The sequence below is a fragment of the Garra rufa genome, chromosome 23, assembly GCF_049309525.1.
Source record: "Garra rufa chromosome 23, GarRuf1.0, whole genome shotgun sequence".
Classification (NCBI taxonomy): Eukaryota; Metazoa; Chordata; class Actinopteri; order Cypriniformes; family Cyprinidae; genus Garra; species Garra rufa.
The window spans coordinates 34,871,505-34,991,848 of record NC_133383.1 but is presented as its reverse complement, the minus strand read 5'-3'; the positions used below and the strand labels follow the sequence as shown (position 1 = coordinate 34,991,848).

At 38.7% G+C, this 120,344-nt stretch overlaps 1 protein-coding gene across 2 annotated transcripts; it reads right to left on the bottom strand.

Annotated features, from left to right (window-relative positions):
* Window positions 1-22,933: 22,933 nt before the first annotated feature.
* gnaz (guanine nucleotide binding protein (G protein), alpha z polypeptide) lies at window positions 22,934-95,439 on the bottom strand. 2 transcript variants are annotated; one of them, XM_073829047.1, is made up of 4 exons: window positions 94,900-95,439; window positions 66,556-66,614; window positions 47,486-48,770; window positions 22,934-27,550 (listed from the first exon to the last, which is right to left on the bottom strand). In XM_073829047.1, exons 3-4 carry the CDS (start codon window positions 48,206-48,208, stop codon window positions 27,206-27,208), a joined length of 1,068 nt encoding a protein of 355 aa, XP_073685148.1. In that variant the 5' UTR covers window positions 48,209-48,770; window positions 66,556-66,614; window positions 94,900-95,439; the 3' UTR covers window positions 22,934-27,205. The 2 variants fall into 2 exon arrangements, with proteins under 2 accessions (XP_073685148.1, XP_073685149.1); XM_073829048.1 differs by lacking the exon at window positions 66,556-66,614.
* Window positions 95,440-120,344: the final 24,905 nt, after the last annotated feature.

The window sequence follows — 120,344 nt, the reverse complement described above, 5'->3', positions numbered from 1 at the left end:
AAATCATTTAAACTTTGTGTGAGCACGTCATAAATAGAGCGCGGCAGCAGATTACTGTCGGGGATTTGCCGTGTCGCGCCGTGCCGCCCTGCGCCGCATCCAGTGTAGACAGCATAATAGGTTCTAATGTCATTTGTCGCGTCGCGCCTCGCAGCTCACATCCGGTGTAGACACGGTGTAATGGTTTTAAGCATAAAAGAAAAATCGCAAATTTTGACCCATACAATGTATTTTTGGTTCCCTTACAGGTCACTTACGCTGCGTCGAAACGCTTTGGGAACGCCTCCAGCGTGAGCACGCTCTGAATCATGTGCAATCAGTCCAATGGAATCGCAGGACGTCACCGACGTGATGATGTCACCGACCAGGAAGCTTAAAAGCACGTGTGGAGAGAACAGCGTCAGCTTTCTGTCTTCAGCAAGCGCTCTGTGTGCATGTCACTCTCCCTTTTTTGTGCCAGTTTGCACAACTTTCTTTTAGAGAGTGATTGTTTGTCAGTATGTCTAAGAAGGGTGAACATAAGCAGCAACATTACAAGCGGTGTGTGCCTCCTTGCTCTTGTTTCATCACAAGTGAGGACACACACAGCTTGTGTGTTGTCTGCATGGGAGCGGAGCATGCGGCATCAGCCCTCGAGGGGGCTGGTTGCCCGCATTGCGAGTGCATGCCTTTGCGTTTGCTCCACTCCCGGAAGGCCCTCTTCAAGGAGGGAGCCTTCACCAGCGTTCCTCGCGGGTCTGGTTACACTTCCGTCGAGGCGGAGCGGCAATTGCGCTCGTGGGGATCGCAATTGGATCTGGCTGAGGGTATGGAGACGGGCGAGTCCCTATCTTCTGCCTCACCAGCCAGATCCGCTGCCCGCTCTCTGGGATCGGAAGCCCGCTCTGCGGTTTCTTCCCCCCGGGGAGAGGGCGCGGCGCTCCTTCTATCCTCCTCCGAGGAGGTGGATGTGGAGGGCGTCGATGAGGATTCACCCCCTCATTCTCCCCAGTATGAGGAGCTGCTGGAGGTGGTCACTCATGCCGTTGCTACTTTAAATCTGGAGTGGCCGGCCGAGAGTCAGGCTGAACCGCAGAGAAGCAAATTGAATGAACGCTTTCTGTGGTCTCGGCCACCACCTCCACGCCGGAGTCTTCCGTTTTTCCCTGACCTCCACACCGAGGTGTCAAGGTCATGGGGAAAACCATACTCTGCGCGCCTCTACAGCCCGTCCGCCGCTCATTACACCAACGTGGCGGGGCTGTCAGAGCACGCATATAAGGCGATGCCCCGAGTGGAACAGACACTTGCGAGCTATCTGTCCCCTGAGGTGGCATCGTCTTTGAAGACTCCGACCTTGCCCTCCAGACCGCTTAAGACCACGTCAGCTCTGTTGGGCAAGGGGTATGCGGCAGCAGGTCAGGCTGGTGCGTGCCTCCACACTATGGGTGTGTTGCAGGCTTACCAGGCTGACCTGCTCAAAGAGCTGGATGAAGGCGAGGGGGCTCGGCCTGATGACATTGCCGAGCTCCGTAGAACCACTGATCTGTCTCTCCGCGCCACCAAGGAGACCGCCCGCGCCATCGGCAGGTCTATGGCAGCTATGGTGGCTGTGGAGAGGCACCTGTGGTTGACCCTGTCCAGCATTAAAGAGAAGGACAGGGTCTTCCTCATGGACGCCCCGCTCGTGCCTTTGGGTCTGTTCACCGACGCTATTGATACAGTCGTCGACAGACAGACAGACACCAGGAGGCGCGACGTCAAGCGGCGGCGTTTCAGCGGTTCCTCCCTTGCCGTACTCCAGCTCAGCAGCCCAGCAGCCCTCACCGCATACTAGCTCCTCACACAGGGAGGCTCAGAAGCAGAGCGTGGCCTCGCGTGCTCCCCCCAGTGGTAGGGACCGCGGGCCACGCCAACTCTCTAGGCCGGGCTTTTCTAAGCCCAAGACTGACCTGAGGGTGGTCTTGCAGGCTAAGAAGAGTTCGGCCAAAAGGCCCTGACCAGTATGGAGGGCCGATGGGGACAGTCCCCTCTGGGGAAGAGCAGTTAACACCTCATCATACGGTGCCCGTCTCTCCTCAGTGTCCCCCAGGGGATCGCTTTGCCAACCCTGCCACCCCTGGTGTCCCCAGCAAGCATATCTCTCGGTTACCGCCTGACATCGTAGCGGTACCGAGAGGCTCGCGACCTTCACGAAGGTCCCTCGAGCAGCTAATTGGGGGTTTTCCTGCCGGTTCGCCGCTTCAGGACCCCGAGTTAGCTGTTCCTCTAACACCAGAGGTCAGCCTCGAGAGGCTGATTCCCTTAGTAGACTTTCTGGCAGCGTGGAAACTTCTGCTGAATGTCTCTCATTTGGTCCTGCAGACTGTTGAAAAGGGGTACTCTATTCAGTTCGGTGCTCCTCCTCTTCGCTTCAGCTGAGTTTTTCCCACACTCGTGGGTCACGAGCAGGCTCTGGTTATGGAACAAGAAGTAAACACTCTCCTGAGGAAGGGGGCCATCGAGGTGGTCCCTCTTCACGAGCGAGAGACCGGTTTCTACAGCCGGTACTTCATTGTTCCCAAGAAGGATGGGGGCCTGAGGCCCATTTTAGATCTACGCTTCCTGAACCGTACAGTCATGCGCCTCAAATTTCGTATGCTTACGGTCAGGCAGGTTGTGTCACAAATCAGGTCCGAGGACTGGTTTGTGACGATAGATCTGAAGGACGCCTATTTTCATGTCTCCATCCTTCCCCAACACATGAAGTTACTGAGGTTTGCTTTCAGGGGCGAAGCATACCAATATCGGGTTCTTCCTTTCGGCCTCGCACTCTCACCTCGCACTTTCACGAAGTGTGTAGATGCAGCGCTGGCTCCTTTGAGAGTCCAGGGCATCTGCATCCTCAACTATATCGACGACTGGCTGATTTTGGCCCAGTCCAATCAGATGGCGGTTCAACATCGAGATGTTGTTCTGTCACACATGAAAGTGCTGGGGTTAAGACTAAACACCAAGAAAAGTGTGCTTTCTCCATTACAGAGAACCACTTATCTCGGTGTGGTGTGGGATTCCTCCACGATGCGGGCACACTTGTCTCCTGCTCATGTAGAGTCAATACTCACAGAGGTCGTGAGAGTAAGGGAAGGCCGGTCACTCACTGTAAAACGGTTTCCCCGAGGGGAAACCCGCTTCGCTTCGCATGATCAAGGTCACACGGCGATGCCTTCGTGCCTTAGACATGTGGAGGAAACCTTGGTTTCTGAATCAGGGCCCGGTGTTGGGAGCTCCTTGTCGCCGCGTTACGCTTGCGACGGATGCCTCCCTCACTGGCTGGGGAGCGGTCATGAGTGGCCGCTCGGCCCGTGGTCTGTGGAGGGGCCTTCATCTCACCTGGCACATCAATTGCCTGGAGATGTTGGCCGTGTTTCAGGCTCTGAAACACTTTCTTCCAGACCTAAGAGATCGCCATGTGTTGGTGTGCACCGACAACACAGCGGTGGTCTCTTACATCAACCACCAAGGAGGTCTGCATTCGCGCCCCTTGTACAAGCGGGCGCACCAGATACTTGTGTGGTCCCAGGGGAACTCCTCTCGCTGAGAGCAGTTCACATCCCTGGGCATCTAAATTTGGGAGCAGACATCCTGTCGAGGCAGCAGCCGAGGCCCGGGGAATGGATGCTTCACCCTACGGTGGTGAAGCAGATTTGGAGAATCTTTGGCCAGGCTCAGGTGGACCTCTTCGCAACTCACAAGAATGCGCAATGTCCCCTCTGGTTCTCTCTGAGTCATCCAGCTCCCCTGGCCGAGGCTATGTCTGTACGCTTTTCACCCGATCGCTCTGCTCCCGGGAGTTCTGGCGAGAGTGCGCCGGGACGGGGTCCGACTTGTTTTAGTCGCCCCGTACTGGCCGGGTCGAGTTTGGTTCTCAGACCTGATTTCCCTCCTAGACGGCTCCCCCTGGGAGATTCCTGTCAGGATGGATCTCCTCTCACAGACAGGAGGCGACATCGTTCACCCCCGCCCGGAGCTTTGGAATCTATGGGTGTGGCCCCTGAGGGGGCACAACTCGTAGCTTCCGGTCTCTCAACTGAGGTTGGTGAGACCATCCTCCAGTCCAGAGCTCCCTCCACGAGGAAACTGTACGCCCTGAAGTGGAGACTCTTCACTTCATGGTGCAGAGACCGCCAGTTTGACCCAGTTAACTGCCCAGTTGGTACAGTACTGGAGTTCTTACAGGCCCGCCTCTCTGCTGGGTTGGCCCACTCCACCTTGAAGGTTTACGTGGCGGCTATTTCTGCTTACCACGACCCTCTTGGTGGCTTCTCAGTGGGCAGGAACCCTCTCGTTACACGTTTCCTCCACGGTGCGCTGAGGTTGGGGCCTCCGGTACGCTCCCGCATCCCCACGTGGGACTTGGCTGTGGTGCTAGAGGCTTTGTGTAAGCCTCCCTTTGAACCCTTAGAAGAGATCTCTGATCGCCTTCTCACTATTAAGACTGCCTTTCTCTTGGCCATCACGTCTCTTAAGAGGGTTGGGGACCTTCAGGCCCTCTCAGTGGCTCCTTCATTTATTGACTTTGCGCCTGGTATGGCCAAAGCCTTTCTGTATCCCAAGGCGGGATATCTTCCTAAGGTCCCCAAGGTTGCACCACAGCCTGTTGTACTGCAAGCCTTTCATCCTCCTCCATTTCGGGAGCCTGACCAGCAGAATACGTCCACAGAACTGCTCTGTGGAGGAAGGCTGACCAACTTTTGGTCTGTTTCGGCTCTCCGAGGAGAGGCCACCCTGCTGCAAAGCCTTCAATAAGCCGGTGGATCGTGGATGCCATCTCGGTAGCCTACGAGTCCTCTGATCTCCCCTCACCATTGGGAGTCAAGGCTCACTCTACCCGCTCTGCCACGAAAGCTTTCTTCTCGGGACTTTCCCTGGAGGAAATTTGTAACGCTGCAGGTTGGTCCACGCCCCTAACCTTCGCTAGGTTCTATGGCCTAGATCTCCGAGCCTCTCCTGGCTCCTTCGTTCTGTCACCCTAACTATGGGCAGGGACACCCTCAGTATGGCGGCGTGGGCATTCTCGTTCCCAAAGCGTTTCGACGCAGCGTAAGTGACCTGTAAGGGAACGTCTCAGGTTACGTATGTAACCCTAGTTCCCTGAAGGGAACGAGACGCTGCGTCTCGAAGCCATACTTCCGACATCCCTGCAGCGCTTGCTACTTCCAGAAGCTGATGCTGTTCTCTCCACACATGCTTTTAAGCTTCCTGGTCGGTGACGTCATCACGCCGGTGACGTCCCACGATTCCATTGGACTGATTGCACACATGATTCAGAGCGTGCTCACGCTGGAGGCGTTCCCAAAGCATTTCGACGCAACGTCTCGTTCCCTTCAGGGAACTAGGGTTACATACGTAACCTGAGACGCTATTACTACAAATAAACCTGTGCTACTTAAGACTACTTGCCCTGTGGTCCACAGTCACATATAATTAATTAAGTAAATAAATACATTATTATGAAGAGGGTAGGAAAAAACAAATAAATAAAAAAATAGAATCTAATTTGAAAAATCATTGAGAATGATTTACAGAAATCTCATCCAGATGTATTAGAGTAATGAGAATAAGGGAAATGTGCTTAACTGTCATGGCAATAACGTCAGAATGCAAAACAAAACAAAAACGGCTTTGTATTCTTTATGCAAAATGTACTGAGAGCTTTGTAAAATGTGTAATATGACCTGGCTGAAGTTCACCCAACTATCTTATATCAGAGTGACACATCTGCCCCTGTGAACGATTTGGACTCTGAATCCAATTTGTTGTCAAGACTCCAAAGCTTAAAACCGCTGTTTAACATTCTGAAGAATGAGATTAAATTGAGTGCCTTCCTCCTCTGTCTCTGCGGTGTGTCCTTCCCTGCTGCTCATGACAGTCACAAGGTCTTCCATCGGCCGGCCCTCCTGCTTGGCGTTGCTGTAGCGTTCATCTGTTTATTTCTGCTTTTCAGAACAAAAGTACTCTTTCAATATTTTAGAGTCACAGTGCTCACAGCTGTGGCGTAAACCACTGCACACTGCAGTCTCAAAGGGACAAAAATGATTTTCTGAGTGACGGACACATCATTTCCCCCTGTCAAACTTGTGATTACACCCATGTCATGTACTGTACCTTCCTTTTTTATTTTTCATCAGCCTTACATGTGAAATTCGAAGGGCATGCAAGCCACGCTCAGGGAGCTCCAGAGTCTCACAAGAGTGAAAACTTCCCACATAACTCATTAACACCCACAATGGTGAGAGAAATATGATTTGTGTTTTGTTCCCAACAAAGCAAATGTTGAAGACAGTTGAATACAGATATATAAATGTGTAAGCTATCTTTTAAAGTGATATTCCTACCTGTCCTGAAAGAAGACATTCATTTTCAGAATACACCTCCTTAAAAGGATCAGTTCACCTTCAGAATACCCTCATGTCAGATGGTCATGTCTTTCTTTCTTCAGTCAAAAAGATTTTAAGGTTTTTGAGAAAAACATTCCAGGTTTTTTTACAATATGCAGTGCCTTGCAAAAGTATTCATACCCCTTCATTTTTATCACATTTTGTTTTGTTGCAGCATTATGTTAAACTGCTTTAAATTAGTTCCCTTCCGAAGGGAACTCTCACTGCGTCCTCTAGAGGGCGCTTTGGGGAACGCCGCAGCGTGCCTCGAGTCTGAAGAATGCATAGAAAAACTACATGAAATGGCCGGCGCCAGCGTATGACGTCACCGCGGCGCGCCAGTCGCTGCCGCTGCGTCACTACCGGGCGACCATAACATAAAAGAGGCGCCCGTGCAACACAATACATCTTCGCTGTCTTCAGCTTTCTCGGTTTGGATGTGCATTGGAAGAAACGGTAAGAATCCTTTCTTTGAACTACTATCATGGCAAGCACTAGCAAGTCGTTTAAGCGGTGTGTTCATCCGTGTCCTCGCTATTTGACACCTGATGACACACATGATCTTTGCGTATTCTGTTTGGGCGAAGAGCACACACGCGATGTCCTTGAGGGGGCATTGTGTGTACATTGTGAGCGCTTCTCTATGAAGAAGCTCCAGTCTCGTCTGTCTCTCTTTCTGAGGAAAGATGAGCGTCCACTTGCCTCTCGCGGTTTGGGTCCTGCCGTTGCCGTGGCACGGAGGAAACTGAGCTTGTGGGGCTCGCAAGTGGAACTGGCTGACGAACTTGAGAGGGGTCTCTCTCTCTCTCGCCAGCCGGAGACGATGACAGGCTCCTAGCTGATGATGATGCGTTATCGCTGACGTCGTCAGATCTAGGAGCAAGTGCTCTTTTGGGTTCCACCCAAGAAGAACAGGAAGTGCTAGAGATGGATGAAGACGCTGAGGCTGAATCCTCTCTACCTTCCTGCCCTGCATACGAAGAGCTGCTGGAGGTTATGGACCGCGCCACGGCCAGGCTTGACCTGCCGTGGAAGCGGGCTAGAAGGATAGCGCCGCGGGGTCGCCTCGACGAGCGATATCTTTCAGGCCATAACCACCCAGCTCCGGTGAGTCTCCCATTCCTTCCCGATCTTCATACTGAGATCGAGAGGGTCTGGAAAAAGCCGTACTCGGCTCGCATTCATAGTTCGTCCATGGCGAACTATGCTAACATCGAGGGATTGCGTGACCACGGCTATGAGAGGATGCCCCCTGTTGAAGAGACGCTAGCCTGCTATCTCTCCACAGGGCGGGCTTCCTCTCTCAAGACTCCCTCTCTGCCTTCTCCGGCCCTGCAATTAACATCCCGGTTGAACGGCAGAGCGTATGCAGCAGCAGGTCAGGTGGTGGGTGCATTGCACACCATGGCAGTGCTCCAAGCCTACCAAGCCGATCTGCTGAAAGACCTGGACAATGGTCAGGGTCTTTCTCCTGACCAGGTGGCTGAGCTCCGTCGCACCACGGATCTCGCTCTCCGTGCCACCAAGCAGGCCGCTACCCACATGGGTAGGGCCATGGGGGCTATGGTGGTTACGGAGAGACATCTGTGGGTGAACCTGGCTGATGTCGGGAGGAAAGAGAAGGGCTTTCTTCTCGACGCACCGGTTTCGCCATCTGAGCTTTTCGGTGCCTCCGTCGAGACGGTGGTCGTTAAAACCACAAGTGTGGTAAGTGCACATATACCTGGGGCACTTCAATAAAATCCACGTGTTGGTAGGTTCCCACCAAGTTTTGGGTTCCTCCTTTAAACCCCTTTTTTGGTATGGGTCACGCGTTTTGCCTCGTTCCCATCTATTGGAGTTGGTTCTCAACCCCGGTTCCCTGGGTTCAACTCTTTTGATATCATAGCTGATGTCTGCTGACCATCCTCTATTAGGGCGCCCCACTACCTGTGGCCCTTTGAACGGACCCAGGACAGGTTTCTGCCCTCATATGGGAGCCAGTTCCTGAGGGAACTAGGCCCTGTGTTGCGGTAGTCCCTGGTTCTGACAAGTCTAAGTCCCCTTCGAAAACTTAGCTGTTTCCCTCAGAAGGAATTTCTTTAATTCCAAGCCTGAGCTGTGCCCTGGGTTCTACCCAATCTGGTAAGTGGGTAACAGTTCAGGCCTCTGGCCGTGAGGGGTAACGTTTTTACAGCCGTCACCACGTCCTAGTAGGGGCAATTCCTCTCTGAATTGTTGCTTAGTGCTCGCTGGCTTAGCATGCACTCCCCTCAGTATGGCAGCGTTGGTATTCCGTTCCCCAAAGCGCCCTCTAGAGGACGCAGTGAGAATTCCCTTCGGAAGGGAACGTCTCAGGTTGCATATGTAACCCTAGTTCCCTGAGAATAGGGAACGAGACACTGCGTCCTCTAGACTTCTTCGCCATGCTTCGGACGATAAAGCTTCAGACATTGAAGATGTATTGTGTTGCACGGGCGCCTCTTTTATGTTATGGTCGCCTGGTAGTGACGCAGCGGCAGCGACTGGTGCGCCGCGGTGACGTCATACGCTGGCGCTGGCCATTTCATGTAGTTTTTCTATGCATTTTTCAGACTCGAGGCACGCTGCGGCGTTCCCCAAAGCGCCCTCTAGAGGACGCAGTGTCTCGATCCCTATTCTCAGGGAACTAGGGTTACATATGTAACCTGAGACGTTTTTCCCCACATCAATTTACACTCCATACACCATAATAATGACAAAGCAAAAACCAGATTTGCAAATGTTACAAATTTATTAAAAATAAAACACTGAAATAAGTTTGCACATTTGCACAAATGTTAAAAACCTATTTTTCGCTTTGCCATTATGGAGTAGGGAGTGTAGATTGGGGTGGGAAAAAAGTAATTTAAAGTAGTTTAAGGCAGCATCATAACAAAATGTGAAAAAAATTAAGGGGTATGAATAATTTCGCAAGGCACTGTATTGTACTTAAATAGGGATCAGCAGGTTGAAGGTCCAAATTGTTTCAGAGGGCTCTGCATGATCCCAGCCAAAGAAAACAAACAAATGTATATACTTTTTCATTTTGCACTAGCCCTGTGATGCGTATATACGACTTCATGCATTACCGTAATGCCATTACGTAATGATGTTGGACAGGTCACGTGTGGTTAGTTTTTCGTCTGTGTACTTCGATTCAAACAGGTAGGACAGGGCAAAAAACTCCATCTTATTTTCTTCTCCAACTTTAAAATCATCTAACATTGTTTTGTTGTTTTTTTTGTATAAAGGCGTTTGACTTTCTTTGCACGTTTGCTTTGTAAATACTAGGTCGGTACTTGCGCCTACGTCAAAAACCTTAATTTCTTTTTGACTGAAGAAAGAAATACATAAACATCTTGGATGACATGGGGGTGAGTAATTTATCAGGAAATTTTTATTCTGGCAGTGAAATAATCATGTAAGATTTCAAAGTGGTAAAATATATTAAATTAATTTTAAAAAGCATGTAGTTTACAAATTAGGGCGTGTTCACACTTGGTGTCTTTTTTGACACACTTTAAACCCAGATTTAAGTTGAATTTACTTAAAAAACTTGAGGAAACTAGCCTGGCTAACGCCAAACAACGTCATGACAACATCATAGGTGTGTTCGAGCTCATGCTGTGCTGCGCAGACCGATCGGCGAGATTAGCCGAAAGCAGTCAGGGAGGAGCTGAAAACGGAGCCGTGAAGTCGGACAAATTGGAGATCTTGTTGCTCCCTCAAACATGGCAGATCACGTGGCGTTTGCCTACTTTATTGCAGATTAACTGGAAGCTATAGAAATACCTTTTTTTGTTGGAAGAAATGCAGGCAGCACATGCAAGTAAAGCAGCAACTACAGATTTCAGCATCAATCAATGTTGACCACATTAGATTAAATGTCTGTGACATTTTAGTTATTCCATAAAAAATATTACTTAAATATGCAGCTGAATACTATAAGTGGTCTGTATGAAAAAAGTACAATAATAAACTTATGCACAAATCCAATATAAAGAATTTAAGGGAAAAAATGTACTGCAGTCAAAAGATCGTAAACTATTTACGAAATGGCATGCAAATTGATTTGTTATGCACGAAACACGTGTGATCATCGTCATGTGGTGAATGTGGCCAATCATGAGAAGCTGTGACGTCATCACAGCCTGGCGCAGTCCCTTCTGAAATGTTGCGCTGGCTGAGCAAGCCGGCTGTTCTCGAAACGCTCTTGCGTTACTTTGATGCCACACGTGAACGTCACGTGGCGTCGGCGCCGGTTCAAGTCGGACAAAATTTCTAACCGGCATGCACTACTTCAAGTCAGCCGCCGATCGGTCTGCGCAGCGCCGCATGAAGTCGAACGCACCTAATCGTTTCAATTATACCGGACAACGTACGTAGAGCGACAGAAATTCGACAAGGAAGAAGACGAAGAGTTTTGACTGAGGACAAAGTTATGCTTCATAAATTATTTATCAATCGTAATTCAACGCTGACTTTTTAGCATGCATTTGACTGAATTGTCTGCTTTTGTCTTTATTTCCGATTACATAAGTCTCTTATACTTTATACTTATACTTTTATAATGTCTAATATTGTTCATTAAAACTGACATTTAACAAAAAAGGCAGAGTTGTGCTTGTCATGTTTCATTTTATTATACATAGAGTAAAGATGTATTATACACAGTGCACATATAGCTTAAATCACATATTAATATGTTTTATTATTTTTAAAATGAGTACGAAAAGAGAGTTGTGGTTTATATTTTGAAGAAAACAAAGAGGCAGTGGTGTTTGATATCACTTCCTTTTATTGTAATTATTGTTTTGTAACGCGTTGCATGAACCACATTTTTGTCTCTATTAACGTTAAATGAAACGAAGGCAATGCTGTTTGATATAAAATATTTCATTTCACTGTAATGTTGTACATTCCCTGAACTACGTTTTTGCAGCTATTAATATGTTTAAATGAAAACGAAAAGAGGCAGAGGTGGTTGATATCATATTTCGTCTTATTGTAAATACATACAGTGAAGCAGTGAAGATAACCGGAGTAGAAAAGGCGAGCTGACTGAAGTTATCAAGTACACTGCTGTTCCATTTACAGAACTGCAGGACTTGCATCCTGTCCTCGGGAGTTCGTACTCCCAAGTCAAACTTCCAAGTCCGAACTACGAAGGACGCAAGTCCGAACTTTGCGTACTTGGTATTGAGAAACGGCCTTGTGTGTAACTATCTAGGCTGCATCGAAAGATAACTTTGCGTCTGCTGCCATGCTGGATCCATATTTATAAACAAACTGCTTCGGTGAGTGGCATAGAAGGCGTCATCGTCTTACTGTTCCCTCTCCGTTCTGTGATTGGTTCCCTATCTGAGGTGAAAATTTGGTCCATGGTTTCCAGGCTGCCTAGCAGCGTGAATAAAATTGCGCTGCACGCAAGGCAGCATGGGGAAACCCAGGCTATGAGGAAACTAGTTGCCATAGAAAAATTTAAGCAATGTGAACTTAAAAAAAATCTGTTCATTTATCTTAAAATGTTTTGTAATATCAATTTGCGGTTAGTATAGCTACTCACTGACTCCCAGTGTCAAGATTATGGACTGTTTTTGTATGTTTTCCTAGTGTTTTTCCCCCCTGTGGTTCCCATGTTTTGGTTTCTTCCTTGTTTCCCCCCTAGTGTTAAAACTATTTGGTTCCTCCTTATGCCCATATTTGTACTTCCCCCTCCTTACCTGGATTGTGTACACCTGTCCTTGTTTAGTTGCCACTCACCTTTGCTTTTGTTTAAATAGTCCTTGGTTCCCATTTTCCCCTTGTCTGATCTTAATGTTTTGACGTGTTTGTCTATCCCTGGATTTATGTTTGTTTATTTAATAAATAGTGTTATTTGGCATTCCTACCTCCCTTTGTCTCCCTCTGGGTCCTCACTCCCCGCACTCTCGTGACACCCAGAGTGCATTGGGGCATGAATAAATTATGCAATTGCTTAGTTTTACTGTTGTTGTTTTTATTTGCCAATTTTATTTGCTGCCTTGTGTCAGTAGCACAACAAAAAAAAGCAAATGGTTGTTGTTACACTTAATAAAAATAAACAAGTGAATTGTTACCATTGTTGTGATTCGCGTGCTGAATGTTAAACTGTGTGTGACTCGAGCATATTACCGCAATTATTAAAGAACTGTATCAACCCAATTAAAAGTTTCTCAAGGTGTTTATAAAGAACATTAAATTAGTAAAAGATCATTAGTAAACATACAAAATACGACTAATGAACTATAGTAGCCTATGTGGTGCAGAAATGTCGAGAAAAGAGCAAGCTTTCTCAAAAGGCATTTTTGCCTTTTATTTGATAGGACAGTATTTAGACAGGAAGCAAAGTGGGAGAGAGAGAGGGGACGGGATCGGGAAAAGTCTGCGAGCCGCGACTCGAAAAAGGGACACCGGATGTGCAACAGCGCTACTGTATATGTCGATGTGCGGCTCAAGTAGCTATTGGCGCAGTATGGCGGTTTTCAAAGTTAACAGGGAGGCGAATGTCAGAGCACAACAATAAAATAGAAGTCTATCTACCGGTACCTTTCCCATTTTTTCTTGTTGTTCTTGTTGTTATGGAAATGACAGGTGTAGCTACTCGCATGTCATTGGTCAGCTTTCAAAAACGTCTGAGGTAGGGCGTTTACTTCAGGAAAGTTAAACATTTTTCAACTTGAAAAGACGCTCTGAGCTGCAAAAAAGATGCTGGTGATGGCGTTTAAAAAAGTGCTCAGGACTTTTCGGTGTTTTTATTTATTTTTTTTGAAAACAACTCCATACTTCATAGGATTATAATGTAAAACAGACACTGGCAGTTTCAAAAAAGACACCAAGTGTGAACACGCCCTAAAGGATTAGTTCACTTTCAGAATAAAAATTTCCTGATACTAAGATGTTGATGTCTTTCTTAAGTCAAAAAGAAATTGAGGTTTTTAAGGAAAACATTCCAGGATTTTTCGCCATATAATGGACTTCAATGGGGCAGTTTTGTCTTTTTTTGCACGTTCGCTTTGTAAACATTGGGTTGGTACTTCTGCTTACGTCATGCATGACCTTTCCTGACAATGTCAAGCTAGTGCAAGACAAGCATTTGTGGTTAAAAAGTATATAAATTTGTATTTTTTTAAGAAAATGTCCAGTCATTTCACTAGACAAGACCGTTATTCTTCGGCTGGGGTTGTGTAGCACCCTTTGAAGCTGCACTGAAACTGCAGTTTTGACCTTCAACCCGTTGAATCCCATTGAAGTCCACTATATGGAGAAAAATCCTGGAATGTTTTCCTCAAAAACCTTAATTTTTTTTTTGACTGAAGAAAGAAATACATAAACATCTTGTATGACATGGGGTGAGTAATTTATCAGGACATTTTTATTCTGAGATTTCAATGTGGTAAAAAATATTAAAGGAATTTTAAAAAGCATATAATATAATTAGTCTTCATTCCAAGGCTTTTCTTTTTCTTTTTCAGCTCCCACGAGTTTAACAAGTACAAGTAAATCAGATTCCTTGAGCACTGAGTTGACCAAACTTCTAGCTATATGAATTTACAATAAATACCTCAGTAGTATAACTCCTCAATGGTCTTGTCTTGACAAGTTAATTGTTTGTGTATACGGGTCAAAGACAAAAATTTTTTTTAGCGTAAATACAATAAGTGTAATACTGATTTAAATTATTGTTGTATTTCAAAAGTTTTCTCTTTAATTTAATTGCATTTTTGTTGTGGTTTTTCTGAGCAAAAAAGGGAAAAAAACTTTTTGATTAGTTTGTTTTTGGACTTTTTTATCCACTTTCTCTAAAAAAAAACTAAACAAATGGGGATACAAAAGTGGTGATAAAACATGACCCTTGTTAAAGGATAACTATTGCCAAAATGCAACATGGGCTGTTTTTTTACTGTAAATGAGACAAACTTATATCTAAAAGCATGATTATGACAAACAAGCCGTTTTTGAGATTGACCGTGATTTCGTTTTGTTTTCAATGGCCAGTGAATGGGAATACTAGGGGCATAACTTTGAGTGCATCAAAATCAATATTTTTACAACACTAAGAAGGCTCGACACACTATGAAACTTTGCTCTACACATGAACTCGAGCATTGACAACATTGTTTGTGTACACAAAGTTTACTAAAAAGAAAGTTTTTGAACAACTCATTTTCACTGTTTGAGTTTCCGCTCGCGGCCATCTTGCCAGTCAAGAGGTGTCGATCTCCGAATGCGAGGATGGATAGCTCCTAAAGCATATTTCCATATAAATGCACGGCTAATTCATTGTTTTGTCGCAAGTGAAAACAATATTAACCTTCTAGTTGTAAAAAGAGCCTCATATAAGCCTAATATTTAGTCCTATGGAGTCCATTCATTCGCATTCGGAGATCTACACTTCTTGACTGGCTGCGAGCGGAAACCCAAACAGTGAAAGTGAGTTGTTCAAAAACTTTCTTTGTGTTCTCAATGCTGGAGTTCATGTGTAGAGACCCAGGTGATACTGCAAGCAAAGTTTCATGGTGTGTCGAGCCTTCTTAGTGTTGTAAAAATATTGATTTTGATGCGCTCAAATTTATGCCCCTAGTATTCCCATTCACCGGCCATTGACCACAAAATGAAATCACGGTCAATCTCAAAAACGGCTCGTTTGTCGCAATTATGCTTTTAGATATAAGTTTGTCTCGTTTACAGTAAAAAAAAAAAACAGCCCAGGTTGCATTTTGGCAATAGTTATCCTTTAATAGAATAAATATATAAATAAATATTAAAACTCTAAAATTACACATTTTGGAGATTGCCGAATTTTGCCGAAAGGTGACGAGTTAAATCCACCTTGCCTATAAAGGGGACACAGGTGAAAAAATAAAATAAAATAATATTATATATTATATATCCTATATTATATATATTTTTTAATTATGTCACCGTCACATTTGGTTGAATAAACATTACTTACGCTATCAGAAAAAAATTATTCTATTTTATATATTTACTTTATTGACAATGTAAACATTCGATTTATTAAAGCCAAGTATGAATCTTATCAAGTGTTTTAAAGCATTTTACATTTATTGCATTATATACCTCAGAACATTAACAATTGAAACAATATACACTGTAAAAAGTTTTCACCAGTTTCAACTTAAAAACTTAAGTTTAGCAGCTGCATTAAAATTTTAAGTTAAATCAACTTAAGTCAATTTAACTCACAAGTTAAATCAACTCATTTGTAGTGTAATAAGTTAAAATGACTTGTATTTTTAAGATGATTTAACTTAAAATTTTAAGGCAGCTGCTGAACTTAAGTTTTTAAGTTGAATCTGGTTGAATCTGAATTTATATTCAGCTATTCTTTTTAAAAGTTAACTTTTAATTATTTTTTAATTTTTCATAATTTCATTAGTCATTAAATCAAATCAAACATATTATCATTTATGACATATTAATAATATTTATATTATTTAAATTTCACCAAGCTGATTACTCACAAAAAACTCACACATATCATGTTTTTATGCCATTTTAAGTCTTATTTTGATGTAACAAAGCTGTTATATCTAAGTGTAAGAGTTGTTTACTTACTTTTTTAAACGAGTCTTCCCATTAAAGCCATTATATTGTTCATTCAGACTGATTCGCAAATGCAGAATGTGCACCAGGTTTTTACAACAAAACCCGCCCAATTGCTACTCAAAAATACCCTATAATCTCGTTTCGAGGGGGGTCCCCCATTAAAAATTCAATTTAGCGTGGTAAAATACACATTTTTAGGGGGGTGTCCCTGGTAAAATTTGTATTTCAGGGGATAAATATCACATTTTTGGAGTTGCTTCAACCCACTGACATGAAAAACAACCCACAGCCACAGTGTTAATTCCGCTGGAAAACCGAAAATAAGACTGTAATGTGCACAAACACATTACTCACATAATGTTACGCCAGGCCAGCAGAGGGAGCCCTTACCCCCACTGACTGTTGCTGCTCCCTCTGCTGCCTCTATGGTTACTTCCTGTTTACCAGACATAAAAGCCAGCTCATCACACACACACATTGCGAAGTATTGATTTACATTTGTGGACCTTACTGAGCGTTTTTCCCTGTTTGTTTTTCCTGTTTTCCTAGTCATAGTCTTAGTCAGTTGATTCCTAGTCTTAGTCATAGTTTTCTAGTTTCTGGTTTTCATTTCATTGTTTCCTTTGGACTGCTCACCTGGATTTTGACCCACGCTTGTTCTTTGGATTACGCTATTGGATTATCTTTGCTGTTGATGTTTGCTGGTGATCGACCCTGTCTGTTCTGACCTCGTCTAAATAAAGCCTTGCATTTGGATCCCCACTCTCAGTCATCCCGTTTGTAACAGAATACTTCGCCACACCCGGATCCAGCGGCTTTATTCACCACCAGCAGAACAACCCATCAAGAATGGATTCAGCAGGAAGTTTGTCCAACCCCGTAAGTCTGCTCTGCTCCATCTTTCAAAATGGCCGTCCCATCGAGCATTATGTGAGGGATTTCATTGCTTATTGTTATCTGGCACCTTACGATGAGACCTTAATGAAGGAGTGTTTTTGGAGTGGGTTGGACACAGATATCGGTTACAATTTACCCGATGAGGACCCTAGTTGGACCCTCGCACAGTTTATTGACTTTGTGTTGTCGCACTGTGGATCTCCGTTCACTGTGGGAGTACTAGAAGGGCCTCAGCACAGGATGTCTGCTAGTCTCGAGCCACAGCACAAGATGTCTGCTAGCCCAGAGCCACAGCACAAAATGTCTGCCAGCCTAGAGCCTCTGCACAAGATGTCTGCTAGCTTCGAGCCACAGCACAAGATGTCAGCTAGCTTCGAGCCACAGCACAAGATGTCTGCAAGCTTCGAGCCACAGCACAAGATGTCAGCTAGCTTCGAGCCACAGCACAAGATGTCTGCTAGCTTCGAGCCCAAGCACAAGATATCTGCTAGTTCAAAGCCTGTTCATAAGATGTCTGCCTTTCAGGAGCCCGTTCACAAAATGGCCGCCTTTCCCGAATCAGCTTTCGGAAGGACCATCCTTCCTGAGTCCGCATTCAAGATGGACACCCGATTGGACCCAGCTCACAAGAAATCTACCACGTCTGACTTATCTCACAAGATGGCTGCCACCCCAAGGCCCGATCACAAGATGGCCGCCATCCCCAAACCTGTTCACAAGAGGGCCGCCACCCCCGAACCCGATCACAAGATGACTGTCCTTCCCGAGTCAGCTCATAAGATGGCCTCCTTTCCTGAGTCTGCACCCAAAATGGCCGCTCTTCCAGACCCTGCTCACAAGATGGCCGCCGTTCCAAGGCCCGTTCATAAGATGGCTTCCGTTCCTGAGTTCCCGGTCAGAATGGCCACCACGCCAGAGCCTGCTGCTAAGATGGCCGCCACGCCAGAGCCTGCTGCTAAGATGGTCGCCACGCCAGAGCCTGCTGCAAAGATGGCCGCCACGCCAGAGCCTGCTGCAAAGATGGCCGCCACGCCAGAGCCTGCTGCAAAGATGGCCGCCACGCCAGAGCCTGCACCCAAGATGACCGCCACGCCCGTGCTTGCACACAAAATGGCCGCCACGCTTGAACCTGCACGCAAGATGGCCGCCATACCTGAGTCTGTTATTAACAGGGTGGCTACAGCGTCAGACTCTCACCCTCCCAGGACGTATCAGAGACTAATGTCTAGCTTGGAGGACCCACCACTGCGGTCGGCTCGTTCAGCTGGTCCCTTACTGTCAGCCGAGCCAGCATCTGCTAGCGCCACGTCAACCAAGCCAGCGTCTGCTCACGCCACGTCAACCAAGCCATTGCCTGTGAACGTCATATCTGCTTCTCTCGAACCTGCACCAGCTGCCGTTCCTACCAAGTCAAGTCACGTCACAGTCACTGTCCCTGCCAGGACAAGTCAAGATACAGCTGCTGTTCCTGTCAGGCCAAATCATGTCGCAGCAGTCGTTTCTTCAGAGCCAAGTCAAGCAGCTGTTCCCTCCGAGCCAGGCCAAACCACAGCTGTCCCTGTCACGCCAAATCAAGTTACAGCTGCTGTCCCTGCCGAGTCGAGTCACGTCACAGTCACTGTTCCTGCCAGGACAAGTCAAGATACAGCTGCTGTTCCTGTCAGGCCAAGTCAAGCAGCTGTTCCCTCCGAGCCAAGTCAAGCCACAGCTGTCCCTCTCACGCCAAATCAAGTCACTGCTGCTCCTGTCATGACGAGTCAGGTCATAGCTACTCCTTCACTGCCAAGTCACATCTCCCCTGAGCATCCAGAGCCTTCACTCTCAAGCCATACAGAGCCAACGCTCCCAAGCCATGCAGAGCCAACGCACCCAAGCCATGCAGAGCCAACGCTCCCAAGTCATGCAGAGCCAACGCTGCCAAGCCATGCAGAGCCAACGCTCCCAAGTCACACAGAGCCAACGCTCCCAAGCCCCACGCCCAATGACCCGGAGGGCATTCCTCCGCCAACTGTGTTACCTGTTATGGCTATCGCCATTTTGAGTGTGTGGGCTGCACACTGTGCCCCAGTGGCCTCTTCTGCCCATGAGTCTGCCCACAAGTTTGCTCTGGAGAGCTCTTCTGCACGCATGTCCGCTGCGCCTATACCTCCTTCGGAGGTGGCGTCCATAGCGGAACTTCACGCTCTGCCCGCTCAGCCAAGGCTTCACGCTCTGCCAGCACCGCCAAGGCTTCTCGCTCTGCCCGCTCCGCCAAGGCTTCACGCCCTGCCCGCTCCGCCAAGGCTTCGCGCCCTGCCCGCTCCGCCAAGGCTTCACGCTCTGCCTGCTCCGCCAAGGCTTCACGCTCTGCCCGCTCAGCCAAGGCTTCACGCTCTGCCCGCATCGCCAGTGCTCCCTGCTCTGCCAGCGCCGCCAAAGTTCCCTGCCCTGTCTTCTCCGCCAAGGTTCCTTGCTCTGTCTGCCCCGCCAAGACTCCCTGCTCTGCCTGCACCGCCTAGGTTCCCTGTCATCTCTGTCTTGGCGTTTGGGGCCGTTCCAGAAGTCTCTGTCTGCCCAGGAACCGCCCCGAAAGTCGGTCCTGAAGTTCTCGTCTGCCTGGTCACGGCTATGGAGGCCACGTTCTCCCGTGAACTCTCTACTTCTCTCCTTGCTCTGTCTGCCTCCTCTATCCCTGTTCTCCCCAGGTCCCAGTCCATGATGCGGCCACCTGTTCCGCCCTGGAGGGCTTCTACGCCTCCTGTTCCGCCCTGGAGGGCTCCTGCGCCTCCTGTTCCGCCCTGGAGGGCTCCTGCGCCTCCTGATTCGCCCTGGAGGGCTCCTGCGCCTCCTGATTCGCCCTGGAGGGCTCCTGCGCCTCCTGCTCCGCCCTGGAGGGCCCCTGCGCCTCATGCTCCGCCCTGGAGGGCTCCTGCGCCTCCTGCTCCGCCCTGGAGGGCTCCTGCGCCTCCTGCTCCACCCTGGAGGGCTCCTGCGCCTCCTGCTCCGCCCTGGAGGGCTCCTGCGCCTCCTGCTCCGCCCTGGAGGGCTCCTGCGCCTCCTGTTCCGCCCTGGAGGGCTCCTGCGCCTCCTGCTCTGCCCTGGAGGGCCGCTCCGCCTCCTGCTCCGCCCTGGAGGGCTCCTAAACCCCTTGCTCCGCCTTCGGCTCCGCCCTGGAGGGCTTCTACGCTTCCTGCTCTGCCCCGGAGGGTCGCTAAGCCTCCTGCTCCGCCCTGGAGGGCTCCTAAGACTCTTGCTCCACCTCAAAGGACTGCTCTGCCTCCAGCCCTGCCCTGGAGGGCTCCTGAATCTCCTGCCCTGCTCTGGAGGGCCTTTGCCCCACCTGTTCTGCCTCAGTCTCCTGGCCCCCCCACCGCTCCCCTGGACTGTTTCCTCCTGTTGTTTTTTGGAGCGTCTGGAAGCCGCTCCTTGGGGGGGGGCTATGTTACGCCAGGCCAGCAGAGGGAGCCCTTACCCCCACTGACTGTTGCTGCTCCCTCTGCTGCCTCTATGGTTACTTCCTGTTTACCAGACATAAAAGCCAGCTCATCACACACACACATTGCGAAGTATTGATTTACATTTGTGGACCTTACTGAGCGTTTTTCCCTGTTTGTTTTTCCTGTTTTCCTAGTCATAGTCTTAGTCAGTTGATTCCTAGTCTTAGTCATAGTTTTCTAGTTTCTGGTTTTCATTTCATTGTTTCCTTTGGACTGCTCACCTGGATTTTGACCCACGCTTGTTCTTTGGATTACGCTATTGGATTATCTTTGCTGTTGATGTTTGCTGGTGATCGACCCTGTCTGTTCTGACCTCGTCTAAATAAAGCCTTGCATTTGGATCCCCACTCTCAGTCATCCCGTTTGTAACACATAAAGGGGGATTTATCGCATGAATCAATCAAAGCGAATCATAATCAGGCATATCCAATCATATTGCAATGGAGGCATTACCTCCTCTCACTTTTCCATGTTCATCAAAACTTAAACGTTTTTAATATTAGATTTAGTAATATTGGCAGGAGCCACTGCCTCCCTTGCCTCCTCGAAGGAAACGCCCCTGATATTATAATTTATCTCTTCACTCTTCCTACAAAGGATGAAAAGCAGAGTTGTAAATATCTAAGACATTTTTTTCTGATCGTGTAGATACAAAATGAGTTGTACATAGTGGTCAGGAAAAAAACATTAGTGCTAAAATGGAGGAGGTGGCACCCACACATGATATAATAGCCCTGAATATCTTGAACAGATTAATTCGGAATGCTTCCTTGGTACATCAACCTTTATTTTGTCAGTTCTGTAGGCTGCTTTGTCCTGGTCCTCTAGAATTAGTGGCGTGATAAACAATGGGTTGTGTTAGTAATGACAACAATAAAGGGTCATCAGGGTTTGGCTACTAATTGGTCCATTATGCCAGATCATTCCAGCCTCTCTTTCTCCCTCATCTTCTCTTCCGTCCATCTCTCACTCTCACCGTTTCTTTTTACTACAAACCCTCTGCAGACATAAATCAATTGAAGAATAATTTAATTGCACATTTAATTAGCATGTTGATTGCCGTGGTGCAATGCACCATAAATAAAAGCAGCGTTGAGCTTCTACTGTTGCTTGAGTGGACTGAACGGAGACAGACTGAGAAGACATTTCCTAGAATCTGATGTCCAGGGACAATTAGGCAGGAAGAAACAATTTCCTCATGGATTACATGCAATGCATCAGCCTGCGGCATATGCCATTGAATTAGAGTGACAGCACTCAATACATGTGTGCAAACGATTTATCATGGAGGCAATGTAGTGATCTTAGCTGCCCCAAGTTATTGCTTTTAACATTTAATGAGGCTGATAATGCGCTTGATGCTGTGAAAACATGCATTTATTGGAATGTGTATCGGTGACCATATTCATTTTGTCTTGCATTAGTGGTCAATGCTGGAAGCAAACATCAGAGAATATATTTTCAAGTGCAGAAGCAAACACTTTGGATTTATAACATTACTGTTGGGTTGCATTGCCTATATACAGTTGAAGTCGAAAGTTTCAGAATCTGCAAAATGTTAATTATTTTATCATACAAAATGCATTTTATTGTTTTTTAGTACTGACCTGAATAAGATATTTCACATAAAAGATGTTTACATATAGTCCACAAGAGAAAACAATAGTTGAATTTATAAAAATGACCCCGTTCAAAAGTTTACATACACTTGATTCTTAATACGTTGTTACCGAAATGGTCCACGACTGTGTTATTTTGATTAGTGAAGGTAGTTCATAGGTCCCTTGTTTGTCCTGAACAGTTAAACTGCCTGCTGTTCTTCAGAAAAATCCTTCAGGTCCCACAAATTCTTTGGTTTTTCAGCGTTTTTGTGTATTTGAACCCTTTCCAACAATGACTGCATGATTTTGAGATTCATCTTTTCACACTGAGGACAACTGAGGGACTCATATGCAACTATTACAGAGGGTTCAAACGCTCACTGATGATCTTCTGTAGCCTCTGAAGGGCAGTACTAAATGAAAAAAAAAAGATATTTAGGCAAAATAAGAAAAAATTGGCACATCTCCATTCTGTTCAAAAGTTTTCACCTCTGGCTCTTAATGCATGGTGTTTCCTTCTGAAGCATCAGTGAGTGTTTGAACCTTCTGTAATAGTTGCATATGAGTCCCTTAGTTGTCCTCAGTGTGAAAAGAGGGATCTCAAAATCATACAGTCATTGTTGGAAAGGGTTCAAATACACAAAAATCCTGGAAAACCAAAGACTCTGTTGGACATAAAGGATTTTTCTGAAGAACAGACGGCAAACAAGGGACTCATGAACAACTATCACTAAACAAAAATCAGCTGTGGATCATTCAGATGACAAAGTATTAAGAATCACAACATGCATTTTGTATGATCCCTATTATTTCGGTAAAAAAGTAACATTTTGCAGATTCTAAAAGTGGGATATAAACTTTTGAACTGTGAAAAAGTGTCAAAGACAAGCGATTATGGATAACTTTGATGACCAAGAGTTGCTGAATCCTCACTCACCCCAACACAAGAAACAAACCTGCTGCACAAACATTTGCATAATTCTTTTTATTCACTATTATTGTTCTGTTATACTTTATTATTTGTTTCTTTGTTTCTTTTCTTGGTGGACATCCTGTAAAATCAATCCTGAAGCCCTTTTTTGGGTTTGTTGTACATCGTCATAGCAGAACAGAAGGAGGATTGGAGCGGGACGGACCCTTTTAATCTGTCAATCATCCCTACATCTTAAAAAGTGATTTCGTTTTTTTTTTCATCGTCTCACAAAGTGTACCTCACATAGTATTTACACATACAGCGGACCACGTCCAGTCAAAATGACACCAGAATAGAAAGATTCTGCTCTTTTATGGATTTTCTTTTCTGTCTCCTTCTCTCGTTTTCTGATTCAGACAGAATTTGAGGAGTAGATCCTCTTTTAATGTTTTCGTGCTGAGTTTAGGTTGCGCTGGACGTAAAATGACTCTTTCTGCACATAAAACTCTTTTCAATAAATACCTCGCAGGAAACAACTGTACAATCGTACACAGTGTTTGACTTGGATATATTTTTGGAGCATGTTATTAAAACTAAAAAGTATAAGAAAGCAAATCAAACTATAATTTATCAAAAACCCAAAGTAACAAATTCATGCATATTTAATGTTACAATATGTATACTTTTTTGTCCATAAAAAAACGAAAAAGTAACATGATTGACGGGCCTTTTTTTTATTTACATTGATATTGGCACTGTTTATTTTTCTTAGAATCTGGAATGAACGTTACGAAACACTTAATGCACACGTCAGTGCAACACTCTCATGGAAAGAAGGACGCTTGCTCTAAAAAACTCTGGATTACATCCTATTTTAGGCAAAAGGAAAACAGAATAAAAAGAAAGAAGAAAATAGATTGATTCCTAGGGGTCAGACAGCCAAAAATAAACTACAGTGTGAACGTGAGTAGAAAAGCCATTTGACTCCATATTCAGACAGCGGCAGTTTTCACCTTTGGAGCAAAACCAGATGACATCGTTTTTGTTGTTGTTGTTGTTGTTTTTCTTTCTCTCAGGATACGTTTACCTTCTCATATAGAATTGTATTTTCATATAAACTCTTTATATCATCTCCAAAAGCAGCATTACTTAAATCAGGCAAATCAAAGACCCTATAAAGAAAGACAAAACGTGAAGGAACAGTCCACCTAAATTACAATTTTATCTACTCGCTGACTTTTATCATGTCACTTCAAATCTGAATGACTTTATTCTTCTGTGAAACACAAAAAGAGATGTTTAGCATGCTGATCTTTTCCCCTCAATGACAGTGCATGATGACCAGGGGCTGTTAAGCACCAAAAATGCAAAAAGTACTATAAATGAAATCTATATAATCTATATTCCAAAGTCACATGATCTTCCCCAGCTCTCAAATCTCATTCATGTTCACATATCTTCATATATGGCACATCAAGACTTGTTTGACTTGTGTATCTCAAGTTTTAATGCCCGATTTGTACATTTTATGGGTCTGACTTACAGTCTCATCCATTTCCAGCTCTTTTTAGCTGTACAAATCAGCTTGTTTTGCTGCTTGCAAATTGGTGAGTCTTACTATGTTATTTTAATGTATTATTTTAATAACGGACACACTGCTTCATAGTGCAGTTTCACAGTTTACTGCACATTCTTTTTCTTCTCATTACTTCCCTATAGTGGCTAATGAACAGGAAGCCTCACCCATAGGCTTACTTCCACATTGAAGAATAAGGTAGATACGACTTAATAATATTGCTGAGAGACAGTGTTCTATTGTTTTGATATTGATATTGAACCTTTCAAAGCACCGTTATTTTTAAAAATGTAACAACAACAACAACAGAATAATGGAGGCAGTTTTTTGCACAGACAAGCACTCCAATTTTCCTTCAACTGACAAAAAAATAGGACCTGTCCCAATACCCATACTTGCGGTCATTGCACTTGACCACTTGTTTACTTACATGTTTCCTGTATTTGACCCAAGTGGTCAAGTGAGTGTGCAAACCACAAGTGTCTGTCGAACTTTTGACACAGAACTTCTTTTTAAACGGAGCTTTAGTTACACAATTTTATTTTCAATACCTTGCACATTTAAAATAAACTTTAAAATATCTGTTCAGAAGTTCATATGTAACACACAACACAATCTATTCATTGTGGTGCCTCAAATCAAGTGATAAAAAGCTGTTGTCCTACCAAATTATATGTAATATCTAATTCATTTAGTTTACATTGGAAAGTTTTTCTTTTCTCAATATTTTGTGAGTTTTATGCACATTTTTTAAATTCTTGTTATGGGTTGCAAAAGGGTGAAAACTTTCTCGCAGATTTTCCAAGAAAAGTCTTGCCAAAAGTTTCCAAAAAAATCTGAATTCTTTCTAAAAATCTTCATAATGAATGATGGTATATGCTGGGCCTCAAATACTGCTCTGAAGTGATAGTAAAGACAGTGTGCATTTACAGTAGTGTGCATCAAGGGCACTGAGCTTTGACATTTCTCTGACCTCCGTCAGTTTTTCACACTTATTTCCTGTGACATGCACACACTCTCTAGTGACCAAGACCACAAGTGTGGGTATTGGGACAGACCCAAAGACTCTTTTCATCACTTGAGAGAAAAAAAATGCACTTAATTGTTGAATGTGCACTCAGAGTGTTTTAAATTTTAAAAGCGTATTTTTAAAAAGTTGTATTTGCTAATATAACATAAATGAAATAAAAGGCCATTTAAGTGTACTTAACTATCACTTCCATTTTCGAACATAGACGGAAAAATGCACAATCCAAACTTATACCTATCCAACAATATTTAGTTTGTCATGATTAGATTAGGATTTATTTGTAATATGGTGAAGTAAACTTCCTACTGAGGGGACAGGTGACAGTTAAGAGGTTAAAGAAAGTATAGTTTCATGACCATGTTTACTTTTAAAAAGCACACTTTATATATATACTGAGTTTTACTTTAAATTACATTTTAAGTTATTATGGTTGAATAATAGTGCTTTAAAGAACACTTATTTTGATGAGTTGTGAAGTCGATTATAATTTGAACTGTAGCTTAACCAATTTTAAGTTCCAATGAAATCAAAATTGACCTTTTTTGGCTTTTAGTTTGGATATGTTGGCCTTAAGGTTATCTATAAAATAGTGTGTTCCAAAACAGTGACAAAATTCACATTTAGAAGATACAAGCATTCAAAACTTACAGTCTCTCACGATTTTGATGGCATCACCCTACACTTCAGCTTCTCATCAAACTTTCTGTCCAATCAAATGCTCTCTAGAATCCAAAGTGCCCCGCCCCCTACACTATAAATAGATGCTGAAGCTGTGGCTGAAATCGGTTTCTTTGTTCACAAAATTACTATTTTCTGTACGGTGAATGGCATGTAGTGCACTATATAGGGGATAGGGTACGACTCAGGCAAATTAAGTCTAGAGAGACAATAACACGGAGCAGATCATATGCGCAAGTTGGCACAGACCACAAAACATATCGGACACATTTTATAGATAGATAATTCAATATGGATGTGGATATAAACGAAAACGCTGTTGGCTATTTAAAAAAGAGGGCGGGGCTGCTGGATATGCCCAGTTTTCCTGTTTTAGTTGAAATTATGTCAACACATAGAATAATGCTGTGTGTTTCAAAGCATTTCAGTGGACCTTTAATAATATGTGCACAATTAAAATGTTAAGTTACTTTTATGGTGTTTTTTTCTCATTCACCATTCGCTCTCATTGCATCTAAAAGAGAAGCATGAACATTCTGCCATCTCCAATTGTGTTCCACAGATAAAGTAAATCATTCAGTTTTAGAGTGACATGAGCAAATGAGCACATTTTTGGGTGAACTATCCCTTTCATGGACGTTAAGGAATTCCTGCTGTTTGTCAGGGAAGAGAGGAGCGGGCAGATCTGTTTCCAGTGTTTCCATGTCAAACATGTGCTTGACAGCTGATCCCGAAGTCCGTTGTGTGTGAACAAACGTAACGATGGCGTATGTGAGAGTGTGTGTGTGTCTACATACTCATATGTTCAGTGCAAACACATTTATACCAACCTTGTAAAATCCTCTTTGACCTTTAACGTTTTTTGACATTGATAAATCTAGCAGGATGGCAGCATGTAGCCCTTTTCTCTGGGCCTCATATGAGTTTCCTGTGTCAACAAGCATTTTTTGAGGGCACTCAGATCGATCGACAGGCGGGCCTCGTCGTTCGCCAAGGTTTTTTTTCGTATGCCTCGCCTGCCGCCCCTCTCCCCCATCCCCTCGTCCTAGCACAGACCAATGTACTTGAGATTGTTTTGGATGATCACGTCCGTCACCGCGTCAAACACAAACTGGATGTTGCTGGTGTCAGTGGCGCAAGTGAAGTGCGAGTAGATTTCCTTGGTCTCCTTGTTGCGGTTGAGGTCCTCAAACTGCCTTTGCACGTACACGGCCGCTTCCTCGTAGGTGTTTTGCCCCTTGTAGTCGGCGAAGCAGACCGTCAGCGGAATACGCTTGATCTTCTCGGCCAGCAGGTCCTTCTTGTTGAGGAAGAGGATAAGCGAGGTATTGGTGAACCAGTTGTTGTTGCAGATGGAATCGAACAAGCGAAGGCTCTCCGCCATGCGGCTCTGTGAGGAAACCAAAGACAAGAAATGGTTAGTCGAAGTGCTAACAAGGGACCTGGCTCCCTCTGGAGCTGATGAAATCAGTGGCCTTTAACCTTGAAGAGAGCAAACAGGGTAACGTATTAAGTTCCCAGATCTAGACGATGGGCTGAATGTCAGTGGAGATGACCCAGTGTGAGGACAACAAATCACTACAAGATGGGACTTTCATTGTTGTGGCAACAGGGGATAGACAATGTGCTTGAACTCTCACAAACTTGCTGTTTAAATTCGAACAAGCCTCTAAACCTAAGTATTAAAATTCTCATCTCGCACTGTTTGTGCTACATGAGTGATACCTCAAATTGTGTGGCTTGTTGAGGGAAAAGTGTGCCAACAGAATTACAATTCTCCCTCGGCAGGCCATAAAGCAGGCCAAAAATAGTTGACGTGCAGTGAAAGAGGAACATGAGGGACAAAAAGCTCATAGAGACACTGGGTTAGACTCTTGACAGGAAGCAAACATTTAGCAACGTTCCTTCAGATGACATTAAAATTGTTACTTTTGCAGGTGGATTCATCAATCAGTGAATCATTAATTACATCTCTTGTGGAAAAACTGCACTTAATGTGCACTTGTAGTATATATATATATATATATATCCTTAAAACTTTGCATACTTGTTTAGAATCCCCTGGGTTTCGTGAAGTTTTGAGTTTTCGTTTTGGCTTTATAGGCTTTTGGATAAATTTGGACAAGCCCCTTTTCTAAACAACCCCATTATAGCTTATAAAGAGTAGATTTAAACATTCTTTTGATAATTATTGACCTAGAGAGTCCAGAGAATTGGATTGCAGATCAAAATGCCTAGGACTAGTTTACTATTTTTTTTTTCTTTTTTCAATCATTTAACTAATGATTTGATTAACAGCAGTGGTTCTAAAGGCAAAGTTGTTCGGAATGAGGTAGTCTATCGTATGATAAGAATATTGTGCGTATGTGTGAAAATGTGCACAACATAAAATCGTTTATGCCCCTTGAAGAATGCAATGTCGTACCCCCTGTTGCCAATTTCTTTCAAATTTCTCACAGACCTTTAAGGCCACGAGTCAAACAGGCCCACCAAGTTTTAATCCGATCAACCTCTGTTAACCTTGTGCTAACAAGTGCTATGGCGGCCATGTTTTTAGAGATATGCAAATTTCCTTATAGCCACTTGTGGCACTTTGGACCAAAACTGTGCATACCAATTTTCATATCGATAGGACAAACGGATGAGTAGTTAAGGTAATTTTGTTATTTTTTTCCCCTCTTAAAGCACCACCTAGTGGCCAAGCTTCACAACTTTTTTCATGTGACATTTACTGCCGTTTTAGTAAAAGTGGCCCTGCCGCTTTCACACGTTTTGGCATACCTTTGCGAAGCAGAGTCAAAAGTCCTACCTTTTTGATAATTATTGACATTCACTCTTCAGAGAATCTTCCTGCACTGGTTTGGTTCTGATTGGGCAAAAAACCTAGGACTTGTTTGCAAAATTGTTTTTTCAAAAATGCAAAATACCCAAAAATGAATCTGTGTGCATTTTGTCCAGCGTGAGCCAAGGATTCCAACAGCATAAGACATTTGAGCCTGCCACTGACAGTTTAGGAGTTATAAGCAATTTTGTACTTTTGAATGCTGTAGCGCCCCCGTCAGGCCGACTGGGCTGAGCTTTGGTGACATTGTAGACAGTGGGAGTACTACCATCCCTCCAAGTTTTAAGTCTTTGTCACTTACGGTTTGGTCTGCCCGATCAGTTTTATGTGGAGATTGACGATCCTTGACCACTCTAACAATTACATTAGTTTTTTGCTTGTTGTACCCAAAAAATTCCACATCCTAAGTCCAGTTCCTGGCCGGCTGAGCTACCGAGCAAGCTTGTTACATCTGGAAAGTGAAACATATTGAACTCTGTACAAAAACGATTACAAGTGCTTGCTGTTTTACTGCCTCTAGTGTTTATTTCTGTTGGAAACTGCAGTGATATGTACTTATTGGTTCGTTTTCGTCATGAGGCCAGGTAGTATTTTCTTTTATATTAAAAATACTCTTTTGAACGTTATTTATTTTTCTTCAGGGTTTTGAAGCCTTTTTTTCATTCTATCATTGTTTTGGCGTAATACTTAGACTGTCATTTGAATGTTGACACATATCCTAATATACCGTATCTACACCGCAGGATGATTAGCTGACCAGAGAACAGTCTTTCTGTAAACACTGAGTATGGCTCAATCATCAGTCAATATTTAGCTACATAAAGCCATAATAGCACTCACTGAAACTAATTGTCCCTTTCTGTGAAAAAAAAAAAAAAAAACGATATAATAACCTTCTAAACAAGAAAAAAAATCTAAAATAAGATTAAAAGCCAAATCCCTAAGAGCAAAAGCAGCTCACAGAATCCTGTCGATTTCAGCAAGCATCATATGGCCAAGTGAGGTTATTAACCTCTATTTCTCTAGCCCCGCTGAGTTCCCTATCTAATTCAATTAGTCACCTGCCCATGTTCAATTACCTTGCTGTGTTTGCCAGGGTAATGCCCATAAAACAAAGGCAGAGGACAGGATGTAAATAACACCCGTGAAATGTGCAGAACCATTTTGCTGGCAACATCAGCTGAGCCTTTTACGATAGCATCATCGGTCCAAGTAATGCATTTTAATCCCTGAAAATGTGCATTCTGCAACTATTTCAATGGTTATAGTGTTTACCAAACATAATTTACTACATTATCTACTTTAGCTGCATAGGTCAGACTATGAGACAACAGTTAAAGAAAGCGCATCACAGGATGTATACATGATAAGCATTAAGCAGTTATCGATTATCCAATATAGTGTGCAGAGTTTACCACATTTCGTGTAAGTGGTGTGTGTGCTTCCCTCCCACAGCAATGGCTGCAGGCACGTGGTTGGAACGAGCAGCTTGTGACTGAGGGAGGAATCTGATATGAAGACTGGGCCGCTGTTTAAAAGGTTACACAAAACATCATCGTGCTTTAAGCAAATCACAAGATCATCTATGAGAGAGTAAGAGTGGGTTTCACAGAGAAATGAAACAAATCAGTGAACTATGTGAAAATTATGATAGAGAAAAAGTTGCTGTGATAAAAATAATGGAAAGACCTCATCACTGAGGCTCTTTCAGAATTTCAGTCTCCTTTTTCTTGTTGGTCCTGGAGCAACATTCCCATTGAGCAAAGGTTTATAGTTTAAGGTTGAAACCCAGAGGGTTTTTAAACTATATTTTAAGGATCCTTAATAATATCCCTTATAATGGATCTCTTTCCTAAAACATAAGGACAGCTACATACATTCATGTATACATACAGTACACTGAATGTTTACATTCAAAGTTTTCATTCAGAAATTTCTAAATGTAACAAATACTTACAAAGAAATGGCATGTACCACACTGAATTAAAGGTGAAATAGTAGAATTTAAATAATATTTTGTTAGATATTTTGTTACAGTGTATAAGAAAAGAAATTAGGCATAATATAATACAGACAACATTTCCAAAAGTAAATAATTATTAAATATAAATTGATGAAAATGTACTTCAATACATTTTGTTTTAATTTATTTACAATTTACTTTATATATATATATATATATATATATATATATATATATATATATATATATATATATACTGTACTGAAGCCAAAGCAAACTATTCAAAAATGAAATTAATTCAATTTATTCCATTCTTCTTTCAAAACAATAATAGTTAGTTTTTTTAGTTTTCCTATATTTAATTCATATTTTAATACATTTCTATAGCTCTTTTTACAATACATTTGCAATAAAATAAATTCTTAATGTTAAAAACTGAATGTACTCCAATAAACTTTGTTTTAATTTCATTTTTTACATATATCTCTTATCTTTTATCATATTTTCGTTTTATACATATAAAAATGTACTAAAGCCAAAGCAAACTATTTAAAAATAAAATGAATTTTAATTAATTCTATTTTGTCTTCTTTCAAATAAATAATAAAAGTTAGTTATTTTAGTTTTCTTATATTTAATTCATATTTTAATACATTTCTGTAGCGCTTTTCACAATAACATATTTCTGTATTGTAAGAAAAAAAACTGAATTAAATGTGAAATTTTAAAGCAAAAGACAGTATTTTCTTTCCACTATAAACTTTTAATTTATTTATATTTTTTCTTACATACATCTATTATCTTTTTGATATATATATATATATATATATATATATATATATATATATGTACTCAAACTAAAGCAAACTATTTAAAAATGAAATGAATTAAATTTATTTGATTTAGTTTTCTAAACACACACATATATTATGTAAACAAATTTTTTTTGAGTGCGATTAATCACGATTAATCGTTTGACAGCACTAATTTTAATACATTTAAATAGCACTTTTCACAAATTTTAATAAAATCAACTTTTACTGTGAATAAAATTAGTCTGGATTTCAGTCACATGAACGCATAATGAAATTACTGTGTTAAACATATTTTGTGAACATCTTATGTTGGCATTGACAGTTCTACAAAATACATTTAGCAAAATTATAAATTATTTAATTTATTTATTTCAAATTTTTCACAAACTCCCTAGCATTCTATGAGGCCTATGAATTTTAGCTATAAACCAGCAAACCATTCGACAGGAATGTCATATTAATCCAAGAAATATTGTTGCATAATTGGACCGAAAGCATGTTATTGGGGAATATATGCCATTTTATATGTTGCTTTGGTCATGCAGACCAAGAAGTGACATTATAGGCTGATATATCTTATAGTATGAGTAATCCTTCATGACATCCAGATGTAATCTTTGAAACATGTCTTGCACAAATTTAATTATTTAAAAAAAAAAAAAAAAACTCTCTTGTAAACGCACATAAACATTTATCCATAACGTCTAGCCAGCTGTCAGATTGCGAGGAGCTGCGGTTTTCTCTGAGGCTCAAGTGTGCACTCATATTCCTACAGAGAGGCCCTCCAATGGCCTTGAATTGGGCTTTCTGAAATCAGGTCACACCATTAGCCAAACGTCCCGGCAGATCTCAAGGTGTCCATTAGGCAATCGGGCAGCCCAGGGGACGGGGTGGAAGTGCTTTGTTGAAGCTCAGGGTGTTTCCAACTACAGCATTCTCCAGAGCCAAGTCTTGGAGAGATAGAAGGAGAAGAGAGAAAGAGAGAAAGAAAGAGACAAGAAGGCAGGAAGCCAGCGGGAGGGGGTGCCCCGCTGAGACACACCGCACAGCGTGACGCCCGGCCTCTCCCTGCGCACTCCAGACACAAGCCTTCATTAGGCTTAAATATTAATAAGGAGGTTCAACAGTGTATTAATGCTTTGTTTCCTGTAAATAAGAACTGTTGGATTGAGACGTCTCGCTCTAGAAAATCCATTTCATTGAAGCTGAGTGAAAACGACTCTTGTCTAGTCTTCTAATAGCCCAGCAGCAACAAGAGAGAGTACATTTCACCATACCTGCTCGTAATTGCCACGCTTTGTGTCTCACAGTTGTCTCTCATTCTCTTTATTCCACCTTACTCACATTTCCTTTGTGGAAGATAAGCAGATTACACAAAGATGATCTGTATTAGAATGTAGAAACACTCCTAGTTATGCCTTCTTTATATTTAATTATTATACTGCAACCCAGGCTTATTAGAAAAAACGTAGCTTGCTCAACATTTACGTTGCTTATTGTATGTTTTGCAACAAATTTATGGTGAAATGTCCAGTGAGGGGAGCTAAATGCAAATTTAGAATTATCCACAACAGATAAACGAGAATCAATCAATGTTTTATTACTTTGGCTGTTGTGGTTATCACAGCAGGTTGGAAATTAAATTTTGGTGAGTGGCACTAAAAGTTAATTCTCTATCATGTTTGAAAATAAGGTAACGCCTAGTCTAAACCGAACCAATCCTGTTAACAAAAGCAAGCACATATTGTGCAATGCTGTACCGGGTGTGCTCACAAGCAAGTTTACTATATCAGAAAAGCCGTATATGTGCAGCTGGTTATGCAATGCAAATGTCACAATTTATTAGTTTACAAATCAAGGAATAATTGCATTATAATTGCATTATTTTCATAGAATTCAACGGACCAAAGTCAATCATTCTGCTTATATGGTTACCACACCTCAAGACATCGATCAGATGATATATTTCAAGACATTCGTCTGGTTTTTGTCCTTAAAATGCTACTATGAGTAGAATTAATTTCCTACGCAGCTCATCCAATGCCTTCCTTGCTAGTTCCAAAACGTCATTTTAGACCTAGCAACGACATTTGAGTGTTGATAGCAAACTAATGCAGGTAATAATGAAGTTTAGACAGACTGACAGGCAGATGGAAAGAGAAAGGGGGAGAGATATTCAGTTTGTCTAGCTCTGTGTGTACTCTAGTAGAGATGTAGACATTAAAAAGTATCTAAATTGTAAATGTTTTTAGAAAATAACCAACCGTTTCAATAGATAAGACCCATTTAGAGCCTTTTGAAGCTGCATTTAAACTGCATTTTGGAAGATAAAACTCTGAAACCCTGAAATGTTTTCCTCAAAAAACATCATTTCTTTACAACTGAAGAAAGAAAGACATGAACATCTTGGATGACAAGGGGGGGTGAGTACATTATCTGTACATTTTTGTTCTTAAAGTGAACTACTACTTTAAGTTCATTTTCTTCAAGACCACGCCATTGTTACCTCGCTTGTGAGAACTGTCATGCAGTTTTTAAGTTGTTAATCATCAGATCAGCGCTAACAACATTAGCACGTATGCTAACGTGTGTGCTAACTGTATGTGTGTGCGTCTGTGAGGGAGAGAGAGTGGGAGAAATAGAGTATGTGCTTTACGTACATAATAAAACGTAATTTTGTGGCAAAAACACATAATAATCTGTCGTTTTTATCCCGTTGTTTAGTGTATTTATTTGTTTGGCCAGTGTCGTTGTGGGTTTTGGTTATTTTGCTGTTTTGGGCTGTAAGGACCTTTTGAAATAACTGAAATCGTGTGGCGAAGCTTGATATAGACATGCACTGCGGTCAAGTGCTTAGAACTACGTTCGCCGTGCGTTTCCCTGAAAATAATGCACACCATTAGAACGTTCGTCAGCCAATCAGAATCAAGCATTCAACGGCCCCGTAGTATAAGGTAAAAGTGTTTTGAGGTCTGAACATAGTATTCTCAGAGGAACTGCTGAAAATATGACTAATAGCAGTAATAAAAGTCTAAAAGCGATACTCTCCCACTGTAATCATAATTGAAAGTTGGAAGCATAGAGCTGACTGTCAAGCTATTGTTTGTCTCAATGACAAAGCTGGTTGATAAGTTTATGTGTTCCCAATTGCTTTAATATGAGTCAGTTCACCTAATATGGCTAATATGGTTAGCGTCAAAGCTTTACTGAATGCAGGGAGCCTAAGCTGCCTGGGTTGCTATGGATTTTCTTCACTGACATCCATGTTTATCAGTAATTGAAACACATGAGTCAGTGTCTGTCTAGCTCCCTTGGCATCCTTCAAAATTACTGGCAATGGCTGCGGTATAATGCAGTATAATGTATCAAAATACAAATTTAGCACAAGATTTTTTTTTATTTTTTAGAAGAAAATGCCAGGTCTGTCCTGCCATGATGCTGGTGTATTGTGGATGGCTGGATGTTGCTAAGCAGATTGCTGGATGTTGCCACTAATTAGAAGTACAAAATGAGGACTTTTAAATGAAAAAGCCAAGAGGAGACTGCTGTAAACAAAACTTGGTTCTTGTGAGACTCGCATATTCTCGCTTGAGCTTACGCTTCGTCTACATCCTACGTCATACACTGGAATGCCACCTTCTCATGAACATGATATGGATATTTTTCTTAACATAAACGCATCGATTCACTTCTTTAGGCCTTTATTAACCCCTCAGAGCTGTGTGGAGCACTTTTTATGATGGACGGACACACTTTATTGGACTTGAAAATCTCAACACCTATTCACTGCCATTATAAAGCTTGGAAAGCCAAGATATTTTTAATAAAACTCCGATTTGTATTTATCTCAAAGAAGAAAGTCATATAGAGTATGACAGGGCTAAAGGTGCTCTGGGGTAAAAGGCACCTTTGATATTATTTTCCTCTAAACCACTTGATGGCAGAAAAATGTGCCGTAGCACTTTTCAAAACATCTGCTTTTCAAGATACAGGTGCAATTTTGGCTGATGCTTGACACAATCGCGGGCAGCAGCGCAAAGCCGATTCTGTGCTTACTTAATCTAATATTTGATGTTTTTAAAAATTTTGTGGATTTAAGTAGCAAATTAGAAACGCTTAAATTCTTGAAGTTATCTTAAGACAAACGTCTTCTTAATGATTTTCAGTAGTATGGTATTTGGTGTAAAAAGTGCCCCTGCTAAAAGGGGCTAAAAGGCACAATAATTAACATGATCATTAATAGAAGGCTGGCATTTGTTGACACGGCATTGTTCAGTTCAGATGGTAAAAATCATATATTATGTTGGGTGTCCATCTTAGAGATAATCACGATGTTTAAGATGAAATCTATATTCAATTACTATGGGATCTCCTTCCAGTGCTTTCAGAATCTTTACATTTTAAAATGATTTTCTTTCTGTATTTTAAAATATATGTTTTATTTTAACATTTTAATGATAGTGTATTTATTGAACAAAAAATAATTATTTTATTTCTCAAAATAAGCAGAAAATAGTACAAACTTTGCTGAAGTGACAAGTATTAACAAATTAAATAAAAAAAACATTATTTTAGCTAAGTATTTGTATCAATACTGTGTGCCTTTTACCCCATGCCGGTGAGCCTTTTACCCCGTGTATGGGGTAAAAGGCCCCTCTTGCCATTTATAAGACTTGTATGATTTATTTTTACACAAAATCAATTAATACAAATGTATATATTTTCTGCAATCATGCACAGTAAAAAGCACTTTTTTTTTTCTTAGGGTGTCCCTTTAGCCCCGTTGTACCCTACACCCAGGATGGCTTGAGAGTGAGTAAATCATGGGGTGATTTTCATTTTTGGGTAACTATCTCTTTTTTTTAAATATTAAAAAATTATGTCATCATTTACATGTTTTGGTCAGTCGGATCACAAGTATGATGGAGATACATTCCTATTTACACCTGGTGTTTTAATCCATCTCTTTTGTCCCCTTTCGATCACTTTCCTGATTACGTTACAGATAGAGTCTATGGTCAGGTGCATGAACAGGCTTTTTCTGATCTATCATTCTAACATTGTGAAACAAGTTTGCGCAATTTACATATGAACGTAAAAGGAGACAACGGAAATGATACAGAGCAGCAACTTTTTCTGCTCTGATAGCTGAAAAACTACGCAGAATGCTAGCTTTTTACCTTTTTTTTGGTCTTCAAACCAAACTTACGATTTCAGCCGGCAAAGTTTAAATCCCAACTGGCTAGCACACTTAAACAACATATCCTGTGATGTTTAAGAAATAGGTAAGTAGGCAAAGAGTAGGCTGTCATTAGTGGCTGTTCGAACACATTCAACTACAGGAGTGTCTGCACTATGTACGCAATCTGGTCAAATGCGTTTTCGAGATTGTACAACAACTGTAGTCTATTACTGATTCCAAAATATCTGACAAAAATTGTACTTAGTAACGTAATTAGTTTACACTCTTAAAAATAAAGGTGCTTTAAAAGGTTCTTCACAGCGATGCCATAAAAGAACCATTTTTGGTTGCACAAGGAATCATTCAGTCAAAGGTTCTTTAAAGAACTATATCTTTCTTACCGTTTTGTAATCTGAAAAACTTTCTTTCGCCACAAAGAACCTTTTGTGAAACAGAAAGGTTCTTCAGATGTTAAAGGTTCTTTGTGAAACTATTTAGACAAAAAAGGTTCTTCTATGGCATCGTGAAGCCCCTTTATTTTTAAGAGTGTACTTTTTGATTACTTTTATGCTGATGATACGCTGGGTAACTTTTTAAACAATGTTGCCGTCAATGGGCAGCCAGGTGAAATACAGGGACCATGACTGATCTAAATTATCCAGATAGAAATTTGTAACCCATTCTCAATGGGAAAGTGCCCAAGCAACATTGCTCAAAAAAAGTTGCCAGATGTATCATCAGCCTAAGATTACTTTTGATTTAACTCTGTTATTACATTGATTTAAATGTACCATATTGGCATTAAAATACAATGAAAAATAAAATATATTCTGTTCGCTGTTAATAACAACATGAAGTGCATTAAACTGGGGTTTGTAAAGAAACTGCAGCGTTTTTTTTTTTTTTTTTTTTAGTTTAATTCAAAAAGCATGAAAACTTACAATTAAAGAAAAATCATTTTAAAATAGCAACAATCAAAATAATAACACTTACTAAAAAATTGTATGTGATAATTCAAATAAAAAAAGAATGTGTTCCTCGGTGGTTGATGCAATGTTGGAATCTTGAGGAAACAATTGAGTCGAGAAACAATTCTTAAAATTAATACATTTTATAAGTCTAGTGATCAAATTCTGTGTGGCCTCTCAATTTTTTTGTGTAATTATAGCTGTGAAAGTTAACAAAACTCAAAGAATTTCTGAAATCGCAGGCTATTACAAAAGAAAAATTAAAAGATGGAAAGGAAGAATTAGGGGGAATAAACTATGAATAATTTATTGCTTTTGTGTGAATAATTTGTAGTCATGTAATCAATAAAATGTAGTTACTGTAGTTAACTTTAGTTGCTGTAGTTAAGCACTTTAAAATGTAATATAGTCTAATTATGAGCATTTAACTTTTGGAATCTGATTACAAAATCCAGATTACATGTAATGTCACTACTGAGCACTGGTTTTCGGCTCTGGAAGTGGCCGAAAGCAGGCAAGCTACAAAGATTTCAGACCCTTTTTACACGTGTATTTCAAAAAGAAATTGATGTTTTTAAGGAAAACATTCCAGGATTTTTCTCCAAATAGTGGACTTCCATGGGGATCAATGGGTTGAAGGTCCAAATTCCAGTTTCAATGCAGCTTCAAAGGACTCTACACAATTCCAGCCAAGGAATAAAGGCCCTATCTAGCGAAACGATCGTTCCTTTTCTAAAAACAATAAAAATGCGATACATGTCTATGACTTGATTCTTGGTTGGGATCATGTAGAGCCCTTTGAAGCTGGTTTGAAACTACAATTTGGACCGTCAACCCGCTGATCCCCATTAAAGTCCACTATATGGAGAAAAATCCTGGAATGTTTTCCTGAAAAACCTAAACATCTTGACATGGGGGTGAGTAAATTGTCAGGAAATCTTTATTCTGGAGTGAACTAATCCTTTAATACAAGGTTTAAACAGGGCCTTACTTTCTTCTGTGAAACTTAGAAGCTATTCTGAATAACGTTGGGAATCAAAGAACCCTTTGTTTTTCATTATATGGACAAAAAACACTTCTTCATCTTTCGGAATATCTTCTTTTGTGTTCAACAGAGGAAAGCAAGATACACAGATTTGGAGCGACATGAGTTTGAATAAATGATTGCCTGATTTAAAATTTTCATTTCCGTCTAGTCAAAAATCGGACCAATAAAAAAGAAATGGAATAAACTAATGTGCTTCAATAACTGATGCCACTCATAAAGAGGAAGACAGCAGAAGTCCTCCATCAGTGAACTTCCTCAAAGCCAAATATATCCTTCCATGTTGCCCAAGCATCCCTCTCCCATGATGACCCAGATCTTGAGTCTCTCTCCAACTCCTCCCAGCCAACTGGCACCAAAGCAGCATTGCTTCAACCAACTATTGCGCAATGCAGTTCCTTGCGCTATCCTTCTACGCGCAAGCACACGTTCTCCGCCACTTGCACGAGTGCACTTCTATCCTTTCTCCGGTTGCCGAGCACCACGTAAACCCCTCCCCCCCAACCCCCCTCTCTCTCCCGGTCACAGCTCATTGTCAACAGCCCAGGATTAGGAGCGTTTGACTGCTCTGTTGCTTGGCAACAGTTGCCATGGAAACCTTTTTTTTAAGGGAGGGTTGGGTCAAAAAAAAAAAGGAACCTGGAAAGGGATGTTGAAGGGGGAAAAGAAGATAAAACACGCCGTGCCTCAAAATTGACAACTGTTGCTTCAAGTCCCCAGTAGAATTAGATGATTGTGGATCGTAACTCGGAACTTACATTTGTGGCAATGAATTACTGGAAAGCTTTTGTACCAGATGTGCGGGAATACACTTTCCCTTAATGATGGACTGTGGGGCTACAGAGGAGAGGATGTTTCTAATACAAATCTGTTGAGTTTTAAATAATTAAAAAAAGACGTGGTGTAAATCATTATTGATGGGACTGGTAACATTAGTTTAAGAACCTGTTCTCCCTACTAAGACGTTGCTTATTAGCATGCATATTAATAACATATGGCTGATTATTCATACTTATAAAGCACATATTAAAGGGTTTGTTCACTAAAAAATAAAATTCTGTCATTAAAGGTTGTATCAGCGATTTCTAGCCTAAAACATAAAGTGTCAATTTCAGCTGACCTTTCTTCACGATCCGCTCGCTGCCTGCCCCATAAATTGTCTGTGAAAAAACCGCGTCTCTCTGGTCAGCCTAGGGTCCGAGATATGCCAAAAAAACAATCGGCACTACCAACCTTTCCACACATAAACAAACATTGTTCCAACCAATCAGCGTCAGGGGTTTGGTGTTGTGGTCTTTCGCTCCGCCTCCCTCACATCCCTGCACCAGTAGGAAAGTCCACAACACCAAACCCCTGACGCTGATTGGTTGGAACACTGTTTGTTTATCTGTGGAAAGGTTGATAGCGCCGATTGTTTTTTTGGCATATCTCGGACCCTAGGCTGACCAGAGAGACGTGGTTTTTTCACAGACAATTTATGGGGCAGGCAGCGAGCGGATCGTGATGAAAGGTCAGCTGAAATTGACACTTTGTTTTTCAGCCTAGAAATCGCTGATACAACCTTTAATTACGCACCCTTGTGTCTTTCTAAACTTTGTTAAGAAAGACACAAATACCTTTGTTAAAGACCTTTGTTCATCTTCAGAACACAAATTAAGATATTTTTGATGAAATTCAAGAGCTTTCTGACCCTGCATAGACAGCAACAGCAACCACGTTCAAGGTTCAAAAAGGTGGTAAGGAGACTGTTAAAATAGTCAATTTGACATCAGTGGTTCAACCGTACACTGTATAGAAATACAAACTAGCAGCTGTGGCTGCCAGAATTTTACTGTAAAAAAAAAAATGGTAGCAGCATTTTAGGTTTTACGGTCTTAACTTAAATTTACATTAAATACCGTAATTTCATTAACGATATAATGTTAATATACCAATCTATTGAAGTACTGAAATCTCATTTTGTACCTTTGTAATACAGTGATAACCAACAAAAGCAGATGGTGATGAAAAAGTCCCATGATGAAAGAAGCCCATCACAAGTTAGTATTTTAAATACTAACATATATAGAAGGTGCACATTGTTATACACACAGACACACATGAAATTAACAAAATGCAATAAACTTTAATTTAGCAACATTAGATGTTATATACAACCCTAATGTACAAAACTGATAAGAAAAACTAAGAAGAAACATAGTTATTTTAAAAAAAACATCAAATTTGAAAGGTAATGCACAGGAATTCTGTGAATGTCAATTTACGGTTATTCACTGTAAATTTTACATTATTTTTCTACTTCTGAATACGGTATACTACTGTAAAATTACACCGTATATAGTAGGGGCTTACCGTTAACCATTTAACAGGTTTTTGCTGAAACATTTTTACAGATTTTTACTGTTACATTCATAGTCATTTTTACAGTGTGATATTATGAAGCTACGAGAATACTTGTGCATTTTATTCACCTTTTTCTTATTTCTTCTCTTCCGTGTCAGTACACACCATGTACTCTCGTGAATGACAACAAAGACTGACACAGAAGAGAAGAAATTGTTGAACAAAGTCAAATAAAACACACAAAAAGTATTCTCATAGCTTCATAACATTACGATTGAACCACTGATGTCACATGGAGTATTTTACCAGTGTCCTTACCTTCCTGAGCCTTTTCATCAAAAATATCTTAATTTGTGTTCTGAAGATGAACGAAGGTCTTAGAGGTTTGAAACGACATAAGGATGAGAAATTAATGACAGAATTTTCATTTTTGGGTGAACTATTCCTTTAATGTCTTATTCCGCATGATTATATTTTGGATATCTTAATCATACTCCATACCTAAACTTAACAACAACCTTACTAAGTATAAATAAGCAGCAATTAATTTATTGAGGCAAAAGTCCTAGTTAAAAGAGAGAATTGGCCCTTAAACTGGGGATTTTAAAACTGTAACAGAAATGTTTACTGGATTTCTAGTGAACCTCCTTCTATGAAATATCACTCCATTTAAGCCTGAGTGAAACTGCTTTTTGCAAAGCTCATGACAGCTGGACATACATAGATAAACACAGTAGATAATTCATTATCTGGGGAAGGTGCTGAGTGTTTAAAGTCAAAAGTACATACACCTTGCAGAAACTGCAAAAATGGTTATTACTGTATTTTACCAAAATAAGAGGGATCATACAAAATGAGAGAGCAAAAAGCTTTCTTGTGAACAAGTGAAAAAAACTGATGTATCATATTTAATCCCTCTATCTTTTAAAATCAACAGTACATGACGTTAACAAGCTATTTTACTTCCTTAATATAACATACAGTTAAAGTCAAAAGTTTACATACACCTTGCAGAATTTGCAAAATGTTAATTATTTTACCAAAATAAGAGGGATCATACAAAATACATGCTATATTTTACTTAGGACTGACCTGAGTAAGATATTTCACATAAAAGACGTTTACATATAGTCCACAAGAGAAAATAATAGTTGAATTTATAAAAATGACCCTGTTCAAAAGTTTACATAATACTGTGTTGTTGGATACAGTAGATAATTCAGTGTTTGCTGTGCCCTGGAAAAAACTTGCCTTGGAACCTCTTTTTTCCCTATTCTTTTAATTAAATAGAGGTTTTAGTGAGCAATGAAACCTGGGTTCAAATTAATATTTGATTTTAGTTAATAAATAAGTTTATATTGATGATTTTTTGTTTTTGAAAGAAGTCTCAAACTGTTGAAAACAGTTGTTTGGCTGATTGCGTTTGTGGAAACTGTGATACATTTTGTTCTGGATTGTTTGAAGTTCAAAAGAACAGCATGTATTTGAAACAGAAATCTTTTGTAATGTTATAAATGTCTTTGCTGTCACTTTTAATCAATTCAATGCATCCTTGCTGAATGAAAGTATTAAAACTTACTGACCCCAATGCAACGGGATACTTAAAAACCTACTTGGGATGCAAACAACAGCCAAAGACACCCTTCTGTGAGCAACCTGTATTGCTGTAGGGGAGGTGCTTTAAAGGGGATAAATTTAAAAAACAAAACATAACACTGTTAGCATGCTCATTAAAGCCTAAAATTAAAATTATTTTGATAAAATACAATAAATGAACTAGCTGACCTCACTTCATGACTGTTTAGCAATTGTGACTCATTTATTTGTTCCATTCAAAACCCACTTGGCTCAAAGATCTGTTTGAGCAAGCATGACGCTTCTGCCTGTAGCTGTATAATGGTTTAATATGCTGCAAAAACTGCTGTTCACTTTAATAGAGTCCTGTTTTCCTATATAATGACTGTGTTCAAAAGTCCTATATAAAGTAGTGGCAGTCTAGACACATTATTGCAGCACAAAAGCTTTTAGTGTCACTTGCCCGACCCTGTCGTCTTAGTCAACATTGTCTATTTAACCACACAAGTCACCAAGATTTCCTCCTATTAACTGCATTCTTCAGAGCATCGCCTCACTAGTTCTCATCTAATGCTTGTGTCTCTCCCTGTGGATGACAGTCCATTCAGACAGACTTTTTCAAGACCACGGAGCATTGCTTAAAACCCTTCTCTGCCACTCTGACTCAATCATTCGGTGACCGCGCTGATCCCCTTTGCCTCATCCGATGCGTGCGAGCGAGTGAATGTGCAGAGTGTCATTTTAGAAATTCTGCTCTGCGCTGGCAGAACCAGAGCAGATTGGCAGCACGCAAGCGGCAGCACATGTGGGCCAGTTCAGAGATGAGTGCTTATTGAGTAATCTAATTCAGAGGCTCACCCCAGACCCTGGAGCTCAAACACACGCTCATCTAGCTGTTAGCGTATGTTTACGAAACTCGTGAGGCCCTGTGCTGCCCAGATTTTCCATGAGCCTTTCCTTGATGGTCAGGGAGAGCAAAAAACTTCTTGTGAACAAGGGAAAAAAAAGCTGATGTATCATATTTAATCCCTCTATCTTTTAAAATCAACAATACATGATGTTAGCAAGCTATTTTACTTCCGTAATATAACGTACAGTTGAAGTCAAAAGTGCAAAATGTTAATTATTTCACCAAAATAAGAGGGATTATGCAAAAAGCATGCTATTTTTTATTTAGTACTGACCTGAATAAGATATTTCACATAAAAGACGCTTACATTTAGTTCACAAGAGAAAATAATAGTTGAATTTAATTATATAAATGACCCTTTTCAAAAGTTTACACACGCTTGATACTTAATGCTGTGTTGTTACCTGAATGATCCCAATCTGTGTTTGCCCAGAACAGTTAAAATGCCCGCTGTTCTTCATTAAAATACTTCAGGTCTCACAAATTCTTTGGTTTTTCAACAATTTTGTGTATTTTACCCTTGCCAACAATGACTGTATGATTTTGAGATCCATCTTTTCACACTGAGGACAACTGAGGGATATGCAACTATTACAGAAGGTTCAAACACTTACTGATGCTCCAAAAGGAAAAAAGATGCATTAAGAGCAAGTGAAAACTTCTTGAATTTGAAGATCAGGGTAAATGTAACTTATTTTGTCTTCTGGGAAACATGCAAGTATCCTCTGTAGCATCTGAAGGGCAGTACGAAATGAAAAAAAAAAGATATTTAGGCAAAATAAGAAAAATGTGCACATCCTCGTTCTGTTCAAAAGTTTTCACCCCCCGGCTCTTAATGCATTGTTTTTCCTTCTGGGGCATCAGTGAGTGTTTGAACCTTCTGTAATAGTTGCATACGAGTCCCTCAGTTGTCCTCAGTGTGCAAAGATGGATCTCAAAATCATACAGTCATCATTACAAAGGGTTCAAATACACAAAAATGCTTGAATAGGGCCTTTTTATAAATTCAACTATTTTTTCTCTTGTGGACCATATGTAAACGTCTTTTACGTGAAATATCTTATTCAGGTCAGTACTAAATAAAAAACAACAATAACATTTTGTATGATCCCTTTTTATTTTGGAAGATAATTAACATTTTGCAGATTCTGCAAGTTGTATGTAAACTTTTGAGTTCAACTGTAATATATTCTAAACCCCAAAGCTAATATATGAATTATTTGCAATACTGTAAGAACTTGTGTTAAAACGGTTTTTAAACAGATAAGATGGCAAATCTGCAAAAAAAAAAAAAAAATGTTGAAGGAGGTCTTCCCCCTCAAGTATATTCTCCTTTTACCAGTCCCCCAGTGAGACACTGACTGCTTCCTTCAGTTTTTCTCACTTCCCCTTCGACGTGTTACTTCTTTTTTATTTCAAACTTTTAAGAAGACACACAAAACTTTCTCTGACCCCCATCACATCAGCAATTTTCCCCAGCGCTAAATCTGATAATTCTCACGGGTACACCCTGACACCTTGCACTGTGAACTCAATTATCACTCTTGTACATCCCCCCTCCTCTCCCCAAGACTCGCAGAACACGTTTATTTTTAACTCCCCAACGTTAATTGATATTCCAGCCTAATGCACTACTTGGAAGTTCTTGTTGTGAGTCGAGGGAAAAGGTTTAGTGTAGCGTGCACAGGTATGCAGTCTTTGAACTCACTGATAAGCAATTAGCTTTACCACATGGAGAGGGAACATATGCGGTTAGATGGCAGTTTAGAAGTTAATTCCAAGTCTTAACACAAACACACCTTTAATTAACGTTGGAGGCAAATATAATCAGGTTTACTCTGTAAATATCATTTGCTATTAATAAGGCTTAAAAAAAAAACTTAGCTAATTTGTTGGTCTTAGCTAGTTTACTGTGGTCTCCAGTCTGGGGTGCATTTCCTAAACAAATTGTTAGCCAACTATTGCCACATGTTCTGTCATTATGAGATAGTTCAGGGATTCAATGTTTTTCGCAAAACTATAGTTCCAAAAACAACCGCAAACAGGACTGCAAAGTTATATTTTCAGCCTTTATATGCCTTCATAAACAGTACAGATTAGACAGGAAAGCATAGTGTGGAAAAAAGGGAATGGAATTGGCAAAGGACCTCAAATCAAACTGTATGTCGACTAGTCTCCGCCTCAGATGTCACAGACCATTGGCTAAACATCTGATGCCTATCATACACAAAATTCGAAACACTTCTGGAGTTTCGAAGTCCTCATTGGACTGGTTGAAATTAACGTTCCGTCTGGAAACAAAGATGCTGTGACGCCAAACTCCCTCATGGAAGAAGAAAGCCATCGTGTTTACAACTATGACGATGAGCGTTAATCAGGATCAGCTAAACTATGCATTGTTTCTTGTTAGTATGTTTGGAATTTTTAATGTGTGACAAAATTATTACAGTTTTGGGAAACAGTCATGACTAGTTACATTTTGCAATGTTGCATCATACTATGATCGTTATTATAGGCAGCTTTATCTTATTCTAAGGCAGGGCTCTCCACTCCTGAAGATCTACCATCCTGCAGATTTCAGCTCAAACCCCAATCAAACACGCATGAACTAGCTAATCAAGATGTTCAGGGTGACCTGATAATAACAGGTGTGTTGAAGCAGAGCTGGAACTGAAGTCTGCAAGATGGTAGATCTCTAGGAGCAAGGTTGGAGATCCCTGTTTTAAGGGAATGCACCACTGTCAAGGTGGTTTTTAGTTGGGAGACCAGGTGATATGCCAACTAAACTGTTGAAAAGGTCTCCAAACCCGCCTAAGATCCAACAGTCAACACATTAGGGGCTTTCGCAGTGGAGGAACCTTTTCATAGTTCCTAGAACTGTTGGTAGATGTACCCGCTTTTTGGAGAGGGTGCTTGCTGCAGAACCACATGTGAGTAGCTTGAGCTCCAGCTTCCCCTCGCTGGAGGTAATTGGTGGAGATAGTCACCTAACCACACCCTAACCCTAAACATAACTCCACCCATTTGCACACACAGAGGTGAGAGGGGGAGCTGGAGGCCATTTGGCTCTGCAATGAGCAGTACTTGGCTTTTTGGCGTGTTCGCACCACAGAATCTAGTTCTCCGTTCACTGTTGGCTGCTTCAGAGTTTCTGCTTCTGGTGCGAATGCGACCAGGAAAACGCCCCAAGGGCGAAATTGCTTCTCTAGGAACCACCATGCTGGCTAGTTCCTATAACTACACAGTGCAAAAGCCCCTAAAAGCTTCAAAAGGCTGGGAGACCTTCTCAGACCAACAAACCAGTTTACACTGGTTAAGCTGGTAAACCACCTACCCTTGGCTGTTGTCCAGCATGATCTTTCTGATAAAGTTAGATGACCAATATATTATTGATTATTAATTCAGTCCAGATCTACTGGGGATATCAAGGTTTAAAACACAACAAGCTTTGCTGGTCTTTTAACAGAGCACTGTTATGTCTCTGAATAGCTTGAATGTGACTAAAAGCTTGCATGCTACAGGAAATGTGCAAGCAAGATGATAAAAGCAGCATGTTTGTGAGTGCCACAGGCACGATGAATTTACTGTAGAGATGTACATAGTATAGTGCAGATAACACAGGGTTTGTGTGTTTCTGTTTGCATTATCTGTTGGCCTGAAGTCAAAATTGGGCTCTCCTTACCGTCTGGTTGTCTTCATAAAGCTTGAGGTCATAGCCACTGAGCTCCACACAGAATATAATGGCAGTCACACCCTCAAAACAGTGGATCCACTTCTTCCTTTCTGAACGCTGGCCGCCCACGTCCACCATTTTGAAGGTGAGCTCTTTGAAGGTGAATTTGTTCTCAACAATGCCAGTGGTCATGTCACGTGAGCGCAGAATGTCCTCGACGGTTGGGATATACTCTGGTGCAGAAATGCGGTCCAGGTCGTTTAGATAATAGGCTGTATTGTCCTCTAGGTGGTACTCGTTGGAGCGGCAAAAGCACTCCTGGACACCTGGATCGGCCCACAAGCGTTTCATCACCCCTAAGAGCTCTGGCGTGATCTCACCCTTGCTCTCAGCAGGCCCTGTGAGGGCGAAGAGTTGCACCGCATCGTAAGCCCGATCGGGGTTGTGGAAGTCGATCTTCAAGGTGGCGAGGGCACGGATGATGCGGGTGAGCGAGTCAATGGCATTGTAGAGGATGAGGGGCTTGTATTCCTTGCAGGCCTCCAGGTTAAAGCCTCCACTGTGAATGATCTTCATCTGCTTCACGATGGTGCTCTTGCCAGAGTTGCTGGTGCCAAGCAGCAGGAGTTTGATCTCACGCCGCTGTCGCTGGCTTTCTGAACGGAGGTGTCGATCGATGCGACGTGAGCGCCGGGCGGCCTCCTTCTCCTCCGAACTCTGCCGGCACCCCATGGTTGACTGCACCTGGACTTGAGCTGGTAATCCCAGGAAGTGGGAGAGTGGACAGTATGTATGCAATGTAAAAAAAATATGGTGATGCAGTTGAGCTGATACTAGAGGAAGCTTTTGCTGGAAACCAGTTTCAGATTGGTGCTAGACAACATGCATTGTCCAAGTCTACAGTTTTTTATTTTTTTCAAGGGTTGATGTTTTGGCGTACAATGCTACCATGACATGGTGGAAGACCCACTTAGGCCCTGGTATAAGGGCGTGTTTGCATTCGATATCCCAAGGACTTGGGGTTCATAAGCAGGCTTTAATTGGACTTGTCAGTGTTCATAGAGAGAAAGGCGAAAGCGTAAGATTCCTTCACTCTCCTCCCTCATGGCGTCCAGTGTGCTTCCCTGTACTTCTGTGACTGATTCATCTGTTGTCAACTCCTCCCTCCTTTTATTTTCTTCAGACACTTTCCATCCAATGGAATGTCAGACCTTTGTGGTAGACTGTTTTGGGCGTCTGTGTGCTAGATCGTCCTGCTTACATAAGCCAGTGAGGCAGCTAAAGGCCCATGTTCCTGCAGGTAAAAAAAATACAAAACATTAGTAATCATAAAACAGAGAGGAGGGAAAGTAAAACTGAGAATTCTGAGAAGAAGGTTTCTGTCTGGGAGATCTTAAACCTTCTGGACTGGACGATGTTCCTACAAAATTAAATATTAATCACTTCACAGTTCTTAACTTCAAAGTCAACACATGCATCCATAACCCAGTTTTACCTCTGTAAAGTGACGTATTTCTGAAACAGAATATACAATGAGAAAAACTAGGACTTGGACTAGGACTTGAGTTTGTCCATAAGGAATTGATTAGATTGTGAGAAGTGAGTGTTTTATAGTAGGATGGAGTCAGACCTGAATGAAACATTGCTGGCAGCCACTTTTGAGGAGGCATTTTGGCCAGGCATGTAGGCTGAAGGTCAAGTTTGCCATCAAGAGCTCCTAGATGCATCTCAATGATAAGGCTTCTTTTCAAATCTATCTTTACTTGCTCTTATTACTGCAACTGGAATTATATTTATGTTAGCTGGAATGATATCTAAGAAAAAGGGTATATTACCTATAGAAGTGCCCTAAACCTGGGTACTGGCTTGGTGATGTGAAAATAAAATCAAGACAAACTTTTTTCGTAGCATTATGAAAGTATATAGTGTTGGGTTAGATTTAGTATTCTGCTGCACACCACAGAAATCTTTTCAAGAAAAAGACTTGTATTACACATGCAGAAAAAACAATTGCACATGTGTATGCTTGACATAAACCCTAGAAAAATCACATCAATTGCTTTCATGTGCCCACAAGTAACAAAAGCAGAGTAAACTCATGCAAAACATGAACAGACATGGTCATTAGCACAGTCAGTCTCTGTTAGCTCTACAATATACTTCTGCTACACACTTCTGCTTTCTCAAACACACACACAACCTCAAAAATCTAACATTTTCCATAGTAAGCCTGTCCCATCATGCACTTCCTTGTCACCTGCATCTCTCTGCGAACATAGATTCAGTTCTGCCAAGATGGTGATCCAGGACACAAAGCCCCCACACACACATTTGTTCTCGAACAGACACATCCACATCCACACACACACACACGCAAGCAGAGGCAGGCAGGGTGTGAAACGGAAACAGATGTGAAATGAATGTCCTTCCCTGAAGCAAAAGGTACCGCCCATTCTACTCTCCCTTTCCCCAAGCCTCAACCACTGAGCTAACTGATAGCAGGTGGACTGTTTATTTACTGTCATGGTGGAAAATAACTGACTCAGGCCAGCAGGTGCTTCTCTCCAACTCACGCCAATGTAATAAATGTAACAAACCCCTTTAGAAAACCCTTAGTAATCATTTTACCGCAAGGCTCAATAATAAGGTAATTATTAAGGTTCAGTGTTTTCACTTGTCTATTGTTTTACTTTCAGTGACCCCACTGCAAAATACATAGATAAATAAATAAATAAAAACTTCAAAACTCTTATGCGAGTATGTGAACGCAGATGATTCTAGCTATGAAATCTCGATTTTGTGTATCAATATGTTGTGAAAGGGTCACAATAATGGACGGTAATTTAAAAAACGTATTCCACCACGCAAAGTCAACTACTGTCATAATGGAGCAACATTATGAGAAGAAACTTACTGAGCACATGTTCATATCTGCCTGAACAATAAAACATGCAGTTTAATAGCAAAGGAAACAACAACAACCCAGGAACCACACACCCTAGCAACTGTACAGCATCCACTTAGACCACCTTAGTAACTGCATATTAACAACCACTCAGAAAGAGCCTAACAACTACTCAACTACACAGAACTACAAGAGACAGAACCTCACAGACCATCTTCACAATTGTATAGCAACACACTGAGAACCATTTAGAACACCCTAAAAACAGCAGAGCAACATCTCAGAACACCTTAGTAACTACATAATAACAAGAGCCTAACAACTACTCAACACTCAAGAGACAGAACCTCCCTGAACATCTTCAGAATTGCAAAGCAGCGCCCTGAGCTTCACTCAGAACACCCCAACAATCACAGAACAACTCCGTAGAAGCTACCCAGAATAGCAAAAACATAGAGACACTCTAAGAACTACTTAGAACACTCATGCAACAACTAAAGAACCAATCAGAACATCACATTATAGCAAATGCATAACTACACCATAGCAACTACTTAAAACACCATAGCAACACCATAAGAACTACACACAGAATGCTCAAGCAACAACTATAGAACCAATCAGAACATTATATTTAGCAACTGTATAGCAACACTATAGCAACTACTCAAAACACCCTAGCAACAGAAAACCACACAGAGAACCCTAGCAACAACATAGAAACACTCTAAGAATCATTTAGAACACTCAAGCAACAACTAAAGAACCAATCAGAACACCCCATTTAACAGTTGCGTAACAACACCATAGAAATTACTCAAAACAACATAGCTACACCATAAAAACCATACAGAGCACCCTGACAACAGCATAGCAACATCTTATGCGCCACACAGAGCAGCCTAGCAAAAACTACAGAACCAATTAAAAGACTTATTTAGCAACTGCATAGCGACACCATAGCAACTACTTAAAACACCATAGCAACACACTAAGAACCACTTAGAACACTCAAGCAACAACTAAAGAACCAATCAGAATTTCCCATTTAGCAATTGAATGATAACACCATAGCAACTACTCAAAAAACCATAGCAACACCCTAAAAACCACACACAGCACCCTAGCAACAACAAAGAAACCCCCTAAAAACACTTAAAACAGTCATGCAACTACTAAAGAACCAATCGGAATGTCCCATGGTGTTGCATAATAACACCATAGCAACTACTCAAAACACTTTATGAACACCCTAAAAACCACACACAGAAACCTAGCAACAACAAAGAAACCCCCTAAAAACACTTAAAACAGTCATGCAACTACTAAAGAACCAATCGGAATGTCCCATGGTGTTGCATAATAACCCCATAGCAACTACTCAAAACACTCTAGCAACACCCTAAAAACCACACAGAGCACCTTGGTAACAGCACAGAAACACCCTAAGAAACACTTAGAACACTAAAACAACAACTAAAGAACCAATCAGAACACCCATTTAACAATTACATAACAACACCATAGCAACTACTCAGAACAGCATAGCAACACCCTAAGAACCACACACAGAACCCTAGCAACAGCATAGAAACACCCTAATAAAACACTTAGAATACTCAAGCAACAACTTAAGAACCACTTAGAACATCCAATTTAGCAATTGCAGAGCAACAACACAGCAACTACTCAAAACACCATAGCAATTCCCTCACAAGTACACAGCAAGAACCATTCAAAGTACCTTGGGAATTGCATAACAACACCAAAAGAACCACCAAAGCAACCACGAAGCAACTCCATAGAATCTTCACACCCTAAAAAACACCCTAGCAACACTCTGAAAACCACACAGAACACCCTAGCAACTGGATAGTTCACAGTTAAACACACCAAAAAACCCTACCAGTCATTTTTCATATCCTTGCATAACACATTGTTCTTCAGTCTGACAGCTGCATGCATTATGCCATTCATAATTGAAAGCATCTTGAAATATATGGATAGAGGATCCCTCAATATGATGTGAGCTCTAAAACAATTCATAATGAAATATGTACTTTGAAGGGGAGTAGATGAGTTCTAAAGGTGATCTGTTAGAACACAAGAGCCTGAGGGACAGCATAATAAATGGATGCTCTTTGTGACAAGCCGTGTGCTATTGGCGGTGTAACAAATGTGAAATCACGCCATGGCCTAGTTTCGGCGGAGAGATTACATTTCCTAGACCGGTCGCACAGAGAGAGAATACATCTCCAAGATCTGTCACAGACAGAATCCTGCTCTTAGAAAGATTATTGCACAAACATGTGTGGCAGGATTTGACGGGGAAAAGCCACAGCAAAGCACGACCCACACAAAGGAAGGTACTGTATATGGAGGGGTTTTCTGTTGATTCAATAAGTGTTTCAGAAATCATGTCAAACTCATTCAAGTTCAGCTATTTGCTCAGCTAGCACAGCAGAGCACAGTTTCCGTGTGTACACTCCAAATACAAAACAAACATTAGAGACACTAACCACACAATTTTTGTTGTGAGAACTATTACATTTTTTAGATAAAGTATGATCTAAATGTTAGATTAACCAAGAGCAAGTGGCCAGTTTGTAAAACAGCAATTGCTCCTTTTTAAAGGGTGATTTTGGCCTGTCCCAATTTAGAGGTCTTGAGGTCTTTGTACCGTCTTATCAAGGGCGCTTCCTCCAAGGAGGCAAGGGAGGCAGTATCTCCACAAAATATTTGTTGTACAAAAATTAAACTATGCCAAAATTATAAAATATAACATTAAAAGTTAATAAATCACTTGTTTTTCAAAAAAAAAAAAATTGTGACACCAACAGGTAATGTTACAGCGGGAGTCTTTCTCGCCTCCCCTGAGCCCACTGAGTTTTAACAGACCCCCTAAATCGTGCAGTGAGTTTGGTAGGGGGGTAATTGAGAATGAATGGAAAGTCATGTGAGAGTCGTGAAATGATTGGATATGACTGGTTCTGTTCCTCTGTGATTGGTTGATGCAATCCTGAATTCATATTCGCCACAACTTACCACAGTGTAAACTAGTTGCATTTTCTCATGAAATTCAGTTAGGCCTTCTTGACTGTATCCAAGAATTAAATTAAAAAATGACATACTATTGAATACTATTGAGTGTCTATTTACACTTAGTGCAAATATCCTGCCTTGTTGACTGAGGTTATTTACACTAGCTCTGCCCATTAAAGTGTGGTTGGGATAGACAACATTACAAAAGACGCCTGCTAAACAAACGCTCCAGTGGTGTAGGTGGTGAAGCTTGTAGCTGTGACTTTTTCACACTAACGGCTGAGTATGAAATCCACATTATGCAGAACTCGTTCTTCTGCAGATTTGAAAGGCATTCATTTTCAAAAAAGGAAAGAATCAGAAAGTATAAAATAAAGTGCATCATGGGTCCTAATAAGGTGGCATCCATTTAATAATCTGAATTAAAATTATAATTTACACTCAATACGTTATGATTGCATACTTTTTTATAATGTACTACAATTCTGAGGTGGAGATAATTGCCACTATTTGCAATAAATAGTATGAATAGCACTTTGTGCAAATAGCTGTTGCCTTAATTATGACCTATTCTGTCTTACCATAAACATAATATTTGGCATTGTATGTAACATTCTGTGTAGCTCTGTTTCCACATTAATTCCTGTATTACAAAAAAGTAAGGTCCCTCAACATTGTGAAACACAGGAAGTGACATCACTTGGATACTTTTTAGCATCATGATAGGAAGACAAGTGAATACCCTTATTCCAGTTTTTCAACTGACAGAAATATGCTGTTCACACAGGCAATGGCATTCTGGCTTTTTAACGGTAAAAGACCATTCACACAACAGCACCAAAATGCCAGCAAATTCTGTCATGTCATCAGAAATGCTTTTAATTTCACTATCTGTGCAATTTGACAACAAAGCATAGTGAACGGCATAAGGAAATGATCAAACAGAATGCGTTTTTTGCTCTTATAAACCCAAGACACATAATAACGCGCATAATAATATCCAACTGCAAAGCCGCAGCACTGAGAAAGAAGGCTGGTTCTTGAGCACAACACTTGAAACAGCTGTGAGGCGAGGCTGAATGGTCGAAGATATCCATCAAGCGCATATTTACAAAGAAAAACTAATTTAAACAAGCAGCGTAGCTTTGTAAACAGCTCAGAGTAATCACGTCATCTCTACAAGAACGCTATGATTGGCCAATTTAGACCAAAGCAGACTTTATTCGTCAGAGCGCTCTACGTGATCATACTGGAGTTCATTCCACGTTCAAACACAGCATCCTTCTGGCAATTTACCGGTTATGTTCCAACTACCCTTACTGGTAAATTGCCAGAACAAATTTACCGGTATTTTTGTAAAGGTCCTATTCACACATGATTTCATAACGGTAATTTACCAGTAATTTATCAGTAAAGACTACAAACAAAAAACAGGTTACTGGTATGAAACAAGGTCTCCGCTTTTAAATTTCTTATTTTTTTTTTTTAGAATTCAAACAATAAATACTGTTTTGTGGCTTATTAATGTGTTGTGACAGATATGACACTGTATTGCAGTGTTCGGCAACAGGCAGCTCGCCAGAAATAATATCTGGTGCACACCCGCAGCCAGTTTATTTTGATAGTGGCTAATTCTGAAATATATGTCATTACAGCAACAGTTTTCGCGACCACACGCACTCTGTGTAAAGTGAGCACATCTTACGACATATCACCGTGTCCTACATGACACCGGGACATGCGATAAAAATGATTTTTTTTGTCCTAACTAGCCATGACGGGTGACACACAAAATTTCTATTTTAGAAACGCTTTCTATTTCTGTGACGTCGCGGCTGGAACAACAACAAAAACTATGACGGTAATAATCTGAGGTACTGATTATGTGCTTTATTCAATGTTAAAAGTCACTTATAACCATACTAAACGCAACAACAGAAAGTTAACCTCAGATCTTGAAAATAAATTTAGGCAAACATATGATAAAATTGCAAACCAACAAGTGTTTTCCATGACAAAGATGGTATCAGTCATTCAATATTTAGTGTTAATGATGTTAAAAAGTTTTAATATTTATGAATTAGATTATAAACTTGTCCATTTCATTGAGAGTGCAATTCTGCACAACTAAATTGGTGTGGACAACTAAGTTGCTTGTCACTGGAATCTTGTTGCATCACATGCAGTTAGGACACGGCGTATGATATTTGTCAATGAGCTTAGGATCTTTTGAGCAGCAAGACTTGTTAAAGTGCAGTACTAACACTCTGTGTTTGAAGGATCTGCTCTGGTGCATCATATCAAGCACTCTGTAATAACAGGTAAACTGACAATATATAGTAAATGTAAGTTAAAGGATTGCCTGTGTAACCAGTTAAAACTTGAAGTGGCGATGAGATCTTAAAATGTATGGAAAGAGTCTTAAAAAGGTCCATGATTCCTGTATATACCCTGGCGTAATTGTTTATTACCCCTGCTTTACCCAGCAGTTTTGTGTATCACTGCGCAACATCCTTAGCAACATGAACAATCAGTAATATAGCATCAAACGGTTCCATGTATTATGTATATTGGCAGAATTAACAGCTTGTTTTCTGTTTCAGGTATGATATTGTATGTCTATTCATCAGTTTACACTGTAATGAAACTCGCGTAGTGCCATGGATCGGTCTGTTTTAAAACTAAAAGACGGAAAACAGACATTCTCTCACACTGAGAGATAAGCAGATGTGTGCGTGAGAAAATATCATATATGGTGTTAAAAAAAATATTACACAGCTCCTATTCTCTGTTTTTATTTGAGCTCCAAGGATGAGGCAGGTTACATCAGAACTATTTTTTAGTGGAAGGACAGCATTTAACAAACTTGCTTCAAGAAAGTAACATATCAATACATATATTTTTGGTTTTAATATATTTTGTTGTGTGGTAACCATTTTATAAAAGCAATAAGTACTCTTGTACTTTACTGCTTACTTAAAGCAAGAAATAAACATGAATGAACATCAGAGGGTATTTTATTTTTTAACCACGGAAAGATTTTCAAGTTTAAGTCTACCAGAGTTAATCTACCCTCCTGCAATAATTAAGCTTATCCTTCAACCTCCCTGGTCTCATGAAGAAAGCGTACCTCTGGGAACTTTTTCACAAGATGCAAAATACATACCAATAAGTACATATAACTGCAGTTTCCAACAGAAATGAACATTAGAGGCGGTAAAACAGCAACACTTGTAAATGTTTTCGTACACAGTTATGATTACAGCTCCATATGTTTCGCTTTTCGGACATAACAAACTTGCTTGGTAGCCCAGCCGACACCGAATTGGACCTAGGATGCAAAATGCATAAGCCTAAATGTAAAATAAATAGAAAATATGACAGCTCATATAATATTTAGATATGAAAAATAAAAAAACGGACCCTATTTTGTATCCTGTTTGTGGAAAGTGCCATAAATATTTAAAAAGTGCTTGATCTCATGTCTGCATTTCTTCCGGATCAGCATTACATCAGTCAAGCGGTGATGCTTTTAGAGCTAATGCCATTTATATAATTACTTCAGAGCATATCTGGCAATTGGAGTATATTTATGATAATTGATTATTCTGCAACATTTCACGGCTGTTGGAGACTAAGGATGACAGCTGGAATGATTGAGAAACGCAGAATGTGCCAGACCGAGTCTCTTCTTACCACTTCCGCTTTCGTAACACAAGCCATGCTTGGATGTCTAAACGAACACTGTCGCTTGACGTAAGCACCATCAGACAAAACAGTAACCTGGAAACCAAAACATTACGCTTGCGAGGCTTTGTTGAGTGTATCAAAAATGCATTGGCAACGTTTTTCAGAAATGTGTCCTGAGGCCATGAACGAATGTGTGAGAGGATGGAGAATGACAGGGGTCTCACGGTTAAGCCAGACTCATGTTTTCTCATGAGCGCTGAGGTAATCTGACCCCACCGGCTCCCTTTCGCCTCCAGAGATCAGCTGCTGTCAGACTCACATATTTCCTGATTTTAATGCATCCATAATTATAATGATTTTTCAGAAAGCTGCACATGGGAGGACGGCCTAATGTCATACTCTTGTGCAATATGTTTGATTTGTGAGTTTTATGTTATGGAATAGGGGAATGATTACACAAAACTAGATTCTAGCCCATTTTACGTCTGTTATTTATGGAAGTTCATTTCTGCCACTGGATAAAAACATTAAACAAAAAGTAACTGTAATTTTTTTTTTCGTCTCCCAATTCGGACTTATTTTTACATCTCGTAAATTCCGAGTTGATCTCACAATGCCTGCTTTTTCCTTACAATTCTGAGAAAAAAATCTTAATACAACATACAAAAGGAGAATTTGAGGGGGGAAAAGTCAGAACTTCATAATGTAAACTAGAAATTGTGAGAGTAAAACATTTTTCAGTCTACATTTCACAATTCTCAGCAAATCTAAAAAAAATTCTCGCAATTCTCAGTTTTTCCCAATTTTGAGTTTATATCTTATAATTTTGACTTTTTCTGCAATTCTGAATTTATGTCTTGCCATTTTTTTACTCATAATTCTGACTTTTTATGGCAGAATTATGACTTTTTCTTGCAATTCTAACTTTCTTCTCACAATTCTGAAAGAGTTTAGATCTTGCAATCCTGACTTTTCTCCCACAATTTTAAGTATAAATTCTGACAGTTTTTTTTTTTAAATTGAGGTTTATATCTCAATTTTGATTTTCTTCTCACAGTTCTGAGCTTATATCTCATAATTCTGTATTTTTCGTGTAATTTTAAGTATATATTTTAATTCTGAATTCTGGCATTCTGAGTTTATATCTCACAATTCTGCTATTTTTCTTGTAATTCTGACTTTCGTCTCACATTTCTGAGTCTCAATTCTGATTTTATTCTCTATTCTAAATTCTAAGTTTATATTTTGCAGTTCTGACTTTTTCCCTCAAAATTCTGAGAAGAAAAGATGAAATTGTGAGTTATAAATTTGCAGTTCTGAGAAAAACATATCTATTTGGAATTGGATTATAATAATAATTTTTTTAATTATTTTTTTCTCACATTTCCGACATTTTTGTCTCTCATTTCTGGGTTTATATCTTGCAATTCTGACATTTTTCACACCATTATAAGTATTAATCTCACAGTTCTGAATTGTTTTTGCAATTCCAAGTGTATATCTTAATTCTGACTTTCTTCTCACAATTCTGAGCTTATATCTCACAATTTTGTCTTTTTTTGTCCCTCAATTCTCAGTTTATATCTTGCAATTCTGACTTTTTTCCGCACAATTTCTGAGTTTATTTCTCACAATTCTAACTTTTTTTCTCATAATTCTGAGTTTAGATCTCACAGTTCTGACATATTTCTCTCAATTCTGAATATATATCTCACAATTCTGACTTTTTTTTGGACAATTCTGAGTTTGTCTATTGTAATTCAGATCTTTCTTGCAATTCTAATTCTTATATCTCACTATCTGACTTTTTTTACCCTCACAATTCAAAGAGTTTACATCTTGTTATTCAGAATTTTTTTCTCACAATTCAAATTTTTGTATCTCACAATTGTGACTTTTTTTCTCACAGTTCTTTATATCTAAATTCTGATTTTATTCTTACAATTCTGAGTTTATATCTCACAATTCTGACTTTTTCTCGTAATTCTGACTTTTACTCATAATTCTGAGTTTATATCTCACAATTCTGACTTTTTTCTCATAATTCTTAGTTTAGATCTCACTTTTTTTCTTGCAATTGTAAGTATACTTCTCACAATTCTAACTTTCTTCTCATTGAACTTCTTGTAGTTTATATCTCAATTCTGATTTTCTTCTCAGTTCTGAGCTTATATCTTGCAATTCTGACATTTTTCTCACCATTATAAGTTTTTTCTCTCAATTCGCAGTTTATATCTCGTAATTCTGAGTTTTAATCTCACAGTTCTGAATTGTTTTTGTAATTCAAAGTGCATATCTTAATTCTGACTTTCTTCTCACAATTCTGAGTTTATCTCTCAAAATTATTTTTTGTCCCTCAATTCTGAGTTTATATCTCGCAATTCTGACTTTTTTCTCCTAAGTCCAACTTTCTTCTCACAATAACAAGTTTATATCTCACAATTCTGACTTTTTTCTCATAATTCTGAGTTTAGATGTCACTTTTTTCTTGCAATTGTATACTTCTCACAATTCTAACTTTCTTCTCACTGAACTTCTTAACTTTTCCTCACAATTCTGACTTTTTTCTCTTAATTCCAACTTTCTTCTCACAATAACAAGTTTATATCTCACAATTCTGATTTTTTTTCTCTTAATTCCAACTTTCTTCTCACAATAACAAGTTTATATCTCACAATTCTGACTTTTTTCTCATAATTCTGAGTTTAGATGTCACTTTTTTCTTGCAATTGTATACTTCTCACAATTCTAACTTTCTTCTCACTGAACTTCTTAACTTTTCCTCACAATTCTGACTTTTTTCTCTTAATTCCAACTTTCTTCTCACAATAACAAGTTTATATCTCACAATTCAGATTTTTTTTCTCTTAATTCCAACTTTCTTCTCACAATAACAAGTTTATATCTCACAATTCTGACTTTTTTCTCATAATTCTGAGTTTAGATGTCACTTTTTTCTTGCAATTGTATACTTCTCACAATTCTAACTTTCTTCTCACTGAACTTCTTAACTTTTCCTCACAATTCTGACTTTTTTCTCTTAATTCCAACTTTCTTCTCACAATAACAAGTTTATATCTCACAATTCAGATTTTTTTCTCTTAATTCCAACTTTCTTCTCACAATAACAAGTTTATATCTCACAATTCTGACTTTTTCACAATTCTGAGTTTGCATCTTATATTTCTGATTTTTCTCACAATTCTATTTTTTATATCTTGTAATTCTGACTTTTTTCTCACAATTCTTTATATCTCAGTTCTGATTTTATTCTCACAATTCTGAGTTTATATCTCACAGCCCTGACTTTTTCTCATAATTCTGACTTTCACTCGTAATTCTGAGTTTAGATCTTACAGTTCTGAATTTTTTCTTGCAATTGTAAGTATACTTTTCACTTTTTTTCATGCAATTCTAACTTTCCTCTCATTGAACTTCTTGTAGTTTATATCTCACAATTCTCTCAATTCTGATTTTATTCTCACATTTCTGAGCTTATCTTACAATTCAGATTTTTTTCTCACACTTCTGTCTTTTTCTCACAATTCTGAAAAGAAAGTTGGAATTATATATTTGCTGTAGTGAGAAAAACTTGATTATATCTATTTGCTATTGACTGAATTGTGCAAAACAAATTTTAATTTCACATTGACTCAAACTCGACTAGTACAGGCACGGCCTTTGATGATACTGACCGTTCCTCTGGAGACCCTGAAAAAGTTTGAAAGCAAAAATGAGAGTCTGAAACAAATAAAAGTCAGTGTACCTGTCAGATGAATGCATTCTGAGGAGCACTGAGGTTGTATTTTTATTGAGTTGGTCACCCATGTGACCCTGGCCACTACAGACTACTCCCTTTCCCCAAAACAAACCCAGCTTTGTGCAATAAATAGATTGTTATATAACATGCAATGGCATCTCTGTCTTATTGATGAATGCTTGTGTTATGTAAGGCTGCCTGCCAGTTGTAACTCTCTGGGATACGCTCCTGGCCCAACTCATATATGTCTGACAAATATCACATACATTTCACAGAGCGGGAAACCTGTGTCAAATTAAGCGAAAGTGTACTATGGTTATTGTATCATGACGCACAGATTCGAAAGGGCCTCTTGGGATCTTTATGTTCTTGCTCACTTCATCTTTATGTTCCCTGTTGGTAATGTTAACCAACTGTCAAATAACAATTTATACATTGTTTTATGCAGAGTAAACTACATTTTTTCTTACTGAATATCCTGTTACAATAGTGACACAGTGACTCTACACTGTAACATAAAATTGTTAGATACGAGTTTAAATCATATGTATTAATCATGTTTAATAAGCTAATTGTACTGATTTTTAATTCATGCTCATTTCCATTCAAAATTATGTCAAGACTGGATGATTTTCATTTCATTTTCTAAAAAAAACTATTGCCATAATGCCATAACTTTTTTATATCTAAATCTTAATTGTGGTTAATCTCGCAATTCTGACCTTTTTTCTCACAATTCTGAATATATCTCGCAATTCTTACTTTCTTCTCACAATTTTAAGTTTATATCTCACAATTCTGACTTTTTCTTGCAATTCTGAGTTTATATCTTAATTGTGACTTTCTTCTCACAGTTCTGAGTTTATATCTCACAATTCTTACTTCTCACAGTTCTGACTTATTTCTTCACAATTCTGAGTTTATATATTGTATTTTTTTCTCACAGTTCTGAGTTTATATCTCACAATTCTTACTTTCTTCTCATAATTCTGAGTTTATATCTTAGTAGTGACTTTCTCCTCACAACAGAGTTTATATATTGCAATTTGGACATTTTTTCCCACAATTCTGAATTTATATCTCGCCATTTAATTTTTTTTTCTTTTCTGAGCTTATATCTCACAATTTTTACTTAGTTTATGTCTTGCAATTCAGACCTTTCTTCTCACAATTCTGAGTTTATATCTCGCAGTTCTTACTTCTCGCAGTTTTGACTAATTTCCTCACAATTCTCAGTTTAAATCTCACAATTCTTACTTTCTTCTTATAACTTTGAGTTTATTTCTCGCAAGTCTTACTTTCTTCTTACAATTCTTAGTTTATATCTCACAATTCAGACTTTTTTCTCACAATTCTAAGTTTATATCTCACAATTCTGACTTTTTTGAGAGTTTATATCTTAATTGTGACTTTCTTCTCACAGTTCTGAGTTTATATCTTGCGATTTGGACCTTTTTTCCTACAGTTCTTAATTTATATCTCGTAATTTAGACTTTTTTTCTTACAATTCTGAGTTTATATCTCACAATTCTTACCTACTTCTCACAATTCTGACTCATTTCCTCACAATTCTGAGTTTATATCTCGCAATTCTTACTTTCTTCTCACAATTCTGAGTTTATATCTCGCAAGTCTTACTTTCTTCTTACAATTCTTAGTTTATATCTCACAATTCTGACTTTTTTGAGAGTTTATATCTTAATTGTGACTTTCTTCTCACAGTTCTGAGTTTATATCTTGCGATTTGGACCTTTTTTCCTACAGTTCTTAATTTATATCTCGTAATTTAGACTTTTTTTCTTACAATTCTGAGTTTATATCTCACAATTCTTACCTACTTCTCACAATTCTGACTCATTTCCTCACAATTCTGAGTTTATATCTCGCAATTCTTACTTTCTTCTCACAATTCTGAGTTTATATCTCGCAAGTCTTACTTTCTTCTTACAATTCTTAGTTTATATCTCACAATTCAGACTTTTTTCTCACAATTCTTAGTTTATATCTCACAATTCAGACTTTTTTCTCACAATTCTAAGTTTATATCTCACAATTCTGACTTTTTTCTCACAATTCTAAGTTTATATCTCACAATTCAGACTTTCTTCTTACAATTCTTAGTTTATATCTCACAATTCAGACTTTTTTCTCACAATTCTTAGTTTATATCTCACAATTCAGACTTTTTTCTCACAATTCTAAGTTTATATCTCACAATTCTGACTTTTTTGAGAGTTTATATCTTAATTGTGACTTTCTTCTCACAGTTCTGAGTTTATATCTTGCGATTTGGACCTTTTTTCCTACAGTTCTTAATTTATATCTCGTAATTTAGACTTTTTTTCTTACAATTCTGAGTTTATATCTCACAATTCTTACCTACTTCTCACAATTCTGACTCATTTCCTCACAATTCTGAGTTTATATCTTGCAATTCTGACTTTTTTCTCAATTCTGAGTTTATATCTTGCAATTCTGACTTTTTTTGAGAGTTTATATCTTAATTGTGACTTTCTTCTCACAGTTCTGAGTTTATATCTTGCGATTTGGACCTTTTTTCCTACAGTTCTTAATTTATATCTCGTAATTTAGGCTTTTTTTCTTACAATTCTGAGTTTATATCTCACAATTCTTACCTACTTCTCACAATTCTGACTCATTTCCTCACAATTCTGAGTTTATATCTCGCAATTCTGACTTTTTTCTCAATTCTGAGTTTATATCTTGCAATTCTGACTTTTTTTCACAATTAAAATTTTATATCTTACAATTCTGTCCTTTAGTAATAGTAATAATTAAGTAATTATACACACATTATACACATATACAAAGTGTGTGTATGCGTGCAAAAATAAGAAAACTAAATATTTTTTATATTCTGAATTTCTAAAACTAATTTTAGTCTGCACACACAAATATCAATAATTAATTTAATCAAATTATTTACCATTTTTGTAAGATCATGACCCATTTCATGAGAATTCTGGGGTGATTTTCAGGGGGGGAAAGACTAAAAATCTTTTTTTTTTTTTTTCTTTTGGGGGAAAAATAGGAAAGTAAATAAATAGATAAATAGATTTTTTTTTTTAATCCAGAAAAATGCACTACATTAACACACTTCGTCAAATATGCAATATTTGTGTGCACAAACCTGACAAACCTACGACCTTTTCTTCTCCTATAAGTAGAATGACCCAGAGAGTTCATTCCTGCCATCTGTGTTGAGGACGGCTTGACGTCAGTCCCTGTCCCCCCTCCACCCACCCTGCCTCTGTCCCTTCGGTATTCTGGCACACTATTAAGGAAGGGTTGCTGTCTATATATCACACCGCTGTATTTCCCCCACAATGACTCATGCCCCAGTTACAGACACTAATTGATTACAGTGCAGAACCATTATACAGAAACCATACAGTATCCCAGCTCAGTGAAACAGACTCATAAATCTTATCACATCTCATCTCATCTCATCTCATCTCACTGTATTATTAATAAGGCATCACTGAAAAGGAAGCCACATTCACAATCACCAAATTCACAAACTGGATAGGCATTCCTGAGGGCAACCTACTACCGAGATTTGTTGTGTCAAATGTACAAGCACTAAACGCTAAAGCATTAATATGTCTGATATAAACTCTAAAGCTATTAATCCACTCCCCGCTAAGCTAGTTCTCAAATCGTACATCGGGATGAGTGTGTTTTTGCCTATTGAACAGCGACGGGAAGAGTCCTGGGTCACTGTGTCAGTGGGCAGCTGAGACCACAATCGACCAGAACAGATGCAGCCTTTGATCACACTGACAATAGTGAACAATCGTACAATTCACCGAACAATGTAGAATCAGATAGCATTTCTCTTAATTTGTCCCCTTGGTTTCAACCGTCTGTCATAAGAGCAATCATTGTTTCAGGAGATGCGTATCAGAGGGGAATTTTCAATGCCTCGCAACCACTGTTGCAATCGGTTTCAAGTGAATTTCCTGTTGTACTGTTTGATTTTTGTGCTTCTTTCGTTTCTCATCTTTGGATTGAACACACAGGGTTTCAATTTGGCCAGCAGAGACGTCAGAGATTTGATGGAACATGCATGACTCAAATCAGCCATTTAATTGTTCTTGTGAATTCCACCGCAGAGCGCCTGGAGTCCACTTGACAGAGAGCACAAGTGAGCGCAGATAGAAGAAGAGAAGCTTTTATGGGGAAATCACATATACAATCTCCTTCATTTCCATTATTTCTCTTACAGACTGATGAGATGAAATGGAGTGCAAATTGGCCAAAAACATATTCATGTCTAGAACTGCACGCATTTTAATCGTGATCACGATTTCTGCTTCTTTAAATCAATTGAGCATAATTGTCTGCGATATTGGTCCGCTGGAGTGAGTCTGTTAGTGCTGCAGTGAGTCGGTTAGTTTGCATCACCCTGTTTTTCTTCTTTCAAGGCCTCAATCAGGTCCGGGTGCATCTACCAACTCAGAACACGTGAAAAAGAACAACCCAGTAACTGTTCTTTATCACAATTCTGAGTTTATATTTTGCAATTCTGACTTTCTTCTCACAATTGTGACTTTATATCTTGTAATTCTGATATTTCTCACAATTAAATTTTTTTATCTCAAATTTCTGACTTTTTTCTCACAATTCTGAGTTTATATCTCACAATTCTAACTTTATCACAATTCTGAGTTTATCTCGAAATTCTGACTTTATCACAATTCTGAGTTTATATCTCAAAATTCTGACTTTTTTCTCGCAATTCTGAGTTTATATCTCAAAATTCTAACTTTATCACAATTCTGACTTTATATCTCGAAATTCTGACTTTATCACAATTCTGAGTTTATATCTCAAAATTCAAATTTTTTTCTTGCATTTCTGAGTTTATATCTCAAAATTCTGACTTTCTTACAATTGTGACTTTTTTCCTCACAATTCTGAGTTTATATCTTGTAATTCTGATATTTCTCACAATTCAATTTTTTTTATCTCAAAATTCTGAGTTTATATCTCGAAATTCTGACTTTATCATAATGCTGAGTTTATATCTCACAATTACTTGTTTTTCTTGCATTTCTGAGTTTATATCTCAAAATTATGACTTTATAACAATTTTGAGTTTATATCTTGAAATTATGACTTTATCACAATTCTGAGTTTATATCTCGAGATTCAATTTTTTTCTCACAATTCCGAGTTTATATCTAATTCTGACTTTTTGCTCACAATTCTGAGTTTATATCTCATAATTCTGACTTTCTTCTTAGAATTGTGACTTTTTTCCTCACAATTCTGAATTTATATCTTAAGTAATTGTGACTTTTTTCACAATTCAAATTTTTATATCTCACCATTGAGTCTTTTTTTATAACAATTCTGAGTTTACATCTTGTAATTCTGAAATTTTAGCAGTGAAAGTTCGAGCAAAGCATACTAACTCTTCTGTCTTTGGCTGCACAGACGAGCACAGAACACTATTTAGAGTAAAGCAGAAGATTTATTGATTTATTTACTGTATATTACACTGCTGCCACACAGATCTAATATAAACATGCGATTTCTTTCCCAGCTCTTTACCTTCACAGACATAACACTACTCATGTGATTTAACCTAAACGTGTGTGTATTTGACAGTTTAAGCACAATAAGACATGAAGGAGAACTTAGTTTATTACTCACATGCTGTGTGACAGCAGCTTTCTGTGCACGTGCTTCGGATGTGTGCTCACAGAAAAACCCTATAACAGAAATTTAAACTGGCTTTAAAAAACATGATTTCAGCACAATAGACATGATAATCAAAACCAAACAGATGTTTTTTAATAGAGTATCTGAGGTATGAGCTTTAAAGGCACAGCTCTATTCTAGAAAAGGGGGCCGGGAGCAGTAGCTCATTTCCATTTAAAGAGACATGCACGAAAACAGTGTGTTTCTGCTCTGTGGGGTATTTTAAGCTAAAACTTGTAAAATGGGCATAACAGGTCTCCTTTAATGACATTTAAAGCCTAAATTCAATTTCCAGAATTAAAAAGCTAAATGTAAGCTACTGTCACATGACTTCACAGTCATTAGTGCTAAAAATGTGTTTCCTGTGAGTTTAAGTTAGAACAGTTTGCAAGAGTCCGATTCTAAACACGATGAGGGTGTGAAAGCGACTAGTGAGTAGATGGCTTTCCTGTTTGCTATGACCTTTATGTTCAGAAAGCTTTACTGATTACATGATGCATTTTATGTTGTAAAATATATATTGTTAATATATCTCGATCTTGTGTTAATCACAGACCTTATTTTAGGCATTTAATCTATTCTAAAAAAAAAAAAAAACCCACTTATTTCAGGATGATGGGCTGGATGTGCTAAAAGGCAAACTGATTTCCAGGTTTTGGCCTACACAGAAATATGTCATGCCTGCAACACTCTATTTATCCTGAAAACATTGTATTATTTTTCATTTGACAGTTTTTTCATGCATTTATGCTTGGGGTTGCCAGATGTCAAGAGTTTAAATCCCTATATCAGAGCTTTTCTCTTAAATTTATACATTTTCTGTCAAGTGTTATATAATCTGGACACCATGCACACATTTATACTCTCTCTACAATGCATGATGATCTGAAAGCGCTCATAAACATTTATGTTGGAGCTTGTCAATGTCCATAGCAATGTTCTGTTCAAATTCAAGTAATAAAGCCAGTCTGTGTTCATTCACAAGGCTCTTTGTGTTGTGTGCTGCAGCTAAATGAGCCAGCAATCAAAAAATGCATCTCAAATACATTGTTTGCGACTAATTTTGGTTTTAAGGGGGACATCGGATTCCCAGTTTCCACAAGTCTGCAACATACTTTGATTAAAATTCTTCAATAGTCGTGTAAAGCAACACCTATTTCAAATGTCAAAAACAGCTCTGTTTCAGTGCTTGGCTCTTTAAATGATAATGAGCTACTGCTCACCCCGCCCCTCTCTTCCGTTTTTTTTTTTTTTTTTGAGACTCTGATGTCAGGAGAAAATTAAGACTCTTATGTTCACTTTTACATTCAAATACAAAACACCTGTATTGCTTACGAAACATTGTTGACGCTACAGCTGCTTCAGTACGGAAACATGCTAATACAGGAAAGTTGGTCAGCAGTCGTGGGCGGGGTCTAGCAGTATAATGTCATACTGCTCAAAAAATTAAAACGGCTTGATTATTTAGATTGTTAAGGTTTTTTAGGGATTAAATAGAAGGAGTGCATGTATTGTCAATTCACCATGTAAAAGTATGTTTTGTATCCAATGTCCACTTTAATGAAAAAGCGTGAACTTAATTAAAAAAAATGATTGGAAAATGATGTCTACTGTATTCTTGCTTAAACAAACCTCCATACAAGGGCTCTCAGCCAAATTAGTACTCAAAACCAGTCTTGGGGAAAGTTACTTTTAAAAAAAATGCATTACAATATTGAGTTACTCCTTAAAAAAAGTAACTAATTACATTACTTAGTTGGACTTTTATGGAAAGTAATGCGTTATGTTACTTTTGTGTTACTTTTTAAATCTGGGCAGGGATTGCTTGTTTGTTTATAATATAAAAAGATCTATTTTTGGCAAAAGTAAAAGCCTTTTTACAGCAAAAGCCTCAGGCTTAGAGAAAAGTAAATGCAGAAGAAAAAATGTAAACTCTTCAGCAATAAAAAAAGAAAAACAAATGTTAGATTATTTTGAGTAATTTTTGCTTATTAGTATGGATGAATTTGATCATCGAAGGTCGGCAGCAAAGATATGGTTAATAAAATGGGATTAAATACATAAAGGATATTTGCATTATTTAACATATTTGCTTATTGCAGGTTTGCGTTGAAATTCACTGTTTTTATTCATTTTGAGGAATACTGTATTTGTTTTTTTTTAGTGAGTGAGATGAATTAATCCATGTTTACATTTATTCTAGAACTAAAGTAACATTTTACTCACAATTTCTCTCAAGCTCAGGAGAGCTTTTAATCAATAAATGGGGGGGGGGAGTAACTGGCGTTACTTATTTGAAAAAGTAACTCAGAAATTTTCTTGTTGTTAAAAAGTAATGCGTTACTTTACTAGTTACTTGGAAAAAGTAATCTTATTACGTAACTTGCGTTACTTGTAATGCGTTACCCTCAACACTGCTCAAAACTAGCCCAATCACGGCCAAAACAAGCCCAATCATATTCCAGGAGGAAATGTCTATAAAAATCAATCCAAATTTACATTCTGGAGGGTCAAAACCTCCTTCCAGGGATTCCACCTCAATTCAAATTATGCTCCAAGAGGAACATAACTTTAGGAGTTCTGCTTTAACCTGTAGACTGGAAAACAACCTGCGGCAGCAGTATAAAAGTAGCCAAATTCTACGGGAAAACTGCAGACTTGGCCACACTGCGCTATACTCAAGGAGGCGATAGAGTTACCTACAAATTTTTGTGCTCGAAACCGACGATAGAAGACATTTTGCGCTACCACTATAGAGCCCCTTGTGGCAAATGCTAAGGTGCATTTACGTCACGATTTGGTCAGTTACCCGGGTGCCCAACCATATTGGAGACACAGATGTAAACAAGCATAGATCGCATGGTTAATGTATGACTGAATTTGTTTTTCTGCTAATTTATGCTGTCTACACCAGGTAAAAACTTATGGAAGCTGCTAAATCATATAGAGAAGGACTTAGTAAGCAGGAAAGGGTGCAATATCTTGACAAATTAAAGTTAATAGGTGGTAAAGATACAGTGCCTTGCAAAAGTCTTCATACCCCTTCATTTTTTTCACATTTTGTTTTGTTGCAGCATTACGTTAAACTGCTTTAAATTACTTTTTTTTCTACATCAATCTACATCTCATAAACCATAATGACAAAGCACAAAACAGGTTTGTAACAAATTTGCAAATTTATTAGAAATAAAAAACTGAAAAGATCCCGTTGCATAAGTATTCATACCCTTTTCTGGGACACTCGAAATTTAGCTCAGGAGCGTTCATATTGCTTCTAGATGTTACACTTCAAGTGGAGTTAAACTGTGGCAAATTCATTTGAATGAGTATGATTTAGAAAGGCACACACCTCTCAGAAAAGGTCTAACAGCTGAAAATGCATATCAGAGCAAAAACCTGAGGTCAAGATAACTGCCTGTAGAGCTCAGTGACAGACTTGCGTTAAGGCAATGATCTAGGGAAGAGTTCAGAAAAAAATCTGCTGCATTAAAGGTTCACAGAAGCATGTAGCCTCCATTATCCATAATGGAAGACGACTGGAACAACTAGGACTCTAGAAAATGTCTGCCAGCCCCCATCCAAGCTGACAGAGCATGAGAGGTGAAAAGGTGAGGCAAAGAATGGCAGATAATTGCCAAATGCAGATGTGCAAAGCTTTTCACATCATACCCCAAAAGACTTGAGGCTGTAAAGGTGCTTCAACTATGAACTGAGTTAAGGGTATGAATACTTATGCAATATACTCATTTCAGTGTTTTATTTTTAATAAATTTGTAAAATTTGCAAATCTGGTTTTTGTTTGTGATTATTATGGTGTATGGAGTGTAAATTGATGTGGGGACAAACTCATTTAAAGCAGTTTAACATAATGCTGCAACAAAACAAAATGTAAAAAAAAATGAAGGAGTATGAATACTTTTGCAAGGCACTGTACAAATGAGCAGTATTAATTAAGATATTAGCCTAATATTTTACCTACCTGACCAGAAATGATAAGAACAAACACGAATGTTGACAAGATTCTTGGAAATCCTGGTTCAGTTTGGCCAACCACGAACACCTGTTGTTCCTCAGAGAGTTTTATGCACTCTTCTCCTTGATTTGTTATAACTTTTGGCAGTGTGTAGCACCCCAAATGTTTTTCCAGGTATGACCGAATAGTACAGCCCGAAACATGACAATAATTGACCATTTTAATCAGCAAAATATGTGTTTCATTCGGTTTTAGTGTCATTGTTTACATTCAGTTCCGGCAATATGGCCGACTGATGATGTGTCGTGAAAACACTCTATTATTTTGGAACATTTTAGCATTGTAGCTAATGATATATCAACTTTTAGACTTCTAACTCGTGCAAGAAACTTTAAGCAACATCAGTGAAACTGACAGAAACTTTTTTATAGTCGCAGAGCAAACAATAACGTCAGTGTTGGGGGCTGCTCATTATGAACAAATGGATGTCACAATATGAACTTTCAGCACAGAGAGTACACTAAACCCCTGAAGAGCACTAACGCCCCAGAAGCAGCGCACACACCCAGCATGACTTGTCAGCTTTTAAAGATTGCCACAGTTGTAACAACAATTACAGCTAATGATTCTGATGCAACACATTCAACACTGCACCAGTGCCAGTGCCACAAACCAATAACAACTGATTTAAATACATGAAGAAAGAAATCAATAAAACAAAGAACACTGCAGATCAAATTGTTTCTAGGTCATTAATGCAGCTCTGTGTCACTTTAGCATGTGGTTAGCATTGTAAGCTGACCGATTAACACATTTTGACCGAGGGGGCAAGCGAGGCAGCGCTTCCAAAAAAAACTTGCTGTGATTGGCTAATTACCCTTATCATGCTTTAAACTGGGCCGCTAATCAGCCTGAATGGGTTGCACTGATGGAAATAGATGGACTAATCACAAAGTACACAACTCGCCCACTCAGGAAACACCACTTTGGTCACATCCGAATGAAAATTTCTTTGAAATGACTTGATGTGATGAGAAAGCTGTACAATGATACCTGTAACACTTGGTGTTTTTACCAATTTAATGTTTCAGATTTTTTTAGGAGTTTTATTTTCAGTATTAAAAATAAGTGAACATTTTGTATTCCTTGTTGAATCATTTTTTGCAATCACTTTACAAGTTTAGTTTACAGATAAAGCTACTTGATATTTGACTCTGGACCATAGAACCAATCATAAAAGTCAACTATTTGAAATTGATAATTAAACATTATCTGGAAGCTGCATAAGCTCTCCATTGATGTATGGTTTGCTAGGATAGGACAATATTTGGCCGAGACACAACTATTTGAAAATCTAGAATCTGAGGGTACAAAAAAAATCGAAATTCTGAGAAAATCGCCTTTAAATTTGTCCGAATGAAGTTCTTAGCAATGCATATTACTAATAAGAAATTAAGTTTTGATATATTTACAGTAGAAAATTTACTAAATATCTTCATGGAACATGATCCTAATATCCTAATGATTTTTGGCATAAAAGAAAAATCATTAATTTTGACCCATACAATGTATTTTTGACTATTGCTACAAATATATCCATCCTGTTTAAAGGAACACTCCATTTTTTTTTTATTTTTTTTTTGGAAATAGGCTCATTCTCCACCTCCCCCCGAGTTAATAAGTTGACTTTTACTATTTTGAAATCCATTCAGCCGTTCTCCTGTTCTGGCGATATCACTTTTAGCATAGCTTAGCATAGATCATTGAATCCTATTAGACCAATATAGCATCGCATTCAAAAATGGCCAACGAATTCCCATATTTGTCCTGTTTAAAACTTGACTCTTCTGTAGTTATATCGTGTTGGAGTTGGAGAATAAGCCTATTTCCAAAAAAAGTGGAGTGTTCCTTGAAGACTTTGTGTATTATTAGTTTAATCTATAAAGTATATATATTGATAAAATGAAATATATATCAAAATGTCATCTAGTGTTATATATATATATATATATATATATATATATATATAAAACAGATGACATTTTGATATATATGACCCTGAACCACAAAACCTGTCTTAAGTAGCGTATATTTGTAGTAGCTATATATTATATTACATGTATTAACTAGCCATAATGTACCTGTATAGTTACTACAAATATATGCTACTTAAGGTTTTGTGGTCCAGGGTTGGTTGCTTAAGTAAATGTTGTTCCATTAACCCAGAAACTGTCTATATATATATATATATATATATATATATATATATATATATATATATATAGTAATATGCATTGCCATTTAGACAATATTTAGATTTTTTTTTTTTTTTTTTTTTTTGCGTCCTCAGATTCCAGATTTTCAAATAGTTGTATCTCGGCCAAATATTGTCCTATCCTAACAAACCATACATCAATGGAAAGCTTAATAATGTATAATGTATACATCTTAATTTCATGAAATTGACCCTTATGACTGGTTTTGTAATCCAGGGTCACATATCAAAAACTCAAACTATACGCTAGTATAAACCAACCAAATTAAAGTCTTGGTTACTAAAGTAAATTTGTTGTTCCATTAACCCAGAAACTGTCTAAACCTCAAATGTTACAAGAATTTATACTGGACTAAAGAATAAATTAAATTCAGAGTGGGAAATTTGACTGTTTAATAAATCTACAAATCATTCAAATACTCACAATTTTCCTGGAAAGTAATCATGTCAGTTTTGTTTAGTCAGGACGTTCTTCTGGCGACTTTAACATCAGCTTCTTCTCATATGCTAATAATCATTGGTTTGAAAGACTCTGAAACACGTTAGCCACAGAGCTATCAATGACCAAAAAAGGACAAACTTGACATTGCAAAATCAAAATGACAAAAACTGAAACAACATCAGATGGAAGCGAGATCTTTGGGTTTTTCTGAGAAGGTTCTCTATGATTTGAGACAGAGATTGCGACGGGGAAGATTTTGATTTCATCTCAAAACCTCAAACGGCAAACCACGCTCATCCACGATGTCAAACGTGTCTCAGAATACCACTGCGACAGGACTGCGCCTCTGGTACTGACATCTGCCGCTAGACGGTGTGAGATAGATTATGGGCAAGACGAAGCGATGGCTAACGTACAGTGTTCCAGATCAGTATTCTGGGGTTGTGACTCATTGGTGGTGTACAGGAACCTGCCTACATCAGAAACAAGTTAGATGTAGGTCACAGACTAGATATCCAGCACGCTGCATTTGAAGATGTACATTACGCAAGACATCTGATGAGACCGAAATAGCATCGTTTACATTTGTTGAAGCTATAGTTCATTCAAAAATGAACAATCTGTCATCATTTTCTCAGCTTCATGTTGTGGTTCCCTTTGGTTGACCACAAAAGGAGATGTTAGTCTGAATGCGTCTTTATTCCATGCAGTGAAAGTGACTGGTGACTAGGAACTGGTGATGTCCGAAAATGGCGAAAAAAGTACCATGAAAGTACCTTAAGTGCAGACCATAGGATTTGTGAGAAGAAAAGATAAAAATTTAAGTCAGGGAATGTGTCGACATACAGGGCCGTTGCGCTTTGGGCGTCCCGAGTTGCAAATCTTTCCCGATCCCACCCCTCCTTTCTCTTCCACTTCACTTCCTGTCTAATAACGATAATAATCCTATCATAATAGAACAAAAACTGCACAAATAAATAAAAAAAATTAAGTCAGTAGTTACTCGAAATATTTTTCTCTAACATTGTTCTAAAATAAAATAAAATAAAATTGAATAAAATAAAATAAAATAAAAAATGAAATGCAATAAAACAATAAAATAATAAAAATTAAATAATAAAATGAAATAAAATAAAATAAAAAATAATATAATATAATATGAAAAATGAAATAAAAGACAAAGTAATAAAATTTGTATTAAAATAAAACATTAAATAAAATGAAAAAATATATAATATAATTTCAAATAGTGTAAAATCAAATATAAAATAAAATGAAACAATAAATAAAATATAATATAAAATCAAATATAAAATAAAACAGTATGAAATAAAATAAAATTATGAATATAATTTAAAAAGTAAAATATAATTGCCATTGAAATAAAACAGTAGTAAATAGTAAAATAGTATAAAATAAAATAAAATAAAAAATATAATATAATATAAAATGCAATAAAATAAAACAAAGTAATAAATTACTATTAAAATAAAATACAAAATAAAATGAAATGAAATAAATATTAAAAAATATAATATTGAATTAAATTAAAATATAATATAAAATACAACAAAATAAAACAAAGTATTATAATTACTATTAAAATAAAATACAAAATATAATAAATAATATGATGTAAAATAAAATGAGATGAGATAAAATAAAATAAATAAAACATAAAGTAATATAATTACTATTAAAATAAAATGAAATTACATGCCATGACGAAATGACCAAGTTTTATTAATTTTTACCCTAGTTTTTATTAAATGGTTGCCATGAGTTATTAATTTGTGGCCACATTTTATTAATTCTTTCCCATTCTTTTTATTAAATCATTTAAACGACTATTTAATCCCTGGCCACTTTTTATTAATTTGTTGCTTTGTTTTTATTAAATGGTTCTATGACTTAATACAGTTTATTCATTTGTTCCCCTCATTTTTAGTAAATCGGTTCCATGGCTAATTAATTTGTGGCCAAGTTTGAACTATTTGCTATTTTAATTAAATAATTTCCACAAAATATTAATTTGCTCCAACATTTTAAGTAAATCATGGCCATATTAGTTAATTACCTGGTTTTAATTTGTGAATTAAAATGTTTTGAATAGAATAAAACCTGCATGTCATGTAAGGGGCTAAATTCTGTGCATTTTGAACATTTCCCATTAATAATGTCAAAGTTGCCTTGATATGACAGCTGCAGCAAAGAAGATTATCAGTCAAAAATAACTTTTATCAAGCCTTTAGTCATTTTATGAGCTTGACAGATCTTGGTCCCCATTTACTTTTATTGTATGTAAAAAAGCAGCATGGACACTCTGCTAAACTTCTCCTTTTGTGCTCCATAAACAATAAAATATTCATGAGGCAAGTAAAAGATAGAAGATAGAGTGAACTATTCCTCTTAGACCAGCCCTGGTGGGTTACCAGTACAACCTATTATCACGTTTCTTTATACACTTTCAATCACATGCTTCCAGTTAATTTCCTTTCTTTTTTCCTACGACAAGATACTAGGCCTACCAAAGGACAAACACTTAGACTCAAGTCATGTCCAGCCAGGGAGACAAAAAGATACAGGCCTTCCCTTTTACAGTAAGTAATAGTACTTAGAAGATTTTAATTATGACAGGTTATGAAGATTGGCAAAGAGCTCGAGGTGAAGAATTGAAACAAAGCTTTATGAGGATGAATGTGGAGAGAGAGCATCAGGTTATCAGGATGAAGTCGTTAAGCATTATGACTAATTACTAAATCAGTCAAGCTCAGAGTTTTTCCTCTTATCTCCGACAGAAGTCACAGTATCTCAATGAAACACTGAGCTTCATTTAAGTCTCAATTAGTTATGTGTCTATATATAAGCAAAGCTACCCAGCTTTCAAATCCAGAACCTTTTAGCCTCAAACTAAAGTTACTGGCAAGTTTTCTGCATGGTTACTAGCTTGTACAGTTGAGGTCAAAAGTTTACATACACCCTGCAGTATCTGCAAAATTATAATTATTTTACCAAAATAAGAGGGATCATACAAAAATCATATTGTTTTTTTTTTAGTACTGATATTTACATATAGTCCACAAGAGAAAATATGATTTAAATTGATAAAAATTACCCTGTTCAAAAGTTTACATACACTTAATTTTTAATACTGTGTTGTTTCCTGAATGATCCACAGCTGTGCTTTTCTGTTTAGTGATAGTTGTTCATGAGTCCCTTGTTTGTCCTGAACAGTTAAACTGCCTGCTGTTCTTCAGAAAAATCCTTTAGGTCCCACAAAATGGTTTTTCAGCATTTTTGTGTCTTTGAACTCTTTCCAACAATGACTGTATGATTTTGAGATCCATCTTTTCACACTGAGGACAACTGAGGGACTCTTATGCAACTATTACAGAAGGTTTAAACGCTCACTGATGCTTCAGAAGGAAACACAAAGCATTAAGAGCAGGGGGTGAAAACTTTTGAACAGAATGAAGATGTGTACATTTTTCTTATTTTGCCTAAATATCTTTTTCTTTTTTCTTTGTTTTTACATTTTGTACTGCCATTCAGAAGCTACAGATGATACCTGCATGTTTCCCAGAAGACAAAATAAGTGAAATTTCCCTGATCTTCAAAAAAGTTTTCACCCCAGGTTAATGTATTGTTTTTCCTTCTGGAGCATCAGTGAGCATTTGCACCTCATGTAATAGTTGCATATGAGTCCCTCAGTTATCCTCAGTGTGAAAAGATGGATCTCAAAATCAAACAGTCATTGTTGGAAAGGGTTCAATTACACAAAAATGCTGAAAAAAAGAATTTGTGTGACCTGAAGGATTTTTCTGAAGAACAGCAGGCAGAAAAATCACATCTTGGATGATTCAGCTAACATGTATGATCCTTCTTATGGTAAAATTATTACCATTTTGCAGATTTTGAAAGAGGGATGTAAAACTGTATATTAAAGGGATATTTCACCCAAAACTGAAAATTCTGTCAATAATGACTCACCCTTAAATTGTTACAAACCCATAAGACCTTTGTTCATCTTCAGAACACAAATTGAGATATTTTTTATGAAATCTGAGCGCTATCTGACCCTGCATAAACAGCAACGCAACCGACATGTTCAAGGCCCAGAAAGGTAGTAAAGACATTGTTAAAATAGTCCATGTGACATCAGTGGTTCAACCTTAATGTTATGAAGCTGCGGGAAAATACTTTTTTGTGTGCAAAGGAAAGAAAAATAATGACTTTATTCAACAATTTCTTCTCTTCTGTGTCGGCCTTGAAGGTTACTGAGGGTTGCACTTGCAGCAAATTATACACGTTAGTTACAATGCTTATAACTTGCAAGTAACTTTTATTTACTTCCCATAAGCATTTTTTGCTCTCTTTCGGCACTCAATGAATGTTCATTTTGGCCCCTGGCCAAAGCCTTTATGTTTATGCGCACTACAGAAAATCCAAAAAGGAGTGAAGCATTGTGTAAAGTAACATATTAACCATGTTTATGAAGTTCAGAGTGTTCCAGGCATATGCGTTTCATCACGTTCAAATTGTATTGTGAGGGCGTCACATGATGAGCTTCAAACAATCACATTTGTCCAAGGCTTTGTACGCTCATGGCCCAAAACCGACCCTAGATGTCTTGCTCAAAGGACACAGCTTTGTTGTACCACAGTGCAAACATCAGGAGAAACAATGAGTGGCAGTGTTTCAGTCAATAGCAGCCCCGAAACAGAGGACTTTTGATTTGGCTGAGGCCGGCGTTGATGGTGGGCGACTGTATAGCAGATCTGTTTTTGTCATAAAAGGTCCCATGAGAGGTAGGGGCATGGCCTGGCCCCTATTAAAACTGTTGTTTGCAGTCACATGGCCTGCTTGCCCTGACAATGCAAGTCTGTGTACTGAGAATGTTTCTCTATACATGTGAGAGCAGAGCTGCTAATAGGAAACCGTCTCTTAGATTGAAGAAGGGGAAACAGTGTATAAACTATTAGTCAAACAGTCTGCGTTTGTTCACCACCTTTTAATACAAAAGAGGTCTGATCAAGCTCAAAAGCGACGTGTTGCTAATCGGTCTCGAACGCTGCTTTGCTTGTGTGTAATGTTCAAATTCAGGCTCTGATAAGATATGAGCCGTTTTGAGTCACAGCAGATTTCTGAAAGGAGGGCTGGGTTTATCTTCTGCGCTAGCGCTAGCTGCTGCACTTAGCTGGGGTGTGATTTCACTATTCACTGTAAACACAGACCGTGAGGGGGAGTATCAGCACAAAACTGGCTGGAATGATGCTTATGAAGGGTTGTCAGACAGGAACATACCTAGCTCTATCCATACTAGTTAACACACAATCATTTTGAGAGTAATTCTTTTCTGTAACAATCAATATTACATCGCATGTGCTGTTGAACTGTCAATATTTTGACGATAATGGCTGAGAGTGTTACTGACAATTCTAAGGGCCCACGCCCTTTGGGGGCCCCCAGAGATCTGCTTTGGTGTGGTAGGGGGGGCCCAACCTCATATTTTGTCATAGGGCCCAAAATTGCGAGCGGCGCCCCTGGTTACTGATCTAAAGGTGCTGCAACATTAGCAAAATTTCCAGACAAATAAAGGTCGTTTGTCCTTTATGTACTCATGGTGAAAATTTACCTGTGAGAACTTTTTCGAGAGTTGCAAAATACGTAGCGCCATGTAAGTTTGGTGACATATATGTGACCCTGGACCACAAAACCAGTCTTAAGTCGCTGGGGTATGTTTGTAGCAATAGCCAAAAATACATTGCATGGGTCAAAATTATAGATTTTTCTTTTATGCCAAAAATCATTAAGAAATTAAGTAAAGTTCATGTTCCATTAAGATTTTTTGTAAAATTCCTACTGTAAACATATCAAAATGTAATTTTTAATTTGTAATATGCATTGTTAAGAACTTAATTTGGACAACTTTAAAGGTGATTTTCTCAGTCTTTTTGATTTTTTTGCATCCTCAGATTTCTGATTTCAAATAGATGTATCTCAGTCAAATATTGTCCTATCCTAACAAACCATACATCAATAGAAAGCTTATTTATTGAGCTTTCATATGATGTATAAATCTCAGTTTTGTCAAATTTAACCTTATGACTGGTTTTGTGGTCCAGGGTCACATATGATGTGAAATGTCCACTGAGTGGCGCTAAAAGAGTTTTTTTCCCTTGAACAGATAACCGTACATATGGTACGTTTTATGTGACGTTGGTTTTGTATGTGTAAATGCAGTTCTGACTTGAAATGTCCTGGTGCTATAACTGTAATGCTCTGTGACGTTTTAAAATAACGTACCATCTGCACTCCACCTAAACCTACCTGATAATATGAACAAAAGCGAATGTGACATAAAAGCGCAATCGCAAGCATGCCATTTTAGCTTGTTTTTCAATCTCTCATCTTTCAGCTCTTTCATCAGGAGTCATGTCTCATGTCTCTATATACATGTAAGCAAAGCTACTCAACTTTCAAATCCAGAACCTTTCAGCCTCAAACTAAAGTTACTTGCATGTTGTCTACATGGTAACTAGCTTGTACAGTTGAGGTCAAAAGTTTAAATACACCTTGCAGAATCTGCAAATTCTTTGGTTTTTCAGCATTTTTGTGTATTTGAACCCTTTCTAACAATGACTGTATGATTTTGAGATCCATCTTTTCACACTGAGGACAACTGAGAGACTCATATGCAACTATTACAGAAGGTTCAAATGCTCCAGAAGGAAACAAGATGCATTAAGAGCCGGGAGTGAAAACTTTTGAACAGAATGAAGATGTGTACATTTTTCTTATTTTGCCTAAATATCTTTTTTTTTTTCATTTAGTTCTGCCCTTCAGAAGCTAAAGATGATACCTGCATGTTTCCCAGAAGACAAAATAAGTGAAATTTCCCTGATCTTCAAATTCCAAAAGTTTTCACCCCCTGGCTCTTAATGTATTGTTTTTCCTTCTGGAGCATCAGTGAGCATTTGAACCTTCTGTAATAGTTGCATATGAGTCCCTCGGTTGTCCTCAGTGTCAAAAGATGGATCTCAAAATCATTTAGTCATTGTTGGAAAGGGTTCAAATATACAGAAAATGCTGAAAAACAAAGAATTTGTGTGACCTGAAGGATTTTTCTAAAGAACAGCAGGCAGTTTAACTGTTCAGGACAAACAAGTACTCATGGCGAAAATTCACCTATGGGAACATTTTTTCAAGAGACGCATTATACGTAGCGCCATGTAAGTTTTGTGACATATATGATGTGAAATGTCCACTGAGTGGTGCTAAAAGAGTGTTTTTTTCCTGGAACAGATGAACGTATATGGTACATTTTATGTGACGTTGGTTTTGTATGTGTCACTGCAGTTATGACTTGAAATGTCCTTTGAGTAGTGCTATAACTGTAATGCTCTGTGACGTTTTAAAATAACATACCTCTGCACTCCACCTAAACCTACCTGATAGTATGAACAAAAGCGAATATGACATAAAAACGCAATCGCAAGCATGCCGATCTCTCATCTTTCAGCTCTTTCATCAAGAGTGTTTTTCACGGGATTCGTACCCAAGGTTTACGTATCTTAAATCCTATTCTGTGCCGGCTGAGCTACCGAGCAGACTAGTTACGTTCGGAAAGTGAAACATATGGAGCTGTAATCATAACTATGTACGAAAGCGATTACAAGTGCTTGCTGTTTTACCACCTCTATTGTTCATTTATGTTGGAAACTGCAGTTGTACTTATTGGTACATATCTTGCTTCTTGCCTAAATGTTCCCACATGTACGTTTTCATTATGAGGTCAGGTTGGCTTACAGAAAACTGACTATGAAAACCTAACAGCTTCCTAGGGTCAACACAGTAAATTTGTGTGACCAACTTGAACCCGTTGCGAAATCTATGTGGTGAAATTTTTCGCCCTCGAACTAAATTTGTTTGAGGGCGACCATCTTTGTTTAAGCGATAGTTCACCCAAAAATGAAAATTCTGTCAGTAACCCTTATGGGTTTGGAACCCTGTTGTTCCAAACCCATAAGACCTTTGTTCATCACACAAATTAAGATATGTTTAATGAAATCCGAGAGCTTTCTGACCCTGCATAGAATAGGGTGACCATATTTTAGAGGGGGTGACCAAATCCCATATCAAAACTCGAAATATTCCATTTACCACGGTTTTATCAGAGGTAAAATGCAAAATGCTTCAACACAAGCATTTCAGTCAAATGTAATTTATGCAATATTTCAAACCTTTAACCCACAGAAGAAAATCAACCTGCCGCAACAGTTTAAAATCTGCCCAATTTCATGGTAAAAATGTGGATTTGACAATCCTACATCCAACGCAAGCTGCATCCAATGCAATTTAAATGAAGGCTTTAATGCAAAAGTGCACACAATGAATGGCGACTGTAGAAAGAAAAAGCCGAATCCAGACATTTTTGTTTGGCGATTTAGACTTGTAGCTTCGTAAAATTACGGTTGAACCACTGATGTCACATGGGCTATTTTAACAATGTCCTTAGTACCTTTCTGGGTCTTGAACGTGTCAGTTGCGTTCCTGTCTACGCAGAGAGAAAGGTCTCGGATTTCATCAAAAATATCCTTATTTGTGTTTAGAAGATGAACAAAGGTCTTATGGGTTTGGAACGACATGAGGGTGAGCAATTAATGACAGAATTTTCATTTTTGGGTGAACTGTCCTTTTAAAGATGTGATGCAGAATAAATACTGCTTATAAATGGCTACTGAGATGTTCACTTGAAACAATTAGCAGCTTAGATCTGGAAACAGTATTTCTGAAACGTCAGTAAGCTATGATTTAACAAGTAGATTAAAATTACAAGATCTTGCCTGCAAAAACGGCCAAAGAGTATATTCATAAAATGGAATTCAAACAAAACTTCTGAAATGTGGAATAAGATTTAATGAGATTAAAAACTGCTTTGTAATGGAAATAGCAACAGATGTTTTTCTTCAATATTGTAACATACATATGACTGAAATGTATTATCGAGAAATAAAAAAAACAAAACTGTAGGGTGGTAACTTGATTCAATTGATTCAATGCAAGCTTGCAGTTGATTGTAGGAGTGGGGCTCGATTTAAGTGCACAAAATGATTAGAGAAGTCTGGCAAATGTCACTGGAAGATGACATTGATTACAGATTACAAGGTCAAAACGTTAAACACACACACACACACACACACATCAGATCAATACGACCAATAAAATGTTTAGGTGAATTTCCAATTCATGTCGATTGAAAATTTTTCTCTGGTAAAACCAGAGAAAAATACAGATGACTCCTTTAGCACTTCACAGATTTTTATCTAATAAACTGCTCTCTAAATGCCCTTCCCCCAATACCACATGCAACGACTAACAAACAGCAAGTCATGTTTCACCATTGAGACTTTACTAAAACCTAATGAGACAAGCTGTTTGACATATCCCACCACAACTTCCTGTTTTAATAGGAAATATGTCAACACTGGTAAGAAAGCATCAGACATTGAGCAATTTCATGTGGACTTTTTAATGAACCTGGAACACTCTTCTATGCTCAAAACATAGCGGTTTGACTATCATTTAACTTAATAGTGTAGGCCTAATTATTTGACAACATTAGATAGACTCAAGGCCTGTGCATACTGTGGAGCATCATTGTGTTCGTCTGCGTGGCCCTAACAGCGGTCATATGACTGATGGAGAGCTCATGGGGTGGTGGCACCCCTCCACCTCCCTCTCAGTCATATGACCGCTGTTATGGCCATGCAGACGAACACAATGATGCTCTGTGCGTAAAGAGAACAGAAAAGAGGACCCTCTTAGCTCATCGATGCCCAGTCACACACACACAAATACTGTAGGACGTTTCTCAGAAAAACCTAAATTAAAATTGCATCGAAATTTCGAAAAATAAATTTGAAATGTTTTCGAGAATAAAGTCCAAATTTCGAGAATGAAGTTGAAATGTTTCAAGAAAAAAGTTTAATTATTTGAGAATAAAGATGAAATGTTTTGAGAATAAAGTCAAAATGTTTCGAAAAATAAAGTCGAAATGTTTCAAGAATAAATTCAAAATTTCTAGAATAAGGTTGAAATGTCTGAGAATAAAGTCGAAATGTTTTAAGTATAAAGTTGAAATGTTTTGAGAACAAAGTCGAAATTTCATGAAAAAAGTTTGAATGTTTCGAGATTAAAGTTTAAATATTTTGAGAATAAAATAGAAATATTTTGAGAATAAAGTTAAAATTTTGAGAATAAAGTCTAAATGTTTTGAGAATAAAGGAGAAATTTGAGAATAAAGTTTAAATGTTTCGAGAATAAAGTCTAAATGTTTTGACAATAAATTCAAAATTTCTAGAATAAGGTTGAAATGTTTGAGAATAAAGTCGAAATGTTTCGAGAATAAAGTTGAAATATTTTGAGAATAAAGTCAAAATTTCATGAATGAAGTCGAAATGTTTCGAGAGTAAAGTTTAAATATTTTGAGAATAACGTCTAAATGTTTTGAGAATAAAGTTAAAATTTTTCGAGAATAAAGTCGAAATGTTTGAGTATGAAGTTGAAATGTTTTGAGAACAAAGTCGAAATTTCATGAAAAAAGTCTAAATGTTTTGAGATTAAAGTTTAAATATTTTGAGAATAAAATAGAAATATTTTGAGAATAAAGTCAAAATTTTGAGAATAAAGTTTAAATGTTTCGAGAATAAAGTCTAAATGTTTTGACAATAAATTAAAAATTTCTAGAATAAGGTTGAAATGTTTGAGAATAAAGTCGAAATGTTTCGAGAATAAAGTTGAAATATTTTGAGAATAAAGTCAAAATTTCATGAATGAAGTCGAAATGTTTCGAGAGTAAAGTTTAAATATTTTGAGAATAACGTCTAAATGTTTTGAGAATAAAGTTAAAATTTTTCGAGAATAAAGTCGAAATGTTTGAGTACGAAGTTGAAATGTTTTGAGAACAAAGTCGAAATTTCATGAAAAAAGTCTAAATGTTTTGAGATTAAAGTTTAAATATTTTGAGAATAAAATAGAAATATTTTGAGAATAAAGTCAAAATTTTGAGAATAAAGTTTAAATGTTTCGAGAATAAAGTCTAAATGTTTTGACAATAAATTAAAAATTTCTAGAATAAGGTTGAAATGTTTGAGAATAAAGTCGAAATGTTTCGAGAATAAAGTTGAAATATTTTGAGAATAAAGTCAAAATTTCATGAATGAAGTCGAAATGTTTCGAGAGTAAAGTTTAAATATTTTGAGAATAACGTCTAAATGTTTTGAGAATAAAGTTAAAATTTTTCGAGAATAAAGTCGAAATGTTTGAGTATGAAGTTGAAATGTTTTGAGAACAAAGTCGAAATTTCATGAAAAAAGTCTAAATGTTTTGAGATTAAAGTTTAAATATTTTGAGAATAAAATAGAAATATTTTGAGAAAAAAGTCAAAATTTTGAGAATAAAGTTTAAATGTTTCGAGAATAAAGTCTAAATGTTTTGACAATAAATTCAAAATTTCTAGAATAAGGTTGAAATGTTTGAGAATAAAGTCGAAATGTTTCGAGAATAAAGTTGAAATATTTTGAGAATAAAGTCAAAATTTCATGAATGAAGTCGAAATGTTTCGAGAGTAAAGTTTAAATATTTTGAGAATAACGTCTAAATGTTTTGAGAATAAAGTTAAAATTTTTCGAGAATAAAGTCGAAATGTTTGAGTATGAAGTTGAAATGTTTTGAGAACAAAGTCGAAATTTCATGAAAAAAGTCTAAATGTTTTGAGATTAAAGTTTAAATATTTTGAGAATAAAATAGAAATATTTTGAGAAAAAAGTCAAAATTTTGAGAATAAAGTTTAAATGTTTCGAGAATAAAGTCTAAATGTTTTGACAATAAATTCAAAATTTCTAGAATAAGGTTGAAATGTTTGAGTATAAAGTTGAAATGTTTCGAGAATAAAGTCTAAATGTTAGTCAAGTAATATATCTATCTATCTATATATATATATATATAATTATAATATAAATAAATAATTTTGAATATATTCTTGAAATATTTCAACTTTATTTTCATAATATTTAATCTTATTTACAAAATATTACAATTTTAATCTCGTAATCTTAGATTTAAAAAAAAACATTAACGTGGCACTAAAACGCAGTCGTATTATATATGATATAATTTCTGATTGAGTATGATGACAATACATTACATCAGGGTTTCTCAATCCATTCCTACAAATGGCATAATCCCTAACAGTATAATCTGTATGAAAATACCTTTCAGCTCATCAAACTCTGACTGATTCATTAAAATCAGCTTTATGTCATTACTGAAGTTGGTTGAGGTTCACGTATGCAGAAAATGTGATTAAATGACTGCATGCGTATTACTTCATCTGAATAAATAGCGAATGAGCCAGCCGATATGCTGCATTTCATAACCGAAAATGTCATTATGATGCATTACAGTATTATAGGATATTTTTTTTATTCCAGGTATTGTTAAAGCTTCTAAAACCACTTCCCCTGGTGGCGTGTGTGCACAAAAAGATGCAAACACCTCTGAGTCCCTCTCCCGTACCTGCTGACCTAGATAAGAGTGTGTGCCTCCTCTTCCTGCCAAGCGCCGTTTGCGTGTGATAGAGCCAGACGTCGCGTGCAGCCATGCTTGACCAATAAATGCCACAAATGGCTCATCCAACTCATTTACCTTTACACCTTTAGTTTGCAAAACATGATGTGCCTATCATTTGCAAATGAGTTTCTGTTTTCTTTTAGTTTCTGGTACATTTTGTTGATGTTTAAATACTTTCACCTATTGCAGTTTAATATGTAGAGATGACTAAAAGTAGGTCATTTGTATGTTGTTTTCCCTTAAAGCAGTGTAAAGATCGACTAGCGAAATGTTCTAACACTGGCTCAACCAATAGAGTTTGGGGGTGGGGCTATCTGTTTGTCCAACCAATGGCAGCAGGGGGAGTGTTCAGGAAACCTGTATGAAATAATCATTATTTTTTCAGTTCGAATTGGACATATCCACCTTATTTTTCCCGTAAGAGCGGGCACGGCCATTTGTAAATTTTATGGGTTATACTTTATTTTCAAAATATTCCGACTTTATTTTTGTATTGGACTTTTTTCGACTTAAGTCTTGTAATTTTGACTTTATTCTCGAAACATTTCAACTTTATTTTCATAATTTTTACTTTATTGTTGAAATATTTTGACTTTATGTAATATTCAAATTTATTCTCATAATTTCTACTTTATTCTCACAAAACATTAAGAATTTATTCTCAAAAATGTAATTTTGACTTTATTTTTGTAATATTCAACTTTATTCTAAAAACATTGCGACTTTATTCTCAAAACACTTCTACTTAAGTCTAGTAATTTTGACTTTATTCTCAAAACATTTCGACTTTATTCTAATTATTTCGACTTTATTGTCAAAATATTTTGACTTTATTTTTGTATTATTGGACTTTATTCTAAAAACATTTCGACTTTATTCTCAAAACACTTCAAAGTCTAGTACTTTTGACTTTATTCCCATAATTTTGACTTTATTGTTGAACTATTTTGACTTTATTTTTGTAATATTCAACTTTATTCTAAAAACATTTAGACTTTATTCTCAAAACACTTCTACTTAAGTCTAGTAATTTTGACTTTATTCTCAAAACATTTCGACTTTATTCTAATAATTTTGACTTTATTGTCAAAACATTTTGACTTTATTTTTGTATAATTGGAATTTTTTCTAGAAACATTTCGAATTTATTCTAATAATTTGGACTTTATTGTCAAAATATGTTGACTTTATTTTTGTAATATTCAACTTTATTCTAGAAACATTTTGACTTTATTCTAATAATGTTGACTTTATTTTCAAAATATTCCGACTTTATTTTTGTATTATTGGACTTTTTTCAACTTAAATCTAGTAATTTTGACTTTTGACTTTTTTGAAATATTTTGTTGAATTGTTGAAATATTTTGACTTTATTTTTGTAATATTCGACTTTATTCTAGAAGCATTTCAACTTTATTCTTGACTTAAGTCTAGCAATTTTGTCTTTATTCTCGAAACATTTTGTCTTTATTCTCAGAACACTTTAAATTAATTCTCTTTATTCTAATAATGTTGACTTTATTGTCAAAATATTTCAACTGTATTTTTGTAATATTTGACTTTTTTCTCCAAACACTTCAACGTCTCATAATTTTGACTTTGTTCTCAATACATTCCGACTTCATTGTCATAATTTTGACTATTGTTGAAATATTTAGACTTTTTTTTTCATAATATTTGACTTTATTCTCATAATTTCACTCTTATTCTCCAAATATTACAACTTTAATCTCGTAAAACTTGGATTTTTTTTTTTTTTTTTTTAACAATGACAATACTTTACATCAGGGTTTCTCAATCCATTCCTACAAATGGCATAATCTCTAACAGTAAAATCTGTATGGAAATACCTCTCGGATCTGACTGATACATTAAAATCTAAATATTTTGACTTTATGTTGAAACATTTCGACTTTATACTAATATTAATTATTATTATTATTATTATTATTATTATTATCATTATTATTATACATTAAATAATATTTTGGTTGAATTAAAAAATACATACGTTTTAATTACATTGTTTTTTTAACATAAATAATCCTACACTATACAAATACATATTAATAAATATACAAATATTCTGTGTAGTTTCTCACTTGATGGGGCCTAAATCTTAAAGTGTTGTCCTAAAGTCTTGTGTAATATTGTAAAATGTATAATATTGAAAAACTTATTTCATAAAATAGTTATAATATTTTCTATGAAATATAGCATGTAACACTGTTTGCAATATGAGAAATAAAATTACAAGCGTACAGTACAAATACTCTAGTAGCCTAAATGATAATTTGCATTAAAATTATAAAATTGATGCCCCCCCTACTCCTAAACCTAACCGATAAACAACCATGAGGCCCTTTATTTTTCATTTTTCGATTATTACCTTCAGTTTATTGAAAATAAATGCCTTTCCAGTCTGATATGTGATGTGAAAAGGGAGAAGAATGAGTTGCGGATTCGCAAATTTGGGTCAAACATGTCAAAAAGTCAACACTTCAAGCCACTGGAACCACTGTTTTGCAAGGATCTTTTGTAATGTTGTGTTGTGTAACCAATTACAAATGTTGGTGGGCGGAGTTAGTGTAAATGACACCCTTAAAAGTGTTTTCACGTTAATATTCTTATATTTAAGAATAAAACTGAATATGTTCTTTATCTACTGCACATAAAGTCCAGTTGACCATAGTTTCTAACTGCCAAAATAGTCATTTCAGTTCTCAAACATACTTCCTTATCTACACCTCAAAACAGTATTATGAAACCATTCTGTGTTATATGCAAAGCTGCTGTGGAACAAACTGCTGATAACAACGACTGTACACACAAGCCAATGCTGAGTCGACCCATCAGGAGAAATGTGATCTTGACTACAAAATTAACAGTCGGATCCATTTCATTCTGCTGATGTCATGACAACAGTGCTTTTATGCCAAATCACTTTGCTTTGTAAATGAACACGCATAAAGGTGCAATAAGCAAACATTTAAAGGTGATACAGACACAAACTTACAGTAGCATGAATAGGAAGGTGGTATCATTTAAAAAGCCACGTTTATATAGCTTTCAAGTCTTTTGACTTGTGACAGTTAATGAACCAACCAGAACATAGTTGTGCACAAACTAAATTTCTTTGGAAAATATAAAAATTTGGTATACATAAATGGGAATGGCATTGCTCATTGTTGAGAGTGGAATTTATTCCTTAAAATGGCCTGTTTGTTTAGTTTACAGAAATAACTATTCCACTTTTGGCAACACTATGGGCAACCTTCAGTCGCCAGTTTTCTCACAGATCGTTCGAGCTGGTTTTACTTGAAATCTAACACATATTTAAACCTTAACAGAACCAATTGGAAGTGACCTGTATCACACAGAATTCCACTGTGCTTCTTACAAACGAGCCACTTGGATATAGCTAATGACTTGTTTCAATTCAACAAAGGGCCTCTCTCACATGTGTTTCCATAAAACAAGGGCCTTGTCACCTCCTGACCCCAAACTTGTCAGAGTGTTGGATTTTCCATGCTCTCACTGAGAAAAGCCCTTTCAGTCGACTTCACCGAATACTCCAATTCCAGCCAATCTATGTCAGGAGACGAGTCTTGCACAACATGCATGCTGCATTTTTTCAATATGATATCACTTAAAGGGAAACTCCAGCTGAAAGGACAGATTATTATTCGTCAATCAGTCTGAACCTTGTTCATGTCACTCCAAACTCATTTAAGTTATTTTCCACAGAACACAAAAGCAAGCATTTCGAATACAGAAGAGCCATAAAAGTGCAATTACAGTGGTCCATTTGATTTGCTGTCTGAAGCCTTTACAGCGTTGAAGTCTGAATCGTGAATGATTCTATTGAGTCAGATCTTATTGAATCAATGAAAAACGACATAAAAACGCAATCGCAAGCATGCCGTTTTAGCTTGTTTTTCGATCTTTCAGCTCTTTTATCACGAGTCATGTTTTTCACAGGATTCGTACCCAAGGATTCCGCATCCTAAAGGCCCTGATATACTTCAACAAAAATCGAAGAACAAACTGATGTGAAATAATTTCAAACAAAATCCAACCAAAACGAAGTTCATTTTGGAAGTTCGAAATGGCTTGCCAAACCGTACCTTCTGGAAAAGTTTGTTCCAGCTGCAAAACACATTTATACAATGATTGGTCCATGACGATTATGTAATAGGAGGTGTGTGAGAAAGATTTCAGTCATATAGTCAGTCATATAATGGCAGTCAGTGCGACCCATGGAGTTGAGAGTCAAAAAAACAAATTAAACCCTGCGGCTTGTGACGATACATTGAGGTCTGACAATTGGTCTGTGCAAGAAACTAAACAGTATTTATATAATTTTTTACCTCTGATCAACCAAATGTCCAACTGTCCTGAGCGTGTTCACAACAGCTGGCATGTGGTGCGTCAAAGTGCTCTGGCATAGTAGGCACATGCGCGTTAGCAATCCCATCGCACTTATACGTCACTCATTGTTTACACAGAGAGATTGTGTGTACGACTGCCACTCAAAATGGTAATTACTTGTGCTTATCCCTTGCAACCAATTAAAAACTAAAAGATAATGATTGCTTGCGCAAACTCATCTGGGAATGTTGACTTTTCTTCGACTCCCAACCTTTGAGCCTGATCGACTGAAGTTATGGATGCTTGCTCTTCGTCACGCGCCTGCTGTTGTGAATGCGCTCAGGACAGTTGGACATTGTGGTGGATTAGAGGTAAAAAATGATATAAATATTGTTCAGTTTCTTGCACAGGCCGATTGTTTTGTGTGTTAAGACCTCAATGTATCATCACAAGCCACAGGGTTTAATTTAGTTTTGTCTGTGTATGTTTTTTTGCCTCTCAAAGCCGTGGAACCCATTAACTGCTATTATATGACTGACAGACTGTGACGGTTTGAGTTAAATATCTTTGTTTGTGTTCTACTGAAGAAACAAAATCACCTACATCTTGGATGCCCTGGGAGTAAGCAGATAAATGTTAAATTTTCATTTTCAGGTGAACTATCCCTTTAAATCCAATTATGTGCCGGCTGAGCTACCAAGCAAGCCTGATATGTCCAGAAAGCGAAACACATGGAGCTCAAACGATTACAAGCACTTACTGTTTGATGACCTCTAGTGTTCATTTCTGTTGGATACTGCATTGATATGTATTTATTAGTACGTATTTCGCCTCTTGCAAAAAAGTTGCAAGTACATTTCCGTCATGAGATCAGGTAGCAAACAGTCTTTTGTTTTAAAGAAAAAACTTCATATTTCAGAACATAATGAGGGTAAATTCTAAAAGTAAAGTTTAAAGTTATGTTTAAAAAAATGTGCCGTAATTCAAAAACATTGCACTATTAAGGATCTGACTAATCCACAAGCCTTTAAAAATGTCACACATCTTACTGCAAAACAGTAGACCAGGAATAATAAATAAAACTAATTACTGTTTTAATAAGCGGTACCCTTTAGAAACTGTATCCTCAATGGCAGATGTGTGATTTGTCCTGAGCATTAATGAACAGCTGGCTATCAGTGCATGTAAGGTCACCAGCGAGGTGTTTTGCCAAACCCCTACTGTTGTGCCAAAACCCAGTTATGATCGTTCAAGCATTCACTCCAAAAGCAGCATTTGTATATTTTGGCATTTCCCTCTCAAGAATGTTCCTATCATTGTTAAACTTTGACTAAAAAAAAATTCTCATTATTTTCATGCAGCCCGTTTTGGTTTTCAAGCTAAAATGGACAGAATTTTTCATGCAGGACGACCCCACAAACTAAACACCGAATGTGAATTTAACATATCTTTGGTGACAGAAACATACTAAATAATAAATGCAATGACTTTCTTCTGTAAAATATAAATTAACATCAAATCTGTATTCATGCACGCTTTGCCATCATAGCAGCAAGCTCAGGTATTTTTAAAACATGACCCAAATGCATAACAATCTGACGTTCGGTGGTTTAGACGGTTTTGTTTATCCACGATTTTGGTTCACAGATACCTGGGAAACAAAGCCTAGTGAGTTAAGCTGTGAAGTTTATTTTTAACCACCATCATTCGAGTCTAAGCTTTCATTGTGATCATTTTGTTGTTGATGTTTGCCTTGTTTGAATATGACACTGATGCTTGTGTTTTGACGTGACATTATTATCCTCGCAATTTTACAAGCAAATGAGGAGCAATATCAAAATGAGGGTAAGCCTCCCATAACGGCCATCATATCAGATGACAACACAGGATGTACAAATATTAACTGGTACTTAGATGATGTTGCACTACCATCTTGCAGTTTGGTCAGTTTGTGGGTTGTGTTGGGGGGGAGGGTTGGAGTGCTGGCAGTATCTGCTCATCTTTGCATAGTCTGTGTTTTCCTGTCTTTGTGAGTACCAAAGCATCTTTACTGTATTAGCACTCTATTGAGCAACACCGGTGCCGCTGTGTTGTAATGAAGTGAACTTGTCTAGCGTAACTGCTCGCCGTCTTTGCCAAACCTGTTCTGTAATTGAATATTGAAAATTCTCAGATACATTCATCTACCCTGAAATGTTCTTTGTAGAACCCAAAATGGTTCTTGTATGGTATCGGTATAAAAAGAGTCTATGAGCAATGATATCAACATGGATAGATTATTTTGTAGATGAAACATTCTGAGTTTGGCTGAATTCTGAATTTTCTGAACATTCTGAATTTTTCATGTATCTGTAATTTACTGGAGTAGTTTTATTTTGAGTACGTTTTACTTAGCATAAGATCATACTTTTTACTTCACTACATTTCATAAAACATATCATTACTCCTTATATCACGTGCTCTGAGACGCAGAATCGGTGTATGAATCTGATACTTTTCAATGAACCTGTTAAATCGATTCACCAAATGATTCATTCACAAATTGAACTGTTTATATTGTTAGCTGATGCTAACTGTCTAGTTAACAAGCTTGCTGGTGCTAAGTTGAGGTCATTTTTAGATATGAAGTCCAAGTATTTTATTCAACCACTTAGACAGATTACACCTGAGGGAAAAAGAAAGGATGTGATGTTCTGAACATGGTAACTACAGTAATTATCAAAGTGGGAAGTGATGCCCTCTGGGGGTATTTGGCCAGGGGTGTTTTTACACCACAGACAAGGTTTGAGTAGGAAAAAAAAGAAATTATTAAAATATAATTATATTTTCCTTACAATGTTCTTCAGGCCTTATTCTCATATCATATATAACTGTGACGTTCTGCAAAACTACAATTTTTTCTTACTGATGAAAATTAAATGGTCAAAACTTTTTCTCTCAGGTACATCACAGTGTAAGCTTCACAATGAACATTACTACATCACTCTCATCAACACAGTCCATATCAACAACAGAAAATATATCTTGTCTCCATATAGGCTAGTGGTTGTTTTGGGAAAATCCCAGGTATTTTAAATAATAAAAAAATATATGTTAATATAAAATGAACAGAAGTAGCCTATATAAAATTGCAAAATACATTTATCTATCAGTACTTTTTTACTTAAGTACATAAAAAATCAAGTACTTTTGTACTCTTACTCGAGTAAAATTGAAAAAGTAGTACTTTCACTTTTACTGGAGTAATATTTTATTGTACTTTTACTCAAGTACTTGATTTGTGCACTTTGTCCACCACTGGTTCTCAGCTATGTTTCATTAAAGTATCAACTTTGTCTCAGATTTGTCTAACAATTGTTTGGAGAAAGTAAAATACACTTTTAAAAAGGTTCTTTATTGCCAATTTCACTGAAAGGTTCTTTGTGGAACCCAAAATGGTTCTTGTATGGAATCGGTATAAAAACAGTCTGTGAGCAATGATATCAACATGAATAGGGTATCTCAAATTATTTCGTAGTTGAAACTTTTGACTTTGGCATTTAGGCAAATCGGAGCACATTCTGAGACTCTGTCGAGAAACTTGATAGGGTATAAGCGAAGGATTATCAGAGTCTTGTACTCTAGAGAAGCAAACTCTCTTTACTCAAAAGAGGCAATTTGCTTTCCCTTTAATCGCTTTGCCATCTAGGAGAAACAATTGAGACTTTAATGAGATTTCATTTTGTAATGGGTCAGTGGGCCTTCCTGTGCATCCATTCCTTCGCTTGTGGCAGATCCTGGCAGGATATATTTTGTCTTTCTCTCTCCTTTGGTTCTGTGTACCGCATCAACCTCCGCCCCTCTGCCCCTACTATCTCTCCACCATTATACCCCCCACTCCAGCCACCTAACCCCTCCCTGTGCAGGTTCCCTCACACACATGCATGCACAACCCTGTCACCAGGCTACACCACCCCTCATTGCCCTAATAACAATCCTAGGAATTTTAGTTAGGGCAAAAATGCTTTGAATGACACTTGCTGGGGAAGGGGGCCTGCCTACGGGGGGAGCAGAAACTCAGCTCCGGCACACACATCGACGCGATCGATGAGGAGCGAACGCATTGTTGGTTAATGTGGTGGAGCAGTGGGAGTCAAAGATAAGCCAGAATATGGGCGATAGGAGAATATCGACACTGGGAGCAGAAACAGCAGCCTTGTCTCTCTACGGGGTGTGCACCTTATTCAGCTCCTTCTATATTCACCAACCAGCGGAGCGTGGCATGAACACACTATACCTAGTGTACTGCCCTGTTTGCGATTCAATAATATGTGACTGTTTAACATTGCTCAAGCAAGATTTCAAAGATGTTTAGTCCTCAATCATATACTCGCTAGCCAATCCAAAGCTCAGGAGGGCTGCTTTAGCATCATCCCTGAGCATCACCTCACCGAGATGGAGGAAAATACCATTCTGCTACTCGAGGTGCTAAACATGCTCATGTTCACCTTCCCAAGCCAGAAACAAAGCCAAGGACACTAACCGGAGAAGCTATCCTTGGTGTGCCAACAAGAATAAGGGTGTGTGGAAAGAAAACTGAAAAAAAGAGAAAGGATTCCTCACCGTTTCACCGCTTGCCGTCCATTCACCAGCAACACTGCAGACAAACATTCACTTGGGAGGCAGAGGGAGCGCGCGATCCGTCCCTTTACTCCTGAATCCCCAACATCCTTAGATCTGCCTGAATCTCCTCTCACACATGCACTCATTCACTGGCACTCTTTTGCTGTCGTGCTCTCTCCTCCTCTTATAATTGTCGGCGTGCTATTTCTCCTCTTGTTAGCTCCAAGGCAGTTAAGAGACACTGCAGCGAAGGGGGAGGAGGGTGTGTGTATGTGTGTGCGCATGTATGTGTGCTTGTGTTCAAGTGTGTTCATGAGTGAGTGAGGGAGTATGAGAGCAACGGAGGGAGGAGTCAGCGGGGACAGAAGAGAAGAGAGGGGAAAACAGCAAGTAGGCTTAAATCCTGAGGAAAAAGAGAAAGCAGAACAAGGTGCCGAGAGATCTCTGGAAGAATGACAGATGTGAATAGAAAATGTGGACGATTCGGCAGATGTTCTGCAGCTCCGCTGATTTGCTCAGCCAGCTGCAAGAGTCGGTTCCCCAGCAGGGTTGGTTGCGATTTCATTGATGGCTAAAAGAGCTTGCAGGAAAACGATACAGAGCGAGAGATTGAGGCAAAAGGAGGGAGTTGAAGGGGAGGGAGGAGATGACGGCAAGGGACCAGGAGGGGGTTGGATAATGCTGTAATATGTTGCTTCTGTGCCAACTGTTTCTGTGACAGAAGGACCACTTCCTCTGCAGCCATTGGTCCCCTGCTTGTACAGATAGATGTGCTGACAAATAAAATATCCAGCAGTGGCTCGTGGGTGATTGGAGCATGCTCCCTGCCCACCCTTTACCTCCCGCCCCCTGTTGAGGCAACAAAATTCTGCCTCACCCCAGGCAGCTGAGGACCACATCCAGTGCGTTTGCGTCTTGCATCCCAAACAACACTTCACAAACATTAATATGTACATATTTTGTTTCATTTAGACATTCAGGGAGGTGTAGGGAACAGCAAGATGCAGCCCATTCTTGTCTTCATTTAATGTACTTAACCCTTTAACGCGATCTGGCTTGTCTGGTCCCTGAAGCGTACTATCACACCGGTGTGATTCGAACTTTCGGCACATCACGTGATCAACTGCTGAATTAAAATATGTTTTGGTGCTTTGGCTGGTGCTGAGCCAGATCAGACATGCTGAGCGCTTGTTATATTTTCACAACTATTCAGTGTCTTCAACCAAATAATGCTTAGGTTTCAGACATTTAAATATACATATACGTACTAGAAAAACCATACATTTGTAGCTTGTAAAATACACACTGATGTCTATGGAAGAGGCAATAATTATCCTTACAAATGTAATCTGACAACATATATTATTGACATCATATACAGATTGTGTAGGTAACAATAAAATTTACTCTGTTCTTCTTCCAGCTCAACGGAGACTTGCTTTAATGTCTCGAGAGGAGAGGATAAATTTGTATGTTGTAAATCCCACAGCTCAGATTCAGCGCGAGCAAACATGGCGGTGCCCATCACCCGGTATAGATCAACTAACACGGTCATTATAAAAGTGTTTAAACTTTTAAATACATTTACTTGCACATATTTCAAAATTGCCCAGTAGCCACATCTGTATAGCATCTAGCCTGAAGGACTTGATTAGCTGGATCAGGTGTGTTTAATTAAGGTTGAGGCTAAACTCGGCAGGGTTGTGGCCATACAGGAACTGAGATTGACACCTGTGTTGAGGCAAGTTGGAGTTATACTCTGCAGGACAGTGGCCCTCCAGGAATGATTTTGGACACCCATGTTTTAAAGGTAGATAAGGTACAAGTTTGTTCCTTCAGGGATACTGTCACAGTGACAAGCTGTTACGCCTAATTTTTTTTTTTTTTTTTTTTTTTCTGACAGTGTACTGTACAATCCGACAAGTGACGATTGGGTGCACATGCAAATATTCTCATATGGACCAGAAAACCAGTCTTAAGTAGCACGGGTATATTTGTAGCAATATCCAACAATACATTGTATGTCAATTTTCTTTTATGGCAAAATAATAATAATAATAATATGTTTAATTTTTATAGCGCCTTTCAAGAACCCAAGGTCACTTTTACAAAATAATACAAGCAAAAAACAAATAATACAAGCAATTGGCAAACAAGATACATCAGAATATCAGAGGGGACATTCAGACAAACAAGTGTTGACAACAAGGAACTGTAGATAATTAACAACAAAAGGTCATGCAATCATATGAACATCAGATATGTCAAGAAAATGGTCCAGTGACACACAGACCGAAGATGGGAAAATGAGATGCAGAGAGGGAAAAAGTTATTTAGATATAGTGAATAGATGAGTTTTAAGTTGAGACTTAAAGATCTGGAAAGAGGAGGCAGCCCGAATATTATGGGGCAGCTTATTCCATAGCTTAGGGCCTATAATACAGAAAGCCCTACCACCCACCGTAGAGAGTTTACACTTGGCCACAACAAGCAAATTATCATTGCTAGATCTGAGAGTCCATGCAGGAATGTATGGTTGTACTAACTCAGCTAGATATTGAGGTACGAGGCTATAACAGGCCTTATAATATTATATTATATTATATTATATTATATTTATACAGCTTTCAGATGATGAATAAAACTTAATTTAAAAAAAATACGCTCATGACTGGTTTTGTGGTCCAAGGTCACATATGTTCTCTACATACTTGGTGTTTTTTTTTTTGTTGTTGTTGCTTTTTTTGTAGGTGACTGTGGCAGGGACAGATCTGTGGTCTTCGGTCATGTGTGAACTTCAGTGGATGATTAATGTACAAACTCTCACACCTCATCCTATCAGATTGGGCCACAGCCCTTTTACATTACACAGCATGGAAAAAAAGACTTCCTTGTATTAAGCTGTCAAACATATCATTCCATCGGCAGATGACAGCAACATGATTTACTACAAGCAAATCGGATATAAAAATATGAAATATCAGAGACCAATTTGCATAAAAATATGTAAACATAAACATACAGTGCATAAACCTTTTTTTCAGCTCTCCTGCCTCCTACCTTCCTGCCTCCCCCGATTACCTAATTTTGGCCAAATTCAAAAGCATTGCTTGTATTCTTTGTGCAGTCTCGTTGCCAAAAAAAAAAAACTAATTGGAAAAAATATTGATTATAAATATACAGTTGAAGTCAAAAGTTTACATACACCTTGCAGAATATGCTAAATGTTCATTATTTTATTTAGTACTGACCTGAATAAGATATTTCACATAAAAGATGTTTACATATAGTTCACAAGAGAAAATAATAGTTGAATTTATAAACATATTTTTTAAAATTTAGTACTGCCCTTTAGAAGCTACAGAAGATACTTACATGCTTCCCAGAAGACAAAATAAATCAAATTTACCCTGATATTCAAATTCAAAAAGTTTTCACCCCCCGCTTTTAATTCATCGTGTTTCCTTTTGAAGCATCGGTGAGAGTGTGAAAAGATGTGTGAAGTCATTGTTGGAAAGGGTTCAAATACACAAAAATGCTGGAAAACCAAGTAATTTGTGGGACCTGAAAGATTTTCTGATTTTCTATTATGAATCAAGTGTATGTAAACTTTTGAACAGGGTCATTTTTATGAATTCAGCTCATGTTTTCTTTTGTGTAATATATAGGTAAACATTTTTCATGTGAAGTATCTTATTTAGGTCAGTACTAATAAAAAAAATAGCATGCATTTTGTATGATCCCACTTATTTTGGTAAAATAATTAGCATTCTGCAGATTCTAAAGGCTGTATGTAAACTTTTGACTTCAACTGTAGTTAAATTAACCTAGGGCCTCTTAAATTAACCTAGTGTGAATGGATTTTAAATGGCCTATAGGGCAAGAATAGGGAGCTGTAATGTTTTATAGTAAGTCAAATACATGTTGAGCATGCTTACTTGCATTCTGGCTGAGAATTATTGGTACATTTCTATAAACAGCTCTCCTGTGGGAGGAGTGATGTATGTGCAGTCTGTCCATGCAAGCAAAGGAAAAGTCTGGCACTTGAAAAATGCTTTGCACACCATCGTGTCACACAACAGCATCAGTTTGGCCTTCGTATCTCCATGAAATAGCTGGCAACATGAGTTTATGTATAATGTAAATGTCCTGAAAACAGCATTAGAAACTGCATGCCTAATCTGCTCATGCACGCTGGGATGCAATTCACAATAGCTGCCTTTGCATGGATATTTCTAAAGGTTCAATTCCGATTGGTTCGGCAGTTTATTTAATTAGAGCTATTCAAGACCCATGTGTTTGGTTGCTTGCACTATGTTTAATAGTTACAAGCTTTCAATGCTTTACAACCACACAACCCTAATGAACCTGTGGTTCTGCTGTGTACGTGACGGATATGGGGCCGTACTGCAAGGGTTTCAGGGGAAATAGATGTCACAGATGCAAGACATGACTTCATGCTTATGTGTGTCTTATCAGATCATAGCAAGCAACGAGCAACATTGAGAAATATCCCACAAATAGGGTATTAGAGGCGCTTATTTCAGATATGTTCTGAAACTAAGCAGCAACTACTAAATTTACAACCCTGCTACTTGCAACGGTGTTCTTTTAGAAAATCGAATTTTAATAATTTAATGGATTTGTTTGACTATTTAATTTTGATGTTCATTTAAAGGTCCCATATTGTCAAAATCGAAATTTCCTGGCTTTTTTCATGATAACTGAGGTCTAGGGGCTATGTAACTACCATATGAGTTTCAAAACAGTCAATCCACAGTAAACTGCACAGAGCCTGCTTAAAGTAGCTGTTCAATTTCACGAGCCGCTGTGACTTCCGTAAAGATGTGACGTCCGATCGACTCAAGTCACCGCCTTCAGTCACCACCCAGAGCAGCAACCACCGTCCCACCCTCCTTTTGTCAAACCCAGACAATATCGTGTCCATAACATTGCTAAGCAACAACAACACGGAAACTAATCTAGAAAACCCTGTTCAGTCTATAGATGTCGAAACTACATCATTACACAGGCTTCAGAACAACGTGAATATAAGAGACCAGTGGCACGTCAACTTCAGCCTCTTTCACACAGCGATTCCGGTAAATACACGGATAATGTTTCCCATGATTTGTTCCGGAGTTGTTTAATTTGGTTCATTCACAGTTGTTTTCCGGAATCTGTGCGTGCTTTACACACAACCCATAAAGACATGTGACATTTGGATGTGAGATGTAATGTGACGCGTACGTTTCACTAAACTGAAACTAACCTGAACAAACTGTGCTTCAGTGCTGATAGTGAGGAGCTGGCTCTGCCTGATCGCCGCTTCATTCCACTTTGCACGTATTTTTTCGTCGTGAAGAGTCGCATGATAACGTGCATCATCACTACAACACTGCCTTTATGGTTCTGGCTTTTGTTCACACAGCGCTCTTTCCCGTAATTTTCCATAATCAGCGCGCATTGTGAAAGGGGCTTTACTAAAGCAACAGTTATGTAGCTTACTGCATTCGGTGTTTGAAAAAGAAAAAACATTAATGATCATTCTGAAATATCCTGTTGAGTATCAGAAAGCTAGGCTCTCTCTATGGCTCTGGGTTCGGCTACAACGATACATGACCGTAGTTACCTGTGATTGGCCTGGCTGTGCGTCACTCAGAAAACAACAGGCCAATCAGAAGAGAGGCTCATGAATATTAATTAGATGGGCCAAAATCGACCTGTTTTTGACAGAGCTCCTAAAAAAGGAGCTGTAAAAATATATTGAGATGGATTTTGGCACTTATACCGCAAATATATATTCTTAAGGACATCAACAACTAAAATAAAACTCCAGAAATGTGTACAATATGGGACCTTTAATGCTTGCTGCCAGAATAATAAAACAAAACAAAAACACAGACATCAAGGTTTTATTTGGAGGTTTTGGTAACAAGTCTGCCAAAATTCACAAACCTCATATAAAATGAACCGAGCAGCTCTCAAACAAAAAATTTGGTTTGACCTCCTGAGGTTAACAACCAACATTTTCCAAAGGCTAAGCACCTCCTTTCACTGATGCTGGTTTATTAAAAAAAATTCAGGCCCTATTTTCTATTCAGGCTCTATTCAGCCAAAAAATATGTTGTATTGAACAACTAATGATCTTTAACAAAGACAAAATTGCACCACTGGAAAAAAAAAAAAGTACATCCATTATAAATTTCATTGAAAACGGTTGTTTCCGCACTTACAGTTTCAGTCTTGGAGTTTAACACACTTCGCCATTATTGTACTTAGCATTTCTGCATTCGGTGTGTGATTCCACATAATTATAGCGGTCTCTAGCCCTCCGTTTGTCTGTCTCTCTCATTCTCCATCTTCCCCCTCTCTGCGCCTCTCTCGCTGCTTCCTGTCTCCCTAATCCGTAATCCTGTCAAAATCGGTCAGGCGAAACAGGGCGGCTTTGATCAGGCTCTTATATCAACGGTGGATTCGGTGTCAGCTCACCCGGATTCCACAGAACCCTGGAGCCCTGGCGCAGAAACTCCTGACAGCAGTTCATCAACACCCAGACACCGTCATCCTAAAGGCCTTATGATGCATAACAACGACTGCATTTGGCTCATTTGCCATTAGATTTCTCGTTATTATACAGACTAATTTACAGGGTGCTGTTATATTTAAAGACCCCATAAAATCACTGGACAAGTTAACATCAAGATCTTTGCTAAATGAAAATTATTCCTTTTCAAGTTTTTACAATGTAATTGTTTTATTGCTGCCATAATATGGCCTACTCTCCAAACTACATGAGGAGCAGTGGCCATTTTGGGGGTAAACCTCAACCCCATCATATATATATATATATATATATATATATATATATATATATATATAATTTTTTTTTTTTTTTTTTTTTTTTTGCATGTTCGTCACACTTTAATGTTTCAGATCATCAAACAAGTTTAAATATTAATCAAAGATAACACAAGTAAACACAACATGCTGTTTTTGAATGAAGGTTTTTATTATGAAGGGAAAACAAATCCAAACCCACATGGCCCTGTGTGAAAAAGTGTTTGCCCCATAAAATAATAACTGGTTGGGCCACCCTTAGCAGCAACAATGCAATCAAGCGATAACTTGCAATGAGTCTGTTACAGCGCTGTGCAGGAATTTTGGCCCACTCATCTAGGCATAATTGTTGTAATTCAGCCACATTGGAGGGTTTTCCAGCATGAACCGCCTTTTTAAGGTCATGCCACAGCATCTCAATAGGATTCAGGTCAGGACTTTGACTAGGCCACTCCAAAGTCTTAATTTTGCTTTTCTTTAGCCATTCAGAGGTGGATTTGCTGGTGTGTTTTGGATCATTGTCCTGCTGCAGAACCCAAGTTCGCTTCAGCTTGAGGTCACAAACAGATGGCCGGACATTGTCTATCAGGATTTTTTGGTAGACAGCAGAATTCATGTTTCCATTTCTCACAGCAAGTCTTCCAGGTCCAGAAGCAGCAAAACAGCCCCAGACCATCACACTACCACCACCATATTTTACAGATGGTATGATGTTCTTTTTCTGAAATGCTGTGTAACTTTTATGCCAGATGTAATGGGACACACACCTTCCAAAGAATAACACTTTTTCACACAGGGCCATGTGCATTTGGATTTTGTTTTCCCTTCATAAAAAAACCCTTCATTTAAAAACTGCATGTTGTGTTTACTTGTGTTATCTTTGATTAATATTTAAATTAGTTTGATGATCTGAATCATTAAAGTGTGACAAACAAAAAATAAATAAATAAAAAAACAGGAAGGGTGCCAACAAGAGGTTGTAAATTTGTGGTGGGGTTGTTATTTACTTCTTTTATTATTAATTTGAATGGAAAAAAATCTAAAATAGTCATGGTTTCAGCAAATATATTCTTATATTCCAAAATCATGACAACTCGTATTTTGTTATAAATAGAATTTTTGATGTAATATGTCCACTTAAACTTTGACAAGCATCCTGCATCAGAAATTACACCCACATTTGGGCATGCATATGTTAACCCAGAAATAAGGAGACAATATGATAAAGAAACAAAACCAAAAATATATATTTTTTAGCAATCTTACTTTAAATGTCACGTTAATATTTTTGGAAAAGAAATAAAGGGAAGACAATAAAGAAGCATTTATTGCTAATTACTATGTTAAGAACTAAACCTAAAATTGTGATTTTAGTTAAACTACAATAAAATTTTTTTTTTTTACAAAAATAAAGAGACCATAGACACACAATTTCTGTATTTTTAGCTCCAGTCCTGTAAAAATGTCAAAAATATGATAAATGTTACATTAAATAGTCATTAAATTGTTATCAGGGACACATGAGCAGTAAGTAGATGTTTATTTTATGACAAGCTCTGTGTAAAATCCTTATTAAACCAATCCCACTTTGTCCATTACGGGATTCATGAAAAAAAATAAATAAATAAGGTTGTTAATGCCTGAGGTGCAGGTTTGTGTCATATTCTGAATTTGCATATCACAGTTTTTATTCATTTTGAGGAATACTGAATCTGTTTTTGTGCAAGTAAGATGAGGAAATGCATGTTTACATTTAGTCTAGAACTACAGTAAGCATCAATGCCTCTTAACCAATGCACTTACACTGAATCGTTTCCTATCCCCTATATAGTGCACTACAGCCACAGCTTCAGCGTCTATTTATAGTGTAGGGGGCAGGACACTTTGGATTCTAGAGAGCTTTTGATTGGACAGAAAGTCTGATAAGGAGCTGAAGTCCAGAGTGATGTCATTAAAATCGTTGATCCATATTGGTGGAAGTTACAGACTGTAAGCTTTGAATTTTTATATCTTGCAAATGCAAATTGTCATTAATTTGAAACATACTAGCTTATAGGCCAAAACATTAATACTCCAAACCAAATAACTTCATTTTTATTTTTAATGGGGACTTCAAATGTAGGCTAAAAAAATACTACAATTTTTAGTGTAAAGTTCAATCCAATTCCAAGTTTTCAACTTCACCATGACAATGTAATACCTACAACCTCAACCACAGTAAAACATGATCAGAACAACTTATAGCTCAACTAACAGACACATTTCAACAAAACGATGAATGCAATTGCTTATATATGAAATGATAATCTTCACATTTCTGATTTAAAGCAACTGTGTGTGCTTTTTTGAAATATTAGTTTCCAAATCATTCTTAGTCACCTTTCAGTTTTCACTTTCCACCTTAATTTTCAAAGCAGAAGTAAAGCGTTTTCTGTGAGTCTGCAAGACTTCCGGTTCATTAGCCGCTGCAGGGTAATAAGGAGAACAATAACTAAATGCAATAAACGGTAAACCAAGCTGTTTTGCACAGCTGAAAGACACTGGAAGCAAGACCCAAAAGTATAAATGACTGCGAACACTCTTACAGTAAAAATAAGGTAAACAAAAGTTTGGTAAACGGGTAAAAAATGTTACGATAACGGGTGATTGCTTTACGGCAGCATACAATGTAATTATGACAGTGAATTCCACTTACTTACCTTAACTTCACAAAATTCCATAGAGGGTTTGCAATTATATGTTGATTTGGTCAGTTACCCGGATTCGCAGCCATACTCGTTTGTAAACAACAGCATGGATTGCATGGTAAATGTACTACTGAATACGTTGTTCTGCTAATTGATGCTGTCTAAACTATGGAAAAAACGTGTGGAAGCTGCTAAACCATATAGAGAAGGACATAGTAAACAGGAAAGTGAGCAATATTTTGACAAATTAAAGGTAATAGGTGCTAAAGACACATACGAGCAGTATATATTGGAATATGGTAATTAAAAGGGCCAGCCCTAAGGTAGTCACAAGTAAATTTTACAGTAAATTTTACTCGCCCCGCCCCTCTCTGGGATTATGAGCTGTAATGTTTACTTTAGCCGCGTTTAGCTGCATTTAGCCACATTTAGCCACATTTATCGGGGAAACTTGCCAACAAGCACATTATTAAGAAAGGCCATTTGCAAAGATGCATAAAAAACCTTTATACTCACTTCTGCTGTGGGTGAAGCTGCATCAGGAACAATTTGCACAAAGATAGATGAATATGTAGACCGGGATTGTAGATCCATTTAAAAACGAAAGTAACGTTAAACCTCTGAGTCTTCAGGGCTCAGATGTCGGTAGTAAATGACTACTGCTATGTTCATTATTACATCCAACAACAGAACACAGTGAGGATCGTATTTAGATCGTATTCGGATCGTATTCGGACTGTTTCAGCTCGGTGAGGGCGGGTCTAATGTAAGACGCTCATGTCAATCAAATGTATGTCGTCACAACGACAAGAAGCTAAGATTGAACTGATTTTAAAAAGGGGATATTACTTTTAAAGATTAAAAAAATACCACTGGGTGGATTTTTATCATTGTAGGGTGGTTGTGGACACAAACTGCCAACACACATTAATGTGCAAACAACTTGGAAAAGTTAGTTTTGCACCCGATGACCCCTTTAAAGGTGTCATAGAATGCATTGAAACAATATTTTAAATTGTTCTCTGACATCTACATAGAAGGTATTTGGCATAGAAAAGAGCAAAAATTTTCCAGAAACGGTTTTACAGGTCCATTTACAACCCTAGGATTTGTCCCTAGAATGAAATGCTCTGTTAAGAAGGACTTACCGCGCAAGTTTTGATGCTTTAGTGATGCTCAGGATCTGTAAATCATTCGCCATCATCAGCGCAGTCGTCTCTCCTTACTCTGTTTATGTGGTAAGTGAAATCTTATGTACTGCAATGTAACAGGCTAGCGCTAGCATTAAGCTAACCGTGTCTCCCTTCAGTAGCACGCCTTATTTTACTGATGTACTGACGTTATTGATGATTGGGCGGTGCAAATTTTGGGGGCATAACTATTAACGATCGGGACTATTGCGTAGTCTGTGTTATGTTGGAATTGATCTATTTTTCGGTGGTCTTTTGCATACACCAGAATTATATAAGAAGGAGGAAACGATGGTATTTGAGACTCACAGTATGTCATGTCCATGTACTGAACAGTTATTATTCAACTATGCCAAGGTAAACACAGTTTTCCATTCTATGGCACCTTTAAGATATTAGCCTAATATTTCACCTACCTGACCAGAAATGATAAGGACAAAAGAATGTTGTCAAGATTCTTGCTATAGAAAGTCTGATTCTGTTTGACCAACAACTATTGTTCCTCAGACAGTCTTTTGCACTCTTTTCCATGATTTGTTATAACTTTTGGCAGTTTATACACCTCCAAATGTTTTTTCAGGTCTGACCAATTAGTACAGCCCAAAACATGACAATAATTGACCATTTTCAGCAGCAATAATTAGCTAAATTTGTGAGTTCTGTTTGGTTCAGTGGCATTGTTTACATTCATGCATGGTGAAAACACTGTTGTACGTTTTTTCTCCCAGAGAGAACAAGGGACAAGTCAAAATGATTTTGTACTAATCAAGATTGTGCTGTTGATTTAGTTTAACCTTTATTGAACCCATAGTATTCCATTAAATATTATCAGCTGGAGCAGCCAGGTGCTGTTTTTGTGTTTTGCACTGGTCTCAAACCCTTTGCGAGTCTGGCGTTGAGTAGCTTTGCTGACCCAGGGGATGCAGACTTTCCACTTCCTGCACAGTGATATCTCACACCCAGACGGGTAACCAGGGTGCCCATTTTACATGGACAGAAACTTTACACTCACGGGAAGTGAAGTGCAAAACCAGACATCTTATCTCGAGAGTTAAGTACAGTATTAGGTTTGTTATGTGTTTAAAACCAATCTGTTTTATATCAACAGTACAGCGAGGATTTTCCAAGCCACAAATGAGCCAAACTTTTACAATTTGTTCACTTGTTATATATATTTACACTAAAATATATACAAATGGTGTGTGTATGGCTTCCTATGATATTGGGACACTTAAATCACACCTAAAATTGGATTTTCAAAGCATTAACCTCACTTCTCTAAGCCTCTAACTGTTCCCAAGGTGATTTCTAGTGTATCATTTCCCCTCAGCTTCACATGGTGTGTTAGCAGAAGTAACCAACTTTTTTGAGAAATGATTTTCTTCTGTTCTTTTTTTTAATGTTTCTTGCTTTTGCAGGTGCATGAGAACTGTAATCAGTTTTTTTGAATCAGTAAGAGTGCACAAGCATATAGGTGCGCCCCAGCTGTGCACAGGAAGTACGGCATCTGATAGTTAACCACCTAGATGAGCCTCTATCTCCTCCATCTCTTTCTGCCTTTTCAGCAACTAATAACCATCAGTTCCCGCCAATGATGTTTTTTTTTTTTCATTTAAGGCTTAAACCAGATTGACAGCGAGCGGTGTAAGTGTGCTAATGTGTGCGGATGTCCAGCGATGCCTGTCGATTCAGATGAGGTTCATTAGTCTTCGTATCATCAGCGGGTTATAAAGAAATTCATTATTTAAGTCATGACACAAAAAAGTGCACTCTCCCTTCCATTTATGACCTAGATAGCATGCCACATAGTAAACACATTACCCGTCTTTTCTTCTTAACCACCTACTCACTTTCGCTTTGTCTGTACAACACAATTGTGCCAATGTGCCCATAGCATTTTGCACAACAAAGCACAAAAAGAAAAAAAGAGCTTATTTTAAAGCTGGCATGAAATGAAGATCCACCCTATTTTTTCAATGCTATATGCTAATGCTATTTTAAATCCACTTAAAGGAATAGTTCACACAAAAAATGAAAATTTGCTAAAAATGCAAATACTCACCTTTAGGCCATCCAACATGTAGATGAGCTTGTTTCTTCATTGGAAAAAAAATGGAGAAATTTAGCATTAGCACTTGCTCACCAATGGGTGCTCTGCAGTGAATGGGTACCGTCAGAGTGAGAGTCCAAACAGCTGTTCAAAATGTCATTTTGCTACTTACAAACTCAATTTTTCACAAAACATTAATTGATGGGTGCTTGTGGATTATCGTGATGTTTCTTTCAGATGTTTGGATTCTCATTCTGACGGCACCCATTAACTGCAGAGGATCTATTTGTGAGCAAGTGATGCTAAATTTCTCAAAATCTGTTAAGATGAAAAAACAAACTAAGCTACAAATTGGATGGCCTTAGGGGAGTACATTTTGAAAACAAAATGAAATAAAAATAATATTAACATAATATTTAGTTTTATGAAGATGTAAGTAAAGAGTCAGTTGACCTCATCGAATCAGATGAAATGATGCGAGATTCACAAATGAATTGCTCGATTGAAACTTGTAATGAGATGCACTTGTTGGTGACATACTGTAAGAGAAGCTTTAAAGGGGTCATCGGATGCAAAACTAACTTTCACATGTTGTTTGAACATTAATGTGTGTTGGCAGTTTGTGTACACAACCACCCTACAATGATAAAAATCCACCCAGTGGTATCTCTCTTTCCTCGGCTTATTCCCTTCTACTCAGTGGTCGCCAATTATTTTTAAAAGTAATATTCCCTTTTTAAAATCAGGTAATTCTCAGCTTCTTGTCGTTATGACGAAACACAGTTGATTGACATGAGAGCTTTACCTTAGACCCGCCCTCACCGAGCTGAAACAGTCCGAATACGATCGCCATTGTGTGACTCAGGTGCAGAGGAAGACTCTAATTGAGCGACTGAGGTGTTCTGTTGTTGGATGTAATCATGAACATAGCAGTCGTCATTTACTCCTGACATTAAGAGGCAGAGGACGTTACTTTCGTTTTTAAAAGGAAAGGCCGATCCCGATCTACATATGCGTCTATGTTCGTGTGAATCATTTGTGATGCAGCTTCACCCACAGCAGAAGTGAGTATAAGGGTTTTTTATGCATCTTTGCAAACAGCCTTTCTTTATAATGTGCTTGTTGGCAAGTTTTGCCGATAAATGCAGCTAAACGTGGCTAAAGTAAACATTACAGCTCGTAATCCCTCAGCAGAGAGGGGCGGGGCGAGCAGAGCTCATTTGCATTTAAAGGGCCCATGCGATAAAATGAGATGATATTTTGCAGAGCTGATTTTGACAAGGTAAAAGGGTGTTTTTTTTTTGTTTGAAATTCATTCACACATTACATCTGGAAGTTATGATGCTCTGGAGAGATTTTATATGGCCAATTATACAGAATTGGTTCAAAGTCAGTATTGGAACATCTAGAAAAAAAAGTGCCTTTTTCCACACATTTTTGTATGTGTGCAAGGTACACATTTCTAGCAATTGGGCAGTTCTCATATTGTATTGTCCTCTCCCCAAACTTGTCACTTCTGAAACACAGTAATAGGCTATAGAATTTATTAGGTCACACTTTATTTTAAGGTCCAATTATCTCTATAAACAAACCATTAACTACAACTTTTGCCTCAATAAACTCCTAATTTGCTGCTTGTTAATAGTAAGGTAGTTGTTAAATTTAGCTATTGGGAAGGATTAGGGATGTAGAATATGGTCATGCAGAACATGTACTTTATAAGTACTAATAAACAGCCAATATGTTTGCTAATAAATAGTTAACAGTGTGAATTGGTCCCTATAGTAAAGTGTTACATTTCTTAAGAAGGGTTATATTAACCTTTCAAGAGTTTGCTTGCATCTTCCTTGTAAATATGTATGTTTTTCTATTTTATTAAGAAGTTTTCAGAGGTAAATCAATAAAAATTACAATTTAACAATATTTCAAGTAATTTATGAGATTTGTTTTATTTTGAATCTTATTTTTCTTTGTAAAAGGCATAATGTTGATAATACGGATTTCAAACTTAAGGATTCATTCATTTGAATATACACTGATCCAAACACTATCATAACATCTTAGTTCAATATATTTTATTTTTGAACATCAAAACACCAAAACATCATGTTTCGGTAATAACAGCACATTTTTGGAAGGGACATTTGATAACCACATCACATTACAACATTTTAACCCACAAGCACTATTAAAACATTAAAATACCACAAATTTGCTTAACTGTAAAGGATTATGTGTTCCCTTTTGTCACTACTGAAATAATAACGACATGTTTCGGCCGTGGCTGATTCGGAAGTGACAATTTTAGCAAGGACGTCACTACTGAAACTTGAAACTTGACACCAAATGCTTCGGTCGTGACTGTTTCAGTAGATAGTCTACTTTTGAGCCTCAAAAATGCTAATCAGCACATGGTTAGCTAGCACACTTCTGAACAATTGTACACATAAAAACAAAATGTTATGAAATAACTTCCAAAAAAAAGTGTGCTTAATTGCAGAAAAAGAGAGTTTGGTAGTTAAAGTTCCACACAGATTTTCAGACTTTTGAACACATTTACCTCAAAATAATGAGGCCTATCTACACACCATGTAGCTATGAGAGAGAGGGACATAGGAATACTTCTTGATAAAAAATGTAGGGATGTAGTTAAAATCAGTCTCAGCCAATGGACTAAAACATACACTTTTTCAGTAGTCACATGAGAAATAAAAAAATAAATTCATGTTTTTTAAAGAAAATAGAAAATGAATATGTTTTTGAACTGAAAAGAAACTTTTAAAAACAACAATGGAATAAAATGCAAAAATTATTTCAATATCATTTTCAGCCAACTGCAATTAAAAGTACCCACTAAAATGATGATTTTATATATTAAGCTTACTGATGTTTTAAATGTTATTGAGGGATTCAATAGATAATAAAATGATCTTAGTAAACTTCTAAGATTTGATAAATGCTTTTTAAATGTCTTTTGGTTGTGGGGCAGCAGTTTGCACCAATACTGTAGAATGGCGCATATATTTAGGACAATGATGAACATTGTTTTCACCCACATTTCTTAATCACTCACTGGCCGACTTTGTTAGTGAAGCTTGGTTTTCTCTTTCACTGGCATGCCATCTAGTGGTCACACATGATACTAAAAGGCAAGAGAGGAAGTGGATGTGTTCTTTATACACAATAAATGTCTCAAAGGATGTCAAAACCTTGAATAAAGAATATGAAACTATCACAGTCATGTCATACATTGTGTTGCATGCACTCAGTCAAACAGTCAAGAGGCTGTTAAAATGCTTCCCAAACAAAAACATCTGAGATGAAAAATCTTTTTATAGTTCTTGCAACACTGTTATTACTGTAATACACAGGGTTTGAGATTTGATGTGCTATTCGCACTGATGATACTTCAAATCATACAGTTCGTAGAGGATTTATTTTTTAGCCAGTGGATGATAGAACATCTTATAGACTAACTGAATTGTATATACAGTCAAGCCAGAAATTATTCATACCCCTGGCAGACTTAAAGTTACTTTTATTCAACCGGCAAGTTTTTTTTTTTTTTTCTTTTCTTTTTTTTTTTTGTTTTTTTTTTGACTGGAAATGACACAGGCTTCTCCCAAAAGATAATAAGATGATGTACAAGAGGCATCATTGTGGAAAAAAATATTTCTCAGCTTTTATTTACGTTTGAACAAAAAGTGGCATGTCCAAAATTATTCATACCCTTTGCAAACTGTCAGTCTATGGGAAAATCAAAAGTTCTATACCATTCCAAATAGTCCAAGCTGTTTTAAAGCATCATATTTACCCTGATTCATTGGGAACAGCTGTTTTAATCAACTCAACAGGTGAAAAACAGAAGCTCTCTGCTGTTGGTTTGTGGACAGTCATGGCTAAGACAAAGGAGCTCACTGAGGACCTGCGGCTGCGCATTGTGGCTGCTTACAAGTCAGGAAAGGGCTATAAGACCATATCTAAATGTTTTGAGGTTCCAGTGGCTAAAGAGCTATTTATTAAAAAATACAAGACGTCTGCACTGTGAAAAATGTCCGAGGACGTGGTCGGAAGCCAAAAGTGACACCTGTGCTGGCCAGGAGGATAGTGAGAGAGGTAAAAAAGAATCCAAGGATCACCACCAAGGCCATCCTGATGAGTCTGGGCTCTGCTGGTGGCAACATCTCAAGGCAGACAGTCCAACAGACACTGCACACCGATGGGTTCCACGGACATAGACCAAGGAGGACACCACTTCTCCAGATAAGGCACACAAAAGCCCACTTGGCCTTTGCAAATGCTCATCTGGACAAAGAAGAAGACTTCTGGTCTTCTGTTTTATGGTCAGCTAAAACAAAAATTGAATTGTTTGGCCATAATGATGTAGCCTTCATTTGGCATAAAAAAGGAGAAGCCTTCAACCCTAAGAACACCATCCCCACTGTCAAACATGGTGGTGGGAACCTAATGTTTTGGGGGTGTTTTTCACCCGGTGGACCAGGGAACCTAATCACAGTAAACGGCACCATGAAAAAGGAGCAATACATCAAAATTCTCTACAACAACATCAGGCAGTCTGCAGAGAAACTTGGCCTTGGGCACCAGTGGACATTTCAGCACGACAACGACCTAAAACACACAGCAAAAATGGTAAAGAAATGTTAGCAAACGTTTTGCAGTGGCCCAGCCAGAATCCTGACTTAAATCAAATTGAGAATCTGTGGAGGGAGCTAAAGATCAGGGTGATGGCAAGGAGACCCTCAAACCTGAAAGAGCTCATCGCTAAAGATAAATGGGCAAAAATACCAGTGGAGACATGCAAAAAGCTGGTCAGCAATTATAGGAAGCGTTTGATTGCTGTAATAGCCAATAAAGGCTTTTCTATTGATTATTGAGAAGGGTATGAATAATTTTGGACATGCCACTTTTTGTTCAAATGTAAATAAAAGATGAGTAATTTTTTTTCCACAATGATGCCTCTTGTACATCGTCTTTTTATCTTCTGGGAGATGTCTGTGTCATTTCCAATAAAAAAAAAAATCTTGCTGGTTGAATAAAAGTAACTTTAAGTCAGAATTTGCCAGAGGTATGACTAATTTCGGGCTTGACTGTATGTATTATATATTATGTTCATTGTTTCAGTTCATGATAAAATAAAAAGGGTAGGGGGAGTTCAAGGCCATACTGCCAGCAGGATTACAGACAAATCTAAGAATCAATAGTCCACATATTCTGGGCAGCTTCTCTCTAAGCAACTGTTGTGGTTACAAGGACAGGTTGGGAATAATCTCTGGGAACAACAGCTCCTTGCAGATTTTTGTAATCCCAAAATGAAGCCCCCCTGGGGGATTTATCCGACTCTTCTCTATACCTTATACACAAAGACCCTGCCGTTGAGCTCTTTTACACACTTGAGCTTCTGGACTGAGAAAATAAGAACAATGGTGTGCCCTTTCCTGTAGTTTTGGCTTTGGAATTAGCAGGAGATTGCCATTGTATCCTCTTATTGACTTATTGACTGAGTCACTGATAATTTACCCAATGCATAAAATGTTTTCAGGAAAGGACAGCCGTAATTGGTGTACCATCTGTTTAGTATGACCTCTGCCATACAGGCACAAATAGCAGCCCATAACTAAACCTAAAACAATCGAAGCCAAAAACGTCATGTGAGCATGCCAAAAATGTAACACTAAGTTCCTGATATATTGCAATGGCAATTGTGTTACTATTGACCAACTGAACAAATAACCAAAATGATGGTTTGGTATAAAAAAGTATTAACATATCAGCAAGCATGACATTTCAAATAGAGTTTGAAAAAAAAAAAATCTTTGGATCAAAACCAAACAATCTGCAGTAGGCTAAAGTCTAACAGCATAGCAGAAAACGTACTCGGTTACTAACATAACCTCGGTTCTCTCAGAGAGGGAACGAGTACTGCGTAGCTTACGCTAGGGGAAAATCCTTTCCGCGAGAGATATTGAAGCCAAAAAATTATCCTTAATTTTGTATTAATGTAAAACGCGTTGCCGCGGTGAGCAGACATAGGCGAGGCGTACTGCGTGCCTATTGGCTGCTCCGCAGCAACTGCAGCACCTATCGAGCGAGGCTTGGCGCGATGTCAGCTCCAATGAGAGCATTTCGCGCCTGATACGTCATCTCCCACTGAAAGTGGCGTGATCCCAGCCTATAAATATCGCTCGCAGGTAGCTACACTCTGTTTTTTTCATCATAAAAGCGCCCAGAGCACACGCTTGCACGGCAAGGTACGCAGTACTCGTTCCCTCTCTGAGAGAACCGAGGTTACGTTAGTAACCGAGTACGTTCTCTTACGAGAGGTCTCTCCTACTGCGTAGCTTACGCTAGGGGAACGCCCTGTAAAACGCCGTGCATGCCAAGATCTGATACCATAGACCCTAGGGCCGTAGCCCGGGGTTCATACAGTGCTTAAACGTATAAGGGGATTAGTGCCCTAAACACACTGGCTCCTGGTGTATCCGGGCAGGTAAACGGCCTGGATAAACTTGGAACGTGGGTCTAGATATCTGCTAATATCTAGACCGACAGCAATTTGGCCTGTAGGGCAGGAACCTCCAGGTTGTAGAATCTTATAAATGTAGACGGAGAGGCCCAGCCTGCCGCCGTACAAAAATCTTGCAAGTCGATCCCACTCGACCAAGCCCACGACGAGGCCACGCCCCTCGTGGAATGTGCTCTGACACCCAGCGGGCATTGCATGCCCTTGGACTCGTACGCCAGTGCAATAGCATCCACTATCCATCTGGATAAAGTCTGTTTTGACGCAGCCATTCCCTTAGAATGCCCGTAAAACGAAACAAACAGCTGTTCTGTCTGTCTAAAAGCAGACGTGCGTGACACATAGACTCTTAGCGCTCTAACTGGACATAAGAGTCTCGCGTCAGCCTCTTCATCCACAGCCGGTAGAGCAGACAGTGCGATGACCTGTGCTCGAAACGGTGTGTTAATAGACTTTGGCACGTTTTGGGTTTGAGTATGACTTTTGAGTCGTTGGGTCCAAACTCCATGCATGTCGCGCCCACGGAAAGCGCATGCAAGTCTCCCACGCGCTTCACTGAAGCGAGCGCTAGTAGGAATATAGCCTTAAGAGACAGATATTTTAATTCAGCCGCCTGTAGTGGTTCAAATGGTTCGCTCTTCATAGCGTCCAACACCACAGAAAGGTCCCATGTTGAGACTGAAGGCGGTCTGGGTGGATTTAACCTCTTTAAGGAAGCGTATGATTAAATCGTTCCTCCCTATTGACTGACCTAGCGTTGTCCTCGAGAATGCTGCTATGGCCGCCACATAAACTTTGAGCGTGGACGGGGACCTGCCCTTGTCCAGTAGCTCTTGTAGGAAGGAAAGTACATCTGTCACACCACAGTCTGTGGGTGTGGATCCGCGGGCTGTGCACCAGTCCGCAAATATCGACCACTTCGATGCATAGAGCCGTCTAGTAGATGGAGCTCTAGCCTGTGTGATCGTTGATATCACTCCTGTGGGGAGTTCATCATATATTCCCTGGTGACCCATACATGAAGGGACCACAGCTCGGGATGGGGGTGCCAGATCGCGCCGCCCGCCTGCGAGAGGAGGTCTCTCCTCACAGGTATTGGCCACGGTGCGATGCTCGTCATCTGCATCAGCGCTGGGAACCAAGTCTGGTTTCCCCAAAACGGCGCTATCAGCAGTATTGCACACCTTTCCTCTTTCACCCTCTCTATCACCTGAGGTAGGAGAGAGACTGGGGGAAAAGCATAAAGAGGACGGCGGGGCCACGTATGGGCTAGCGCGTCCTTGGCTTTGGAAAAGAATTCTGGGCAATGAGCGTTGTCCTGAGATGCAAATAGATCTATCTCCGCTCTGCCGAATGTTTTCCATAATAGCTGCACCGTCTGAGGGTGCAGCGACCATTCGTCCGCCGGAACATTGTTCCTGGACAGTCTGTCTGGTCCTACATTTAGGGTCCCCCGCACGTGCGCTGCCCTTAGCGAGCACAGGTTGCGATGAGCCCATACCAGAAGGCGTTCTGCGAGTGCATGTGGGTTTCTGGACCTGAGTCCGCCCTGGCGATTTATGTAAGCCACTACCGATGTGTTGTCGGAGCGGACTAAAACATGACTTCCCTTCAATAGGGGAAGAAAGTATGTCAGCGCATTCTCCACTGCTATCATTTCGAGGCAGTTGATGTGCAGTGACTTCTCTCGTTCTGACCATAGGCCGAACGCCGGTCTGCCCTCTAGCAGTGCCCCCCATCCCAAGGTGGACGCGTCCGTGGACACTACTTTCACCCTCGAGGGTCTCTCTAGAGTGACACCTTTTCGGTACCAGTCGGCTGCTCTCCACGGCATCAGGGCTGTAACGCAACTCTGATCGATCGTGAGACGGAGTCGACCGGATGCCCACGCTCGGCGCGGCACGCACGCTTTCAGCCAGAGCTGCAGTGGGCGCATGCAAAGCACCCCTAACTGTAGAACTGATGATGCTGAAGCCATAAGACCTAACACTCTTTGAAAGGTCTTGAGCGGGGCAGACTTGCTGCGGCAGAGCGCGCTCACTGCGTTTTGAACGCTCAGCGCGCGCACTGACGAAAGCTTCGCTTTCATTGCCAGCGAGTCTAATTCTATGCCCAGGAAGGAGATATTCTGGCTGGGGTTCAGCGAGCTTTTCTCCCAGTTGACTTTCAAACCCAAGTTCTCGAGGTGATCGAGTAACATGGTCGTGTGTTCCCTGAGCATTGAGTGAGATTGCGCTAAAATCAGCTAGTCGTCCAAATAATTCAGAATTCGCACGCCTTTCTGTCTGAGCGGGGCGAGCGCTGCATCCATGCGCTTCGTAAATATACGGGGTGCTAGGGACAAACCAAATGGCAGGACTGTGTACTGATAAGCTTGGCCCTCGAAGACGAATCTCAAAAATCGCCTGTGACGCGACGCTATCTGTATTTGAAAATACGCGTCTTTCAGATCCACTGACACAAACCAGTCTCCTCGGCACACTTGCGCGAGGATTTTCCTGGTTGTGAGCATTCTGAACTTTCGCTTCACTAGCGCTTTGTTCAGTTGCCTTAGATCTAGTGGTCACTTCGGCTTGTAGCAGGTGTGCTGCATCTGCCTTTATCGTGGTCTCGACGCGCGCCGTGTAACGGCGAGGGCGTCGTCGAAACTGGAGCGAATAGCCTCTCTTTATAATGTCCAGCACCCATTTTGAGACCCCTGGGAGTTTTTCCCATGCATCTGCATGTAATGCGAGGGGGTAGGTGCGAAGCGCGCTCCGATCTGTTACTAACGGAGCCGCTTCGGTGTCTGTGACATGCAAGGCTCGGGGTACGCTGACCGCGGGGACTGCTTTCTCTGTGTGTATATGTGGTTGCGTGGTAACGGGCACATTTAACACACTCGATGCAGCTTTTAGCCGCGTAGACTGGGCTTGTCCGGTTTACAGAAACCGTAAGACCTGCCTGATGTAATATGTGTGGGCACTCTGGGGTGGGCACATATACCACATGCGAAGTCGGTGAAACTGTAGCGAATAGCCTCCTTTAATAATGTCCAGCACCCATTGTGAAATCCCTGGGAGCTTTTCCCATGCATTTACCTGTAACGCAAGGGGGTAGGTGCGAAGCGCGCTCCGATCTGTCAATAACGGAGTCGCTTCGGTGTGTTGTGACGCACGAGTGACTGTGACATTCGAGGCTCGGGGTACACTGACCGCGGGGACTGCTATCTTTGTGTATATATGTGGTTGCGTAGTAACGGGCACATTCAACACACTCAGCGCAGCCTTTAGCCGTGTAGACGGGGCGTCGTCCGGTTCGTTTTTACAGAAACCGTAAGACCTGCCTGATGTGATATGTGTGGGCACTCTGGGGTGGGCACATTTATCACATGTGAAGCGCAGCCGATTCGGGTCGACTTTATGTGCGCGGGTTTTGTATGACAGGACGTGCTCATGTGTATGCGCATGCGAGCTACACACAAAACACCTTCGGCTATGGCCGGAATACCCGAAAATACACTCCTTTGAGGATTTAACTGGGTAGCCGTGAGAACGGCTCTTGAGTGCAGACAAGCAGGCTGCAGCGCCGGCTTGATGACTGCGGATAACGCTGGAACAGCCACATTTCTTGGAGCTGAGCGAGCGAATACTTTCGGTGGGAGTCTGGCAGCCGCGGGACTCGCGCACCGGCGTTCAACACTCCAAACAGCGTTCGCCTGCATAGAGCGAACGCACTCCTGGTTTCGTTTTTACAGAAACCGGTTGACGTGCATAATGAGGTGTCTGTGAGCACTGTGAAGCGGGCACATTTAACACTCCAAAGCATAGAGTTAATGCACTGTTGGTTTCGTTTTTACAGAAACCAACAGTGCATAATGTGGTGTCTGTAGGCACTGTGAAGCGGGCACATTTACCACGTGTGACGCGCAATCGATCTGAGTCGATTTTATGTGCGCTGTGCTTGTGTGTAGAGATGAGCACTGGTTAGTGGGCATATTCTTACAACACGTGAAACACCATCGGCCATGGCCGGGACACCAGATAATACACTTTATTGGGAGTTTATCTGTGTAGCCGTGGGAACGACTTTTGTGTGCAGGCAAACGGGCGACGGAGCCGGTTTGTTGGCTGCAGAAAACACTGGAACAGTCACATTTCCTGGGACTGGACGAGCGAATAACTTTGGTGGGGGACCGGCAACAGCGGGACTCGTACACCGTCGTTTTCCTAGTTGCTAGGACGATTTCGGAGGCTCAGGTTTCAACTCAATCCTGGGCCGCGGGCCGCGTCTGGCGGGGCGGCGGCCGGACGAGAAAAACATCAGAAACCGTTAACCACGGGTGCCTCTCAGCAACGGTGAGAGGCCATGCTACGCAGCGCTGCGTCTGAGCAGAATGCGCGTTCCCGCTCTGGCGGGAAACGGAAATCCTCTTCCTCCTTCATGGCCCCCCTCGTCAGCGGCGTCGATGGAAGCGGTGGCATACAGCGGCCGCTTTACGTCCGGAACAGAGGCTGACGAGGTCGATGAAGCAGGCGGGCGAACCGGCGAGCTTTGTCGGCTGGAGGAAGGGTCCGGGGCCCGCTGGGCACAGCGCTTTTTACGGCGCGACACCGCGCGGGCGGGGGAGCAGTCTCAGTGAAGAAGGCAAGGCAAGTCCTCAGAGTCGCCATTGGCATCTGCACGAGCCGTATGAAAGCATCTTTAAAAAGACACTTTGCTCACTTAGAGAAACAGTGTGTATCGCAGCGGCGACACACACTGTAGATTATAAAAGATTATAAAGGATATAGGCGCCGGAAAGCGCAGCAGGAAGGCACGGAAGGCGGCGTGGCCAGCAGCTCCAATGGCTCGTCCCGCTGAGATGCTTGCAGTCGACGGCGGCTTCTTCTCCGGCTCCAGCGATGCGTGAGCTTCGCTTGAAGGATGAAAAAATCAGAGTGTAGCTACCTGCGAGCGATATTTATAGGCTGGGATCACGCCACTTTCGGCGGGAGATGACGTATCAGGCGCGAAATGCTCTCATTGGAGCTGACATCGCGCCAAGCCTCCCTCGATAGGTGCTGCAGTTGCTGCGGAGCAGCCAATAGGCACGCAGTACGCCTCGCCTATGTCTGCTCACCGCGGCAACGCGTTTTACATTAATACAAAATTAAGGATAATTTTTTGGCTTCAATATCTCTCGCGGAAAGGATTTTCCCCTAGCGTAAGCTACGCAGTAGGAGAGACCTCTCGTAAGAGAACACTGTCCTGTACACTGGTCTTAACAAAAAAAAAAAAAAAAACACACAAAGCTAAATGGTCTGTGGCGTATTTGCCGCCTTATAAAAAAAATAACAAGAAAAATCACATTTAATATAATCTATTTACAATTATACAAATTGTTAAAAAGTTTATTACATAAAATGTAAAAATAATAATAAAATTAAAAAATATAAATATAATTCACCCATATGTGTAACAACAAATGTATCTACCATATTAATATCTATTTTAAAATAAATGCTATATATATATATATAATAAAATGCAAAAACAATCATTTAACATGAATATGCACACATTTTTTGGAAAAACACAATATATGGCTAAACCAGTCAAAAGTTTTTCAGCGAAGTCTAACTCTTCTGGTCACCAGGCCTGCATTTATTTGATACAGCAAAAGCAGTAAAATAAAACAGTAAAAAACAAAACAGTAATTTTTAAAATAACTGTTTTGAATTTAAATATATTTTAAAATGTCATTTATTCCTGTGATTTCAAATGAATCACATGATCCTTCAGAAATCATTCTAACATTCTGATTTGGTGAACAAGAAATATTTATTATTATTATGTTGAAAACCGCTGAGTAGAATTTTTTCAGGTTTTTTTGATGAACAGAAAGTTCAGAAGAACAGCATTCATCTGAAATAGAAATCTTTTGTAACATTATAAATATTTTTTGATCAATTTAAAGCATCCTTACTAAATAAAAGTATTAATTTCTGTAAAGTCTTTAAAAAATAATTACTGACTTAATGTTACAAAAGCTATTTATTTCAGATTTATTTCAGAATGCTGATCTTTGGATATTGTTATTCATCAACGAACCCTGAAAGATGTACTCAGCTGTTTTAAATATTGATAATAATAATAAAAATTGCTTCTTGAACAAC

Bases quoted from the DNA above. Each gene is read 5' to 3' on its own strand.
- gnaz (XM_073829047.1), bottom strand. From the start codon at position 48,208: ATGGGGTGCCGGCAGAGTTCGGAGGAGAAGGAGGCCGCCCGGCGCTCA. The intron at 27,551-47,485 runs GTAAGGAGAGCC...GTTTCCTCACAG, and splicing joins TTTATGAAGACAACCAGACG to AGCCGCATGGCGGAGAGCCT.